General features: G+C 44.1%; 2 long non-coding RNA genes across 2 annotated transcripts; one reads left to right on the top strand and one right to left on the bottom strand.

Moving 5' to 3' along the window:
* Positions 1–45,987: 45,987 nt before the first annotated feature.
* Positions 45,988–46,924, bottom strand: LOC138301003 (uncharacterized). The gene is made up of 2 exons (XR_011205051.1): positions 46,633–46,924; positions 45,988–46,132 (listed from the first exon to the last, which is right to left on the bottom strand). It is a non-coding gene; the product is annotated as an uncharacterized lncRNA (long non-coding RNA).
* Positions 46,925–47,017: 93 nt separating this feature from the next.
* Positions 47,018–137,576, top strand: LOC138301002 (uncharacterized). Its single transcript, XR_011205050.1, has 4 exons — positions 47,018–48,477; positions 68,632–68,685; positions 105,130–105,184; positions 135,096–137,576. It is a non-coding gene; the product is annotated as an uncharacterized lncRNA (long non-coding RNA).
* Positions 137,577–144,179: the final 6,603 nt, after the last annotated feature.

The raw sequence follows: 144,179 nt of genomic DNA, 5'->3' as shown, positions 1-144,179 counted from the left end.
TTGATTTCTAAACTGAGAGATCATGTGATGGGCTCACCAATCTCTATTCCCCTCTTTATAATATGCTTCATGGCTGATCTTAAACAATTAATTCCTGAGGAATAATGTTATCATTCCTGAAAAGTAAACCAGACTCAATGGACAATTCAGACTGTATAGTACTTTATGATGGAAGTCCCAAAAGAATAGAGTTCCCCCCCGGCCATCCTTTCATAGCATATTCTTTAACTTTCTGCAGTAACACATCTCCAGCAAGAGTAGCCCTCCAATTCTCTTCCTAACATATCTAATCAAACAGCAAAATACATTGGCAACCAACAATACGTATCTTGTGGACCCTTCCAATTCATCTACAAGTTGAGGAAGACAGGATAGTTAATCAGCCTTTTTATTTTTCTGACATGGTAAATATTCCAAATCAAAATGGTGCTCCAAAAGTTGGTTAACATCACCAGCCTCGCTGTGGCCTTTTAGGAATGCACTTTGGACTCATCAAAATAAGAAAGAGGGGCTTATGATCAGTAGATAATGTAAATTGGGTCCCCCACATATTCTCCTTGAAGCACTTTAAGACCCAGGTCCACACTAACATGTCTTACTCAATGGCCAAATAAGACCAAATAAAACATTCTGCTGGCCTTACGGTCCAGGAAGCAAATGCAATGGTACACTGTTATTCTCCACTAACATGGGTGAGCCCAGCCCCAGTGCCAACCATGCTAGTGTTAACTGTAATTCAAAGAAGTTTGCTAGCCACATATTGATTGAGTAGAGGACTCTGAGCTTGACCACATAAAATGTTAGTATTCTTCTGCATGTATTGACACAGTCAAGGTAATGTAAGAGTCTCTGGAAAGGTGAGGGTTACTTTGCACTGAAATGGATCAGTGGTCCGTATTCCCAGGTACATTCTGAATCCCATCAATGCCAGCTATACCTACTACAGGTGGTACATGGCTCCAAAAAGGGCACTGCCCTTCTTGCTTTCCAAGGCAGCATGATCGGACAAAGGCCATCTTTAGGCAAACTTGGAAGTCTTATTCTAGTTGTCACGTACTGTAAAGTTCACTGTACTCTTGGGACTTCTGTGAAACGGAAGGTCTTTTATTTCCTGGTACTATACACTTTTGTTCGTTCTATCAATCACAAAATGTGATTTGAGTTCCAAGACGAGAACAGCTTCCAGCAGACATGAATTTGCCAAGTTTCAAAGCTGACAAAATATTCTTGGATACTGGGTCCTACTAGGGAGATGAACTTCATGAAAGATTGGCAGACATTTTGTCCCTATACATGGCCCTTTTTCAGTGATGCACAACATTCTACATGTGTGAATGAAGGGCCACCTACTACACCCTAAAACAAAATAGTAATAGAAGTACAACACTACTAGGCTCTGGAATCAAGACAGGGAAAGTAGTCTACTGATAGAAAGTTACCCGAATTCAGCTGTCCCATTGTGGGTATTGTATTGTATTGTAATAGTATTTATATTGCGCTTACTACCCCTGAAGAGGCGTCAAAGTGCTTTTTGGCGAGTAGCACGCTACTCCGGAACCAAGAAGAAATTAGTGGTGGGTTAGTATAGGGAAAGATGAGTACAGTTTTAGTATTATTATGAGGCATTTGAGCAGTGGATATGTGAGTTGGTTAGTTGGATTGACTGAAGTAATGGAGGGGTAGAGGAGGGAAGAATCCAGAAGTCTTAATTGGGAGTTTGTAGTAATAGGATGAGGCTTGGGATGAGTAAAGGGGGGTGGAGGAGGGAAGAGTCTGTGGAAAGGGTTAGGGAGATTATAGTAGCTGGATGAGTTTTGGATGAGTCAAAGGTGAGATAAATGAGGGAGAATTTAGTAGGGTTGTTTGGGAGATCATGATAGTAAACTGAGGTTTGGGTGAGTTAGACGTGGAAGAGGACGGAACAGCTTAGTCAGGGTTATTTAGGAGATGAAAAGAGTAGAATGGGTTTGGGATGAGTCAGAGTGGGGATAGAGGATAGATTGATAGAGACATGACAGATGGTGATGGGTAGACAAAGTAAAGCTTACAAGAGAGTAAAAATATAATATTTATAATTATATATATATATGGAAAATGTGACCTACCCAGAGTACAGCTGTTCGTGACATGTTCCGCCGCAGATTCACATGCTGTGCATACACCCCCGCCATCCAGTGTTGGGCCTGGGCTACACATCTGTGATTAACTAAGTGGATCTGCAAGCCTGAGCAGGGTTCTAATATGAGATCAAATAGCTGCACTGTCATTGGGAGGTCCAACTGTGGAAGTCTCCTCAAGATTCCCAATGCAACAGCTTCCTCAAGGACGCCAATTGTAATTATGGATGACCAGAACTAGGTGGAACCGGAGCCCCTCACTTGAAACTTCCACAATTATGCACCACCACCAAATATGAACCGCATATGGCACATTTATAGGTATAATGACCATAAAACACTGTGGGCCAAATTAATGAAACGTGACACTACATTACTTGTAGCACCACTTTTCTTGCGGCCCCATGCGCCCCTCTACCGCCACCATGTGTGCGCTGTATTTAAACTATGGCGCACCATGGCACAGGGTAAGGGGCAATAGCGTCAGAATTTCTGACAACATTTTGCCGTTAACCCTGAACAGTACATAAGGGCCCATTGCAAACAATGGTGTGTATCCTTTTAAAGCCTGCTCTGAGCAGGCGTTAAAGGTGCCGAAAAAAATAACACAAAGAAATCTCTCAGATTCTTTGCGCCATTTTTTTGCCTCCCCCCACAGTAGAATGCCCCCTTTGCATACATCATGTCTGGTGCAGGCATAATGTAGCACAAGGGGTTACAAAGTGGCTCAAGGCATGTATTGCGGCACTTTGTAAATATGGCGTGGGGAAAGGGCCACCTTAGTGCCGCCTTAGCATAAAAAAATTACTCTAAGGTAGCGCTAAAGGGCGCTAGACCCCCTTAAATCAGGGCCTGTATATTTTCAAACAAAAGCTCCCTTGTCCTATCCATTAGCTGCCCATCCACGATTTGTTGTGGTAATATCAGAAGAGAGATCAGCCACCATAAGTATTGATAGCAAACCGTAGTCTATATAAATACCACGGAACAGGTACATGCAAGAAACTTGTGTGTGTTTGTGGGACCATTCTATGCTGCTGACATCATGCTGTGCTTTTTCAGGAGAGCAGTAGTTGTAATACTATTGAGGCAGAGATTTGCACTTCTGTATTTGTCCCATAGAATTTCCTTAAAAGGAGAGGTAGATAGGATTATTCAATGCTAGGTATGGCTGTGTTCTCATCAACACCGATAAAAAATGATACCAATCCCTGGAGCTTTAGTAATTAATATTTTACCTAGTTTATGGTGCTACTTCATTTGACTAACATAGTACTAAGACTGTCAAGTATGGAATCACATTTCCATATTCAACATCTATCAGTTATTATTGCCTGAATAAAAATTCCCTTGGAAAGAATTATCGCACTGACAAATAAGGGCTCATTTTCTTCTGTCACGTCTAGTTTTTTCTTTCAAGGTAAACAAAGCGCGAGATGTTGTGCTTAGTTGATAATTTGCATTTATATCGTTGCAAAAAAAGACGGTTCTGCCAAATAAAAACTATCGAGTGGGCGAGAGATGAAAGCCGATTTTCATTTTTGAGTTGATGAACACCAGGTTGTGATTGGACGAAAGTGGGTTGGGCCCTCGCGAGAGTCTGTCACTCGTTCCTCGCGGGGAAACCATGTAAGACAAGCTTCTCTGACTCTAACGACATCGAAATGCTATGCGTCGGGTGACAGGTACATTATCCTGGCGTGCATTATACTACCGAGTAAAGTTGACGTCTGAATTTCATTTGAGGATCGGCAGCAATTGTACATGAAAGGAATACTTTGAATCGGGCTCATTGGGGAATACACGTGTTTTTCAGAACAAAGGCATGTGTCAAGTATATAACCATGAAAAAGTCCCAATAATAACTTAAATGCATTAGGGCATATAACGTACCTTTCTTCTTGGGGCCACCGCCATACTAGAAACATTATTTACTCGTGTATATGTTCCCTGCTTTCTAAATACCTTTGAAGGGTGCTAGGAGATGGTTGAATGTAACAATAATGACCCCTAATTTTTGACCTGTAGATTTATCGGAATTTTAATGCCAACTTCAGAAATATCGTAAGTGTAGAGGAAGTGTACATTTACTATTAATAACTTTTCGGGAGTCAGTATTGTGGTTATAGCTGCAGGCCAATCGAGATTAGAGCCTGTAAATTTCCCAATATATGCCACAGCTCATTTAGGGCCAGATGTAGGAAAAAAGCAATTTGCGACTTGCAAATTGCGAGTCCCTGCGACTCGCAATTTGCAAGTCGCAAATTGCTATGCAGTACGGTGTTTCAGACACCGACTGCAACTCGCAATGGGGTCGCAATGACCCACCTCATGAATATTCATGAGGTGGGTCTCAAATTGCGGCCCCATTGCGAGTATAGGCACTCGCTAACATGGAGGCCTGCTGACGTCAGCAGGCCTCCATGTTAGCGACCTGCTTTTAAATAAAGCATTTTTTTTTTTTTTGGAGTGTAGCCTGTTTTCCCTAAGGGAAAACGAGCTGCACTTAAAAAAAAAACGAAACCTTTAGTTTCGGTTTTTTTTCAGGGCAGGGAGTGGTCACTTGGACCACTCCCTGCCCTGAAAAAATATTTTGGGCTCCAGTCACAAACTGGAAGGGGTCCCATGGGGACCCCTTCCAATTTGCGATTGGGTTACCATCCACTTGAAGTGGATGGTAACTGCGATGCCATTTGCGACCGCATATGCGGTCGCAAATGGTATTGCATCCTAATGCGACTCGCAAATAGGAAGGGAACACCCCTTCCTATTTGCGAGTCTGAAATGCATTTTGCGAGTCGGTAACGACTCGCAAAATGCATTTCTGCATTGGGATATGCGTTTTGCGACTCGCAAACGGCAAATTTTGCCGTTTGCGAGTCGCAAAACGTTTGCTACATCTGGCCCTTACTTATTTAAATGCTTTAGTGCATTTACCGACAGCATTTTTTCAGGACTGGCGTTAGTCAAGACCTTTGTATTTTACTAAAATTATAAGCATCATATAGTTACACATAGGGGCTTTCCAGCAGCTTCCTTCGTCTTCGGCCTGTTCTTCTGTCATTCACATTTTTCTTCCACCCACAACAGCGCACAGCTCGGGGCAGTGAGCGAGCAACTTGAGCCCTTGGCTGACCTCACTGTGATTTGCGGTATTGTGCTCTTTCACAAGGAGCATGGCTACATTGTAAGTAGTTCACTTTAACACCAGCAATTATGATGGCAATGTATGTTTTCTGAGGCAAAAAATGTTGTGCTTTTAGCCAATGTTTTTCGTTTTCTTATTTGTATTGATTGGGCCCAGCAGCTCCCCAAACAATGATGTTTTACCAAAGCCATAACAAAACAAAACAAACGCTTAGAAAGCAAGAAGGCTGGCAGGGCAACCCAGACCTATTGGCTTTGTCAATGCATGTTTAATGAGTAGTTACATTGAAACAGAGAGTAACAATATTAATCATAGAGCAACAATTAATTCCATGAAGCAGTTATTGGATAACAGTAGTAGGCAACAGGTTAACTTGCCGCCAGGCCCTACAGCCAACCTCCCATAGGCACGCACAACCTTTGGCCATGCGCATTGGGGGTTGGCCACAGGGCCCTGCAGACGTTTACCTGTAGCACCTAAACTCACTCCATGCGGCCCCCCTCCCTGGTTGATGTTGACCCCGGGAACACCCTGGGGACCCCACCCCCTTGGGCCTGGCCAATTCATGCATGGCCCCTCTCCCTGGGATGGTTTTGGCCCAGAGGAAACCATCCCCAGGGGCCCTGCCAATTAATTAAAGAGGAGAGGGACCATGCACCCGACCATGGGTCTATTATGGCCCCAGGGACTCCGTCCCAGGGCCTCGGCCAATTATGCAAAGGTGAAGGCGGCCATATGGCCCTCCTTCCCCTACATTGTTGTGGCCTTGCCCCAGCGAGGTGGCAGTCCCTGGGGCTGTAAACAGCCTAGGGAGGGGGGCTGCGCAGCCCCCTAATCATGATTTCATGTTGGCCGGGCCCCGGGGAGGTGGCGACCCAGGGCCATGGTGAGGTGGTCCACATGTGCTCTCTCCTCATAATAAATAATTAGATGTGCCCCAGGGACCTGGCTCACTCGGGGCCTCAACTAGAAACAGGTGTGAGAGATGACGCTTGTTTTATTTATTATTTCCCAGGATCTGCGTATCCTGTGTAATTTATGTGGGAAAACTAAAAAAAATGCTTTTGACCCTGGTGGGGTCCAGGCCTAAGGGGTCAGGGTATTCCAACCCTGCCCACTTCTCTTTTTTAATTCATTTTTGTTTTGGGACTTAGCTGAGTCCGAGTCCCAAAATGACTGCCAGCATTTCCTGGTTGAAGTATTAGCAGCTAATCAGATATCAGCATGGGATCTGTGGGAATCCGCCAAGGATCTACCTCCCTAGATATCTAGATTTATTTTTCTTTAAAAATCTTAAAAACTACTGAACGAATTCACAGCAAATAACAAAGAGAAATCTCACTGAATCAAGATCTTCCTTTCTGCCAAATTTGTTGTAATTCCCTTCAAGGGATCGGTCTGAAGTTGTGTTCAAAATCTCTATGGCAATATTGCATAGGGAAAACACGCTTTGGGATCCCCTCTTTTTCTCAGCTCCCGCTTTACGGATCACCCCAACACTTTCACCACAGCAGCTGAATGAAATAACATACAGGTTTTGAAAAATTCCTGAAGATTCATCAAATCGCGCCAAAGTTATTGGCAAAACATAAAAAATGCTTTGTCTATGAGAATTCGGTCCCAGCTAGCACAACCTACTAGCAACCACCAGTAGGGGGTATTTATATATATATATATATATATATATATATATATAAATAAATATATATATATATATATATATATACAAATAAACACACACACACAATGAGAAAATCAAAGGTTGAAGTTACGTTATAGTTAGTTTTTTTAATGAGATGAGAACCAACATTTAAAAGCTAAAAAAATACTGAATTTCACCAATTATAATTCGGCTAACTAATTATAACGTGCACCCCTGTCTTGCACTGCTTATGACCTTATCTGTTACATCAACCATGACATATTAAATTACATAAATGATGACATCACTGATGACATCACATTCAAATGAAATCAATGATGACACCACTGAAGACATCATCCCATCATCCCATCATTGTGACAGTGCCCCACAGGGCTTCTGGACTTGAAGTAATTCAATATGCTACACCTGTACTCAATTTTTTATCATTAACCAAATGATAATAAACAGTTGACTACATGCTGGGCACGTAACATATCTGTCAGGTCACCCACATTTGGTGTATGGTGCCTTCTTTTTACCAGTATTCAGCCATCTAACAAATAACATTCCTACATAGACTTTAATGTGGGCTCTCCTTTTTAAACCTTGCACACCCTCCAAAAAGAGTTTGGACTTTATTCACCTTAATGGGATCACCCTCTTAAAGACTTACGTAACCCGCAATTTTAAGTCAAGAGGTTGACAGGCATGCATTTGCAACTGATAAGATGCCTTCTGCAAAGCCCTATCCATAATACTCACTAGTTTGATAAAATACAGTACACACATTCCTGAGATGAGCACAAAGGAATATAGCCGAAGAGACATAATTGTGACCCCAGTGTGAATTAAACCAACTGTGAGTGAGTCACCCAAATATTCTACACTATTCAACAAATCTGCAATGCCTCACATTTTTCAGAAAAGGTTGGGAAATACATTTCAACATCTGATAAATGTCCTTATGATGTAGAGTTTGTCTAATGCACTTTGTTACAGCTATTTGGACATGGGCATATGACCAGACATCCACTGCTGAATAATCTATTGTTAGCAAAAACTTTGACTTTTTTTTACATGCTATTTGCAACAGGCTTTGGCTTTTCGCCACAACCTACATTGAAACATACTTCCAAAACTCATATCAGGTGAGCTCAGCTTTTACCTTATTTAAAATGGGGTACTACTTGTACCCCATGTTTTATTGATTTGGAAACGGCGAACCATATTAACTTTCACCATGCACAATCACATTTGCCTCCAGCCTTTACACTATTTCCGTTCTATGCACCCACACATATACATAGTAACTCTATGCTGTGTGTGACTGTATGTCTTTTACTAACAATGTTCTTTTTTAAAATGTTGTAAGGACGTATGGAGGGATTTAAAGAACAATAGTAAAGATAATGTCATGGAGTCATATGAATAACAGTAGTAAGGAGGAGGTCATCAGTGATGTGCAAGCTATTGTTAGGTCACTAAAATATAACTAGTGAAATGTTAGTTCTTATTTCATTTCAACAACTAACTATAATATTAGTTTCACATTTAGTCATTGCAGCAAACTTCTGTATTTTTTTGATCATATTCTAAATTGAGGATATATCTTACCCACTTTGGGCAATCTGCGCCCAACTGCCCGGAGTACTAAGCTCCACTGTCCAAGGCTATTGACTGTGTGCAGCCTAGATTGGCCAGAAGGCCTGGCTGCAGGCCCTGCACCCATCCTGCTGCAGGGTGATCAACCCTGAAGCACACTACTCTTGACATGCACAATTGCGATTGGGCATTGGTTCTGGGCTATTTTCAGATGCTTGCATTTTTTTTTTATTGCTTTAGTACCAGTACTGCTGTGTGCTAGTATTGTGATTCCGGCAACCTAAAATAATATATATTTTTTAATTTGACAAAAGCTGGATCAGGGTGTGCCCATCCTCCCCACTCAAGCAGCATCAAAGATTTGGAGACCGAATCTCTGGTTCCTATAATGGGGTGAGGGAACCTCTGTAGCTTCACCTTTCTCTTCAGTGTTTTGCCCAGTCAATCAGATCATTCGGTCCTGAGGTACCAGTGCTGGTACCCTGGTACAGAAAGGGCCAACTTTAGAAAAAGTTCCCAGTGCTAAGCAAAATGACTCATTTTTATTTTTTCTTTCCTGTCTACAGGGCTCCCATGAGACCAAACATCTAAATACACATAACGTTTCTGAGGTTTAATCCCATCATGCCAACCCGAGACAGTCTTTAAATTCTAATAACCTGGAAATGGCTGACCGGACTTACACCAAATCACAAAAAGCACACTTTCTGTGTAAAGTTCTAGCGTTTTGCCAAAGTTGGTGTACTACTGTTCAGCCATTTCCTCCGTATCAGAGTGCAACATTTCCTATGGGAATCAACATGGGAACAACATTTTCTTGGCCATGCTTGACGGATTGGTGCAAAACTTTCAATGAAGGAACCAAGGTGGATGAACTATGTGTTGGAAACTTTTATGCCGATTTGCCAAAGGGTGCCAAAGTTATTAAAGCAACAAAAAATGTTCTTCCTATAGCAACTCTGGCTTAACTATAAGTGTTTACCAATGATGTTGGATCCAAAATAATGGTAAGTCTGAAATAAATGGAACAAAGTGAATATAAGACCAACAAATAGGTATGAGGAAACAGACACACACCTCTTGACGTTCCATTTCCACCCGCTTTTTCCCCACAGTTGTTATCTACAAGATGAGGTACTATCACTTCACATGCACTCAACACCATTTTTTGGTCACTCTATATAAGTGTATCATTAAGACAACTATCGTCTCATGGATTTCCTTTCCTATTAGATTCATTGATCTGGTCACTCACAGGACGGATAAGGAGTAGAAGTCGCAGTTTAACATCCTTCTTTCACATTAAGCGCCAAATCCCTGCCAAACCTATAACATCCCATCACCTCTCCAGAAAAACTATTATCACTGTCTCCAACAGCATTCTTGGCTCAATCAAGGTGCTCACCAACTCAACCTCCAAACTCAGAAAAAAGAAAGATAGACAATTCGATATACAATCCTAGAAATCGCAGACAGACATCCTCTCCAGATAACAACCGGCAGCAAGAACATGCTTTTCAATAATGCCTTCATGCTCATCCTCCTAACCCACATAGGTGGTCGGTCAACTATGACCCAGAGCACCTCCTTCTCAAAGTACAACCAGAATGCACCACTGCACTAAAAGGTAGGCTACTCATTGAAGGCTGTCACACACTGAGATAGAAAAGGCTAAATGCTGTACAAGCCTTTAGACATATAAAATATTAGTGCATGAAATTCAGGAAACGTAAATACATTAATAAAGTAATACATGGATAAATATCTGGAATATCATGTAGGACCAAAGCAGTATTCTGTGCTTTTGAACCCGATGGAAATATTGTTGTCTTCTTCCTTTCTGTGTAATTTGACATATTTTATTTTTCTTTTGTACATTTGTATTCATTTGCTTTAACAATCACTTATTTGTGTCTGATTTATAAATCTGTATAAGAATACAGTGTCTTTGTAAAGGCCCAGCAATGCTCTCTTTGGAGGAATAACATTTAAAATAAAGCAAATATGATATCAGGAACAGGTTACAGTCAGCAAAGGTCACCTGTTAATGTCACGAGAATGACCGAGAAAATCATGGACCCAAGCCAGGCTTGCCTGACAATATCCTTGATAACATCCTTTGGTAACATATAATTATTAGTGCCTCGTGACAGATGCTGAATAGTGTTGGAAACTGGACGTAGATAGCGTGAAAGGAGACATAAGGGAATTCAGCATGGCTAGCTTTCTACGTGTCATAGTGGCAGAAGGGTGCACTGCTCTAGATCATTGAAGTTAGAGGGATTGCCTAGCATTATCAAAGCCAAGAATGGATTTGTTTCCTACTGACCAGGATGCAGAAATCCAGGCCCCCCAAAATCTTCTGGACTCTTCGTGGTCACCTAGCTGACAGCAAAGTCTAGAAGCACAATCATTAAGGTTGAAGTAGAATGAAATTTAGGGCCAAAGTTATTCTCCTTTTACAAAATAACACTTTATTAAAAACCTTACAATTGTCAAATAGTAACAATTAAAACGAATAACAAAAGACTGTTAATTTTTAGACTCCATCGGTTTGTCAGGGTTGAAGGTGGCAGGGGTCTGACGAGTTACTCAGTTCTGCTCCAGCTCGGGTTAGGGCTGAAATAATGTGCCTGTGGCCCCGTTGGAGGCTAGATCTTATGCTCCAAAAGTGCCTGTAGAGAACCCACAACGAATCCTCTTACTACATCGCCTGTCTTGGACTCATTGAAGTAAATAAAAATCATAACAGTTGATACGACATCGAATCTAAGTTGAATTATACTTAAAAAGAACTGAATAAAAGTACCAATTACATGGTTCCTAACAATTTTGGCTAAATTTGGTATCCTGGAGGACCTAAACCTTTGCTACTGATTTCTTTCAATCTACTGGTAAACGGTCCAAAATTATCAGCTCTGTGGAGTCCTTGTTCGAGCCACTCAACAGGTCTGATATCCAGATGTTTAGATAGCTATATCCTTTGAGACATTTGCTATGGTCAAAACGTTACAGTGCTGGATTATACAGGACAACCACTCTAGTGTCCTGGTTCACGATTCCAGCTTACTTGATGGAAGTGATAGCTGTTCTATCTTGACTCAATCAGGTTGAAGAAGGTGCCCAAAAGGACCTCGAGGCCAGTCAATAAACTCAAAACCTGGCTAGCATAGGGCTAACTGGATGCCAGACCACCACACATCTTGGAGTAGCTAGTGGGACCTCTAAGTGTGGCTTAGGGGCAATTCTCCAGGCATCCGGGAGCTCGTCCTCACATACACCAAATGGAGGGGTCCCATGGTAACACAAACTATATTGATGGAGAGGAGCGTGCTCACCAGAGAAGGTCACGTCCCCTGGGGGGGTTGCACAGCTGCACCTCATTTCAGAATTCTGGGTCAGTTGCTCTGAACTCCTTCATCTGATGCAGACACTCTATGCAGGCAGGGCAGCTGACATTGGCAGGGCATTTGGGTCTAGCAGAGTTCCAGCGTAGGTCCTATTAAAGATGATACAAGAGGCACACATCCCCAATGTATGGGAGCTCTAACTAGGTTGATGTTTTTCAGTGAGCTGGAGGGCAGCTCAAGTTTATTTTTTTGCAGTAAGCAGGAGTTGGGCAGCTGTCAATGTCTTCACTGTAATTGTATCATTGAAAGTTAAAAGTTGTAGCCATTCAAGATCGGGCTGGCTAGTCTGGCTTTTTCCCAACATAAGGCAGAAGAGGTGCTTTTCGTGGTGTAGACTTTCTTCTGCACTGTGGTTTGCCAGAGCTATGTGGCAGCTAAAAGGTATCGTTCCTTAAAGATTGATGTTCCTTGAGCTTTTGTGTGTATAAGAAAGAGGAAGATGAAGGCGGATTGGAGGCTGACCATGTTGTTTTCCTGTAGGCATCATCCATTTTGAAAACTCATTTACACAAAGGGTGATTGTGGTCATTCACTGGGAAAATTGAAAAAGGTCTAAGGGGAGTTTCCAGCTATCCCTTGGTTCACAATCATTTTAGTGTTCGAGATCACTGTACAGTGTTTTGATCATTTCTCTGTTCAAAAGTGGTCCCTGATCATTAAGAGTGCCTGGTTTTCTCCCTGATGGGGTGCAGCCACACTGTTCCTCCAAAAAATGAACACTTCTACCAACCCGGACCCAGGTATGAGGAGTTGAGATTGCAACCTTTCGAGATCAAACAATGTGCGGAGGCCCTTTTGATCCCTGTATCTGTAGGAATCCTAGGTTTCCGGGTAGGGAACATTATATTTGTAGCAGGAACGGCTTCCACAAATCTCAAGTAGAACAGGGGGTGGGGGAACGGAAGCGCTCCTCTTCTGATGGTGTCCCAACAGTCCTGGGACACCAGCACAGACTCCCCCACCCAATCCTGGTGCTGCTCTCATGCTATACCTAGCATGAGAGCAGCATCAGGATTGGCCTGACCGGCTTGTTATGCCGCTCAGACACTATGTTGGAGTCTGTGCAGTTTCTCCATCCCGGCTATGTAACACAGCTGGGTTGGCAAAACCTAAGTGTGCCTGTCATTTTGGCCGGCTTATGTGCTTTTATTGCACTCCACTCCTCCTCCTCCATCCCTTGGCCTAGCTCCGTCCCTCCCAGTACAAGTTGGCTCCGCTGAGCAAGCAGCTGAAAAATAAAACAAAACATTAGTTTATTTCTCAGCTGCTGGCTCTTAGCCAGTGCCCCTGCTGATTTGTAGGGATCTGTGGGATCCCTGGGGTGATTGTTCAAGAAAGCTCATAAAATGAGAGGCCTCTCAAACAAAGCCAAAATGCAAAAATACAAGAGAACGTCAAAGGAACCATGAAAAAAATGCATGTGTTAGGCTGATGGGTGAGGAACCTGCAGTCTCTCCTCCTTGTGCTTGCTTAATGCTGGGTGAATCTTTAGTCCCTGTAGGTAAGTCACCACTTTTTTGGGAAAAACAAATTTGTCAACCTTTTATACAATTCCAAAATGATTTGTAAAAAGCTCTCCTTTCCCTTCTGAGCTGTGACTTTTCTAAAGATTCCTCCAAAAGAGATTCAGGATGAATGATTTGTGTCTCCCCTTATCATGAATCACACCAACCAGAAATGTATAAAACCTGAAATATTAAATGAATTTTGATTGATCACAAAACGAACCCATCAGCAATGTACACTCCCCACTTCTTAATGCCATCTAGCCAAACTGTTTTCCCTGAAGTCTAATAGGGCGAATATAATACTACCTGCACGGTAATCTACCTTGCTGCAAGGGTACCCGCACATACTTCCTCCATGTATATGAACAAAGACCCAGATTTACTAATGCTTTATGCCAGGTTTGTTTTACTTTTAGTGATCTGGACCCAAATGGATTGTTCAGACTGACAAACGCTCCTTATCTCATTCAAACCTTACTCTGCCTGATCAGTGAACACATAACACATTCATGAAATGTCTTTTTTTCAGGCGCTTGTTTTAAATATATGAATCTAAAGCAGGAAGGGATTATTTTATATGATAACGTCCAGTGCTGGAAAACCTCAGGTTAATTTTATTGGTAAATAATTCCGGCAATGGGGCTGCACCCCGGCAGCGAAATGGTTAAATAATTCCTGCCTGAATTCAGAACTAATATTTAAGCGAGGCCCTACAAGGTTGTCTTTTAGTTTAGCTTGATTAAATCCACGTGCATACCGTTAACATAAATAGCCCAACTGCATAAAATTACCATAACAAATATAATGTAACACAAACACGCCTACAGATCCATATGTTGCTTGTGAGCTGGCTTTATAACAAGTCAACCGAAAATAATACGTACAGATACAGGAATAGCTCATGAAAATAAAGCAATTAACAGTCACTTAAGAAGGAGCGCGCTTCAAAAGATAGTTAACTTTTAATGTTTAACCATTCCTGCAGTGGCATTCGTTTATAATTGCAGCCTAGCAGATCCGTCTTTTTAGGTGTAGCTAACAAGAGTCTCAGTTCTCTTCTTACTTAGAGGCATATTTACAAGAAAGTGGTGCATCAGTCCTGATGCGCCGCTTTTCTTGCGTCGCTCTGCACCCCCTAACGATACCATGTGTGCGCCGTATTTACAATACAGCGCACCGTGGCACACTTTAGGACGATAGTGACAAAAATGTTGATGCTATTGTGGCTCTTTGCAGGATTAGCGGCAAAAATTATGGCGGTAATCCTGCAAAGTCAAGGGAGGCCTATTGAAAACAATGGCAGTTTCACTTTAATGCCTGCCTTAAACAGGCGTTAAAAATTATGCTACAAATGGCGCAGTGAAAGCTTGTGAATTTCACTGTGCCATTTTTACAGGCCTCCCTGCTTGGGAACGCCCTCCCTTGCATACATTATGCCTGGCGCAGGCATAATGTGGCGCAAGGGGTTACAAAGTGGTGCAATGCATGCATTGCGCCACTTTGTAAATATGGTGCGGGAAAATGGCCTTCTTAATGTCACATTAGCATTAAAAAGATTACGTTAGTTCGGGGTAAGGGTCATGTAAATATGCCTTAAAGTGATGCTGCCATTGTTTTCAATGGTCCTCCCTTGACTTTGCAGGATTAACGCCATAATTTTTGGTGCTAATCCTGCAAAGCACCAATAGCATCAATATTTTTAACGCTATTGTACTAACGTACACCATGGTGCGCCATATTGTGAATACAGTTCACACATGGTGTCGTTAGTGGGGGGCAGGGCAACGCAAGGAAAGTGAAGCATCAGGACTGATGCACCACTTTCTTGTAAATATACCCATAGTATTTTGTTATTGGTACTAGAAGACCATACTGGGTAAACGTTGTGTGCTTGTTTCATAATAGTGCATTCTTTAGCAATGACGCTTCGAAGGAGAACGAGAGCAGCGACCTTTTTGAAACGAAAGAGAGAAAAATGTGCACCCAGCAAGGGGGAAGGGCAGTGTCTGGCATGCTTCTTTTAATTAATAGCTTGTGAATCAGATAAAAAGAGCACGTTCAATGGACCGTGACACCAAATACCTATCATTATATCGTAGCCTATTCCCATGCCTGCTGAAAATACACACTACTTGTACTGAAGTTCCATCTTTGCTCTCCTAATCTAAGTGCTGTAATTAGCTTTGAAAACCATTGTCATCATTAGAATTATAAATTGTCTCTTGATACAACTAGTAAAATATCACATGTTCCCAGTTCGTATCTCTCTGTTTGCCCCCTCCACACACAGATATACACGTATATATTATTTTACTATATCATTATTTGAAATTAACTATCTTATACTATCACAATTTTCGAGAAACAGAACACAAATCTTCATCCTTGATAAACGATTTTCACGATAAACACAAAGGGCAGACTTATTGACTTTGCCAATTTCTGTTTTAAATAAACATAATGCACGGAAAATAAATTATTGAAGAATGTAGTCCGCAATCCGTGACAGCCCTGATGCTCTTTATGGTTTGGTGCAGTGTGCCAACATCAGGCAGAAACTATTGTAGTATATCTTCCTTTAAACGAACCCCACCGCAGGGGTTAGATGGTCCATTTAGCACAAAATTCCTTGCAATCATATATGCTTACAATGCCTAAAAAGAGCTTCCATTGCAATGGTTGAAGAATGAAACATTAATCCACTTTATGCAAATCTTTGTCAACATCTTGCAATGATAACCGGAGCATTGCTGAAGAGTGGGAAAGTGGACGCTGGTTTAGGAGTGATGCTGTGTGTGGTGGTGGCATCCCACAAGGATATGATAGTGTGACCAGAGCTCCCTTGCGCTCTGTTCCCTTTCCTTGCCATATGTCCAGTGTCCACTACCCTTTGTTCCTGGCCCTCTGCTTGCTCTTCCCAGCATCCCCCTTTCTATCCTGTGAGGAAATCAGTACCCGCCCCTCAAGAGAGGAAGAGCGAGAGAGTGGAAGCTGCCAAGAGTGAGCACACCAGTTCCTGGAAGGCATGTCTTCTGTGTTACTCAAGCCGCTGCTGTTCTGACACATAGGGCCAGATGTAGCAAAGGTTTTTACCCATTCTGTGTCTATGGGAAAAAGTGTTCGTACTTATGGCCCATAGTTCCCCTCTTATGTGGCCTGTGTCCCACACCATTTGTGCTCTCCACCTGCCTGCATCTCGCCTACCCAGAAGTGCCCTGTGCCATCCTGGGTGCACTCCTTCTCCCCACCCAACCCAGCCAAAGTACCAAGGCGTGATGCATTACCAATCTAGGAACGGAGTGCACCTGCCCGTTCCACACGATCACAGGCACATAAACTGCATGCCAATGTATCTTCATTGCCTGGTGTGGGGGCAGATGGTGGACTTACACATTGTGATGGAAACTGCAAAACTCACTGCACTACTCCACCATCTCTCTCTTCCTGGGTTCCTTTTACATCCCAGATCCCTTAGGTTACTAATTCGTGGAGCAAAAGCACCCTTATTTCACATCATTAAGGGCTGACTTACCCAGGACTCCTCAGGGCACATCTGGACAACACCAATCATGGAAGAACTTGTAGGGAACTGTAACAAGGCCTGACATATCCACAGGGTTGGAAGCCCCTGCTGGTGATTTGCAATGTGGGTCCACTAATTGTTCTCCGCTAGACATTCAGTGCTAAAGATGGACGCTTCCTGTCTTCAGCAACAGTTTAGTGGAATCAGGGCACATTAAAGGATTACCTGCCATTGGCTCTCATTACACCTAGACCTCAAGAGCCTATTTTTGGGCTCATTCTCACATCAGTCCCATTCGGGTTAGGGTCTACTAGGACAAGCGCTTCGGACAGTGTGTATCCCACAGTGTGGTAATGACCTGTCTTACTCTCTGAGAGTTCTACCTCGAGTCCTTTCCCTAACCCACAAATATTCTAGCTCAGACATGCTTCAGAATCTCTTATCCGTCCACCTTGGCATACACATTTATCAAATATGGCACTGAGTCAAACTACTGCCCTTTTGCTAAGGAGTACGGGTCCTGATTTAAGAAAAGTGGCACTGCACCCAGTGCAGCGCCACTTTTCTTGCGCCTCTTAGCGCCCACCTAACACCACGATGTGTGCACCATATCTAAGATACAGTGCACCATTGCGGTAGTTAGGGAAGTAGCGTCAAAATATTTGACGCTAGTTCGAGCTTTGCAGGATCAGTGTCAAAAATGTTAACGCTAATCCTGCAAAGCACATTGATGCCCATTGTAAATAATGCTGAGCCTCCTTTTAACTCCTGCTTTGAGCAGGTATTAGTGGTGAAAAAAATTATGCAAAGAAATCTCTTAGATTTCTTTGCACCATTGTTTCGGTCCTCCTAAGGGAGGAATGCCCCCTTTGCATACATCATGCCTGGCGCAGGCATAATGTAGCACAAAGGGTTACACAGTGGCGCAATGCATGCATTGCGCCTCTTTGTAAATTTGCCGCAGAAATTTTGGCCTCGTTGTGCCACATTAGCGTAAAATAAAAATACGCTACTGTGTTGCAAGGAGGCACTAGGGGCTCTTAAACCTGCCTCACTGTTTGACAATACCACCTTAGTTAGGCTGTGACCCACACTCCCACCTGAGAGACCTATAGGGGATATATCCACATCCAACTCAACAACATTCATCTTCTTAGAAAAAGCACAAATATCTGCTTCTTAGTTTCTGCATCCAAACACTCAATGTAGCAGTAGGCATGGACACCAGCATGTGGCAGTTTTACACATGCAATACAATATGCTAGGTATATTTATAGATTCAATGTTGTATTCAGTAATCAAAGTAAAAGGAACATATCAACCGTGCTAAGCAACCACAGGACATGTGTACCACCCCGCACAGAGACATACTACTTTCAAACACCAGATTTAATACAAGGAACCACCTCTGGAAAGTACACTACATGTAAACTATGATCCGAGGGAGGTGAGGAGGAAGAGCACAGAGCCAAAATAAAGAAAACGCAACATGTCAGTGACTGCCACAAAAACACACAACTTTCTGCGTGATGGCCTAAGTGAGCACTTCACCCTCCACTATAAGGATTGCAGTGTGACCATCACTGTACCTCTGTCATAAGCCCCTTATAACATTCCATTTGTGTCGTCAAAAAGTAACCCTATGAAAAATGGGCAGAGACTCCTAGAATCCTAAGTATGGACCCTCTCCTCAAATTATCCAGGTATTCAATTGTGACCACCACACTGGAGATCCTCTAGATGCAAAAGTCCTGGAATGAGGAATTCCCCGTTAAGGCCTCTTCAGACTCCTTTTACTGGCCCTTAAAGACCCAAAAAATGATCTATGGTTTCCTACTTCTCAAGAGTTTTCAGTGTGCAATTGTTGCAGCCAGGTTAATATGCAATTGTTTCAGGGGTGTCAACTCACCATACCTGAAACTCACATTTTATCTGATATTTCCTGCTATATCATGCAACTGCTTTTTATGGAGACCTCCATGTGGCTTGAATTAATTCCCTCTCATCCATTTTCTTGTCTGCCATGGTCATCCCCTGACCAAGCAAAAAATGTGGCCATAATACTGCTCAATCAGGAGCTGCACAGAATTTGTTGCATCCGGGTGGGGCCACAAGGGATACGAGATTAAGGAGCTACAGCTATGTGCAATTCAGCTGAAAAGTTTAGGACACCTTTCTTTTTTACTGGGGCTGAGTTTCTCCCTAGGTGCCACTCTACTCTTGGTTGGGCCTTTGTATGCCTTAAATGACTCACTGTCGTGCCAGTTTTGCTGTTTAATTTAATGGCAGCCCAAGGACATTATGGTGGTGCCTCTACCGTCCACCGTTTTCAACTGAGGGATGAATCAATGGGGTCTCCACCATTGGTCCCGTTTCATTGTGTGCAACATCCGTCCCTTAAGCATTCACCCTGTTAGAAGCTCCATGTCTTCCTCTCTGCTTACGCTCCCTCAGGTTTCACTTAGAAGCTGCAAGATCTTCAACCATCCTGGGCTCTTCAGGTCCCACCACCAACCAATATACCATATAATATAGCAAATAACAGGTTAACTAGAGGTCCTTGATTAGGTCGGACAGTCCTTTTCTTTCAAGCTCTGTCCTGGCGACCCAGCACTTTTTACAAAAAAAAAAACATGTCTCTCTCTTTAGGTCTAGCATTCTAGAGAGTGCATGCAAGACATATTATGGACTTATCAAGAACACATTGGGTCTTGGAGCCTGTGCATTGCTTACCCCCAGGGAACCCTGTGTTGCCTCTGTCCCGTGATGCTTCCACCCACCCATGTTGCTTCCGCCCCAATCGCCTTCTCCCACCCGCATTTTCTTTGTTTTTTAAAAAACATGCTTTAGGATGTATTTTCTTTTTAGCTTCAGATCCAACTCGGATCAGCTACTAAACAGAAAAAAAAGTGCAGGTGTCATTCTGTAGGCACACACACGTGTGGTGTGCATGCCTACAGAATTGCACAGGTAAACTTATCAATGTCTTTTTTTAAATTCTTTAGCCATGCCAAACAGCATCGGGGATGCTGTGCAGCAGGGCTAAAATCAGTTGAGAAAGCCAATAGGTCTCACTGATGACGATTCATCTGTTATAGTTAGAGTTATTTCAAGTAACTATAACTCACGCCCTGAGGTAATTGTAACTCACTCCCTCGCCATGCACTCCTAATTAACCCACAAATTACAGCACTGATTACATCTTTGATAACATAATTAATAATGTCACTGTAACATCTGCAGTAAAATTATTGATCACATAACTGTACATGGCGGGGTGCGAGGTATAGTTACCTTAGGGCACAAGTTATAGTGACTTGAAATAACTAACTATAGCAGGTGAATTTCTATGGTTTTGTACGTTTAAAAACTGAGCCTAACAAAACGTCCCTGTAACCTTTGGTGTTTTGGATGAATTTCTATGGTTTTTCAAATTCTATTTCCTAACTATAACGTCCCTGCAACCTTTGCTTTTTCACTGAAAATAATATATATATATAAGAATCAGCTTAGCATTATACATTCCATTATGAATCCATGCCATTTGGAGAATCATAAAATAAAATATCATGAAGTGTGACACTCTTGGAGCATCTGAACATTTGTGGAGTATAATGTGGGATCAAAAAGGACAGCGAATAACGGATTTTCGATGCCCGTCAGAAAATTGCAGTTCAAACAGTGCAGTGAAGGGCTACTATACTGCAACAATGTACATCAGAGCCATCCAAGATTACAGGAAATATATCCTTCTAAAACAAAATAGTCTGTATAACATACAAGGGATAAAATGGATTCTGAGTTGCAGCAGTATCGGTAAGACGTTGAATCTTTGGTTATGACTCTTTTTTTTAAATAACACACTCTTTCACCATGACATGACCTCTTGGAGCAGCAAAAATTGAAGCCTAATAAGGAAAGTCAAGACTTTTTCTCTGCAAATGGCTCGTTTTCAAGGGAACAATACCAGAGTGCCTCCTTACTTCTGCATCTGAGAATTACGGCCTGATTCCAGGGGAGTCTCTACTGACAACTATGATGTTGAACCTCCAGAAAGAGAAGCCTTTCATGAATGAGTTAATGTTGCTTGGCAAGGCACATATTATTGTTTTCTCAGCTGTCCATAACTTGCCAATCAATTTTAGGTCGTTTTCAGGTTTTTTAGTAACCATAACTTCATATTAATTGTGGTTTTTACAGAAAAAAACCTTTTTTGAAGCTAAGGTGTTTTAGCAGAAACCACTAAAGGTCACCAATGATAAACTTTTTTCAGTGATTTTTTTATTTTCTTGATGCTCCTTTTTTGAGACCAACCTCAGCTGAACGCAGCTTTATGTGTTTTGTGGTTGGTCACAGGGTCATGCTCTGGCCAGGCCTTCACCCACCTTCCCTTGTGTTAATGTCATGCAGCACAGTGCCTTTGGCCAGGTCCTACACCCATCTTCATCCATAACCAGCTCTGACTTTATATTGTTCCAACATCATCACATAATGCTCAAGACCAGTCTATGTTTAAGCAGTTGGGTCATGCACTAATTGCTCAGACACATTGCACAGTAAGCGCAAGGAAGAGCTGGCCCAGTGTGAGCCTAAGTCAATCTTAGTCACCTGCATAAATGTTGTCAAAAGTTACCAGTGCAAATGTGTGACAATTGTGTGTGTGTACAGCAATAAGACAATGGGAGTTGACCAATCACTGATCAGTTTTGTAGGTGTACAAATACACCCCAATTAATTCCTGATTGTTTGGCAAGTGTTCAACGAGTGTGATATACTCATCATCTGAATGTTCAAAAGTACTCGTGCGCTAGAAGTCGAGGGACACTGTTAGGCATAACTTACAGGAACTGTGTGTTAAGTGCCTCTTAAGTGGCAGTTCTGAAGTTTTGTAACCATTATACATATTGAATGTACCACTAGAAACCATGTCAGACCATGGTACAGGTGGCAGCAGATACAGTTAATAATTTCCATTTGCCTGAAAAATGTGGACTGTTCCGGGCATCCTAGGCTGTGCCACTGGGTGCCAGAGGGTGCACTAGTCACTGTGAACAGTAACTGTACATCTTATGATTCTTTTGTTGAAAATAATGGGGTAATATTTAGAATGCACCAACTCATTCTCTATTTCTACAACGCCCAAGTGAACCTCCCGTGTTCTCAGGGAAATGGAAGGAGAGAGTTGAAACTTACTTAGAAAACTTACTTAGAGGCTGCTGTGGAAGATATTTACTTGGAAATGGAAATGCAAAACACATATTCCAAGCCCGACATTAATGCTGTGGTGGAGGAGAGGGGACCTCAGAAACCGGGATGAATACTACAATACAGTGACAAATATAACATTAGGGGGCCATATGCCTTTCTGCAATCTGTGGCTTCCAGGAGAATATATGGATAACTAAACAGAGGCTTTAAATTCCCTTGCATCAAAGCACAGTTCAGAGATTTCCACTGTTAAATCACCCTGGATCAAATAACTAACAAGAAAAAAAGGGTTAGGACCCAGGAGAGGTTACCACTAGAAAAGGACCCTACTTTAGATCAGGTTATAGACATTGCAGGGCATGTATGTAACATATCAGAATTAATAAAAAAGATCAGCATGCACCTAAGTACAAATCAGAAAGAGTGGGCTTAGAGCGGAAAACTAAGGGAAAAACTCAATGTGGTGTATACCAACAAGAGAATTGGAGCATGGAGTAAAGGTCAAGGACGTTTGAGGTCTGGGAATCAAATCTTAAATCTGCCCAACTTTGGGTGCTGTTGTGGAAGTTATGGTAGGAAATGATAAGACACCATAGTGCGCAGAGTCCATGAAGGCTTTAAAATTAAAGTGTAGGAGATGATGATTGTGTATAAGATATACATGCTAATAGTAAAGGTATAGATGATCAATGATTGAGTAGACCTTAATAATGTGTAAGAGACTGATAGTGAATGTTTGATTTTGTATCACAACATAGTCTTCTCGTCATGGAAAATTTGACAAATCTGGACATGTCTAACATTTAGAACCTAAGCTATTTTGCATTACATTTCTTATTTAAGGTACTTACAACATGAGGGAAAAACTGAAAATGGTAGTTGCTGCTGAGGTGGGAAGTGCAACATAACCTTGGCATCTAGTTGTATTATAATCACACTAATTGTGCATTTTGTGTGGTTATCAACTATAAAATCTGCTTATAAGACAGACTCCAGAAGGTAGGTGAAGAGGAACTGTGCACTTTAACGTGTTTTGCATACAAGATAAAATGTAAGGGTGTAGCTGAGACAAAGATTTCTAAAGTTTGCAAAAAGCCTATCACTTGAAGACAGATACTAAAGTTGGAACCTAACAAGTGTACAGATAAAGAATCAGAATTCTCAGATCAGTTAGCGCTGGTTGTTTGCACACAGAAGTGCTATGGAATGTTGTGCAGATGCATACATCTCGGTGATCTAAATGAATGTCACATAATCAGTGAAATGTTAAAGATGTTTACTACACTTGACTTATCAAGTCCTACCAGATTTTCCTTAATGGAAGTGCCCACCACCTATTACATCCTAGATGAACGTTGTACATTTTCATTGATGCATCTAGTCTAGAGTTAAGGATCCACTCATGACTTTCATATTCCTAGCTGAGTACTACCCCAAAAGGTGAATTTTTTTAACAGGACCACATCTGTAAGTTGCCTGATATAATGAAAGGTGACATTTATGTGGACTAAAGCATATGAACGGGTATTGTGGGTGATTATACAAGGGATTGCTAATAGCCCTTCCATGAAAAGCTTTAAAACCAAACTGAAGTATGTTGTGAGGGCTGTATTGATGACATCAAGGAGACTGAGAAGTATGTCATAGAATTTAATTTGCACATTCCAAAACATTACATTTTAAAATTGCAACAGTCATAAAGAGACCGTTGTGTTTTGGCTGAGAGTGGGGTGTTTGTGTGCCTACATGCGGGTTAATGCACAATCATAATCCCTCAAATTCGTTTTTTTCAAAACACAGATAGCGACAAATCTATAACTCACAGTGACAACTACATATGCAAAATACAGGATTACACATTTCTCACTGGGCATGCACTCTATTTAGATTTCTGATCTAGGTTCCTAGAAAATAGGAAAAATAGGAACAGTTGCGGTCCCAGAGATTTTACAGATTATGGAGGAAGCACTTTCATAAGAGAAGTGGTGAAAGTGTGTGCCTTGAGTTTAATGAAACTATATTGTGAAGGGTTGCACAGAAAAGATAACATTGATGCCAAAGATATGGTGTCATCCTATTACTTGGCCTCTAAATTAAATTTGATGGTAATAAGATTGGTTAGTTTGTATGCACTGAAGAATTAAAGGAAAGGAATTTCATTATGACACATGAGGATTTATTGGTCTGTGTGCCATCAAACAGCCTGGTGGGGTGGCCAGAAGTGAAGAACGATGGAGTTGACTATCATGTAAAGGAATGTGCAATTAATGACAAAGTATATACATTAATGGACGTGCCACTGAACCCTGTGAAATATCCATCACGGCAATGCCAAATGTTACTACTGCTTACAGGTGGGCTATAATGTATCTGGGGGATTATTACTATTATTCAAATTCATATTCATATAGTCAGTTTACACTTAGGCTGTTTAATACTTTCTATTTAAATTGTTTCTAATAGAATAATTTCTGAATCACTTAGAGAAAGAAAATGGAGAGCAGATTGTTTCAGAGGTGTATATAGCTTTTAAGAACCTAAAGGACTTGCACATTGTACCATTGACCAACCAAGTGTTTGTTAGAATGCACTGTTTAAAAGATTGTGTGTATTTATCTGCAGTCAGCCATAGTAGGAGATTTGCAGCAGTGTCATAAATTAGGTTGTTGAGCAACCAGTCTATTCCCCGTTCAGTTACTGGTGCAGGACATTGCTTTTTTGAAAACTGAGAAACTGGCTCTACGTTGTGCTAAATTTAAATAGCGAAGACAGAAATAACATTGTTTTATTGCAAAGAGGTGCACAAGAATTCAAAGTTTCTCAGTAAAAGTACATAGACACACAGTAAATGGAACGCTTAGGTGTAGAGTTTTCACTGAAAATATCATGTCAGGAGGAAAAATTGATCAAATGTTAAGGAAGGTTTTGTTGTGTTACTCCAAACCTAAAAGGATTGTCTCCCTGATGTCTGATTTGTGGAACTAGAGGATGATAAAATTGAACATCTCCAGAATGGTCTACTGTTCCTCTTTAGCATGACAGCCAAGGATCAGTGTCGGTGTGCACATTGCATGCAGTGAAAGACTATGATGAGTTATAGATGATGGTGTTGCATGAATCAATGGTTAGTAGTAGGAGCAATACAATTCTACCAAACGTTGGCTTTATGCTGTGGGTGGCGATCCGTAATTAGCAAGTGCACATGCCTTATCAAGTGAGGATGATAATCATAGAAAATGTAGCACAATTGATTGATGTATGCAGATATGACCACCAACTCTACTTCTCTTAAGGTTTAAGAAACATCCTATGAAATTTTGCAATTCCATCTTTTGGTGCATCCTCATATCTTCGCCTAGTTAATATAATAGTTTTTTTATTTTGGAGACAATGGTGTTGAGTTGTAGCCTCATTGTAATGCATATGCTTTGAACCTACTAAACTACTGTCTATGTAGAAGGTAGGGTGCTATTGTCTGCTGCAAGCGGTGAAGTTGTAGTTTGTATTCAAAGTTCCTTCATTTTCCACAGCTTAAGACTAAAGTGTTAGAGAAAGACAGGAAAAAAACTGAAAAAAGAACCATACATTTAATTGTGCAGATAGATAAAATTTGCTTAGTGTGCACAGATCAACTCCTATCTCGGATGGAACGAATTGTGACAACAGGACTCAACTGTTGTAATGCTATTACAGTAATAGTTGCAATGACAAGTAAGTACTGTTGTTACAACTAGATTGTAAGATGTAGCGTCTCTCATACAGCCCTCTTTGCACGACATATGTGCGGGTGCTATATCCTTTAAACTAGTGCGTCTGGTAAACAGTAGAAATCCATTCTGCCCTCTCACAATGTGAGGGTATGTGATCTGAGTTTGTACGTGAAACAGTTTTGGCCACCTCAAAAGGAATGAAAGTCTATCCTGGTATCTTTTCTGCTGATGGTACAGGATATCTGACTCTGCAATGCATGGAGTGCTAATTTCCCAGTCTCACAAAGAATGTCACTTTTAATCACAAGCATCCAATCTCACTTAACCTCAAGCCTCAAAGATATTCCTAAGAGAATGATGTCACCAATTTCAGTGCATTTCCATACATACAAACATACACTCGGTCCCACAGCACACGAAAGATACATACTGTTCCCTGAACATCAACAACAGTGAAACTGCACTTTCTTTTAACAATAATTGGTTACGGGAAGGCTAGCAGATGACTGCAGTGGGCAGGCTGTTGGTGCACTCCAGGTGCATTAAAACAAGTCTGTCTGGGCCTGCTCATGTCAGAGGCAAATCTCGGTCAGTACAATTGAGGTGGGGGTGTGTGAGCCTGAGAATTCACAATAAACTTTATGTTGTTAAAACATAATCCTACAAACAGGGTGGTACTGCATTTAAGGGGTGCCAGGAGGTTTCTGGAGATCAGTGGCAGGATAAATGATATTTTGAAAAATAGAAAACTTTCTTGTAGGCATTCAAATTTTTCCAAACTTTGAGACATCTATGTGCTGTACAAAGAGAGTTTGAAAAATTAGAAAATCTGATAGTAAAAAAATGTCCTTTTCAGCATTGGCCTAGAGTGATGGTAGCCTCACTCAACAAAGTACCAACACCCCCGCATCCAGCAACCATTTACATGTGGAGGAAGGGATTGTTTCAAACAGATGGCGCTAACCCTGCCTCATCCACCTCCCATGGCCTGACAAACCCTTGTGATGTAAGAGCTATCTATTGGTAATAGCTACCTGATTTTAACTTCAGTTGTCAGGCTGGAAGGATAAAGGTAGGACCCTCAGTTATCCTCTGGTAACAGATAGAGGTAGAGCCCAGTGAAGATCTGGGAGTTTCCACTGGCTCTCCGCAGATGTATAGTGGAGTGTGGGAATTCCAAAGGAGACCTCAGTCTGTAGGAGGGAGAGATGGCTCATGTCACCCAGCACACCATAGTAATCCAAAGGATTACATTCCTTATTATGCAAGCATCCCAGGAAGGAAGATAGCCCTGGGGATTCCTCTGTTGATACCTGAAGCATTTATAGTATTATTGAGAGGATCCCCTTTTTGTTGGGTGCTGATGCTTGTTCACCCCAAGAAAAGTAATCCTCGGAAAAAGAGCTACGTCTTGGCAGCCCTGAATCTCAGGAATTCCCAGGATTTTAACCTGCAGTGCTTTACGAGAGGGATTTTCCACGACTTGGGTGTTTCTACCAGCGACTCTTTCCACCAGGCAAAGGCCTTTTAGTGGAGTGTACCACCCAAAGCACTAGCTCCCTTCACGGTAACTACACACAACTCATCAGAATTTCCATCAAGTCTCTTCTCTCTCTCTTATAAGCTTCATAAAGCAGCGTGTGCTGCAATCAAAATGTGAATATCCGTCACCAAGTTCAACAGTGGCAAGGCTATGTCATATGTACTTAGAGAGTCCAACTAACAAAAGCCTGCAAAGAGAATATTACCGCTGTTCTTTTAAATTTCCCGCGCAGTAGTTAAAATGGACTTGATGTACATACTTTAAGGATGGAGAAAAACATCCGTTCTAGGCCATAATTGAGGCATGATAGTGATTTGATTGTGCCCCACTGACCAATGGTGGGAAATTATACATTTCTTAAACAAGATGGCCCAATAAACTTTACTAGTAGGATCTGCCTGTCCAACTGCAGGTGGGAGCAGTTTCACGAGCTGAAAGTTTGTCACTTTCTTTACAATTTTCCTAAAGCAAGTTATATGACTTTGCTGATCTGTCTACTTAGTTTTTTTTAATTTAACTGACAAATAGAAAAAGTCATGAAGATACTAATAGTACAAATTATATACAAATCACAACACATCACGAACAGCCAAGAAATGTTCTGTTAGATTGTCGGAGATAGTAATGTCTCAACAGCGGTCAACAAAACAAGACCTACAGGTTCAACTTGAGAATCAGGAAAAACTCAACACGGCCAAGTGCCAAGTTTCTATTGTGGCTGGAGAGAAGCGCTGATCGAGGAGAGGTAACAGTTGATATAGATGTGGGAAGGGCTACCAACGTCTTACAGCACGTCCAGAAAACAACTGATACCAGGTGCATATTTTATTGAATAAGGTGTTACTAGAGGGAGAGAAAGCGAGCTGCGGAGCTGGTGATAGCCCCCTGAGGTCCGGAACGTCTGCGAAAACTTGTGCGAGTGATCGAAGTTTCAGAGTTTGTGAACCAAGCAAGAAAGTGTATACATGGACCTTTCCTTCATCAGGGGGACAGCAGAGTGAGTGCAGTACAGGGGCAATTATTGAGATTTTATTTTGTTTATTTGACGTTCTGCCCACAAATAATTGCTTTCGCACTAGCGCCGAAACTCTTGTAAAGTACAGCGACATGCCGGTAAGTATTGGCAATACAGGTATGAAGTTGGTGCCCCCGTGTGGCATGTGTTGATTGTAATGGTGTGGCGCTTGCACGGCCAGCAGTGACCCGCCCCCTTGAGGTATCGATAGTGACATATTGACATAGAATAGCATCAGAACATTCAGCTAATAAAATATTAGACCCTGTGGGGCGACAACAGAGCTCTAGGAGACTCTCCCTATGATAAGCAGACTGTAGCAAGGGAGCATCAATGGGAGGGAGGCAGGGGTGGGGGAGAAAACAAGGTAAATGTGAAACAGGCCCTGGGAGGCAAGGGGCATGGGGCATCCAGGGTGAGTCCCAAACTGGGCCGCGGTTCTTGCTGTGCACAGTTGCCCCGGTCCCAAAATAGTTGCCCACCCTACGCAGGGTCCCCGATTTGTCCAGCAGTTTAAGCACGTCTGTTTTCCACAACGTGGGAGGTAATTATTGTGGCCAGGGCGGACAATGCTTAGTGAGGAAACTGGTAAAGCCTATACTGCAGAAAATTCTGTGCAACTTATTGAATAGGAGACCTGTTCCTGCAAACTTGAAATTTGCTGATATGCAACCATTGATTAAAAAGCTATCACTCAGTCCTGCAGAGATGAAGCTCTGTATGACAACATTTATACAGCTACATGATGGCGCGGGCATAGATTTATGTATCGCTATTGCTGGCCGCCCATGCATTTTAAGATGATGCTAGCACTTACCTTGGACATTGTTTCAGTAGAGTTCAGAAAGTGACCACGATGGCCTAGGCACATGGCCTAGTGTGCTGAATGCAGGGGCTGCGTGGAATGCAGGGGCGAGGGAGCTCTCCCAGCCGAAGGAGGAGGCCTCCAGGTTTGATTGGGGACGAGGAGGCTGAGGGCAGAGTGTTCCGCAGACTTGTGTCAGATGGAAAGTGATCTAAGTCTTGAGCACAGGGATTTAGGAGGGTTGAAGAAAGTGCATCCCCTTGAACAGACAAGCACTTTTATCTTTTTCCAAGTTCCAAGTATTCAGGTTGAGGCAATGACACTTACGTGTCAGGACAGGACAAATAAGGTGCCATTGAAAGCAGGAGGTGATGCAACACCATTTCCTTCCTTCCTCACCCCATGCCTTTTGCCCCTCTTTAATCCACCATTCCTTCATTTCTACTTTTCCCTCTCTTTGCTTTTACTCCATTCTTTCCTTTCAGGCTTACTCATTTCACCCTTGCTCTGTTCAACTAGGTTTGGCCACTGTTCCCGAATTGAAGCCACAAGTATCCAGAATGGCGTTAAACTCGGTACTAACAGGCATTGGCAATGCCGGGTCCATGGTTATGTATTTCGTTCTTTATTGCAAGCATATACCACAAAAATAAAAGGAAGAACAAGAAAAGGGAAACATTGCACTACCTAAACGTGACAGCCAGATGCTTGCAATAAAAATTTTAGACTAAAAAAAATAAACATTGGATATAATTTTAAAGAACAGTATGCATGCTGGCAGGCTGATGCCCATAAGCCATGTATGGAAACCCTTTTTAGTTTTAATGCACATCATTCGAACATATAATTCACATTTGCGCAATGAAAAGGTACCATTTGCTTTCCATTACTCTAACCAAAGAAGTGCAAACAAACAAGAATGACTAAAAAAATAAAGTAGGATAAATGATGGAAAGGAAAAAAAGAGTAGGTGAAGTAGAGCACTGACCTAGCAGCCATGGCACTAACACGTACGCCTTTTTAGATAGATGTGTACATGTGGCTCAGGCAAAATACAGTCACACTGAAAGAGAGCCATGTGCTGAAGTGGGTTGAGCCACCAGCTGGTACGTGGTGGGCAGGATAAAAATGTGAATGACAGTTGAACGGGCCAATGGATAAAGCTGGCTAACCAAAACCCCCTATGTTTCTTTGCATGCATGCACGTTTTATGAGTTTTATTTATTACATGAGGCCCGGTTCATCTAAAGTTGCCTCTAGGCCACACCTAAAAATCACCTTGGCAAGACAAGATAAGATAGAAAGTAGTGGACTCTTGTGTACATTGAAGTCCCTATACAGGGAGAGCCAGGGTAGAAGTGTGAAAGGTGGGAGCATGGATGTATTTAAAGATTAGGACAAAGGAACTACACTAGAAACCATCGTACGCCACCAAGAATGACTCATTGTGGGGCCCCTATGGGCAGATGAGAGGTTGACAGGTTAAACAAGATACTGCTGGCGACAAAGCTCAAGGCCTTCAAGGACTTGAAAGAGTAATGGGAGAGGCCCTATATCAGAACTTTACAGTAGTCCAGCTTTTGAGAACTGAAGAGCAAGTAATAGCTGGAAAGAGCGAAAGGTGGAGCATTGGACAAAACTCAGTCTGGGTGTTGGGAATGTTTTTCCCTGTTCGTTTGACACACTGTATTTTAATAGGCCCTCAATCTAATTTTTGGATGCCCAGCACAACGTTCCCCAATTTTGTATCCATGCTCAGTTTAGGCGACGAGTCCAGGCAGTCTCTAGTGCAATTCACTGTTGTCTGAAAGCTGATGGACTAAGTCAGGGCTGGATGACTGAGGTGCTCTTAACCCTTCCAGCATGAAGTGGCTACTCCAGCCGCGGACAAAGCCTAGCGTCTGCCAAGTGGCCCTCTCCCTGTACATCACTCACTGTCAACAAGCCCAGTCTTTGTGCCACCTCAAAAGCAGCAGGATTCTACAGGTAGCTTGATATTCTGGGCCTAAAAAACAAGCTGCCTGTAGACCTGCACACATGCTTAGTTTGTTGTACTCTGTTTGGCCTCCAGAACAAGCAGCCCCCTTCACTCCACCAAAGATGATGGTGATGGATAGCATTGCTATGCGTGGCATCTGTCTTCATCACTGTGCCATCATGGACAGTCCCCTCAACCTCAATGCTGTCTGGAAGCCCTTCTGACCTGTTCATGCATCAGGTCACGGTGACAGGGGTGAAAAATGAAAGGAACAATTCAGAATCTTGTGTGGCAACAGTGATTTACATGGTAAGTAAAATGCAAAGCAGAAAAAGGCATGTCAGTGATTCTACCTATAGCATAGACCAGCCAACCTACACAGTGCCACCATGTCTGATATGATATTAAGTCTTCACAAGCGAAGAACCAAACTCACACGTTGAGCACACGGAGAGCTAGAAAGTTTTATAAAGAGTGGGTTTCCATATGGCATGTGGAGGATGAGCAGGCTTAAGATACATCACGCATTTTACAACCTGCTGGAACATGGGAGCTGGATTCAGAAGTCTTTTATTTGGTGCTTGGGGATGGAGAAGAGCATCTGCTCAAGCAAGGCAGTACCTTGAAGCCCAGCGCCCTCAGCATGTCCTACCCCCTCCAATATCTCTTAATGGCCGTGACAGACTCGACAACTGACCCCATCCCAGGCTCCATCCCTTCTGAGTCCCAGTCATTCACTTAGATGGTGCTAATGTGTTGAAAGTTTGCAGGTCTAATTCTGAGGGAATGCTGAAACATGGGAGATGCATGGTGTTTACATATTGGGTTAACAGAAGCTACTCAATGTCAAATAGAATCTGGCATGGCAATGCAGAATTTACGTAGAAGAACAAGGTGGAAACTGGCATTGGGATGACCGAGTGTTATACCTGACCAACTGGTTTCCCAAAGTATGTGTACCCAGAGGGCTAAATCTACTGCTTAAAGTCTGAGCCTGTAAGATGAGTATCCTCAGAGCAGTAAGAAGTTGGCACAGGCTTTTCACCTTAAGTAAGATCCCTGGCACCCTGAATAGTCCCCTGAGCAAATGGAATGCCCCTCTGGCAGGTTAAGCAGCCCATGCCTGTGTCAGCATAGGTGATCGCCCCTGGAAGGATGGCCACACGCTGGAACTTTACAAAGGCACGCAAGGAAGGATGGCATATTGAGCGTTACTCTAGGGCTTTAGAAGGCTACCCAAGGAAGAATGGCATATTGGGCGTTACTCTGGAACCTTACAAGACCACTCCACGGATGAAGGTATATTGAACATCCTATTATTAGCCAGAACTTGGAAAACATGAGGGCATACTAATGTAGTTGGCCACCCTTTCCCATGTTTGAGAAGCACTCACATACTTACACATTGATTGTACCCTGATGTATAATGGTAGTCTGTGAACAAATAAAAATGTTAATTATTGTGGTATTTTATGTTTTGACCTTGCATTTTGAGGGGTTCTTAATTGGCACAGAGACAGTGAGCACTGCAATCTGTCACAGTATATAAATACAACTGCTGTTATTTCTGCTAGCACAGTATATTCGTTGAGTGGCATTTCAAGGCGGGTACACTGTACTACATGTCTGTGGCAGAAAACGTTCCTGCCTTTTGCACTAAGCACACCATTTCCATCTTGGCAGTTTCATGAAGTGCGCTTTGGAGAAAAGGTTCTCTTGACAGACCTGTAAGAAATGGAATTCATTAGATCCCTTCCGGATTTGCCCACAGAGCCTGCCACTCTTCCAGACAACATATTCGTAAGATTGCGCTGGAAGTGCACCATGAGGCTTCATTTTTCCCAAAGCAATGTTTGGGTGGTCAGGCCCCAAAAACTATTCTGGAAAGGGTCGGGTTCAGTGCTTAATTTGTGCTTGTTGTTTCCGGTGCTGAGCACCGGCACTTATTTGTGAGGGCCGGGGCTTATTCTTCTGCCTCAAGCATTTGCTGCGAGCAAAAGACGCATATGGGAAAGACGGAAGAAGGAAAAACTAAAAAGCGTCACAAAGGGAGGAAGTAGAAAGTGGCAGGATGAGCTGAAGGGGCAGGGGTGGCCTTAAATGGATTGAAGAGACAAGAGATGGCTTCAGGATTACGCTGCCTCAGTATTCAGTGCTGGAAGATTTAAATACAGCAGCCTCGTGTTTATGAAAAGGCTTTGAGCACCGGCACCTCTTTATTTACAAATTAAGCCCTGGTCGGGTTCGGTCGGTACAAGCAGTGGTGGTAAGGCTCTTTTTGCCGCCGCTGCTTTAGACTCCTATACCACCCTACCCAGTGCTTTAAATGGAAAAATTAAAGTGCAGGTACTCTGAGCCAGAGTACCTGCTTGTTTCTGAGAAGTGCCGGTACTCTCCATTTAAAAGTATTACGGTTTTCTTGAGCTGTGCCGGTATCCCCCTCTCAAAATAATAAAGTGCCGGCCCTCAGTACCGGACAGTACCGGCCCATTTAAAGCACTGATGTCCCTACCAACATTTCTGCAGCACCCTAAGTACTAACACTCTGGCCAAAAGGGAACCACAGAATACGGAAATGAAACGCTTTAGTGGAAAAGCAAAGAAAAAATAAACTCCTTCTTACATGAACCAACCCAGCGCCTCCCACGCCTCCCCCGCCGAACCTCTCCCACTTCCTCTGAGGGCTTGTGGAAACACCAAAGGCAGACGACATATCCTTCAAAAATGTAAATACCCGGGCTTCGTGGGAGGTTGACTTTAAGTTTGGCCTCCTGGTAGCCAGATGTTTCCGTAAAGAATTGAGACGTTAAACACTTGTCCTGGGGCCCTGTGCAGTTATGAGGCCGTGTCCCAACGCCTGTCCTGCAAATCCTGGGAAAAAGTCTGTCTTCAGAAGGGGGGGGGGGGGGGAGCTTTTTTTGGGCAAGACTAACCGCTGTAGGCAGTTTTTCCCGGGCCCATAACCATGCAAAAAACATGAACTGACCTCAATGTTATGGCGAGGAAACAAAAAATGGGACAAAATATCCACCATAGTGTACAGTGAACAAAAAAAACACAATTCTCCATGCTCTTGTACACAGCAGACAGACCTATCCTTGGCAGTTCTTTGGGGAAAGATTTGAGCCCAAACCCAAGGCACACACAGGCTCTCATTAGGTGTGGTCAATATCATTCCAATGCCCAGGGTTCACAATTATATGTTATGCAGACTTTGGCACACAGATAATTACTGGGAGTAGTAAAGTACAACTCAAAGTAAGCCAAACCGGCCTGAATTTAACATGTGAAAAATGGTCCAAAATCAATAGAACATGCTGGTTATGGTGTGGTAGACTTCAATATCAGCGTATGATTCACCATTATTGGATTATTGGACAAAATGTGTAATAGATTCTATTTACCCCCGTTATTTATCAGGTCCGATAAATATCCCACCACAGTACACCAGCCCACTCATAATGAGAGTCATGTTAGCAGCGCGTCTCTTCTTTTCTTGACGAATCCCTACTTACTAGGCCTTGATTGTGAGTTATTGTGAGAAAGCCCTATCTCCATGAAAATTTGCTCCTGGGATAACAATTCCAAGTTGTGGGAATGTTTATTACATGCACAGATTTCCCATGGCAGATGAGAAAAGAAAGTACATACAGGATACCGCTAGATTTTCAGTGAGAAAAAACAGCTACAAGGGTTGATTTCTTGATTTGGGTATGGGCCTTGGCATATAGTTAGGAATTTGTTCCACTAGATATCAAGAAGCAAATCTGTGAAGACATTTGAAGACCAGGCTGGTATAAGAGATAGATGGCTCTTGTCCGGGAGCCTTTGCACAGTAATCTGAGTTCTTGTACTTGAAGTGCCAAACAGCTGGGACTATATCGTAGTTGCAGAAGCTGGTAGGTCTGGAATGTCACATGGAGGATATTTGCATAGTCAAGGTCAAGTTTTAGGTAATTGGGGGACCCACAACTATGGAGTGCAGGACACTTAGGGCCTGATTACGACCTTGGCGGATGGGCTACTCCGTCACAAAAGTGGTGGCTTTCCCATCCGCCCTATTACAAGTTCCATTACATCCTATGGAACTTGTAAAATGGAGGGCAGGATTTCCATCACTTTTGTGATGGAGTAGCCCATCCGTCAAGGTCGTAATCAGGCCCTTAGTAAAAATGGGAGCGTGTGTTTAAGCTAAAGGAGCTTCAGCTTTTATCACTGCACTAATAATGTTGGCATTTCACCACATGCCCAAATTTTATAACTTTACTGGAAACAAATGTTTCATGGTCCAAGCAGATGGGAGAAATTGGTCATGTTGAAAGACCTGCTGGAAGGTAAATGGGGAGGTTATCAGTATAGTCTCAGTCTTTGTAGCTATTGAAGCAAAAGGATGGCAATGTTGTCAACCAACTGTCTACATCTTCTCTATACTTTCAGGCAATTTGAGTTGGATGAAGACCTCCTTGAACAAGTAGCCATTAGAGATGTAAGTAGCTATCTAATGTTCTCTGGGGAAGCAGGCTCAAAAATAAAGGATACACCAGAGGTCCCAGGGTCTAGCCCTTCTCCAGCAGAGGTCACAGTGTCAGGTTCTTTATTAATCAATGATCTTTTCATTTCTATTAATTAGCTGCCAAAAAATTAGTTCACCACTTTGCAGCGTTTGACTGAGAAGGCTTTTTCCAAGGAACTACTGTAGCCAATGAACCAGAGGATGGGGTATATATTGAGCACCCTTTCACAATCACAAACAACAAACCCTGACTACCACTACTAACACCACCACCACCATTACTACCATTGCACCTATCACTATTATCCTTAATACCATCAGTATTACCACCAGCACCATCACCACCATTACAAGAACCATTAGTACCATCAACAACACTATAAGCATTAGGAGGACTACAATTACGAGTACTGGTATAAGTTAAATTGTGAATTGAATGTTGTGCTGGGAAGGGAGCAACAGATGTCCCCAAAACTGGTTCTACTGGGCACAATGGAGGAGTTGGAAGGCACAAAAGCTGACCTCGCATCTGCTGATAAAGCCATGCTGGTGGCCAAGAGAGACACTGCAGCTGCCTGGAACTCTGCCAATGGGCGTCCCTCCAAAAATGAAGGCGCAGAGTGGACTGGTGTGCAAACCAAGAAAAGTCGGTATGCGAGGCGAGGGGCTGTCCCCATAAACACAAGAAGGTGTGGGGGAAATGGTTGGGTCTTCTCCCGTGATTTCAAACATGCATGTGTATCTTACGACTGTATAGCAATGTTGTGGATCTGTCATTTGGTTAAAAGATATTGTCATTGTAAGTATGACTCTAAGCTGGCTGCGCCAGACCTTACCTATGTAATTTCTTTCTTCTTCCTTTTCTTCCTCTTCCTTCTTTTCTTTCTTTCAACAAAACCAAAACAATTGTTTATAAAAAAGGAAATGAGCACCACCACCAATAGTACCATACCACAGCTATTACCACAACCACCATTACTGGCACCACTGCCACCACTTTACCTCCACTACTATTAGTATTACCAATACAGTTTCTGCCATAACTACCAAACTCATTATATTAAGGGAACATACTCACCTCCATAAATCCAGGCAGCCAACAGCATGCCCCAGCACTCCAACCATCCTATCTCCATACAACCAATATCGTGTATTGTCCCAGCCAACATCATAAGTCAAGACACCCATCATTATATGCCAACATGAGCAGTATCATAGATTAACTCAAACAATATCATATGCTAACCCACCACTCACCATCACGCATCAACACACCCACTATCATGAGCACCCAATAATACGCTACCCAAACTGCTATCATATGCAACCACAAACAACACTATGGGCCCTATTACGGGTCTGGCGGTCTGAAGAGTGCCAGACTCTCTCTGGAGGTCAGACTGCCCCGACTGAGGAGGTCTGACTGCCACATGACGGCCCTGACGGTCAGACTGCCAAAAGACCATGGTCTCTGCCAGGATCTTTGATCCCGACGGGATGACAGTGGTCGTGGCTGTAAACAGCCACAGTAGAGGTGAAGTCAGCACCGCTGTGCTGATTACAACCATGTTCTCCGCCAACCTTTTCATGGTGGTTCAACCGCCATGAAAAGACTGACAGAGAACAAGTGCTGGGGCCCACGGGGGCCCGTGCACTGTTCACAACATTGGCATGGGCAGTGCAGGGGCCCCCCTCCCAAGTACCGTCAGAATGCACACTGTCTGCTATGCAGATAGTGCACATTCCAAGGGTGCTGAGGGGCCCCCTGTGTGAAAGCATTGGACTCGGCTCCGGGTGGAGCCGAGTCCAATGCCGCCACATGTTTTCCAATGGGCTGACTAGTGGAAACCTTGGTATCCACCGGTCAGCCCAGTGGAAAACTTGTAATCGAGCTGGTAGGAGCCCGCCAGCACTGTGACAGTTACCTCATCTGGAGTTTGGCGGTTGGGTTTTTCCGACCGCCAAACTCGTAATTAGCCCCTGTATGCCAATACACACCAACAACATCTAATGCCAACCCACCCCACATCTTAAGTAAGGAGATATACCTAGTTTCTTCTGCTGTCAGGGCGGAGGTGTTCACAACACAATTGGATTTGTATGTACCCTTTCGTAATAGCTCTTAGTATACTTCCTTGTGTATCTCTTTGGTTAGTTTTCATATGTCTGCTCATGCGTGCAGCATTTCTGAATCGTTTCCTTCCTGATTCCTTTTTCCGACATTGACGTATCCGTTATGTCCCCGCCAGACGCAGATGGTCTGTTCTATGCCATTTGTCTCTACGACTGCCTCATTACTCTATTACATACTTTACCACTCGTACATTACTACTTGCTTATTTCTGTTCTTGGACATTTAGGAACGTGTCCGTAGCACGCAATAACACCGCCAAACGTGGATAATTTGTTTGATACCCCTTATTTTTACGACCGTCTCAAAACTCTATAACATACTTGACAACGCGTACTGCACTTCTTGCTGATTTCTGTTCTTGGACACTTAGGAACGTGTTCACAGCTGATTTGTTTGATCCCCCATACCTTTTACGACCGCCTGTATCTCTATAACATACTTTACTACGCGCACTGTACTACTTGCTTACTTTAGTTCTTCTTTTTTCTTTTTTTTTCTTCTTTTTTTCTTTTTTCTTACTTCTTTCTTTTTTCTTTCTCTTTTTCTTTACTATTGTTATTCTGTTTATATTCAGGCTTATCAAGGCCGTGGCCACCAACTGCTATATAAATATCTCTCAGGATTTGTTATTACATTCTAAGACCTATGCTGGTTCACCAATTTATGAACCTCACGACTTTTCTTGGACATTTGACTAGACTTAGAATTGGGGTATGCTGTTTTCAGATATTTTCGCTAAGCTGTATCTCAAGCTTATCTCTTCCTTGCCCCTTCATAGAGTCCTCACTTGAGGTTTCTCACAGACTGCATGCTTGCACGCATGTTTCTTCACTTCACCCTGTGGTGTTTGCTGAGCCTGATTTGGGTTTTGGCCCTGCGAATCAGCATATTTCGTACTTCTGCTTGTTTGCTCATGTGGTTTTATGCATGGAACACACAGTATGTTGAATACACACATGATACACTATTTGGAGTGCGTTTGGCACAGTTTTTGATTCAGCAACCCATGACCACTAGATTCCCTGTTATCGTTTAACAATCTGATTGTATTCCTTTCTTGTATGTCCACTTTACAGCCTTGAGGAAGTCTTGTTGACGAAACACGCATTGGCTGTTGTATCTCTGGATTCATGATACATTGGATGAATAAAACCTGTTGACATACACTTATGTGCAGTTTGAACTATGATTGCTACAAAACAACAAGGAATAGACCTCTTATGACCATTTTTTAGTGCCTTGTCATAACAATATTCCACCCCACATCTTAGAATGAACCAACAAACATCATGTGCCAACACACCCACCATCTGACAGCCACACATCCAAAATCAAACAGAAATTCACTCTCTTTTATGCATCCATACAACCCACTTAATTCCCCAAATTACCCACTGTTTTATATCATTGAATGGAGATTCCCAAAGTATGGCAGGCATTTCACATTAGAATACTACACTACTGACACCTGTAGTACCGTTTATGAGTAGGTAGAAATAAGACTGCTGCTTAATGCACTTGGTTAATACATTTACCTGAGGGCGGGATATTACTCAGTAAATACCTCCTATTGCAAATTTAGTAGGTGGGAATGAAGCACAACATGCAGAATCAGTATTTACATCACCAAATTCCTCATCCTGTGTCGTAACACTCTCCTCTCCCCCCTCATTTTCCCTGGATACATGTTGCCATTGGTTTACTAGCAAAATCAGACAAGGCAAAACTGAGAGTGTGGTAATTACCACATTCAATAAATACCTCAACCCTGAGTAAATGCCCCAAAGGGAAAGTACTACACAACTTCGAATTCTGATCTCTGTGCAAACTTCAGTTAGTTAGCAGGGTCTTGGATATTCCCCCAACTACCTATGACTATTGCGTGAATGTGCTGGCTGCGGTGTGTATATGCTACATTTGAACATATAACACAGCTTCATTCTGCCTGTTCGAAGAGATTTACTCCAATCCCATTTACTAGAGCCATTCCTTGTGCCTCATGATTTCCCAAGAGTTACAGCTACTGTGCCTATAGAAACACTACCCACAATAAGCAGGGCATATTATGTTCTGCAGAATCATGGATTTGCCACATGTGCCACATAATCCACCGTCCTCTGTATAACTTGCAGATTTTTAATTAAAAAAAAATCTGTTTTTGATCGATCAAAAGTTTTTAAAACACTGTTATGTGTATTGAAGTAGTAGTAACAGGAATAGCCATACAATGGCAGGTCCCCTTTCAGATACTGCTTGCTGAATTTAAATGCTAAACTGATTAAACCTTTGCCTAGACCATAAGTACTCTCAAACATTTTCCCAGTGGCCACAATGTATGGTGTATGGTGTGACCGAGAGCCGCCCTGACGTCAGTGGGGTGCAGTAGGGGTACTGGTGTGTCAGTTATTGTGGAAGGTGAGGAGGACAGAGGGGAAGCAAAGCAAGTACACGTAACGGTTGAATTGCACAATGAAACCAGAAAACCTAAGATCAACACTGGCTTCCCCTTGACCAAACTGTGTGATCCTATGCATGTTTTTCCCACTTTGCTTCCTTTTTCTTTATCATGGCACATGAGAAGACCTCAAAATACATAAGTTCAGAATATGTATTGTACAAAACCTTCTCCTGTGTTTGATTATAATGCTGCCTTCATATAGTAGCAACCTAAGCCACCCAGAGGGTGCACATGACAACTGACTTTCCTCTTAGTTCACTAAAGCATTGTTGTGAGGGTGAGGTGGAGAAGCATGAATTTTTTTTAATTTATGTTTGAAAACTATCCTTAAAATAATACTTCTCAATGAAGTAGTATGGTAGAACACTTCTACATGTTAATGAAATACACTTATTTGAATTTTGAAGAAACATAATCCTATTTTTACACATTTGTTGCAAGATGTCTTTAAAAATGAAGGTGTCCTAAAGATTAGTGGTACAGGACACCACCTTAGTTACTTCATAACTTCAGTTAACCTGCAAATAAATTCTTGCCCATACATTAAAAAAGAATTCCTGAAGATTATAGCTCAGCAAGTAAACAGCAGTAATATTTGTCACAAAATGTGATGAATTTCACTGCATAATTTACCTTTTCCGGCCGCGAAATGTAATGATATCTGACACATAGTGTGGTGCTTCTCTTGCCCGATAATACCAGTGACCCTGGCCTTAAGGGCCAAGTAGCGATTGAATCCCCTCTGTTGGTGCCAAACTGGTCACTGTTCACAGTTCTACGCTGTCGTAATTGATGCCACAAGTGGTCCTAGGTCTAGAGTATGTAGCTCATCTAATCCTGTTTTTTCCTTTATATTTGGTACTTGTGTTTTGCTTTTCACTTCATTCGCAGAGCGTGCTGAGGACTCGCCCCCTCATGCACTCCTTCTGTATGTATTAATGTATGTAGTGGTACTTGAAGCGCATTATTGACTCTCTCTTAACCTTTACACCCAAACTGCGTCACTCACGTCAGGAGTCTTTGCAGTCACTAGCCTGGCAATCACGGGGTCTGTCCCTTTAACTTCAGCCCACGCAGGGCCACAGATGCGAAATAATTTCAGCAGACAGACGGTGTAATGGAATCTCATAGTTTCAGTCTGCTGCCTTCAAGCCATCATTTTTTATTATTATTATTAATTTGTCTCATTTTCCAAGGTTGCCTCTGGGGCGCTTCCCTCCATTGCAATATTCCCGTCAAGCTTTTCTAACCTAATTGTTTAGACGCGTTTTTTAAGTCTAAGAAAGTTTTGTTTTATATAAAATGATATAACTAAAGAACATACCATAAACAAATTGTGTGGGGAGGGGGCGTGGCATTGGAGGGGCGGAGCCTCCTGCCCAGTGTTGCATGAGAAGCACTCAGCCGTCCACCAATGCACCCACCCCCCCCTCCCAAAAAAAACACCAAAGGGTCTCTCAGGCTGTCCTGGATATTAACATCCCTCAATAAACAGTGGCTGCTTACTCCCTCCAAGAAAGCTGGAAAGACAACACTCTGTGTATTGCTTTTCAGCTTGTCTTCCCCGGCATCGTGTGCTTTCGACTACCCACTGGGTGGCTGTGTGAAGAGAGCCGAAATCGTGTGACACGTTGGCAGGCCTGATAGAATTCATGCAGTTGTGATAAGTAAAATGCTTTGGATGGAACTCAATGACTATTAATATATTAGGAAACCTAAACACTGCGTCAAACACTATTCAACCCTGTAGCATTAAGCAGGAGCTCTCTGGATTGTTTTGTTGTGGTAAAGTCAACTATTTTGTAGTAATGAACTAGGGCTTCCTGAATCATTTTGTACACCCTCCTACTGTGGTACAGGAAACAATGCATACCTATGGCAGAAGGATGGGTCAGTGTGTTGAAAACTAGTTTAGTTAAAAAGCAGTGTTCTGAAGGTAAGGAGTTTGAATCTTGGAAAGGCACACTCAACCTTACTTTATTAGAAAGTGTTTCAATTGAGCACCATGAATTGGGTTATAATAAGTTAAGTTATGGTATTCACAGTGCTCAATCAATCAATCTGGATTTATAAAGCACGGCTAATCACTCAATAGGGTATCCCGGTGCTTGCAGATCCCAGAGGCTTATTTGAACAGCCAGGTCTTGATGGCCATTCTGAATTCCGGAAGTGAGGTGATGGTCTGGGGGTGAGAGAAGGAACATTGTTCATTTCTGCTTCGATAGATAAGGGTAGTATGGGCAAGTGAAAGGGACGCAGTACATAGTCTTCTTGATGGTTGGTGGAAGTTCAGATGATAGTTAATGTAGATGGGTCCTTGGTTGTGTAGAGCCTTGTGTGCATGGGTCAACAGCTTGAATTGCATCTGTTCTGTATGGGGAGCCAGTGGAGTTGCCCGATGTGGGGTGTGACTTGGGTCCCTCAGGGAGGGCTGAGGATGAGTCTGGCTGCAGCGTTCTGTATGGTCTGAAGTCTCTGTAGGATGTGGGTGGCAGGTTCCTACATAGAGGGCGTTTCCATAGGCCAGTTAGTGGGTGATGAGGGCCTGTGTCACAGTGCATCTCATGTGTAGAGGTAGCCACTTGATCTTACGTAGCATGGATAAAGTGAAGAGGCAGGCAGAGGAGTTGGCGTTTATCTGTGATTTCATGGTGAGCTTGCTGTCAATGATGATTCCGAGGTTTCTGGCATGGTGGGAGGAAGTGGGTGCGGGTCCTAGGTCTGATGGCCACGACGAGTTGAGTAAGGAGGTGATCCATCTGAGCACATCCCCTTAGATGCTAATGTGATGGAGTCTTTCGATCAGCATGTGGTGGGATACGGTGTTGAAGGCTGCCAAGAGGTCGAGGAGGATCAAAGCTGCAGTTTCTCCTCAGTCGAGGAGGGGTTGGATGTTGTCGGTGGCTGTGATCAGGGCAGTTTCGGTGCTGTGATGCTGTGAAGGCTGGATTGGAGGCATCAAGTAGCTGGTTCAGCTCCAGGTATTCAATGAGTTGCTTGTTGATGATCCTTTCCAGTACATTTGCTGGGAATGAGAGTAGGGAGATTGGCTGGTAGTTTTTGGGTAAGCTGGGGTCGGCGGAGGAATTTTTGAGTAGTAGTCTGACTTTGGTGTGTTTCCAGGCATCAGGAAATGTTGCGGTGGGGATACAGGTGTTGAGCAGTGTGGTGTGTTCCTGGTCGCTACTTTGGTTTCCAAGCTTGACAATGTGGTGCAGGCATGGCTCTGTGGGAGTTCCAGAGTGGATGAATTTCATGATGGAGGTGATGTCCTGGCTGGAGAGGATGTTCCAGGAGGTCAGTGTGTGGTTCCTGTTTGTTATGGTTGTGGTGTATCTGTCGAGGAAGACTGTAGGGGTGAGTTGGGATTAGAGGCTTCTGTATATGGTTGCAATCTTGTCGTGGAAGAAGTGGGCGAGGTTGTCGTACAGCTCCGGTGAGGGTGTTATGTTGTTTACGCTGGTAGTTGGTAACGATGTTGAAAAGTTCCTTGGTGTTGTTGGTGCTGGTTTTGATGTATGAGGAAAGGGCTGTTTTTTTGTTCCTCTCTGCAGGCGGTGGTAGAGATTGAGGAAGGTTTTGAAAGCTGATCTGTCGGAGGAGTCCTTGTGGGTGCTCCATCTCCTCTCCAGCTGATTGCAGTTTTGTTTAGCTATTCTGAGTTCTTGGGTGTACCAGCTGGCCTTTTCAGATGATTTTCTCTGGATGTTGCTCTTGCTGGGGGCAATGCTGTTGGTGCAGTTGGTGATCTCATGTGTAGAGGTAGTTTTTACATTGAAGTTTTTCACTTGCTGTTCGAGGTTGGTGGGGATAGCGGGATTGAGGGGTTGAGAGCATCCGCCAAGCTGGTCTCAGAGATTTTGTACCGGTAGAGGGGGCTGGCCATCTTTGGGGCAGAGGTGTGGGGGCTTGAGATGCTGAAGGGTACAATGGAGTGATAGGTCCATGTGAGTTCTGTGACATGGCTGTATTAGTCATGGTTTCTGAAGGTGAAAATGGAGTCCAGTGCGTGTATGTAGTATTTGTAGGGTCATGGACAATCTGGGTCAATCCGAGGCTGCTCATACTGTCTCAGCTATCGCAAAGTGTGGGATTTAGCACTGTATAAAATTTAAGTAATTATTGTTACTAATGTGCAAGAACATCCTGCTGTGGTGAAGGAACCAACTCTGCACTACTGAAGAAGACCTTTCTAGGCCATTGACTCTGCCCCCCTGCTCTACCCTTGAAAACATGGCAGTAATAATGTGCAAGAAGTCCTGAATAGTTGTGTCCAACCTCCAGCTACGATGCAGGAATCATCACTGTATTAATGCACAAGAACCCACAAATCATTGTGTTCAATATCTTGCTGTGAGATAGAGCTATCACTGTGTCTTTGCACAAGACCACCAGGATGTTTTGTCCAACGTCCTGGGGTGGTTCAGGGACCACCACTATACTAAGATGTCATACATCACTTTGCCCGCCTCCTTCTCTCATGCAGAAATCATTGGTAAACAGATGTGCTAGGACCCACATGTTCATTTAGACTGAATATTCTGCTGTTGCATCAAAACCATCACTAACACACCAGAAGCCCATTGTTCATGGTATATCTAACATCCTGTCATTGGGCAGTGCCTCTTACATTACTAATTGGCCCAAAGCTACTGGTTCATTGTATATCCAATATCCTGCACTAATGTACCAGGAGTCCTTGGCTCATTGTATACCCAACATTCTGCTGGGGACAGGGTCTACTGCACTGCTAAAATAACAGGAGTCCTTAGTTAATTGTATGTCAAGTATCCAGCTGTCGTGCAGGCCCAATGCAGTAGTAATGTGCCCGCAGCCCTTTCATCTACTGTGCAGGTAGTCCTTGGGTCATTGTATATCAATCATCCTGCTGTGTAATATACCAGATCGTTTGTTCACTGTATGTCCAGCATCCTGCCTTTGCTCTGAAACCTCTACTGTACTAATGCACCAGAGACTTTATTTCCATTGTATCCAACAGTTTGCTGAGGGGCAGGACCCATTGGAATACGGATGTACCAGAATCACCTAATTCATTGTAACCAGTACCTTGGTGTGTCACAATACTTATCTCATTACTTTCTATTTCAAGAAGGATCTTACTATTGTGTTGAGCACTCTTCCTGAGGAAAGTCCAGTTCAAAGTACAGGATTCTTCTGGTACTTGCAGCCTCATTCAAGTAATACTTCTGGAGTCAGTTATTCATGGCATGGTAGATTCACGTTCTTGGTATACTCATCAGAGAGGGCCGGGTGAGTCTGTTGCTGATGGGGTTAGCTTTCATCCCATGTATTAGTGCCCCATAATGCAACAGTGTGCGTCACTAGTCCTCTGGGAAGAAGTCACTTTCCAGGCAATATTCCCCTACCAAGAAGTGATACTTCCTCAATCGTTTACATAAAATTTGGAATTTCAGTGAGATTTGACAGGCTGGCATGCACACCTCATAGGAGCTTAGCGTAGAGGCATGACCTGCCAAACCGTATCTCTCAACTGCAGGCAGTAGGTAGCAACTAAAAAAAAATCTTTCTTGTGGCCTTCATCTTACTTCTTCCACCTGGCCCATCTCTGATAGATCTCTATCTCTACATCTGTTTGGCTCAATGTACCTGTAGCAAAACGCAGTGAAAAGGACAACACGGGAGTCGGTATTCCAATAGTTTAGGGATGTTTATTGTTTATGCATGTGGTTGTGTTTTGTTTGTTGGCTCTCTTGGTTCCTCCGTCTGTCTCTGTGGGTCTACTTCAGTTCCTGATTCTTTAACCGTCTCCTTGTTTCTCTTCTTTTTCATAGGTCTCCCGGGAAGCACATGGGGGAAAAAAAGGAATAAAACAGTAAGTGTTTCGGTTGTTTTCTCTTTTCTTAACTATTCCTTGCTGTCCTTCTTCTTCTGTCTCGTCTTTCTGTTCTCTCTCTCTCTCTCTCTCTCTCTCTCTCTCTCTCTCTCTGTTTCTTGTGCTCTCCTTCTTTGTTTTAACCTTCTCTTTTCTTTCCCTGTGTTTCAACAGGTTTTTCTTCTGTAATTACCTGTTTCTGTTTTCTTTCTGGACCTTTCTGTTAGTATTGGCATCTGTCTTTTACCCACACCTTCCTTTTTTTTGTAACAGTATGACCTGGTACTTTTCTTACGGCGTTTACATTTCTTGTGCTGTGATTCCCCTCACCTCCCCTGTGCTTCCTGATTTATTATGTCTGCCCCTCCCTTCGTTTCTTACGTTTTCCCCACCTGTCCTCCCTTGTACCTTTTATCCCCACCACCCGTCCTCCCTTCCCCAGACCACAACGCGTCACACACCTGCGATTGCCACGCTTCTCCAGAACCATGGCGGGCTGCTGCGTTCTGCCTCCAGGTCACAGTGGCGTTCCGGTCTCCTCCTCGCCCCTCCTGGTTCGGATTCCGCCGGTCGCGGTGAAACTCCTTTCCTGGATCCCCGATCCTCCGATCTGGGATCGCGTCTCAGTATCCTCCTGGCCTCTCGCTCCATCTTCTCGCTCTTCCTCTCCGTCCTCCGCTGATTCTCCTGATTCCTTTTTCCACTCCTTCCTCCCCGACTCCTTCTCCACCAACCTTTTTAAGATCCCGCCTTCCCGCGTCGTCCAGGAAGTGGCGCTCTTATTGGCTGAAAGTCCTTGCTGTTCCGGCACCCCAGAGGCAGCGACAGCACAAGTGGGCAGAGTGTGCGGCCGGGTCCCAGCCAGCCTGTCACAGTACCCATCCCCTTACTCTCTATCTCAGCTTTCTCTACCTGTCCTCTGTCCATCTCTCCTCTCTCAATAGAACTGCCTTTACCCCCAACACATTCTATCTCTCATGACCTCACTCAACTCTCTCATTACCACTCTGAATGCCTACCTCTACCTCTCTGCCCGTCAACCCTCTCTACCCCGTCTCTCTGCCCTTCACTGCTGTGATTTCAGCTCACCTCCCTGTATCTGTCCTCCACCTACTCCATCTGCCTCTCAACCTCATCTCTCTATCTGTCTCTGTCGATCTCTTTGGGCCTGCATCTCTTCATATCATACCTCCTTCTGCCTCACCCTATTTTCATCTCTCAACAGCACTCCTCACTCTACCCTCTCTAATACTATCTCACCTCTCAGTCTGTCTCATTTATCTCACAAACTTACATCTCTCACTACCTCTTCTCTCTCTCTACCCTACCTCTCCCAACTAGCATTTCATTGTACCTCACTGTTTGTTTGTTATCTGCTTATTATGGAAGGATTTATTAAAAATATTAAAATTAAAAAAAATAAAGAGTTGTCTTCACAGCACAACTAACTTGTTTGTTACCTCACATCTCCACCTCCTTCCCTCTTCTTTTACCTCTGTTCCCTCTGCCTCAGCTCCCTCGATACCTTCCTTATTTCCCTTCACCTCTCTTTCTCTACCTCGTTTTCTCTGTCGCTGCCTTCGGTCTATCTCTCTTGGCACCGCCTACTCTATTCCAACTCACTGGCTACAGATCACCTCTCTTTCTCTAACTTCTATTTATAGTCCCTGTACCTCAAATCTGTCTCTACGTCTTTCAACCTCTACCCACCTCTCCTATTACCCCACCCACTCTCTCTAACGTTATATAAACCTTGTCTCTCTTTGTTTGGCTAACCTCTTTCTCTCTTCATTGAACCTCTATATCTCATCTCTCCTTCTTCTTTACAATTTTTTTTCTCTTTCTCACAATTATCTTCACCTGACCTGTCGTTCTGTACTTCTTCTTATTTTGAATCTCTTTAAATCGCCAATTTCTCTCCAATTTACTACTGTCTCTCTTTACTTCACCTCTCTACCAGTGTCCCTCTTCCTCGCTGCCTCGAGCTCTAACTCACCTCTATTTCTACCATACTTCTTTCTCTACCTCTCTTTCTCTACCAATAGCTTCCTTTTTCTGCCTCTCTGTAAATTCCTTTCTGGCTAGCTGGCCTTTCTCTCTTTAGCTTACGTCTCTTCTTACATCACCTCTCTACCTCATCTATGTACTTAACGCTCTACTCCCTCTTATTCATCTCTTTTTCTGTACCATTCTCTTTATCTCTATGTCCTTCTCATGTCTTCCTTCTCTTCCTCTTTCTCTTGCTGGGCAGAATCAGAGTTCACCGTCTAGAAAGAGATGTGCACCCATACAGGGATAAAGGACAGGTGAGGCAGCGGAACAGACTATGAGAGGACAGCATCAGATTCCATCCAATGGAGTGGTGTTCATTCTTGAAGCAGTACCTTGATTTTCACTTCTGCAGATAAAATGCCAGCTGTAAAATGGAATGAATTTGTGATTATGAATAGCTATCATTTAAAGTTACAGTTTTATTCATAATATCCATGTGTCCTATTATAATACCATGCACATGTCCAATAACCAACACCCAAAAATGTAGATCCAAGTGCAAGAGGAAATGGGCTTGCCAATGCTTGTTCAAACTTTCGTTTCGATGTTTTTAGCTAATGGATACTAGCCAAATTAAGCTATCACCTGTTTTTATGTGTCCTGGTTTCTAAATCATTACTTTATAATTCAACATAGTATGGCAATACGGGGGCTTGAATTAGTTGTAGATAGGTAGTACATTAAATGCTGTTCCAGACACGAGGCGAAAAAAAATCTATTTTGCTTGTGGCCTCATAAATCCTTAAGATGGCACTGACTACAGATGACCTCGCCTGAAGAGAATCAACAACCTAGCACGATAAACAATGAATGGACTTTGTTAAGGGACTTAGGCACTGCAGCATGGTCCGGCAAAATCCTGATTGAGAGAGTGGAGAGGTGGTGGGCAAGGCAAGACCTGTGTCAAGAGCTTTGGATCGGGTAAGAGTCAATGTGAATCTGCAGCAGACATTGCCTTGCCGCAGGAGAGAGAGCACTCAGGAAGTGTAACACCCCAGGCTAACCTGGTAAGATAATGTAAGAAAGTCAATCAATGGATTGGTAGGGCCTCACTGAGAGCTCAAGGCTTATGGATGTGACACATGGGAGTGAACAGGAACCTGCTGTGGAAGACAGGGTTCCACTAGTGCTGACTGTGCAGTCACAAAAAACAAAGAAGAACGGAGAAGACTAAGCAACAAACATTTACTGGGTAGTGGCAACAAAAAAGAAACTAGGTAGCCAAGTAGGTCTAGACAGTCTTAGAATATAAAGGCAAAGTCCTAAATCTAGAGACCAAACTCCTATTATATAAACTCAGGTTGTGGAGGTGGCTGACGTGAGCAAAACAGAGAAAATCCTTCTGGACTGCCTTGTGACTATGCATGAAAACACAGCAGAACAATCTGAGAGCCAATACTGGTGATTTAATCTAACGTGATGATTTAGACTTGAGGGAGACTGAGACAGAGAAAATGAGAACACATTTGAAGCTATGTGACAAAGTATGGGAGGGAGTAACAAAACTGGTAAATTTGAGGAGAATCACACCTAAATTGGAACTTTTCAGCACCATGTTATTGACTCAGTAACTAAACAGGGGCCTGCCTTGAAGAGCTGTACCCTTTGACCCAATTGGCTACGCTTAGTGCCTGGGTATTCGTGCCATCCAAGAGGCCTATAAACACTGCAGCCTTCTTTTATGTTGTGTCCCAGTGGGTACCCACAATATGGATGGAAGAATATGAAGTAAGGGGGACCTGTCTTTAGGTTGTATGTCAGAATATTGTTGATCAAAACATTGGCTGATATTTAAAAAATGTGTCCTAAATCTAATTTACAAAAATATAGTTGCGCTGGATGTAGGCTTTACATTCTTAACTTTAACCAGAGATGTTTTCAGGCATGGGCAAAGTGGGCATTTGCCCAGGGCCCCTGCCTTCCACGGGGTCCCATGGAAAAGTGATCTCCCACTCTATCTCACCTGTCTTTCCCTAGCTGACCATTTCTCCCTCTCTCGGCCTACCCATACTTCTCATTCTGTCTCTCTTTGACCTTTTTTAATCTATGGTTATTACGGGGCCATGGGCACAGCATATTTTAACTGTTTTTGTATTTTTTTAACTGCCGATTTCCATCAAATCATCTCCACATTTACAGGCTTTCAGGAAAGCCATGAAAACCTGGCTGTTTAATACTGAGTAGGATCCCTCCCACTTTTAGGTTCCTGGGAAGCAAGCAGCTCGCTATGCCATTTCAGCCAGCGCCAAGACACCTCCAGATAATTGTGCACTTTATAAGTTGATTTAACATAACATATCACCATTTATGAAAGTTTAATGTATATATCAATACGTACTACCCATGTGGGCAAGTGCTTCAGCACCCATTATAGGGGTTGTAAGTGCTATATAAATGTGGCACTACAATATTATTTGACATTTTGCAGGTTGGAATTTACAAAAAAAATGGGGAATTAAATTAATATTTGCCCTGAACGAGAACCCCAAAATTACTCTTGCCTGGGGCCCCAAGAATCATTAAGACGGCACTGACTTCAACAGGTCAGTATTTTTGTAAGTGATATTTAGGATACAATATTTTTGTCAATGTTTAGTTCATTATATTCTGGTATTGTATCTCATTGGGGCATCAAAAGCCCCAACAACCACAACGATAGGGGAAGAAATTTTAAGGGTACAAAACAAGCCTCCCATCTAGAGATTGGACTACATGGGAGGCATGTTCTCCCGTTGCCTGACTTGTGTTCTGATGTAAAGTGACAGAGGGAGTGAAATGTAGTCTTTACAAAAGGAACAGGCCAACTCAGAGGTTCAAACCTCAGTTTGATAACTGGCCAGAGGTAGGGAGGATACTGTTGAAGGGCCAAACATGCCACTTTGGAGTTTACACCAATAAAGCCTCCATATACTTGGGAAACATCGCTTACATTGCGGTGAATGCAATGAAACGCATTTACCACAATAGATTTACAACGCATATGCGTTTACCCCGCATGGCTTTACCATGCATGACTTTACCACGAATATACCATTACCACGCATGCCTTTACAACGAATTTCATTGTAAAGGCATGAATGGTAAAGGTATATGCGTGGTAAAGGTTTTAAAGATAAGTAAAGGTAAGTATTAAGTGGGTTGAATGATATATAGACATATATGTATATATATATATATATTACATATATATATATATATATATATATATATATATATATATATATATATATATATATATATGGGCATTTTAGATTTTAAGTTGGGCATGGGTTTTGGGGTGGTAAGGGTATTTTTAGGTTTTAGGGTGGGTATGGATTTTGGGGTGGTATGGGCACTTTTGGATTTTAGGGTGGTAAGGGCATTTTTAGGTTTTAGGGTGGGTATTGGTTTTGGGGTGGTAAGGGCTTTTTTAGGTTTTAGGGTGGCATGGGTTTTGGGGTGGTGAGGGAATTTTTAGGTTTTAGGGTGGTTATGGGTTTTGGGCTGGTAAGGGGTGTTTAGTTTTTAGGGTGGGTATGGGTTTTAGGGTGGTAAGGGCATTTTTAGGTTTTAGGGTGTGCATGGGTTTTGGGATAGTAAGGTTATTTTTAGGTTTTAGGGTGAGTAAGGGTTTTGGGGTGGTAAGGGCATTTTTAGGTTTTAGGTTGGGTTTGGGTTTTGGGGTGGTAAGGGCATTTTTAGGTTTTAGGGTGGGTATGGGTTTTGGGGTGGTAAGGGCCTTTTTTAGGTTTTAAGGTGGGCATGGGTTTTGGGGTGGTAAGGGTATTTTTAGGTTTTAGGGTGGTTATGGGGTTTGGGGTGGTAAGGGCAATTTTAGGTTTTGGGGTGGTATGGGGTGTTTAGGTTTTAGGGTGGGTATGGGGTGGTAAGGGGTGTTTAGGTTTTAGGGTGGGTATGGGTCTTGGGGTGATAAGGTAATTTTTAGGGGATTTGGTAGGTAGGGTTTTGGGTGGAAAGTTGTGTTTGTGTATATATATATATATATCTATAAATATATATATATATATATATATATATATATATATATATATATATATATATATACATATATGGTGCAAAAGAGATTGCTGGCATTTCTCGGCCACATCCACACTGTCGGGGTCGGTGCAAATAAGCGGAAGCTGGCCACCACTTGAAATTTGAAAACAGGAAACAAGTGCCTTCGTCCTGGCACTTGAAAAACGCACTCCAAAGGCTAGTGATGAATGGTATACAAAGTTTTATTGGCAACGCGTTTCGATCTCCTAGAGATCTTCCTCAGAGCCAGTAAAAAATAAAGTGCACTATCGCCCTTAAAATCTGCTAGAACCCACTTGCATTTATTTGGATTTTTTCTTGTTGCCTTATGTTTTGAATTTGCCATCCTATTGTAGGGATAGTGCAGACTTTATCTCCAGGATTGAGGAAATACCTTGGAAATCAACATATTTGTTGGTTACAATAGATGTAGTGGCATTATATACCTGCATTGACCACACTTTGGGAATTGGAGCGTGTAAACATTTCTTTCGTGACAAAGCTATGAATACGTATGATCACACTATGATGATATTAGACATGTTAGATTTTTGTCTTAGTAACAACTTCTTCATCTTCAACCAGAATTGGTACAGACAGGTGACAGGGACAGCTATGGGAAGTTGCTTTGCTCCAGGTTTTGCTGGCATCTTCATGGGCTGGTGGGAGCAACAGCATGTCTGCACGGATGACAATAAATCCTGGACGAGTCACATAGCCCTTTGGGTTAAGTATATCGATGACATTTTTGTCATTTGGGATGGCTCTGAAAGTCTTTTACTTGATTTCTTGAGGTTGATTTCTACAAATGAGATAAATTTGTCTTTTACTCATCATATTCATAGTAATGTCATTGACTTTTTGGATGTGCATGTGGAGATACAGGATGGCAAGGTATGTACCAGCTTTCATAGAAAAGAGACGGCTGGCAATAGTCTTCTATATGCACAAAGTCATCATCAAACTAACCTTAATTGGAGCATACCTTATGGCGTGCTGTTGAAGGCTGAACACAATTGTAATGGGGAAGCAGAGTATGAGAGAGAAGAGATTTTGATGCTAAAAAGTTTTCGAATTAGAGGTTACTCTCCTCAGGTCCTTCTCAGGGCACAGGATAGAGCAAGAAAAGTTCCTACAAAGACTCTTTAAACAGGGACCGAGTTTGCCCAAAGGGGAGGGCAAGGTGAGACTGATTACCTCTTTCAATGCTGAATCTGATGCAATCAGGAAGATGATCTCCAACCACTGGCATGTGGTGAGAGCAGATAGTGTGATTGGGGATAAGGTCTCTCCCTTGATTACTTATCGAAAAGCGAGATCAGTGAAGGATTTCCTGGTTCATTGTGATATGCAACAGTCTCGGCAACAGGTCAGCTGGTTATCTGAACAGAAAGGTTTTTACAAATGTGGCAAATGTAAAGCATGCAGGAATAGTGCCAATGTCAAGACATATACAATGCCTAATGGACAGGAAAAAAGGATTAATAAGTTGATTACATGCAATAGTGATTTCTATGTTTATGCTCTTGAATGTCCATGTGGCTCACGGTACATTGGCAGCACCATCTTTCCAGTGAAAAAACGTGTTTTAGAGCATTTGCGAGCGGTTAAAAATTGTGACAGGAATTATCCAATAGCCAGACATTGGGAGAAAGAACATGCTGATAGTTCTGATAATTTGTCTTATTATGGCGTAGACAGGGTGAGGCCTCAGTAAGAGGAGGAAATAGAGAGAGAAAACTCAGGATAATGGAATCGGAGTACATTGTGTGTCTTAACAGTAAGTCCCCGATGGGCCTGAATCTTGATGAGGAGCTTTCAGTGCATACTGGTGTTTAGTTTTGTGAGTCTAAAATGATCAATCATGTTTGTTGAGGATTTCCCCCTCCTTTTTCTAAGAGTAAACATGTATGGCAGATCGGGTTGTATGAGGTAATAAAGTGAAATAAGATTTTTGTTCCAGCATTTTTTATCTTATTTTTGATATTATATATGTATATTTTGTGGTGCACTAGATAGAACGTGTGTTTGTTGTTGATTTTTAGTAATAATATGTGCAGGTATATGTATATATAAAAAATAAAAAAGATTGGGGTATATCAACATAGGAGTAATAGAAATAGTAACAGAAAATTGAATAGAAATTGATGGCAGGACGTTGCAAGAGCAGATTTTGGATGATTTGAAATACACCATTTGAGTACTTTGTGACATCATATGGCCACTTGGCCTGGAGACATATGCATGAACATGCATGTTTGAGTCTTCATGGGTTTCTTGCATATGGATTGATATGGCATGACATTTGACCTTTGGTGGATGCCTAAAAAGAATTTATCCTTGATAATTTGCTCTACATCTGTATGCGTATGTGTGTGTACATGTATATGTATGTATGTGTACTTTGGGAGGACGTGTATGTGTACATGTATACACACAACACACAGATGTTGAATGCTTAGGATATTCATGTTAATATATGTATTTAAATCGTAAATATGAGTGTGTCTTGCTATTTAGAATATAATTATACATTAATGTATTTTTCACTTGGTATATTTTGGTATATGTTTTTCACTTTGATGGCGAATATTTGATAGTCTTTTGTTTAGGTCTATTGTTTGTCATGTTTTTTAAGGGTGATGAAGCAGAAAAAGAAAGGCTAACAAATATTCATATATCATGTAACAAAATCGTATAAGATAGTGTGATTTTAGCAAGGAAAAATAATGTATGTGGGAAAATGTGCCCACGAGGTAGTTCGCCATTATTAATAAACGAGCTTAATTAATCATGAAGAATCGAAAATGTATTAATGCGTCATAATTGCAGATGTATTTTATGATTTTATTCTTAAACTGTTATATGCTTAGCTTAAATTTAGCAGAGGCTTTGGCCTAGTTGCCTTCTCTAAATTTTAACTGCGTAGTTTTCACTTGTATTAACAAAGACATGTCTTATAGCTTTAAAACTGTATTTTTCCAGTAGGATGACTAATACACTTATCTCAAGGTTTTGTGCTAGGCAAGTTTCTTCCCCTTTGAACCAAGGTCAGTTTCTGCAGGTGCAGACAATAAAGACACTGATACAGAAATAATTGGCAAACTTTGTTGCTACTTGTGTTCCAAAGCTCCAAGGACACCTTATGCATAAATGAGTGCTAAGAGAAAGACATTATTCATTGGTCAAAATAAGCCACCCTATGAACCCTCCAATGGAAGACCCTGAAGAATTTGGAATGTTTTCTTACTTAAACCCACTGGACAAAGAGAAGTCAGCCATTTTCTTTGATGCCATTTGAAGCCAGATTCAAGACGCTATTTTGGTGACACTCTGATGCTTTTTCTCTATCCCAGAGAGAGAGACTTTAAAGAATTCTCACCCTAGAGATTTTAACTTTAACTTTACCCGTCTTGCCCATGCAATAACTTTTGCCCCATTTTCCTTGCTGCTGTATGGAAAACTTGACTTAAACTTTGCCCCTTTGAAATCTGCCCCATGCTGATTGAACCGGTACCTGAAGGACGAAGACTTACCTTGAATGCTGATTGTATTTGGTAATTAGGAAAGGATAAATGTATTATTCATTGTATTTTCCTTCTTAGGTACCAACTGCTTATTTTGACAGAGCCTAAGCTAGAAGTTTTCTAAATTTATGTTGATTAAATTCTTTTGCATGAAGCCCCACGTGCCAATGCTAATCAGAGGTTAGTTGAGGTATTCATTTGATGCACCATGTTGAATTGAAATCTTGTTATGCTGACCAATGTATGAAATTAGTCAAATTCAGTTACTCATATTAGTGATTTGCATTGCTATAACCGAGTGCATTATAATCCAAATCTTGCGTAGATTGCGTTTCTTCCGTCGCTATGGACATAGAGTAATGTTCGTATATGTACACCATTTGATTTTGAGACTTACTTATATTGTATTAGCTTTGTTGATATAGGGAAATAAACTCATTAACCTTTAAGAAACAGGTGTGGTTATTCATGACTGAAAGGTCATGGTGTGTCTAATTACTGATTTTCTGTTTAATTAATTTGTTGTTTGATTACTAATTGAGTTTTGGTTATTGATTATAAGGGGTTATTGATTATTGATTTGAGGGATCCGACAATTCTTTGGATGAGGAGAGCTCAACGCGGTCAAAAGATTCACCGACCTCTGGCGTGTCCAAGTATAAGTAATTTGTAAGGACTGGACGCGCTATCAAGGGCGATAGTGCACTTTCTTTTCACTGGCTGTGAGGAAGATCTCTAGGAGATCGAAACACGCTGCCAATAAAACTTTGTATACCTTTAGCTACTAGCCTGTGGAGTGCGTTTTTCAAGTGCCAGGACGAAGGCACTTGTTTCCTGTTTATATATATATATATATATATATATAGTATGTTATACATACCTTTAGTTTTTACCATGAATATGCCTTTACCAACTATGCCTTTACTACGAAATTTTCATGGTAAAGACATTCGTGGTAAAAGCATATGCATTGTAAAAACATTTTGTGGTAAGTGCATGCGTGGTAATGACCATGCATTGTACTTACCGTGTTGTAAAGGCATGCATTGTAAGTGCATGCCTTGTTCCATCAAACAACCCATATACTTCAATGCACAAAGTAAGGCTTGAACGCAACGGTCTAATATGCGTAGTGGCCAAGCCTGTTTGTTTGAATAACAGACTTTGAATGTTCAGTAGGACGTGGACCCTTTATTGCGTGCTACAGACCACCATTAAAGTATGTGTGGAGCATAAATGTGCACTTTATGATGCCACACAGAATACAGGGAATCCTGGTATGTTTTGGATTTAGAAGTTAAGCATTCATATTCCAAATTCTTGAAAAATTAGTCCAAAACCTTTCCTAAATTCAAACCTTCGTGGGAGAAACCCTCCCATGGTTCATCATATAACCAATTTGCTTTATCAATTGAAATTCAACACCTAGACATGCTTTGTGCAAGAGCAATAGAAGTAAAAGCTACTTGCTAAAGTCCGATAATTATGGTCACATTTTCAGTGATATTTCTGCCCCCCAATATAAGAAAAATCTAACTAAACTGGTGAGCAAACAAAGAGTTTGTTGTGTTGGTGTGGGTCCAGGATATCAAGTAGGGAATATTATGCTAAATGAATATAGAAACCAAACTATCAAGTACAAAGCTATCCACAGGTACGTATGTATTGGATTTCTATATCTAACTCCAGATATATGTAACTCCACAATAAATATTTCTCTCTCTATATAGATATATGTATATATATATACACATATATATATATATATATATATATATATATATATATATATATATATATATATATATATATATATATATATATATTTTCAAGGTACATAGGCGTGGAGTTAAGAACAGTAAATCTATACTTCCTTATGTGCACTTTTATTTTGATCCTCGATATTCTGGCTACAATCACAAGTATCTCGTTATTCTCCTAATGAATACTCCAGACTGCAACCATTCGGTTAAAAAAACCTAGCGAGGAGATCGCAGCTCTTCCTTCTGCTTATGGTGAGCCATTTAGGGATGATTGTAGAAGGCTAGTGTTATCCAATAAGTTTATTGTGACCGGCTATTTCAGTGCCAAGACTAGGAGCCTAAAGCAAAAGACCTCCTAGAGTATGCCCAACTTCTGCGTTTTCTCCATAAAACCCTCTGCTATGTATGTTTAGACTGTAGTCTTCCTGGGCAGTCAACATGTGTTTCCAACAACTGCTCTGAAGTCTCAGCTCGAGCACAAGCACGCGCCCTCTGTTTATAGGCCTGCATCCTGCAAACGTCCCCTTTGCTTACATTCCCTCGCCCCTGCGGAAGGATATTTAAAAACATGGGACACTGTGTAGTCTGTGGGCGCTCAACCAGCAGATGCATTTACATGGATTTAGCGTTCGGAACTGCCCCCAGCCCTCCTGCCTCTCACCCTCCACCCAACCTCCGCGACGTCGTGGCCTTCTCCACCTCAAAGAGTTAAAGAGCATCTGGGACCTGGGTGAAAAGTTCTTATTGAAATGGACTACTTAATCCTACGTATGCACCTACAGGGGAACAAAGCATGTACTGTCACATTGTTATTTAACATCCAACACCCTTCTAACCCATCATCTTCTCTGCGTTGCTCTCTCAAAATTGTTAATGTTTTGTTTACCGCGATTCTGTTGCTATTTACAGAGCAAAACATATACAACTAATAAAAAATATTCATTTCGGTTCATAACAGCATGGCAAACTAGTTGTGTCACTTCATCTTGAGGTAGTAAACCGTTTAACGAGTACTTCTTCACATGAATTATTTACCAGCAAATGCTGCCAAACGACCCATTCATTCACATATCAGTGTATCCAACCTTTATATACCTAAATAATTAAACCTGCCTTTACAAACGTTCATGGTCGACGGGCTACTGGTTAAGGTTTTTGAAAAATTCTACATTTTCAAGTGGAACACATCCACAGCTTTGTGCAGTGGCTCAGCATCCTCCTTCTAATACTCCAGGGTTCTCCGCGAACCACACAGGCTTTTGAAGAGGTGAGCCTTGGAGGTTGGCGTCAAACCACATGTGAGCTGTCATCCCCTATTGAGTATTCCTCCATCATTGCTGTGGAAGAGTATATGGCTCCAATGTTGCCCAAACAGAAAGCTTCTCACTTCGGGCAGAGAGCGTAGACAATAGTATGCTGACTTCTAGACCACTGCTTTCATTTGGAGTACAAATAATAAGGCACTGGACAACAAAAGGCCCAGGATTCTTGCTTTCTCTAATGTGGATCACTGTGTTAAGGCAGCGCATAAGGGGGTCTGATACTCTGCATAACACGATCTCAGATTTTTCTCCACCTCAGACATGGATGCTTTCCATCATCTAGAGTAATTTTCTGGTTTAGAACTTTGTTGAGGTTTGCCTGGCTTTTCACTTTGTTCTCCAGTCTGATATATCTGGGTTTCATCGGCTACTTTTGAAATGGTACCAGATACTGCTCTAACACCACTGAAAATAGGTGCATATAGATAATTAAATCTCAGGGAATCCTTCTGGGATGACCGTTCCTGACACCTTTCGTGTGGTTGATTGTTTTTACTAATACACTCTTTCTGTCTCTGGTCATTGGAGGAGAGGAGCCAGTCGAAGGAAGTTCCAGATGTCCTTGCCCATTTTTTTCATCTTCCCCGTAGCACCTCAAGTTACATCCTTCCTTAGGCTGCAGAAAAGCTCAGTAAGATTAAGACAGTTTATTGTCCGCCATCGAGGGAAATGAGGAGGTCCATGCTTGTACTGCTTCATATATTTGCTCCTTGCTCATTATCAAGGGTAATGAGGAGGTCCTCACTTACATGTTTGCAATTTTTTTGCACAAAGTTTATAGAAAGCTTGTCACATCACTTTCAATTATTTCTCTAGGGTTCCGGATAGTTGCACATAACTCAGTAAATAACTATATATTTGGCTCAGGTGATTTTAGGGTGGAATGGCTGCATGTGTCAGATGTGTTATATTTCTAACCTTCAAAAGAGATGCATTTGCAAAGTGGTGTTGATGACTGCAGGTGACTGCAGATGTTCAAGTTTAGACACTTATCCAGGAAATTCAAGCCTTCCGTTGCCGCTTCTGCCTCTTCCAAAAGTTTGAAGAAGCTGGTGTGATATGCAGTGTAATTTGTAGCTATCTGTACAATATACTCAACAAGCTATAAAATGTGTCTATTAATGTAAAGTTATATTATATAATGTTATGCGTATTTGTAGAGCATACTATCTGTGGAAGGGTATCTGTGCATTAGGGAGGTGTGAGTCTAACCAAACCTATGGCCTAGTGGAACTACTCAAAAAGCCAGGCCTTCCACTCTTGCACAATTCAAAAAGTGAGTAGGAGGTTCTTGTATGTAGAAGTAGGTTGTTTCACATTTTAGAAGTGATGTAGAAGGCTCACCCACAGGATCTGGTTTCCATATGCATGCAGTGTGTTCAACTAGGAGTTCAGACGAGCTGAGGTGTCTGGAAGGTTTGTTAAAGAGGATGCGATTGTTGAAGAATGCTGGGAAGTGTAATGTAGTGCCTTGAAAGTGTGGGTGAGGAGTTTGAATTGTGCTTGTTTGTGTATGGCGAGCCAGTGTACCTCCTTCAGGTGTTGTATGATGTGTCAGCCTTCTGTTGATTTTTTGTGAATCCTGGCATAGACTAGTTTGCTTGTGACAAGGGCGTGCATGATGGTATTCCTGGTATTTATTTGGAGCCATTTGAAAATCTTACTCAGCATCCTCTGGATATAAAAGCATGAGGCAGTGATGCGGTTGACTTGAGTGGTCATGTCAATGATGATCTCAAGGTTCATGGCATGGGTGGTGGATATTTGGCCCTAGCTGTGTTGGTCACCAGGTGGAATCCCACAGTGAAGTGTTCTTCTGGAAGATAACAATTTAAATCTTGTTGATGTTAAGCTTCAGCCAGTTGGCCTAAATCCAGTGGATGATTTCAGTCATGCAGGCATTGAACTTGATTTGGGTACTGGGTGTCTTGTCCGTGAGAGAAAGAATGAGTTGTGTCATCGGGATAAGAGTGGATTTTGATGAAGTGAGGGTAGATAATGCTGGCTAGAAGGCTCATGTACGTAGGAAGGAGCAGATCCATTGGAGTCCATTTCTCTGGATTCCAGTGTCGTGTAGGCATTGGATGAGGATAGGGTAGGTGACTGTGTCAAACGCTGCAGAGGTTCAAGAGGATGAGGGTCACCATAGCTCCTCCATCCAGAGTCATGAGAATGTCATCTATGGTGATGATTAATGAAGTTTCTATGCTGGGGTTGGGTTTGAAACCAGATTCATCACCAAGGAGCGTCAAGAAGTTGGTGGTCATTGATGCATTCTGTGAGGTATCTGATGAAGATTTTCTTTAAGACCTTTGCTGGAAACGGTATCAGGGAGATCTTTCTGTAGTTTACAAGTGTTGAAGGATCAGCAGAGGGTTTCTTCTACAATGGAGGGCAGTTGACATGTTTCCAAGAAGCTGAGAAGGTTGCAGCAGAGCTGGAGGCATTTAGAATGGGAGAGAGAGTAGCATTAATGGGTTGCAGTCCTATGGAATAGACATGGTAGGGACAGGGGAACAATAGGGCTTCTGACTAAATGAACTTCATGGTGGTGGCCGTTTCCTATATTGTGATGACGGGCGATGTGGTTAGCATTGGTTCTTTGGATAAGATCTGGAGGCATTTGTTGAGGCCTTTTGGATCTGGTTGCGGTTTGACTTCGCTGTTAATGGAAGTGATTCTGTTGCTGAAGAATTGAGAGAAATTACTGAGGTAGTCCTGGGTGGGATCATCAAATTGGAGATGGCAGTTCGTAAGGTGAAATTCTTCATGAAGGAGAAGATTTATTTGGTTTTGTTGTTGCATTGATGCAGTTCACCAGAGAGGTGTGTTTGGTGGTCCAGATCATATGGTGGAAGCGTCTCAGGGCAGATATGAATGGGCTACTGTCTGCATTGTCCTGGCTCATTCTCCACTTGCCTTCCAGTTGCTTTCAGTGGCATTTCATCAGTTGGAGTTCCTCATTGTACCAATGAGCATGGAGTCTATATCATGTTGTATTAATGTGTTTGAGGGGTGCCAGAGAGTTGACTCGGAAGGTGATTTTATTGTTCAAATGATGGCTTTGGGGAGGCTGTTTATGTGTGGGTCGATGGGTGGTTAGAGCGGTGTTCTAGTCCTTGTCAGTGATGCAGTTCCAGTTTCTGCAGACAGGTCTGATGGCAGTGCATGTGCTTTGGACAAGGACGGGGATGGTGAACTTTAAGGGTTGTAGTCTGTCCAGGAGATTAGTGTGGGCTTGTCGACTCGGATGTTGTTGAAGATGGTGAAAACAGGGTCCAAGAGATGTTCAGTAATGGGACTTAGTTCCTTTACTTGTTGGGTGAGGAAAGGCTTCCAAGGTCTTTGATGAGTGCTTTTGAGTTGAGGTTGGCATGGTCTTCCAGATGAAAGCTCAGGTCTCTGAGCAGAATTTAATTGCCAGCATCAAGTGCAAACGGTGCGACAATGTCTATGATGGTGTCAGTGAAGTTGGTGTGCTGTCTGTAGATGAGAGAGCCACTTAGGATGAAGATGGCTGTAATGTAGAGTTTGAATGACAGGTGTTCCATGTTGAAGGATGTGGTGTCTGTGGAGATGGTGCAGCTAGTGACATTCTTGTGGATGAGTGCAGGTGAAGTATGTCTTGCCTGGCGATCTTGTAACTGGTTGCCTGTGGCGATGCCAACTTTCTATGAGGAAAAGCATGTGTGGGGCATTGTTGTGCAACAGCTACAAGATCTATGTGGTGTGTTTAGTGAGTGAGTGGGTGTTAAGGAGCTTGCACGTCAGTGCGGGGTGTTGTGTGGATGATAGCAGGACTGTCTGAGTGTGAGAGAGTGGGGTGATGTTGATGTGGGTGCAGTGACTGTTGGTTGTCGCGAAGTGCCTGAAAACTAGCAGTAAGGGCAGGGGAAGGTTTTCTCAGTGTTGTGCACTGAGACAGGAGTATGTGGAGCACTGGGCTGGGTTCAGGGCACGGTGGTTGCAGCAAAGTAGCAGCAGGAGAGGGTGGACCAGGGTTCCTGGTTCTAGATACAGTCCAGATGTGAATGGGCGCAGATGGGCTTGCCTTTGGTTGCCCTCAGCACACAAGCGGCATGCCTGTTGAGTCAGGACTGTGGGCACAATTAAGTAGGTCCTGGGAGGGGAAAGGAGTGATGTTACTTCATGTGCAAATGGATGATGGGAAATCCAGTGAGCATTTACATAAATGTAACAATTATATAGCAATAGCTGTTGATTCATTCATGACATTTGTGAGCCATACTAAAGCGAGTCCAGTAGTTGGTTGACGGAGCATCTTCTTCCCTATTTTAATGCCCACTTGTTCTCAGTGAGTAGTAGTAGTCTACCAGCTAATGATACTTCTCCAAGGCCTGGTTCAGGGATTGACAGAACAGACTCCAGCCTTTCCAAACTTACAGTTCCTCTGCCTCATTTAAAATCTGTGAAACTACTCGTTTTCACATGTCAGAGCCTCAATGGACTCTGCTGTTAAAAACCCTTGACCCAGTAACCTGCTAAAATTCTGCTGGGTTACAGTGCTGGTACCCCTTCCTAGAAGAAGGATTCAAAGCACAACAACACCAGAACAGTAGCAGAAAGGAAGATGGTTTAACTCATTCTGGGAACAGAATAACCTCATGTAGCTAATGGGACCCAACTCCAAGCCTCAGTGAATGCAACATTCCTGTAGGTCCCCCTGTGACTGGATTCAGCAAAGATGGTGCCCCAGAAGTGCAACTGATGAATGTGGGATGGTCCAGACTCACCACACTTCAAACAACAGGTATTGCTCCTACACCAAGACAGAAGAGGTGTTCAGTTTTATTCTCTGATCTTTATGCAGGCTAACTGGGCTCAAAAAATCTTGTGACTCACAGATAGTTCGATATTCGGAACATCCCTACAGCTCTCAATATTTTGATGCATCCTAAACACACGTCCTTCATTTAACTGGACCCTGTGCAGTTCTTCCAGGTGGTTATGGACCAGCCTGGTTTACTAGAACACTATGGGGGTTATTACAACTTTGGAGGAGGTGTTAATCCATGCCAAAAGTGACGGTAAAGTGACGGATATACCACCAGCCGTATTACGAGTCCATTATATCCTATGGAACTTGTAATACGGCTGGTGGTATATCCGTCACTTTACCGTCACTTTTGGGACGGATTAACACCTCCTCCAAAGTTGTAATAACCCCCTTTGATGTTCTAAGAATAGAGTCTTGCCCAGCCTCAAGCAAAAGAGCCACCAGCAAACGCTTTTGCTCTGATAAACATCTTCCCAGCACTGTAGCCAAGGTCCATATGATGTAGGAGCTACAGACTGTAGGGGCTGGGGTCTCTCCACCTTTCTAGCTAAAATGACAGTCAGCAGCACAGGCTTAGGGGTTGGGGCCATTGGTACTAAAGATGGGAAACTGACAGTAAACAATGACATGGTTCGGAAAATCGTAATCCCTGACAACCTCTCTTTACTGACAACGCATCTCCAGTTTTGGAGTGGGGACCTTAAATACTTGAGGCATACAGGCTCTCATGCCTACTATAGACATGAGACAGCTGGTAGAGAAAACTACCCATCTTATATAGATGGTGTTGCTATGAGAATCCATGAGCCATGTCGAACCCAATGAAGCACACACTGACACACATTGCACGTGCCCCAATTAGAAGGAAAAGAAAAGAATCCCAAATGTGTTGGAATGAAGGAACTTTAGTGCAGCAGAGAGCCAGTAGGAAATCTGCCTACAGATATGCAGGTAAAAAGGCATGGACCTCTGAAGTGCAGTATTCTATTCCCATGTGAAAGTAATACTGTGAGAAGTTATGAAGCTTTTCAAACTGGGAGACCGGCTTTGAGACTCGGCGTTGGCTCAACATCCTGTGATTCTGGGCAAATCATTTAATTTCCCCAGGCCTACAAAAATGAATGGTTCTACAGTATGAGTAATGTAACTGGTGCTCATGCAAAGTGCTCAATACCTTCTTGGCCAGTTTGTGTTAAATAAAACTGCAAAACAACATATTAGGCTTTGCAACCTGAGAGACTTCAGCTTCAGCAGCTTTTGACTGCCCCAGGAAACTGTTTCCTCTTCAGCAACATGTCACAGGTTGTCTTCTGTTGTTGCACTGTCTGCATTGGAAGTAGGGGTGCAGGAGGTGCTGCCGCTTTTAATATTTATTCTAGGAGAGACTATCAAATATCAGAGGGCCTCTTTTGACTAGCGGCAGATAATTGCCTACTCATAGAAAGTTCTATACCTTATATTGGGCATTAACATATTAATAACACATTTTCGCTTTACATCTGTTCCAGGCTGCAATATTGTCGGATTCCCCATGCAAATTCTGGCAGGTTTCACCTGAAAAACCGTTTGCCTGAAAGAGGTGCCTTATTTGTAAACAATTTGGACTCCTAATCCAAGATCAAATTTAAGGTCAGTAAACTACACTCCACATTTTAGCCATATATTAGTTAACATGCATTCAAAAGTACACGGCCAAACTCACATGCTCACTTTGAAGCTCTCCACGCAGCTGCCTTGGACAGCTGGGTGGAGACCAAGCACAGGCCTAAAGGGCCTGAAAGTGCGTCTGGCCAGGCCGCTCCATCCCGTCCTGGCGCTGCTCCGTGGTGATTACCAGCATGAAAGCAGAGCCAGGATTGCTTAGGGACGTTTCTTCTTCCACTCTTGTTGGTCGGAGATTAGGAAAGACACAGAGGACGTCACATAGGGTGACCACCCGTCCGTAAATTTCACGGACTGTCCGTAATTTCGCCCTGCTGTCCGTTGTCCGTGATGAAAGCTTTAACGGACGGCATTTGTCCGTAATTTTAGCCTTTCACCTAAAGGGCAACGGAGGCAGGGCGAAATTACGGGCAGATCAGTTTCCCCAGCTGGGCTGGAAGGCAGGGGGTCTCCTGTGCTCTGAGGGAGGGAGGGGCAGACAGATAAGAAAAGGCCTTCTTGCCAGGGGGTCTCCTTCCCTAAAGACTTGCAAATGTGGGCAACTGGTAAATCTGCAAATACAAAGGGGCTTGAAAACCTTCATTGACTTTACTAAAAGGAGCCACTTGAAGTTTTCTGGTGGCAAAGATATTTCTTTCAGAGAGGTATTGTAATGGTTTTCCAAGGTGAGCTTTGGAGTGTGTGGTTTTAATGGAGTGTTATAAAAAATTTTGAGTACTAGATATAAACTGTATATTATTCAAATCTGTATTTGAGAAGCGCTTTTTTTTTTAATTTAACCGAAATGTATTTGCGCATTTTGTAGCAGCCTTTATTATAATGTAATTGTATTTTTTTACAGTTCTTTCAGGTACCTCGGTACCTCATAGTACTAACAAACATTGGCAAAGCCAGTTGGTCTCATCTACGAAAGAGTTATTGGCTTTGCTAATGTGTTTTAGCCATTAGCCATGTTATACACTAGAGTAGCTGCTGTTCAGCATGGCTTAAAGCTAGTGGCATAGTGGTGTGGAGTGGAGTAGAGTAGCCTAGGAGCAGTGGCGTAGAGCCCAGTGGTGCAAAGTACAGTGCAGTGGGGTACAGTGCAGTTGTTTAGAGTGCTTTAGCGTAGAGTGCAGTGGTTTAGACTGCAGTGGCATGGAGTGGCATGGGACAGAGTAGAGTGGCATACAATAGAGTGGCAGAGAGAGCAGTAGTGTAGAGTGGTGCAGTGGCATAGATTGCAGAGTGGACTCACGTTGCAGGGAGTGCAGTGGCATAGTGTAGAGTGGTGCAGAGTAGGGCAAAGTGCTGTAGAGTGGAGTGATGCAGAGTAGAGTGGCATAGAATGCAGTAGTACATAGTTCATTGGTGTATAGTACGGTGGTGGAGAGTGCAACACTGCAGAGTAGAGTGTCAGTGCAGTGATGTTTTGTGGAATAGAGTGGCACAGAGCAGTGGCGTAGAGTACAGTGGTACAGAGTAGAGGGCAGTGGCGTGCAGTTGTTTAGAGTGCATTGGCGCAGAGTGCAGTGGCATAGAGTGGCATGGGGTAGAGTTACATAGAGTGCAGTGGAGTAGAGTGGCATACAATAGAGTAGCAGAGAGTGCAGTAATGGAGAGTGGTGCAGTGTCAGAGTGCAGAGTAGACTCATGTGGCATAGAGTGTAGTGGTTAGATGGTGATCCATAGAATGGTCAGTAGGAAACGATGAGCAGTGCATTAAGCCTTTCTTAAAAGTCTTTACTGGTAAACCCCATCTCATGCAGGGAGGTGGGCAGAAAGCCAGTGAGCCATCCATTGGACATCTGCAGCTGAATAAAAGCATTCTAAGTCCAGAAGATCTAATCCATCTGCAGTCACAGTTAGCTTTAGAGTGGAAAGAGCTCCCGATGGCGCCACAGTGACCAAATCAGATGTGTGGCCTGTCTTAAGAAGGAATGAAGGATGAGCAGGGGAAGGTTTGCAAAATAATACTATCAATGGGGTAGCACACCGTCTTCGCTAGTGCCACATCGCCTCTACAGAAAGCAGAAGAGAAGACCAAAAAGCAAACTGGGCTTGGAGGGACCGTTCGCTCTGCCGAGATTTTCATCCTGGAAATCAGTGTAAGAATGGTAGATATTAATCATTAGGTATCGAAAGGTAACTGGTTCCCAGTTCAATCTGAGATCTAATTGTGTATGAAGGCGAAAACAGTGCCATATGTTAAAGAAACACTAATTAAATTTTAAAATGTGTAAATCTTGTTTGTGCAATTAACATTCCAAATATTTTGAAGATTCTATGTGTACTTGACACTTAGGGATAACCCAGATCTCTAGTTTGGCTTTTGCTCAATTTCAAAATCATATAAAGACATGGACTAAACAGGCAATTGCCTTGCACAACCTTGCGAGGGGTCTGGCCCCTGCTCACCCTTCACAAGCACTAACATGCAAACCACTGCACCAGAAGAGTTTGCCAAGGTGGATGGGTGTTGATTGTTCAACCACTTGACAGAGCCCCTTCTGTTTCGCTCCTGTGTGCAGACAACTCCCCAGGTACCCAATACCTTCAAATAGTCTTGGTGGACCCATCTTGTCTGATTTTAGGAATTGTCCCACCTTGTTTGTCTCTTCTTTATTTATTCAGTTGTTAGCAACAATCCTGTGAATTACTTGCCGTGGATCTCCCATTTGATCTCGATTTCATCCTACTCTTTTATTATCTTTGATTGGTAGTCCGGGCTCCCATTTCTGAGATAAATGTAGAGTCCCAAACATACACTCTAGTGCAGTGAGACTACAGACAAGTTATGGGTACATCACATCCTGTCATTAGGTGTGAGACTGTCACCCAGACCATCTGCCCTGCCTCTTTAAAAAAAATTAGGTTGAAAGTCCATGGGCGGTTGGGGTAAGCCAGATGTTTTTGTTCAATTTGTTTAAACTAGCATAAGGTTAATTACCTTAATGTTTCCCAAACTGTTTGCCAGGGGTTTTGAAATGTTCAGAAACATAATCAAAGTGTTGCTGTTACTTTCTCTTCAGGAAAGATCGGATAGATTTGGGTAGGGGTGATGGCCTTGGCGTGAAGGGCATTCATTTACTACTGAACAAGGACGTAATGTGACACCTGAATGTAGCACACCAGGAGGCAATCACAAAAGGTCCACAGTGAATAAATAGTGCCATGTTAAAAAAGAGTAAATAAATGCACTGACAGCATAGTGAGGCATGGCATCTCTTGCGTGTGTCTGTAAAACTGACGTTTGTTCTTGAAATTTTGTCCTGAATTTTGACCCTTTGTCCTGAATTTTTGTCCTGAATTTTGACCCTTTGTCCTGAATTTTTTACAGTCCTGTCCAGAATTTGCCTCAGTGCCAGGTGGTCACCCTAACGTCACAGCCTGGGTAAGTAGAATTATTTTATTTTTAATTTTACTATAATGCATGCTTGCGTTTTTATTGTGCATTCATTTGTACTGTTTTCACTTTTTATAATGCTGCGGGGCACTTTGCTAGCCGCACCACTTTGATATATTACGAGCCGCTGCTGCTTTATCTGCGGAAGTGTCCCTCCCCATTCACACCGTTCTCCGCCTTCCTCACACATCTGAGCTCTCACTCAGCACCCTAGATCTCTCACCAGGTCGGACCACTCCAAGCCCGCAGAAGCCACCACCCTATTTCATAGTCGTGAGCAGTCTGTGGCTGTCGTGTGGCCCCTCGTGTATCACCAACCCCCACGCTTTTGGCTCCTCCTCAGGGGCGCCCTCTGCAGCCCGTGTGGCACACGGAGACTCCTACCCTTTATGCCCCCCCCATTCAGCCGAGGGCCCATGAATATCTATGAAAAGTGGTAGTCTCCTGGGAGCGTTATCACATTCTTCGGGTAGGAGGGTATCGTTTGGCGTCACACCACTGACCCCCCACCTTTCCCTGCTTTTAACCTCTCACCATCACCAGGAGGGGTTGCTACAGGACCACCACAGATGCCCCGATCCAGTGCTTCAAATCCTCGTCAGGAGTAGTAAGCGCTATATAAATACAATTTGCAATTGCAATTACAGGCTCCTGCCCAAACCATATCCTCGCCCCAAAAATGTAAAGTGCGTCAGAAGAGTTTCACCTTGCCTCTGGCGAAGCCGTGGCAAAAGCCCCCCATCTTTGCTGAGGCGAAGTTTACGACTTGACCGAAATATGCGGCAAGTAGAAAGCTTTGATACTTGATTTTAACAGTCTTATGACAATCATAAACTAACACCTTGGGTGGCCTCAGTTCTCATATCTGGGGCACCGTACTTTAGCATAATTCTTCGTGTTGATCTTAGTCAGCAAGTCTCGCTTCTGAAGATTTTCGTAGCCAGAGGCAGGAATAAGTTTGTTTTTTCTCCCGTCAAAGCCTTTATCCCTGTGGCTAGTTTTCTGGTGAAGAATGCACTCGGTGCTGATGCTGAGCGAGCGGCGGGGGACATCGCATCCCTCTAAATCCCCGCATCCCCCGGCAGTCATATTCTTAATCAAACAAGAGGCCACCATCAAAGGCCGAACTGCTTAATTAAACATTGCAGATTGTTCTGAGACCTTCTGTGGATTCGACATATTGAAAATCACCACGTACATGTGTGCCAAGAGGCTGGGTTTTTGCACATTTCAGAGACCACAATATTACAATATTACTACCCATCACTCCCACTTTCCACTCAATTTGTCGATTTTTGGGCATTGGAGAGCATTGTATTGGCACCAGATTACATTACACAAGGTCAGATTCATTTTATGAGCACAGGGAGTTTCAGAGGTTTCCCAAGATTAGTGGTTATGAAGCCATTGCTGGGACTCCAACCTAGTTCTCTTGTTTGGCAGGTCTAGCCGTTAGGCCACACTTCTTCCTTCAGCCTTGCAAACAATCAGTTTGGAGACTTAGGGACCAAATTATTCTTTGGAGGACGAAGTAAACTCTGTTGACCTGGCAAAGGTCTTAACGTCCACCGTGCTGAGACTACTTTGTCCACCAAATTTAGAAATAACTGCCCAGCTGGCGGTCACTTCTAAAGCACTGGCAGGAACAGCAATCATACCATATCCTGTCAATGGTGTTAAAAGTTTGGTGCATGGCTCCACCAGCTTGACAGAGTTGTGCACCAAAAGGTTTTATTTTTATTTTGCAAAAAAAATCCCACAGGACTCCTCTCCCGTGGAAAAGGGAGCATTAAGCAGTTTTAACTGCCCCTAACTGCCAGTGTTTTCCTGGCGGTGACAGGCAGTGAAAACTGACCTCTAAGTCTGTCCTTCTAAATTAGATGGGTGGAATTAGATGTCTGCCTTCCATCTCTCTTACTCTACTGGGGGAAAGGGGGTTGGAGGAATGTAATCATGGCATAGACAGGGTAGTGTCCACTGTGATAAAATCTAAGGTCCGCCCACATCTAAATTTGGTGGGGGGTCCATTATCTTGGTGGTACGGATACTCTGATGCAAATGCGGCAGAGTAGCTATACCATCAAGATATACATCTACACCTTATTTACCTACCACCTTAAAGGCAGGGCTAACTTTGGATGTTTTGCATTTGTCTACTCAGATCTTCTTGTGCCTAACTCAGGGTAGGTGCCATCCATCAAAAAAGGGAGCACACAAGCTGCGTGGTGATTAGAAGATCATTTAGAGTGTTAATGTTCCTACAACACAACATAGTGGGTGTTGTTTTCAATTTATTTTACTTGTCAAGGAAATGAGTATCCATGGAGTCTATACAAAGTTGACCGACCCTATACAGGGCAAACGGTTTCTTTGATTGGTGAACAACTTTATGGGATGTCTATTTTCGGCTAGCAAAGTCACTTCAGAGTAGGACTGGTACCTCATTATGATGTTAGTAATTGATTTTGCTTGAAACTATTGATTGCCAAAAGAGACCCTAGGTCATTAAAAACTTGCATATCAACAGGTTTATCTGAATTGTTGGGCAAACTCCCACAGTAAATTGCTGTAGTTTGCAACTCCCCATTAGAGTATGCAGGCAGTTGACTATTTTGACTGCCAGAATGCTTACATATGTGGCAGAGTGCTTCGAAAACTTTGCCATGAGTTAGTACCACCTAGAAAAATAATGATACCTCATGGAGTGGTTAAAATAACTGTGAAATTACCTCCTTAATAGGAGTTCTGTGGGTCATATGTGGGATAGCCAGTTGATACCACATACTTTCCCCTGTTCCAAGCCACAAACCTCAGAGTCTGGCAGTTTCTCCAATTTTGTCTGGGTCCTTGTCACGGGAAAAACACAAGATCAGTTCAAAATCTGTGCACGTTTAATACTGAACCTGTGCAAAGTCCCATTTGCATCTGTGTTGACATAATTGGGCCAATTGGAATGAAATTAATTTAATGTAATGAAAGAAAAACATATAAAGCGGCTGATAACCGAGAGACTATTGATGAATACTAGGGCTAGAAAGATAGGTAGATCTTTCCTAACCACCTCAGAATTATGGATTGATGCTACTCCGTATGAAGAAAGTTTCAGAAAGAGAGAACACGTACTGAAAAACACTACCACGACTCTTGCCATAGCAAATCTGGGCACTGCAAAGTCAACAGCATCTCCCAAGTGGCTCCACAGAATTCCCAGTGGCAGAAAGAGAGTACCATATGGCAGTGGTTTCCAGCCTTTTAACTTCAGTGGACCCCCGATTTATTATTACCGGAACCCAGGGACCACCACTGAATCGTTACTGAAATCCAGGGACCCCCACTGAGCCATTACTGGAAGCAGGGGACCCCGGCCTAAATATAGTTGATGAGTTGAAATGCAAAATAATACACAAAAAATACAGAAACAAACACATACACAGAAGATAACACATTTTATTTAATTTGCAACCAAATTTAAATAAAAAATAAAGCATTTAATTTTAATAGGACGGCTGGAAGTTTTCTAAATTCAATTGAAGATACACATCTTCCATACCATATTCTGTATGATGCACCTGCACTTCTCCCACAAATGAATCTGAGGACACTAGCCTCCAATTTCCAATTAGTTGATATTTACAGAACATTTTAAAATGTTCACTTGTACATTCAGCCACTTTATTTCTATACACTTTATTAATCTGTTAATATTATTTAATTTCTAAGCAGTCACTGACCCCGTCGGGAGGCTCTGCGGACCCCCAGGGGTTCCTGGACCACAGGTTGGGAACCTCTACCTTATGGTATGTCGAAAGACTGGTAGCCAGTGTACTTTTCAGCAAGCCTACCACACTCTGCTAATCTTTATTAAAAGGCCGTAAACGTTTTGATTTGTTGTTTTTTGCTTCAAAATGCCATTTTAAAGTAGCATGATGTGATGAACCAGTTTGCAAAATCAGTAGTTTCAAAGTGTTTCTAAAATCAAGGTTAGAAAACATACATTTTTGACAAACAAACTACTGAAAATAAATGTAAAGAAGCACAAAGAGAAATGCATCACCTTTATCTTGATCCCAATAATCTCTATTAATCAATGTTACACACAGGTGTTTTCCACCAGCTGTTCCCATTTATAGAAACCTTCATTTATGTAATTTCGGTGAAATATGTATGCAGCCAGCGCCCATAGTCCAGCCAAGCCTCACATTAATATTTCACATCCTTACCATTACCATTCTTTTTCATAGGATAAAGTGACTTAATACTTGTTACACCAAGAAAAACAGTATATTTCCAAAAGAGAACGAGTCAATCCCAAGACTGATATGCTTTCCTACTAAGATCTTAGAATACCTGTAATAACGTGATGTAGGTTATTTTATGGAAAATTTATTTTTGTCCTCGTTCAAGAAACACATAATTCCTAATTCCTTTCTATCGATAATGGTGGGTGCTTACTTCCGTAATATGTCTTTCTGTTTTTAGTTTAACCTTCTTGTTAGCACCCAAACTACAGGATAGTCTCCCTTTCATTTCATCTTCTAACCTTGATCTAAATTTTAAGAGCGTTCGCTCTTGTACTGCAGTCACTGTAGTCTACATAAAGCCACTCACAAAATCAAATACCAAAAGCTTGATTTAGAATGTGGTAGTAACGGAAAAGTCCAAGATTTCTGGTGAAAGTGAAAAATATGAAGGGGAAATCTCAGATGGTCAAATACATAAACAGTTGCGGCTGGTTTCTATTTACGCAGGAGGGGTACAACAATAACATAAAAAAAAAAAAGAAAAGGCATTTACCCGAGGGCGACTGGTCTCCCGCTCCTCATGGCGTCCTCCTCTCATCGTGGCTCCAACGACCAGGAAACAGCACTACCAAATCCTCACACTGGTTTCATGCTGGTAACCAGCATGAATTGAAAGCAGCATCAGGATTGGAGGGAGTGGCCTCTCTCAATGCTCACATGAGCGCTGGAGGGCTGTGCTTTTTCTATCCTAGCTGTCTTAAGACAGCTGGGTTAGAGAAGTTTAAAGTGTGCATGTCAGGCTGGCCAAAGGGACATGCGCACTTTGAACAAGTGCACAGCTCCTTGCTGCTGTCACTCAACAGCAGAGCAGAAGTGGCCAGCCCCGCCTCTCCATTCAGGTCAGGGTGCTGAAAAATAAAATGGTAATAAAAAAAGTTTATTACCATTTGTTTTTCCAGCTCTGGGGCATTTTTGGGGCATTACTTCAGCAGGGCGATGCTCCTCTGCTCTCGTGTAGGGGCCGCCCTGTACATAAATCAGCTAAATTTGCAGAGGGTCTTGTTTGCTTCAAACTCAGGTTCCAACTGCACAGGAGTACAGAATCAGTTATTTGTTCTGTTCTAGTTAACTTACACCTCCAGTGATAGGTGGCAGTGTCTTTGTTCTGCCTATAGTAGACCAAATTGTGCCATTTGACACAAATATTCTGGGTAATCGCCACTCGATGAAGGCTCTGGTCTTCTTTTCATCTGCTCTTAGCTCTTGGGCTAATCGCATGTGATGTACACTCATCATGACTCTCAGCTTGTAAAGTGACTGAATGTGAACCCCCATAAAGACCTTCACTGTCACCCATATTTTTTAACATAATAATCCAAGTTGTATACACATTCATTCATGCTTATTGTTTCCAGTTCCGTATGTACGTTGACGACACCCAGATCCTACTCAATCTTAGTGGGGATCTGATTAAATATGCAGGTCTGGGGGTGCTTAGGTGGGAAGAAGAAGATGAACAGTGAAATACAGAATATAGGACAAGAAATATATCATTCAATTTGGATTATCGCTGCAGTGCATAACAAATGACAGCCATCGTGAGCATCGCCCGAGGAGTCGGAGCACCCTTCCTCGGGTTTCATGCTGATGGCCCAGTGTTAATGTCTGAAGCTTAGGAGAGAAAAATATTCATTTTGGAGAGTGTTCAGTGTCATTGCAGAAATCTAGATCTGATACCTGCTGCATACATTTTTGGAGCTGCCTTCAGCTTTCTATATGCTTCTCAGGTTAAACCTCCTGCCATTCATTGGGGATTACATTTTACAATATTTGGAATATCCACCTCTGGTGGGCGTCCTAGGATCCTGCCTCTTGAAAGAGACACAGAATTCAACTGCCACCCATTCAATAAGAAATACTCAACTTGTCCAATCAGTCCACCACTGTAGGTATAACACAGTCATGCCTAAGGAGAGGGCTTGAGCATGGTTTCATGATGCCTTAGTCCAAATTAGATTTTGCCAGCTCCTTCCCATAACAGTGGGGCTGCATTTGATGCTTCCAAGGTCACTCGTGTGACCCTACTGGCAGCCCCTTCATGCTACCTTTCCCCAGAAATGTATGTGATAAGACTTCTGAGATGAGGTACAGTTCGGAACAATCAGGACCTGTCTATCAGTGTTCTTTACACAATCTGACTATGGTTGAGGACATTGGCTGCTCCATGCACCCTTGGGACAGGGTTGTGCTACTGTAGCCTAAAGTATGAGGAATGCCTTGTCCTGCCATTTTCTGACTTGGCTCATTGTCTATTACTGTGGCGAATCTGATATCGGCCGTGCATGGGTAGCACATTGAACAAGCATTTGCAATGCAATGGGTCTCGTGTTCGCTCGTGTTAGAGCTTTTAATGTTGTAAATTCTGAACTGAACTTTTCTTGCCACTTAACATGAATGTAAAACAGTTGACATAAGCAAGCTGATTCAAAGCGCCATGGCTGCCATGAGCATGAGCGCGAAGGAGACACACAAAAAGAAAAAGTCGTTTGCTCTTAGTCAAACGTATCAGCAATCGTGCAATTATCCATGTAACAGGGTCGATGTCCATGGCAGTAACCAAACTGCTCCAAGGAGGGACGAACGCAAAGCATTTACCAATCATAACAAAGCATTTTCTAAAGGCAAGCCCAGGAACGAGTGATGTTGATGGGCATGCGGTGGGCGTGGTTAAAAAACTACAGGTAGATTACAACAGGTAAGAGCGCTTGCACGCATGACCTAAAAAGGGGTATAATTTCACTTCTGGTTTACAGTACCACAGACCTGTGGCTTCACAGAGGTCATAGGATAACAGAAGGTCAGAGCCACTGCTGTGCTACATGTGCTTTTTAAAACGTCATAAAACAAAGACCCTGATATTGCCATATTTTTACTGTTACCTCTTCATTAATTCCTGAGCCCACTTCTTACTTCATGACGTGAGTCAAACACTCTAGGGACAGGTTAGATTTATTTTAGTCTTCATTTTACTGTTAAATTATTTTTATACCATTCCATATTTCTGTACAGTTCCTTTTAAATATAGCAAAAGAGATTAATTTAGTCCCCTTCTGGTGTTAATTAAGCTCTGTGTCTTCCCAGAATCCTTCTGTTTTATCTCACCCTTCCAGGAGGCAACCATTCTCTACTTCGTGGCTCTCCATTCAAGTCCCTGCTAACCTTTTCGCTCTTTTGTCCACCTTTTTGTTAGACTGGGCGCTGTTCAGCAGCTTTGCACGTGTCTCATATTCTTGCTTCTGGGTTTTCATTGGTCGATTGTTAGTGCCTAACTTGAGTTGTTCTGCTCCTGTGCCCTGTTTTGGATGAGGTGCTTGTTTTGTCATCTGTGCTCTCTGCGATGCATAGGGATGGGTATGTTTTGGAGGTCTTGGACTTGGGTCTCAGGCTGCCTCCAGACCTCATTTGGAATACCTATCCCTGACTCTGGTCAGTATACTGCTCTGCCTCCCGTGGCTCTACCCTGTAAGTAGAGCCCTTTCCCTGGCTCCTCTGAACTCCTGACCCCTGTCAGGAGTTCGAGGCCCTCCTCCAACAACAGGCTTCTGCATGTGCCTCATCCCTGTTGCCTAGTGGGAGAGCTCTTCTTTCCTACTAGGCTACCTTCATCCTCTCTCCTCCTTTTGCTTTGCTCTCTGCTCTGCTTCACTACTTTCCCTTAGTGCTCCTTTTCCTCGTTTCTCTGTCACTCCGCTCTCTCACTTTCCCTCTCCCCCGCTCTCTCTCCCCTGCTGCTGCCCCTGCGACCCCTCCCCCTCCTCTCTCTCCCGTGCTGCACTCCCGCCACTGCTGCCCCCACGGCTCGCCCCTTTTTCAGCCGGCCCTCTTTTTCGCGACGTTTGTCGTCCGCCTCCCAGCTGTCCTCTCCTCCCTCCCACCTCCCTACTTAATGGCGGCCACTGCATGGCTGCACAGCGGGCGTGCCGAAGGCAAGCCCGGCTGGCCTGTCCGCGCCTGGACCGCACCCAGCACCAGAACCCCTGGCTCCCGTACCCCCCACCGATACCACGCATGCCTTCACTACAATGCCGCCACCCTCCGTGCCCTCAACACCGGCTGCTCTCCCTCCTGCTTTCAAGCCTCCCCGCAGACCACCCGCGGACCCTTCTCCTGCCGGAACTGCACCTTCACCAGCCTCCACACCACCAACCCACCCACCAAGGAAGGACGCAACCATCTCAGATGTATCCTCCTCAACACCTGCTCCATCCACAACCACGCAGTAGAGCTTTGGAATTTACTTGACTCGGCCTCCCCAGACGTCGCCTTCTTGACCGAGACCTGGATGAACCCCTCCTGAGTGCGTGGCATCGTCATAGCCATCCCTGATGGCTACAAGATCACCGGCAGGGACCTCTCCAAAAAACCAGGAGGAGGCATCGCCATCATCCACTAGAACACACTCAGGATCTCGTCCAACACCGAAGACACCCTCAGTACCACTGAACACCTCACTTCCAAATCCACACTGACCCAAACACCACCCTCTGAGGGACCCTCGTCTACAGGCCCCCCGGCCCACGACAGCAGTTCAGTGACCCCATTACTGACATCATCAGCACGCACGCTCTAGCATCCACTGACTACCTACTCCTCGGGGAATTAAACTTCCACCTCGAGAACGCCAGTGACAACAACACCGTCAGCCCGATTGACAACCTCTCCAACCTCGGCCTCAAACACCTCGTCACCACACCGACCCACTGCACATGACACACACTCGACCCTATTTTCTCCGCCAGCAATCACATCTCTTACAGCCACACCACCGAACTCCACTGAACAGACCACCGCTTCATCCACTTCTCCTTCAAGAAACCCACAACACACCACCACCCACAACGGATTCCCCACTGCAGTTGGAAAATGGTCACGAAGACCAACTTATCCTGGCCCTCTCCCAGAACCCACCCATCGACACCACTGAGACTGATGCAGCTGCCCGCAACTTCAGGCAATAGGTCAACACCTGTGCCAATACTCTCGCCCCAATCAAGAATCCCTCCAACAGATGCACTGACAGAAAGGCCTTCTGGTTTACAGCTCACCACCATGAATCTAAGCAAAGTTGTCGAAGACTTAAAAGAAAGCGGCACCAAGATCAGACTCTGGACCACCTCACAGCCTTCAAAAATGCCATCCGGAGACACCACCAACTCATCCGAGCTGCCAAGAGAACCTCCTTCAAAGACCGAATCAACAACAACGCACACAGCCACAAGGAGCTCTTCAACGTCGTGAAGGAACTCTCCAACCCCAGCTCCAACGCCAACGACATCCCGCCATCCCAAGACCTCCGCGACTCCCTAGCCTCCTACTTCCACCGCAAGATTGCAGACATCCACGACAGCTTCAGCGTCCAGACTCCCCGCCAACCACCAACACCACAGATTAACCTCCGACCAACCTCCTGCTCTCCTGGACCCCCGTCAACGACAACTACACCATCAAAATCATGAACACCATCCACTCTGGCTCTCCATCTGACCCCTGCCCTCACCACATCCTCAACAAAGCAGGCTCAGTCATCGCACCCCAACTACGGAAGATCATCAACAGCTCCTTAGAGTCTGCCACTTGCCAGGGGAGCTGGAATCAACGCACTCCTCAAAAACTCCAATGCGGACCCAAAGGACCTCAAGAACTTCTGGCCTATCTCCCTGCTCCCCTTCCTGGCAAAAGTCATCAAGAAGGCTCTCAACACACAACTAACCTGCTTCCTCGAGGAGAACTGCACCCTGGACCCTTTCCAATCTGGATTCAGCAGAAACCACAGCACCAAAACCACCCTCATCGCTGCCACTGATGACATCAGAACCATACTAGACAGCGGTGAAACCGCGGCCCTCATCCTCTTGGACCTCTTGGTCGCGTTCAATACCGTCTGCCACTGCCTCAGCAATGCTGGAATCTGTGACAGAGCCCTGGTCTGGGTCACCTCCTTTCTCACTGGCAAATCCCAGAGAGTCTACCTCCCCCATTCCGCTCGGAGGCCACCAAAATCATCTGCGGCATACCCTAGGGTTCGTCCCTCAGCCTGACCCTCTTCAACGTCTACATGGGCCTGCTAGCTAACATCACCCGACCCACAACCTCAACTTCATCTCATACGCCGATGACACCCAGCTGATCCTCTCCCTTACCAAGGACTTCACCAAGGCCAACCTACACGAAGGAATGGAGGCCATCGCCAAATGGATGAAGAGCAGCTGCCTCAAACTCAATTCCAACAAGATGGAAGTCCCCATTTTCGCCCCCACCCCCTCTGCTTGGGATGACTCCTGGTTGCCTGCCACTCTCGGAACCCCTCCTTAGCACCTTGAGGCCCTCACAGGTGAGTAGTGCACTTGACAAATTCCTGATGGATTGATTGACTATCCCACAAGTGTGGTGATCAGTGGTGGTGTCTCCCTTGTGCACTCATATTTATTGTGTTCAGATGTGTTTGCGCCATTGAGACACAATGATGCTTTCTGTTTATGATTTTATTCTTCTGCCTTGAGCTCCCTTCTGGCTTTCATTTCCCATATCACTGGCTGTGCAAGATGAGTTCCTTGACTCTACTGTTTCCAAGTGGAGGTCGGCAGGGCGGTGAATCAGGTTGTACTTTGTGTCTTTTAGGCTTCCGGTGCGGCTTGTATTGATGTTTGGTGCTGTATTGAGCTTACCTCTGTACCGAACCATTGCCTCACATACGAGAGTACATGCTTTTTTCTACCCTACTGAGGTACCTGACCATTTCGGACATGTTGCCCTACCACATTTTTTCAAAGTCGCTCCATGTCTGATAATTGCTGCAATTTTGCCATGTCCGGCAATTTACTGACCAGCATCTAAGCCACGCACAAAATGTTCTTGATCTTCCTTAACACTAAGGCCCATATATTATGGGAAAATGACAGAGTTCAATGCTGTGCCAAAATTGGCAGCGCCAATCTCCATCATTTTCACAACGCAGGGATGTGCTGTATTTAAGTGAATACGGCGCATCCCTGTGTTGTCCCCTGCGCTGGTGCTAAATTTATCTGCCAACGCAGGCATCCTTGCACCATTGTGACACCTTCTAGCACATAAACAATAATTTCTGGCATTTTGCTTTTTCTATGCGTGCTGCAGAATGCAGCATGCATAGAAAAAGCAAAAATCGAGGAGGAATAAAAGTATTCCTCCTTGTTGTGCCTTGCTAATGCCACCCCTGGGGCTGCCTCAGGTTTACGAAATCTTGTAAATCTGAGGCAACGTCAAAATGCAGTGGGTGACAAGCCCACAGCAACACCCATTGGACGCCCCTCTGATGCAGATAACTGCGTCGGAGGGTCCCATATTTACAAGGAGGTATAACGCCACAAAAAGTGGTGCTACACCTTCATGTAACTATGGAGCAGAGGTTGGCGCCACTGGAGCATCATGTAAAGTGTCGCTCCAGTGGCACTAGGGGCTCATGAATATGCCCCTAGGTGTTTTCCTGATGTACTGCCATTTTAGTGGCTTAACGTAAAATGATGGTCCCCCTCCGTTCAGAAGGCGAAGAAGGGTCCAAGATTCTCCCACATCTCACAGATATTCATTGGCCATGGGTGGAACGGGTTCCCTCGAAAGAGCTTGGGGGCCCGTGAAGAGTTGGGAGTCACCTGCACCTCAGGGGCCTATGGCACACCCCTGCATAGAAAGTCATTTTTCAAGCAACTCCCTTAGGAGTCCATCTTACCGTCTTTCTCGACAAAGGGCATTTTCTGATGTAAGTGCATGCCACACTGTTTTCTGACACAGCACCACAGGCATCTGTTGTTGGATCTCCTTCCATACCAGCCAGTTTTCAGAACTGCTATAATACTACATTGTTTTCCAAGATATTTCAATAACAAGTCGTGCACTAAACTGCCTCCAGTATGGCCCGTTTACTGACCTACCCCCAGAATAGGCAGCTTTCAAACTATACCTTTCTCTGTGCACTCTATCACTAACAAATACCAAGCCTGACTTCAGCCTTTCGTCTTATTTCTCCCATTACAATATCACCCCAAGACAGACTGTTCCGTTTCAATATACAGATAAGAAAAGCTATTTATTCCCTTTTTTTACAAAATTAATAATCATTCGGTGCCATTCATCTCTGGGCATGGTAATAACAGTGGTAACATCTTCTACACAGGGCCTTAGCCATTGATAATTTCCTACTCTATCATGGCTCCATAGCGCATAATGAGGGAAAGGGCAATTATCAGCAGTCATCGCAACAGCTTGTGGGCAATAAGGCTATTAGGACATCACCAGAATCTCACCCAACCCAAGCACACAAAGATGCCCACAGTCTGCGCCTGCGTCAGTCTGTGCCTCTGAATATAGAATGCAGGTAAACAGCAGGAAGGAACGCCACCGCCCCAGCAATCTCATTGGTTGCGCTCATTTCAGCATCCCAAACAATATTCTAAATTAATTAACAAAAAACAGGTGAAGTAAAAAGCTCTGTTACTTTGATAGTGAAGAGGTGCAGTCAAAATCCTAGTCACTACCTAGTCATTTTGGGGGAGGCGGAAAAAGATATTTCAGCGGTGAGAGAACAAGGAGATGGTTGGTGACTAACCGCCTGTCTCGAAGTGCAGGTTTCCGCCTGTAATTGGCAGTTCTTTAAAATGATGTCCAGTGTTTATTTTCAGTGGAAAAATCATTCCAGAGGCGCCAGCTGCTCTTTGAAGCAAAACAGTGCTTCCGGTGGTGAAAAACAGCATTTTCTAAGACAGTCTCAGATGTTTGATACTTTTTTTATTTTTTATCTGGCTTTGAGGAGAGGTGCTTTGGCCGATAGAGCAATTGTGAGGCCTGATGAGACACTGGTGCCTTTGAAATTCTGATAGGTAGGGGACTGAATCAGTTGAGTATCAGAAGGTTCCCTGGCATGAACTGCCTCCACCCCAGCCCTTCCAGTTTTTCTTTGAACTTCCAGTGGGAAATACATTATTCAATAACATACCATTGGATGAGGCCTACGGTAAGGGGAAGCCTAGAGGCGGCTGTGCAGACCACCGAGCCGACATAAATTTAGATGGTGTTACACTTTTTTTTAAACCAGATTTAACCGTGTAACCTGAATAAATCTTAGAGTTTACAATGAGGGCTTTACCCCGCGGGCATTACAAAACATTGACCCTTGCAGCGTGTTCTAATACCACACGCCCAAGCATGTGTTTACAACCCAAGCATGTTGTAATGTCTGATATTGTTCCACATATTTATACATATATATATTTTTTTCACTTAAAAAACAAAGGTTACAGAGGTTACAGGAACGTTATAGTTCGGCTCACATTTTAAACGTACAAAACCATAGAAATTCACCTGTTGCAGTTATAGTTACTTGAGATGTCTTTAACTCCTGTCATAAGGTAACTATAACTCACGCCCTTGCCATGCACTGCTAATTACCCCACAAACTACGGCACTCATGACATCATTTATAACATCATTGATAATATCAATGCAATATCTGCAGTAAAATTTTGCACAAAAAAAACTGTGCATGGTGGGGGCGCGAGTTATAGTTACCTTAGGACAAGAGTTAGAGACATTAGGGCTCCAAGTTATAGTCACTTGAGTTAACCATAACTATAAGTGGTGAATTTCTATGGTTTTGTGTGAGGAAATTCAAAACCTATATAACATCCCTGTAACCTTCAGTTTTTTTAAGTGACTATATATACAATTATTTATATTTATAGTTAAGTTCTGAATTTCTCCACACAAAAACCATAGAAATTCCGCCGTTATAGTTATGGTTAACTCAAGTAACTATAACTTGCACCCTAAGGTAACTCTTGCCCCCGCCATTCACAGTTTTCTCATCAATAATTTTATTGCAAATGTTGCAGTAATAATATCAATGATGCCATGTGAGGTGTCATTAATGATTTATTATGTGTAGTAATTAGCTGTGCATGGCGATGGCGCAAGTTATAGTTACCTTAGGGTGCAGGTTTTAGTTACTTGAGTTAACCATTTTAGCACACACACACGTAAATATAACCAACACTGCTATGCCCGCGGCCAACCCTCCTGCATGCGCCCAAGCTGTGTATGGCTTTTGGCCATGTGCAGCATGAGGTTGGATGCAGTGGGTGTTTTTTTATTTTTTTTCTCTTTTTTTTTCTCTTGATCCATGGATCCACCTGTGGATTGGACAGAAAAAATTAAATTGGCCATGAGGGGTCCATGTGACTTATGGGGTCAGGAAACCTGTATCCTCACCCCTTATGCGTATTTGCATTATTCTTTTTTTTTACCCTCGAGCCAATGCAACAAATAAAATGGCGGCCACAACTTTTCTGTCCGGTTGCGGCCTGACAGTCAGGACCTTGCGTTTCCTCTGGATCTGCAGATCCGAATCCGGATATGCAAATCCGAATCTGTGGAGGTTGCACAGCCCTATATGGCTATCATTTTTCAACTCTAATATCTCAGAAACTACTGAATGGATTTTCCCCAAGCCACAAAAAGCTTGCTTTCTGGACCATGAGCTAGCTTTCTGCCAAATTTGGTGTAATTCTGTTTAGGGGTTCGTGCTGCAGTCATGTTAAAAAAAAATTAAAAGGCCCATTGACATAGAATGGTGAAAAGGCGTTTAGGACCCCTCTTTTTCTCACCCCCTGCTTCATGGATCACCCGAAACTTTTAAGACAGCAGCTGAACTGACCAAAGTATACGTTTTGAGAATTTTGTGAAGATTCATCAAACGGTGCCAAAGAGAACTACCTAGTGGCGACTGCCACTCAGTAATTAATACTATATCTATATCTATATATATATATATGATATATACACACACACATACACATATACCACTAACCATATACCACTATTCTCCTCTTACCTCTACCATCCCCTGAACCCTTAAAACCCCTTACCTCCATTAACCTCTGCCAGCCCCAGGACCTTAAAAAGCCCTCAACCCCCTTTACCTCTACCCACCCCTAAACTCTAAAACACTTTTAACTTCCTTTGCCTTTTCACTTCCCAGGACCCTACAGTGCTTACCTCCCTTTACCTCTACCCGCTCCAGAAACCTAAAAACCACTTACTTCCCTTTAGCTCCACTGGCCCGTAACACTTAAAAAAACCTTACATCCCTTTACCTCTATCTACCTATGTATCATATAAATAGACTACCTCCCTTCACCGCTACTTGCCCCTAAAACCTAGAAACATCGTACCTTCCTTTACCTCTCCACTCCATTACCCTTACCCATCCCTTAACCAGTAAATTCTATTTTTTTTAAATGACACATTATCTATGCGATTTAAAAAAATACCTACATTCTTGGTAAAGTGTAGTTCGGTAAAGTACCAAAAGGGGTCTCTGTGGTACTTATCTGTGTGGTACTTCCCTGTATGGTAATATTCTGTGGGGTAAAGACCATTGGGTAGAGACTACATACCATGCAAAGGATGTCTAACTTTGTCTTCAAAACGACAGCCATCTTGGGAACCTCAATTGCATGCCTAAAATTGTTTACCATCATTGATTTTAATGTGATGAGTGTTTTAAACAATTGACTTTCCTGTCACTGTTGAGTCAAACGTTTGCACTTATATCAATATCAGCCATAAAATGGCGGTAAGGGTTATGGCCGATCTTGCTGAATGAGGACCCAGTGGGCCAGTAAGAGACCAGTGCTGCAGAGACTCCTAGTGGACAGTTACAGCATTGCATTAGATGAAATCCAGGAAGAGGCAGCCGCTGGTGTAGCAGGAACTCCTAACTAGAATTCTGAGGATACCATTGGCTGACATTCTATACAGAACGAACAAGTTCAGCAGGGATATCACAAGGCCAGTTAGAGAATGACATGGTGTCACCTCCATATGGAAATGCACAGGTGCTGATGAAACTCTGTCACCTAGTGGCCAGGTGGAGTAAGTCACTGTCTGACGTGACAGACTGTAAAAGTCCCGATTCGCTCACCTTTTACATTTCTTTCTAGGCCTGACATCCTCTGGTAGCTTCTCAAAAATTTTGAGGAGATCATGAAAAAAGTAAATCTGCACCTGTAAAGTACTCCTATGTATGGGAACAGATGTTCTACTTTGTAATTAACAGATATTTTTAATAGTAAGCCTACGCCAGGTGAAGGTTTCCAGGTGTACTTCCAGGAATGTCATGTCACTTATTCCACCGGTTCCCCTCTCCCCAATACATCATTTTGTGTACGGAGCCCAAAATGTAAATGAGCCCTTTTCTCATTTCTTTTTCTTTTCCACTAGGAAAACATATATCTCCTCCCCGGTACTACTCTTAGCTCCCCTACAAGTTTGCAAGTGATTCGTTCCCCTTCCCATCCTAGAAGGGAAGTTGATCCAGCCTCCTGAGGTAGCTAATCTCCGACAATTTCCAGAGTGTGAAAGGGTTGTATCTGTGTTTGTATGTGCCTGCATACACGTCTGTGGGCGTTCACACACCGACCTAGCCATGCCTCAGTCCACCCACTTCCTACCCCTTGCATGGGAGTTACTACTGAGCATATCTCCGCTGTAGTTACTGAGAAATACACATTAGTAAACCTTTTAGTCCTGCCAGGCTTCCTTTTATGGATTTCCAGCAAGCATAAAAGAAGGTAGTTTCTGCCCAACATCTATGTTTACGGCCGAAAATGCCTTTGTGAATCGCCACCGTAGTCTCACTTTAACAGCATGTGTTGTCAGCAGCGTCCCACCTCCGTCTCCGCAGACACATCAGCTACCAAACTGTGAAACTAGCCCCAGAAATAACCCGTCAAGTGTTTATGTGTTCCGACATCACACACATCCTCTCCAAATCCAGTTTCTGCATTAAATGCGGCTTGAAATTGCAGGGAAATGTCGGCTTTGGGCTCTGAGGTGGAATTTTTAACAAGAAGTGGCATTTTAGTTTGAGAGTGGCTCACAGTGTGTTACAAACTGTGCGGCTTTCAATTTGACAATAACGAAATGCATTTTTACAAAGAGCCTGCCCATAACTCCTCTGGGCTTCTTCGCGCTATAAATAAAAAGCTCATACTTCCATTCCAACTCAGTGGTACACGTTCCAACGACAGGGGGTGGATAAAAGTCCGAGGCCCAGATTTTGAAACTTGTCACACAAGGCAGCACTGCACCCACAATTGCTGGGCTGGCTTGCATGACAGGGAGAGAGCAGGAAAGTTCGATATCTGCATATATTTGTCACTATCCTGCTTTCTCCCTCGAGCCACAAACACAACTTTGTATCATAGTGCAAAGATGTCTGCATGAGTCTAGTTTAGGTTTCAAACTGCAAGGCTATCTTTCTAGTACAAAATACTATGCCTAGACTAACTTGAAAACATTTTACACTTTGAATGTGTGCTGTGTGCTGTACAGTGCAGCACAAAAGCAAAACGTGAAACGTTAAGAGAAATAAATGCATTTCTCCCTTATCAATGCCCGCTTTCAAGTAGCGTTAACTTTTTGGAGAAATACCTTGTCTACTATAGTAAGTAGATGGGGTTTGGGGTCAAAAATCGTGGCGAGAACACCCGTGCACCAAAATCTCTAAAAGGATTTTGTGTCAGGTTTGCATTAAAAACCTTTGTTAATCTGGGCGTGAGTGAGTCAGGCTGGATCTCAAACCTGTGACGCACAAGTCTCACACACCCCTCAGCAACTGGCACTGGACCAACATGCTAGCAAGCTTTCTACTTTCTATGTGGAGGAAAACAATGGGGAATAATCGTCTTGAGAAGGACAGGAGCTGTCTCTATCTCATTTGTCTTCGCAAAGCCCCTTTGGCATTTCTTTTTCATTGAAGCATTAGGTGGTGCACCACTGGCGCTTGCATGAATTAAAGCTCTTGAGGGCATGTGCCCCGCCCACCTCTGTAGCCACCTGAAGACATTGCATACGTTGCCAAAAACAGAGTCCCACAGGGCACTTATTTAGTCTACTGTTACCTGGCATGCTGCCAACTTCTTTACGCCCTACTCCATTAGGTATTGTCTAATGAATGGGAAAATGCTACTGGGAGAGGGTGAAGAAGGGGCACCGCATACACTGAACCCACCAGATGATATAGGACTGAAGGCATCATTGTAATTGCATTTATGTAGCGCTTACTATCCTTGACACAACATTGAAGCACTTTACAGTGAGTAGCCTGCCACCCCAGAACACAGGGTTAGTGGTCAATCCAATGTTTTATTGTTTATTTTTGGTTATTGGGATTAATCACCTGCTTTAAGATAACACATTCGGTCGATTTACTCCAGTTTCTTTGTGGTAGATTAATATGAGTTGGGTGTGATAAATATTGGCAGCTATGCAGGTTTATATACAAACTTAGAGGGGTGAATACTGGGGTAGGGACAACACACATCATTTGCTGCATCATAGTTATGCAAAATTATAGCACAATTCTGCAAGATTATGTGGAATTGCGAGAGAAGCATATTCCAAAATTTAGCATTATTTTCTCCACGCAAAATGCATCCTCCTGCCCAAATTAGACCAGAGGATGCATTTTGCTCTAAGATAATAGCACTAAAGACAAAAGAATACAGACCGAGCAGCAGCCAGCAGCTGCTCACATGCATTAAATTCATTGTTTCTGTGCTCTTACGGTAGGATTTCTGTGCCAAATTACTCATAAGTTAGTGAACAGGTGAAATTGCATAATTTTTTAGACATTTTGTATCAAAAGAGTAAGGTAAAACGACTGAAATTGCTCCGAAGACTCCGGCATAATTAAAGTTTCTCCCAGGCCTAGTGAATACACAGGCTAGTGGTGATTAAGTGTTGTTAGGTTATAAGAATATGGCTTAAAGGGGAATAGGTTGAGGTTGTTATCAATGAAATGAGGTGTGAGTAATTTACAGAAATTAAGTAAAAGAAATGAGGTAAGCAGGCTTGCGACTTAGAGTATGATATAGTGAGAGACAGGAGGGATGGACAAAATGGAAGCCAAGCAGAGTGTCAGTGGTAAGAAAGAAAGAAGAGAAAACAAATGAATATTTTAAGTCAAATGGAATTTCTCATGCAGGGTTTTAGGAACATAATGGAAGACAGTAAAACTGTAGAAAGAAACAACATTAAATAGATCTATGTCCAGGACAGATTGCTTAAGCATGCAAGAGCAAGTATGCATATCATTTAAACTTAAGAGGCTGAGCATGCTGTGTGAAAGACGCCTGGATACCCACAACGCTCTTCAAATCCACCATACATTGCATTACATTACAAAGGTTGGAGGGCAGACCATTATAGTCTGCAGTATTCCAGGTTTGGTGAAGCAGGCCCCTTTGTTATGAAAAGTCTCATTTAATGATCTTTGCTTGCAGTTCTGACCATGGTCGGTGTGGCGTAGAAAATTGGTCAGGGAACCAGAATAAAAGAGCCCTCCCATTAGACGATCGCCTTAGCAAATTGAGACAGTTTTGAACTTTTGAAAACATGCTGTATATGTGTTTTACAAGGCATGGGAGCCTAGATACCTTAGTATTTGTTGTAGGAAATGTTTGTGGTCATAACAGACATATTAACAGCAAAAAAACACCAGTTGACCATAAAAAGTCCCACAAATAGCCAAAATTCCAGCTTACAAACTGACCTAACAGACTACCTTACAGGGTAGCCCGATCCCGATACTAACATGACACCATTAAAAGGTCATTACTACTAAAATGGCGTCTCTCAAGAGAAGCAGCTATCCCGTTATTAAATCCTTAAATGTTGCACTACTATAAAAATTAGTAAATTGAACCATTTCTTAGTTCTACTGGCTATCCCATCAACAGAGGTGGCATTCAAGGCAAGCAGCTAATGGGGTATGCCAGAATCTCGGAGCAGCTTTATTGTTTCTCTGAGGCCCTACAAGAGTCTTCACTGCCCTCGCTGAAGTGTTACCCTTGGCCCTTGGTACGAGAGCAGATACTTTTGTATGTAATGCCAATTTGGGCCTTCACGGAGATGTTATCTTCACATTGGCTCTGATCTCACAAATCTGTGGGGTGGTGAGAACTGGAGGAGATGGTGTCGGGGTCATACGGAGTGTAGGCTAGAATGTAGACACGGGCTGTAATAGGATTGGGGCGAGGAAAGGAGGGCTCAGTATAATACTATCCTAAGGGAAAGTGGACGAAGAAAAAAAGGCTGTAGATCACACTACAGAAATGTTCACATTAGTATGGTTCTCAAGCATATTGACCACAAAGTGCCAACTCTTTAAAAGAATATAGGTAGATTATCGAGTCCTTGACCATGTGAAGCGTGATTCTTTCTTCATCGGCTATTTTTAATAAGCCTTTCAAGGTGTACACTGCTCAGAGCCAATTAGGATGAAAGTAAGCTATTGTGAAAAGGTGACATTTCAAGGTCTCTGTTTAACAGTAGGCGGTGTACAGTAAAGACGTCTACCATTTAAGGCATGGGACAACTAGCTAGTATAGACACAACAAATAAATAGGTTAAAGGTGTGAGAACTAGTATTTCATGTTCACGTAGGCTTACATCACAGAAGACTGGTGGTTGACCAATTCTTTAATTATGATATCACTTCCTTGGGTCTAAAACATATTCCTTGTCCAGGGTGGTCTCAAGGGGAGGGCAGCTGAGGCTCTCTGCTCCAAGACCCGTGAGTTTTAGTATCCTGTTCTCACGATGCATGTTTTTTCAATAATACAAGCTAATGACTCGCCTGTTTCTTCTTGATGCAGCTAACAGAGTAACACCACCAGCTGGTGCCAACTATGGCGTTTGATCATTCCCAGATTATATTTCCTCTTAATTAAGGGCTGTTCATATATCAGAAACCTAAGCGAGAACCTGTAAAAGTTTTGTCCCCTGGCCCTGTAAAAGCTTCTGACACACCAGTCCTTGTTAGTAGATAACTGACATGATAACTTGCTATTCTTCTCCATTGACGAGCACTTGATATCTATTATAGGTGCTGGAGAAATGAATACAAGTTTCTCCCATGAAACTATGCTCAAGTCTTTTAATGGAATTTCTGTATTGTTTTCACAGAAGAACAGGCAGAAGCTGTATTGAGCTGGTAGGAGTTGTTTGGCATGAACAAGGCAGCTATTATGGGATATTATACTTGTATTGTGCGACTAATATTGATGTGGGAGAATAGTCATAAAATAAGTGAAGTATGTGCATATTTAATCTTTTCTTCTAATTTTTGGATACTATCAATAGTCGACTACATACCAGAGCAATCTTTATCTGTTAAAACGTATTTAATGGAGCAACCAACAAACTAGCTTTACTAGGAGAGCTTGCCCTGAAGAAGTGGTGGTATACACACCACATAACATGTGTTGGTTGTCTGAGGATACTTCAAGGCCAGCCACTGGCTGTTATTCTGTAAAAAGTACACAGAAATAGTGCTGAAAGTAAACTACCTGCAAAGCAAACCTGTGGCTGTTCAGGTGCTCAAGACCAATAGGGGCACGATCTGTAGCTTTTGGAATACGTAATTGTAGGAAGTTGGCTCTGTATGTGCTATTTCAAAGTAAGGAATAGCATGCAGCGAGTCCAAGGGTTCCCCTTAGAGGTAAGATAGTGGCAAAAAGAGATAATACTAATGCTCTATTTTGTGGTAGTGTGGTCGATCAGTAGGCTTATCAAAGGAGTAGTGTTAAGCATTTGTTGTACATACACACAGGCAATAAATGAGGAACACACACTCAGAGACAAATCCAGCCAATAGGTTTTGTTATAGAAAAATATCTTTTCTTAGTTTATTTTAAGAACCACAGGTTCAAATTCTACATGTAATATCTCATTTGAAAGGTATTGCAGGTAAGTACTCAGGAACTTTAAATCATTACAGTAGCATGTATACTTTTTACATAAAACACAATAAGCTGTTTTAAAAGTGGACACAGTGCAATTTTCACAGTTCCTGGGGGAGGTAAGTTTTTGTTAGTTTTGTCAGGTAAGTAAATCACTTACAAGTCTCAGGTTTGGGTCCAAGGTAGCCCACCGTTGGGGGTTCAGAGTAACCCCAAAGTTACCACACCAGCAGCTCAGGGCCGGTCAGGTGCCCAAAACGCATAGGCTTCAATGGAGAGAAGGGGGTGCCCCGGTTCCGGTCTGCCAGCAGGTAAGTACCCGCGTTTTCGGAGGGCAGACCAGGGGGGTTTTGTAGGGCACCGGGGGGGACACAAGTCAGCACAAAAAGTACACCCTTCCGCGGCACTGGGGCGGCCGGGTGCAGTGTAGAAACAAGCGTCGGGTTTTCAATGTAAATCAATGAGAGATCAAGGGATCTCTTCAGCGGTGCAGGCAGGCAAGGGGGGGGGGCTCCTCGGGGTAGCCACCACCTGGGCAAGGGAGAGGGCCTCCTGGGGGTCACTCCTGCACAGAAGTTCCGTTCCTTCAGGTGCTGGGGGCTGCGGGTGCAGGGTCTTTTCCAGCCGTCGGGACTTTAGGTTCAGGCAGTCGCGGTCAGGGGGAGCCTCGGGATTCCCTCTGCAGGCGTCGCTGTGGGGGCTCTGGGGGGACAACTTTGGTTACTCACGGTCTCGGAGTCGCCGGAGGGTCCTCCCTGAGGTGTTGGTTCTCCACCAGTCGAGTCGGGGTCGCCGGGTGCAGTGTTGCAAGTCTCACGCTTCCTGCTGGGAGTTGCAGGGGTCTTTAAGTCTGCTCCTTGAAACAAAGTTGCAGTTCTTTTGGAGCAGTGCCGCTGTCCTCGGGAGTTCCTTGTTTTTCTTGAAGCAGGGCAGTCCTCTGAGGATTCAGAGGTCGCTGGTCCTTTGGAAAGCGTTGCTGGAGCAGGGTTCTTTGGAAGGCAGGAGACAGGCCGGTAGGACTGGGGCCAAGGCAGTTGGTGTCTTCTGTTTTTCCTCTGCAGGGGTTTTTCAGCTCGGCAGTCTTCTTCTTCTTGTAGTTTCAGGAATCTAAATTCTTAGGGTCAGGGGAGCCCTTAAATACTAAATTTAAGGGCGTGTTTAGGTCTGGGGGGTTAGTAGCCAATGGCTACTAGCCCTGAGGGTGGGTACACCCTCTTTGTGCCTCCTCCCAAGGGGAGGGGGTCACATTCCTATCCCTATTGGGAGAATCCTCCTTCTACAAGATGGAGGATTTCTAAAAGTCAGAGTCACCTCAGCTCAGGACACCTTAGGGGCTGTCCTGACTGGCCAGTGACTCCTCCTTGTTATTCTCATTATTTCTCCTGGACTTGCCGCCAAAAGTGGGGGCTGTGTCCAGGGGGCGGGCATCTCCACTAGCTGGAGGGCCCTGGGGCATTGTAACACGAAGCTTGAGCCTTTGAAGCTCACTGCTAGGTGTTACAGTTCCTGCAGGGGGGAGGTGTGAAGCACCTCCACCCAGAGCAGGCTTTGTTTCTGTCCTCAGAGAGCACAAAGGCTCTCACCGCATGAGGTCAGACACTCGTCTCTCAGCAGCAGGCTGGCACAGACCAGTCAGTCCTGCACTGAACAATTGGGTAAAATACAGGGGGTATCTCTAAGATGCCCTCTGTGTGCATTTTTTAATAAATCCAACACTGGCATCAGTGTGGGTTTATTATTCTGAGAAGTTTGATACTAAACTTCCCAGTATTCAGTGTAGCCATTATGGAGCTGTGGAGTTCGTTTTTGACAGACTCCCAGCCCATATACTCTTATGGCTACCCTGCACTTACAATGTCTAAGGTTTTGCTTAGACACTGTAGGGGCATAGTGCTCATGCACATATGCCCTCACCTGTGGTATAGTGCACCCTGCCTTAGGGCTGTAAGGCCTACTAGAGGGGTGACTTACCTATGCCACAGGCAGTGGGACGTTGGCATGGCACCCTGAGGGGAGTGCCATGTCGACTTAGTCATTTTCTCCCCATCAGCACACACAAGCTGGCAAGCAGTATGCCTGTGCTGAGTGAGGGGTCCCTAGGGTGGCATAAGACATGCTGCAGCCCTTAGAGACCTTCCCTGGCATCAGGGCCCTTGGTACCAGGGGTACCAGTTACAAGGGACTTACCTAGGTGCCAGGGTTGTGCCAATTGTGGAAACAATGGTACATTTTAGGTGAAAGAACACTGGTGCTGGGGCCTGGTTAGCAAGGTCCCAGCACACTTCTCAGTCAAGTCAGCATCAGTATCAGGCAAAAAGTGGGGGGTAACTGCAACAGGGAGCCATTTCTTTACACAAGCCTCCCCCGGCCCACAGGCCAGGAGACTCAGCCAAAGCTGGGAGAGTCTTCCTAGTCTGTCAGGCGAGGAAGAGTAGAGGAAATAGGCTGGTTTGTTGCAGGGCCTACTCTGCCTTACATCCTCCTGTTCAGGTCATTCCCTCTGGGGAACTGACCCACTTCCACAGTGATAGGACCTAGTCTGAACTGCCTCTTGTCTGTGCTTTTTATGTCTTCACCCATTCTCTCTATTTTGGGGTTAGAGGTATCCACCTCTGCTAATCTTATCTTAGCCAGGGTCACCCCTAGCTTACCCAAAGAGGTTACCCAGAGCTGGAGTAACCCCACCATGACCAACAGGGTCATGGGGCCTAACTTGCTATTTGGCATGGGGTCTGACCACCATGCCAAGGATAGTGCAGCCATAAAGGCTAACACCCAGCAGAGGCCACTGACAGCTGTCAGTGCCCAGAACCACACCTTTAGCTCTTCACCTACAAGGGAAGGGGCTAAGTTACAGGCTTCTTTGGGTTCAGGGTGCCTGTCTGCTGTATTAGAGTGGGGGGTTACCACATCTTGCAGTAAACACCCTTCTTCCACTCTTTCTTCTGTTAGCTGAGGAGCCACCCACTCAGACTTAACAGTTGCCTGACTAGCCAGGACTTCTTGTGGGTCAGGTTGAACTTTATCAGAGCCACTTTTGGAGTTCTCCCCTACTGGAGCAGAATCTCCTTGGCTTGCTGGAACCTTGGCTAAAGGTTGTCCACCTTTCCTACTCTGTTTCCTTTTCTTTTTCTTCTGGGGCCTACTTGCATTTACTGCAGAGGCAGGAACTCCAGAATCCTTGGGAGATGACTGGCATTGGACCAGTTCCTCTCTTGGGCTCTGACTAACCTCTGGGTAGTCATTTCCAAGGAGACAATCAAGGGGGAGGTCTGTACTGACTACCACCCTTCTCCAGCTAAAAGTCCCACCCACTTCTATGGGCACAAAAGCCACAGGCCTATCAGTGACCCTGTCTGGGCTAACTCTTACTCTGGCTATCTCACCTGGGATGTACTGGTTTGAGAACACCAGCCTGTCATGCACAATAGTGTGACTGGCACAAGTGTCTCTCAGGGCAGTGGCTGGCATTCCATTCACCAGTAGGTGGTGGAAGTGTCTACTTCCCTCTGGAATCTCCAACTCACCTGTTAGGCCCTTTTTCCAGTTGAAGGCTATGAAGACCTCCTCATCTGAGGAGTCATCCCCAATGGCTACACTGGTCACCCCTGGGATTTTGCTAGGGGGGTTGTTTTTGGGACAAGAAGTGTCCTTGGTGTGGTGCCCTGTCTGTCTACAGTTATGGCACCATGCCTTAGTGGCATCCCAGTTCTTACCCTGGTACCCACCTTTGTTTTGGGTTGTGTCTCGGGGCCCACCCACCTGGTCTGGTTTTTGGGGGCCTACAGAGGACTCTTTTTCTTTGTTTCTAGTGTCACCCACTTTCTCCTGGGGAGGCTTTGTAACCCCTTTCTTTTGGTCACCCCCAGTGGAAGTTTTGGTTACCCTAGTCTTGACCCAATGGTTCGCCTTCTTTCCCAATTCTTGGGGAGAAATTGGTCCTAGGTCTACCAGATACTGATGCAACTTTTCATTGAAGCAGTTACTTAAAATGTGTTCTTTCATAAACAAATTATAAAGCCCAACATAGTCATGCACTTCATTTCCAGTTACCCAACCATCCAGTGTTTTCACTGAGTAGTCTACAAAATCAACCCAGGTCTGGCTCGAGGATTTTTGAGCCCCCCTGAATCTAATTCTATACTCCTCAGTGGAGAATCCAAAGCCCTCAATCAGGGTTCCCTTCATGAGGTCATAAGATTCTGCATCTTTTCCAGAGAGTGTGAGGAGTCTATCCCTACACTTTCCAGTGAACATTTCCCAAAGGAGAGCACCCCAGTGAGATTTGTTCACTTTTCTGGTTACACAAGCCCTCTCAAAAGCTGTGAACCATTTGGTGATGTCATCCCCATCTTCATATTTAGTTACAATTCCTTTAGGGATTTTCAACATGTCAGGAGAATCTCTGACCCTATTTATGTTGCTGCCACCATTGATGGGTCCTAGGCCCATCTCTTGTCTTTCCCTTTCTATGGCTAGGATCTGTCTTTCCAAAGCCAATCTTTTGGCCATCCTGGCTAACTGGATGTCCTCTTCACTGGAGTTATCCTCAGTGATTTCAGAGAGGTTGGTCCCTCCTGTGAGGGAACCAGCATCTCGGACTATGATTTGTGGAGTCAGGGCTTGAGAGGCCCTGTCTTCCCTAGATAGGACTGGTAGGGGGGAATCACCCTCCAAGTCACTATCATCATCCTCTGTGTTTCCATCCTCAGAGGGGTTGGCTCTTTCAAACTCTGCCAAAAGCTCCTGGAGCTGTAGTTTGGAAGGTCTGGGGCCCATTACTATTTTCTTTAGTGTACAGAGTGACCTTAGCTCCCTCATCTTAAGATGGAGGTAAGGTGTGGTGTCGAGTTCCACCACATTCATCTCTGTACTAGACATTATGCTTCTAAAAGTTGGAATACTTTTTAAGAATCTAAAACTAGTTCTAGGTTCTAATTCAAACTTTTACAAAACTTTTAAACTCTAAAAGGAAATGCTAACAGGGACTAACACAAGGCCCTAGCAGGACTTTTAAGAATTTAGAAAAATTTCAAATTGCAAAAAATCAAGTTCTAATGACAATTTTTGGAATTTGTCGTGTGATCAGGTATTGGCTGAGTAGTCCAGCAAATGCAAAGTCTTGTACCCCACCGCTGACCCACCAATGTAGGAAGTTGGCTCTGTATGTGCTATTTCAAAGTAAGGAATAGCATGCAGTGAGTCCAAGGGTTCCCCTTAGAGGTAAGATAGTGGCAAAAAGAGATAATACTAATGCTCTATTTTGTGGTAGTGTGGTCGAGCAGTAGGCTTATCAAAGGAGTAGTGTTAAGCATTTGGTGTACATACACACAGGCAATAAATGAGGAACACACACTCAGAGACAAATCCAGCCAATAGGTTTTGTTATAGAAAAATATATTTTCTTAGTTTATTTTAAGAACCACAGGTTCAAATTCTACATGTAATATCTCATTTGAAAGGTATTGCAGGTAAGTACTTCAGGAACTTTAAATCATTACATTAGCATGTATACTTTTTACATAAAACACAATAAGCTGTTTTAAAAGTGGACACACTGCAATTTTCACAGTTCCAGGGGGAGGTAAGTTTTTGTTAGTTTTGTCAGGTAAGTAAATCACTTACAAGTCTCAGGTTTGGGTCCAAGGTAGCCCACCGTTGGGGGTTCAGAGCAACCCCAAAGTTACCACACCAGCAGCTCAGGGCCGGTCAGGTGCAGAGGTCAAAGAGGTGCCCAAAACGCATAGGCTTCAATGGAGAGAAGGGGGTGCCCCGGTTCCGGTCTGCCAGCAGGTAAGTACCCGCGTCTTCGGAGGGCAGACCAGGGGGGTTTTGTAGGGCACCGGGGGGGACACAAGTCAGCACAAAAAGTACACCCTCAGCGGCACTGGGGCGGCCAGGTGCAGTGTAGAAACAAGCGTCGGGTTTTCAATGTAAATCGATGAGAGATCAAGGGATCTCTTCAGCGGTGCAGGCAGGCAAGGGGGGGGCTCCTCGGGGTAGCCACCACCTGGGCAAGGGAGAGGGCCTCCTGGGGGTCACTCCTGCACAGAAGTTCCGTTCCTTCAGGTGCTGGGGGCTGCGGGTGCAGGGTCTTTTCCAGCCGTCGGGACTTTAGGTTCAGGCAGTCGCGGTCAGGGGGAGCCTCGGGATTCCCTCTGCAGGCGTCGCTGTGGGGGCTCAGGGGAGACAACTTTGGTTACTCACGATCTCGGAGTCGCCGGAGGGTCCTCCCTGAGGTGTTGGTTCTCCACCAGTTGAGTCGGGGTCGCCGGGTGCAGTGTTGCAAGTCTCACGCTTCTTGCTGGGAGTTGCAGGGGTCTTTAAGTCTGCTCCTTGAAACAAAGTTGCAGTTCTTTTGGAGCAGTGCCGCTGTCCTCAGGAGTTCTTTGTTTTTCTTGAAGCAGGGCAGTCCTCTGAAGATTCAGAGGTCGCTGGTCCTTTGGAAAGCGTTGCTGGAGCAGGGTTCTTTGGAAGGCAGGAGACAGGCCGGTAGGACTGGGGCCAAGGCAGTTGGTGTCTTCTGTTTTTCCTCTGCAGGGGTTTTTCAGCTCGGCAGTCTTCTTCTTCTTGTAGTTTCAGGAATCTAAATTCTTAGGTTCAGGGGAGCCCTTAAATACTAAATTTAAGGGCGTGTTTAGGTCTGGGGGGTTAGTAGCCAATGGCTACTAGCCCTGAGGGTGGGTACACCCTCTTTGTGCCTCCTCCCAAGGGGAGGGGGTCACATTCCTATCCCTATTGGGGGAATCCTCCTTCTACAAGATGGAGGATTTCTAAAAGTCAGAGTCACCTCAGCTCAGGACACCTTAGGGGCTGTCCTGACTAGCCAGTGACTCCTCCTTGTTATTCTCATTATTTCTCCTGGACTTGCCGCCAAAAGTGGGGGCTGTGTCCAGGGGGCGGGCATCTCCACTAGCTGGAGTGCCCTGGGGCATTGTAACACGAAGCTTGAGCCTTTGAAGCTCACTGCTAGGTGTTACAGTTCCTGCAGGGGGGAGGTGTGAAGCACCTCCACCCAGAGCAGGCTTTGTTTCTGTCCTCAGAGAGCACAAAGGCTCTCACCGCATGAGGTCAGACACTCGTCTCTCAGCAGCAGGCTGGCACAGACCAGTCAGTCCTGCACTGAACAATTGGGTAAAATACAGGGGGTATCTCTAAGATGCCCTCTGTGTGCATTTTTTAATAAATCCAACACTGGCATCAGTGTGGGTTTATTATTCTGAGAAGTTTGATACTAAACTTCCCAGTATTCAGTGTAGCCATTATGGAGCTGTGGAGTTCGTTTTTGACAGACTCCCAGCCCATATACTCTTATGGCTACCCTGCACTTACAATGTCTAAGGTTTTGCTTAGACACTGTAGGGGCATAGTGCTCATGCACATATGCCCTCACCTGTGGTATAGTGCACCCTGCCTTAGGGCTGTAAGGCCTACTAGAGGGGTGACTTACCTATGCCACAGGCAGTGGGACGTTGGCATGGCACCCTGAGGGGAGTGCCATGTCGACTTAGTCATTTTCTCCCCATCAGCACACACAAGCTGGCAAGCAGTGTGCCTGTGCTGAGTGAGGGGTCCCTAGGGTGGCATAAGACATGCTGCAGCCCTTAGAGACCTTCCCTGGCATCAGGGCCCTTGGTACCAGGGGTACCAGTTACAAGGGACTTACCTAGGTGCCAGGGTTGTGCCAATTGTGGAAACAATGGTACATTTTAGGTGAAAGAACACTGGTGCTGGGGCCTGGTTAGCAGGGTCCCAGCACACTTCTCAGTCAAGTCAGCATCAGTATCAGGCAAAAAGTGGGGGGTAACTGCAACAGGGAGCCATTTCTTTACACAAGCCCCCCCCAGCCCACAGGCCAGGAGACTCAGCCAAAGCTGGGAGAGTCTTCCTAGTCTGTCAGGCGAGGAAGAGTAGAGGAAATAGGCTGGTTTGTTGCAGGGCCTACTCTGCCTTACATCCTCCTGTTCAGGTCATTCCCTCTGGGGAACTGACCCACTTTCACAGTGATAGGACCTAGTCTGAACTGCCTCTTGTCTGTGCTTTTTATGTCTTCACCCATTCTCTCTATTTTGGGGTTAGAGGTATCCACCTCTGCTAATCTTATCTTAGCCAGGGTCACCCCTAGCTTACCCAAAGAGGTTACCCAGAGCTGGAGTAACCCCACCATGACCAACAGGGTCAGGGGGCCTAACTTGCTATTTGGCATGGGGTCTGACCACCATGCCAAGGATAGTGCAGCCATAAAGGCTAACACCCAGCAGAGGCCACTGACAGCTGTCAGTGCCCAGAACCACACCTTTAGCTCTTCACCTACAAGGGAAGAGGCTAAGTTACAGGCTTCTTTGGGTTCAGGGTGCCTGTCTGCTGTATTAGAGTGGGGGGTTACCACATCTTGCAGTAAACACCCTTCTTCCACTCTTTCTTCTGTTAGCTGAGGAGCCACCCACTCAGACTTAACAGTTGCCTGACTAGCCAGGACTTCTTGTGGGTCAGGTTGGACTTTATCAGAGCCACTTTTGGAGTTCTCCCCTACTGGAGCAGAATCTCCTTGGCTTGCTGGAACCTTGGCTAAAGGTTGTCCACCTTTCCTACTCTGTTTCCTTTTCTTTTTCTTCTGGGGCCTACTTGCATTTACTGCAGAGGCAGGAACTCCAGAATCCTTGGGAGATGACTGGCATTGGACCAGTTCCTCTCTTGGGCTCTGACTAACCTCTGGGTAGTCATTTCCAAGGAGACAATCAAGGGGGAGGTCTGTACTGACTACCACCCTTCTCCAGCTAAAAGTCCCACCCACTTCTATGGGCACAAAAGCCACAGGCCTATCAGTGACCCTGTCTGGGCTAACTCTTACTCTGGCTATCTCACCTGGGATGTACTGGTTTGAGAACACCAGCCTGTCATGCACAATAGTGTGACTGGCACAAGTGTCTCTCAGGGCAGTGGCTGGCATTCCATTCACCAGTAGGTGGTGGAAGTGTCTACTTCCCTCTGGAATCTCCAACTCACCTGTTGGGCCCTTTTTCCAGTTGAAGGCTATGAAGACCTCCTCATCTGAGGAGTCATCCCCAATGGCTACACTGGTCACCCCTGGGATTTTGCTAGGGGGGTTGTTTTTGGGACAAGAAGTGTCCTTGGTGTGGTGCCCTGTCTGTCTACAGTTATGGCACCATGCCTTAGTGGCATCCCAGTTCTTACCCTGGTACCCACCTTTGTTTTGGGTTGTGTCTCGGGGCCCACCCACCTGGTCTGGTTTTTGGGGGCCTACAGAGGACTCTTTTTCTTTGTTTCTAGTGTCACCCACTTTCTCCTGGGGAGGCTTTGTAACCCCTTTCTTTTGGTCACCCCCAGTGGAAGTTTTGGTTACCCTAGTCTTGACCCAATGGTCCGCCTTCTTTCCCAATTCTTGGGGAGAAATTGGTCCTAGGTCTACCAGATACTGATGCAACTTTTCATTGAAGAGGTTACTTAAAATGTGTTCTTTCATAAACAAATTATAAAGCCCAACATAGTCATGCACTTCATTTCCAGTTACCCAACCATCCAGTGTTTTCACTGAGTAGTCTACAAAATCAACCCAGGTCTGGCTCGAGGATTTTTGAGCCCCCCTGAATCTAATTCTATACTCCTCAGTGGAGAATCCAAAGCCCTCAATCAGGGTTCCCTTCATGAGGTCATAAGATTCTGCATCTTTTCCAGAGAGTGTGAGGAGTCTATCCCTACACTTTCCAGTGAACATTTCCCAAAGGAGAGCACCCCAGTGAGATTTGTTCACTTTTCTGGTTACACAAGCCCTCTCAAAAGCTGTGAACCATTTGGTGATGTCATCACCATCTTCTTATTTAGTTACAATCCCTTTAGGGATTTTCAACATGTCAGGAGAATCTCTGACCCTATTTATGTTGCTGCCACCATTGATGGGTCCTAGGCCCATCTCTTGTCTTTCCCTTTCTATGGCTAGGATCTGTCTTTCCAAAGCCAATCTTTTGGCCATCCTGGCTAACTGGATGTCCTCTTCACTGGAGTTATCCTCAGTGATTTCAGAGAGGTTGGTCCCTCCTGTGAGGGAACCAGCATCTCGGACTATGATTTGTGGAGTCAGGGCTTGAGAGGCCCTGTCTTCCCTAGATAGGACTGGTAGGGGGGAATCACCCTCCAAGTCACTATCATCATCCTCTGTGTTGCCATCCTCAGAGGGGTTGGCTCTTTCAAACTCTGCCAAAAGCTCCTGGAGCTGTAGTTTGGAAGGTCTGGGGCCCATTACTATTTTCTTTAGTGTACAGAGTGACCTTAGCTCCCTCATCTTAAGATGGAGGTAAGGTGTGGTGTCGAGTTCCACCACATTCATCTCTGTACTACTGTAGACATTATGCTTCTAAAAGTTGGAATACTTTTTAAGAATCTAAAACTAGTTCTAGGTTCTAATTCAAACTTTTACAAAACTTTTAAACTCTAAAAGGAAATGCTAACAGGGACTAACACAAGGCCCTAGCAGGACTTTTAAGAATTTAGAAAAATTTCAAATTGCAAAAAATCAAGTTCTAATGACAATTTGTGGAATTTGTCGTGTGATCAGGTATTGGCTGAGTAGTCCAGCAAATGCAAAGTCTTGTACCCCACCGCTGACCCACCAATGTAGGAAGTTGGCTCTGTATGTGCTATTTCAAAGTAAGGAATAGCATGCAGTGAGTCCAAGGGTTCCCCTTAGAGGTAAGATAGTGGCAAAAAGAGATAATACTAATGCTCTATTTTGTGGTAGTGTGGTCGAGCAGTAGGCTTATCAAAGGAGTAGTGTTAAGCATTTGGTGTACATACACACAGGCAATAAATGAGGAACACACACTCAGAGACAAATCCAGCCAATAGGTTTTGTTATAGAAAAATATATTTTCTTAGTTTATTTTAAGAACCACAGGTTCAAATTCTACATGTAATATCTCATTTGAAAGGTATTGCAGGTAAGTACTTCAGGAACTTTAAATCATTACATTAGCATGTATACTTTTTACATAAAACACAATAAGCTGTTTTAAAAGTGGACACAGTGCAATTTTCACAGTTCCTGGGGGAGGTAAGTTTTTGTTAGTTTTGTCAGGTAAGTAAATCACTTACAAGTCTCAGGTTTGGGTCCAAGGTAGCCCACCGTTGGGGGTTCAGAGCAACCCCAAAGTTACCACACCAGCAGCTCAGGGCCGGTCAGGTGCAGAGGTCAAAGAGGTGCCCAAAACGCATAGGCTTCAATGGAGAGAAGGGGGTGCCCCGGTTCCGGTCTGCCAGCAGGTAAGTACCCGCGTCTTCGGAGGGCAGACCAGGGGGGTTTTGTAGGGCACCGGGGGGGACACAAGTCAGCACAAAAAGTACACCCTCAGCGGCACTGGGGCGGCCGGGTGCAGTGTAGAAACAAGCGTCGGGTTTTCAATGTAAATCAATGAGAGATCAAGGGATCTCTTCAGCGGTGCAGGCAGGCAAGGGGGGGGCTCCTCGGGGTAGCCACCACCTGGGCAAGGGAGAGGGCCTCCTGGGGGTCACTCCTGCACAGAAGTTCCGTTCCTTCAGGTGCTGGGGGCTGCGGGTGCAGGGTCTTTTCCAGCCGTCGGGACTTTAGGTTCAGGCAGTCGCGGTCAGGGGGAGCCTCGGGATTCCCTCTGCAGGCGTCGCTGTGGGGGCTCAGGGGGGACAACTTTGGTTACTCACGGTCTCGGAGTCGCCGGAGGGTCCTCCCTGAGGTGTTGGTTCTCCACCAGTCGAGTCGGGGTCGCCGGGTGCAGTGTTGCAAGTCTCACGCTTCTTGCTGGGAGTTGCAGGGGTCTTTAAGTCTGCTCCTTGAAACAAAGTTGCAGTTCTTTTGGAGCAGTGCCGCTGTCCTCGGGAGTTCCTTGTTTTTCTTGAAGCAGGGCAGTCCTCTGAGGATTCAGAGGTCGCTGGTCCTTTGGAAAGCGTTGCTGGAGCAGGGTTCTTTGGAAGGCAGGAGACAGGCCGGTAGGACTGGGGCCAAGGCAGTTGGTGTCTTCTGTTTTTCCTCTGCAGGGGTTTTTCAGCTCGACAGTCTTCTTCTTCTTGTAGTTTCAGGAATCTAAATTCTTAGGTTCAGGGGAGCCCTTAAATACTAAATTTAAGGGCGTGTTTAGGTCTGGGGGGTTAGTAGCCAATGGCTACTAGCCCTGAGGGTGGGTACACCCTCTTTGTGCCTCCTCCCAAGGGGAGGGGGTCACATTCCTATCCCTATTGGGGGAATCCTCCTTCTACAAGATGGAGGATTTCTAAAAGTCAGAGTCACCTCAGCTCAGGATACCTTAGGGGCTGTCCTGACTGGCCAGTGACTCCTCCTTGTTATTCTCATTATTTCTCCTGGACTTGCCGCCAAAAGTGGGGGCTGTGTCCAGGGGGCGGGCATCTCCACTAGCTGGAGTGCCCTGGGGCATTGTAACACGAAGCTTGAGCCTTTGAAGCTCACTGCTAGGTGTTACAGTTCCTGCAGGGGGGAGGTGTGAAGCACCTCCACCCAGAGCAGGCTTTGTTTCTGTCCTCAGAGAGCACAAAGGCTCTCACCGCATGAGGTCAGACACTTGTCTCTCAGCAGCAGGCTGGCACAGACCAGTCAGTCCTGCACTGAACAATTGGGTAAAATACAGGGGGTATCTCTAAGATGCCCTCTGTGTGCATTTTTTAATAAATCCAACACTGGCATCAGTGTGGGTTTATTATTCTGAGAAGTTTGATACTAAACTTCCCAGTATTCAGTGTAGCCATTATGGAGCTGTGGAGTTCGTTTTTGACAGACTCCCAGCCCATATACTCTTATGGCTACCCTGCACTTACAATGTCTAAGGTTTTGCTTAGACACTGTAGGGGCATAGTGCTCATGCACATATGCCCTCACCTGTGGTATAGTGCACCCTGCCTTAGGGCTGTAAGGCCTACTAGAGGGGTGACTTACCTATGCCACAGGCAGTGGGAGGTTGGCATGGCACCCTGAGGGGAGTGCCATGTCGACTTAGTCATTTTCTCCCCATCAGCACACACAAGCTGGCAAGCAGTGTGTCTGTGCTGAGTGAGGGGTCCCTAGGGTGGCATAAGACATGCTGCAGCCCTTAGAGACCTTCCCTGGCATCAGGGCCCTTGGTACCAGGGGTACAAGTTACAAGGGACTTACCTAGGTGCCAGGGTTGTGCCAATTGTGGAAACAATGGTACATTTTAGGTGAAAGAACACTGGTGCTGGGGCCTGGTTAGCAGGGTCCCAGCACACTTCTCAGTCAAGTCAGCATCAGTATCAGGCAAAAAGTGGGGGGTAACTGCAACAGGGAGCCATTTCTTTACAGTAATGAAATAGAATTCTATTGATGCCCACAAATATATGGATGGACATTAATGCTCTTTTATACTTTTTGTGATACATTGTTCTATAAATTGTATACATTTAAAAAAAAAGATAGAGTTGTTTATGGATATTGATCATGACGCCAAACCAATTTTAAAGAATGATGGTATCCCGTTATGACTACTGGACTACGTTAGTCTGGTTTTGGGATATCCAACCTGGTGGGTTTGCGATCTTTGCAAGGCCACTGGTTTATAACTTTGGTGTAGTTTCTCATTAATATCCTAACTCTTAGAATTGGTCTTCTCATGGTGTTGGTGATAGTCTCACTGCTAACCCCAACACCTGGTACATGACGCACAAGATCATTGATGCTGGGGAGCCACACTCCAGAAGGCGAGCTTCCGTTTTCACCAACCTCTATATCCTAAGGGTCTAGCTGGATTATTCTTGCGACGAGGTATATTCACGCACGACGCTCTCAGGACCAGGATTTCTTGGATACAGCTATCTAGTTGTGAACATTCACAAATGCACCCAGCACCTGCCGGGTCCCTGGGGTCTGACTGTAATTGGCCTTGATGTCTTTCTATCTTGATAGAGATGGGCCTGATTTATGGCCTCTAAGCACTCATCTTCCCTGATGTCCGGCACATCCTTGAATGCGATGATCTGCGTTCTCATCAGGTACGTCCTATGTGTGCCCAATTTGCTGAATTGTAGGCCTTCCAAATCACACTTACAGAAACCATGAACTCTCGAGGTGTGCTCAAGAAATAGTCCTCAGATCTGGAAATCCTCCCCACCTCGGAGATTCGAACCAACACAACCCTCCTTGAAACGTCTTAAAACCTGATATATCTGCTTTATCCATTTACATATTCAAATATGACGTTTTGCCTATGTACTGATAAGATGACGTGTACCTAAAGGAAATCCTAAAATGACTATTTGTATTTTTACTTCTGTTTTAAATGGCTCTCAACTGTTATCCATCATTGGACGGTTCTCACAGGTGTTAATTTTATTGTTATCAGTTTTACCATAGGTATTCGTGTGATTTATCATTTGTAATACGTCCTGACACCTACGGTGAGTGTTTTGCCCTTTATAAAAATGCTAAAATAAACATTATACATGCTTCTCTGTATCATCCTAATCCCCTTGCTCTGTGAAGGAGTCAGGGTAGGGATGCCAAGAGTCATAGGCACACTGTCAGCCCGAGTTCAGTAAATCAAGGTGAATCACTATTCTTGAATCTGAAGAATCTGTGCTCTAACGAGCAATATGGGAGTGTGCACCAGGCCTCTGAAACTACAACAAGAGATGAAGCCTGTAGTTACATTGTCGTGACTACCACAGGGGTAAATGTGTGGGTAGGGTCAGTCACAGACTATGACAGCTGATTCCTTCTGTTTTGTTAATTTCCCCTTTTTAATCTTGATAGAAGTTTTTATTCATTCTAAACGTGCCAATCAAAACATACACAGATTGGGATAGTCCGTGTACCGCTGTCAGCTATACGGCACCTTTTAGAAGGCTCACAAGGTGGAAACAGTCACAGTTATAGGTGTGTGAAATTCATATCCCTCACTCAATAATTAAGTGAAATTTCAGAAAGATTATGTGAAGTTACGCAAAATGCATAGCTGGCATTTTAGCATCAAATGCATATTTTATATTTGGTTCCATTGTGCATGTCAGGACGCAGTATGCGCTAAAAAAAGCAAAAAACAGAATCACTGTGAACATCAGCCCCTCGCATTCTATTGTTCGCGTTGCTTTCATGCATTTGCACTACATTTTTACAATGACCGGCACGTAAATACATGATATGGTGTATTAGCATAGTTGTGAAAATGGTGCATAACAAGAGTAATGAAAAATTACATGTGTGTACTGGCGTAACATCAATTTAGCTTGAAGATAGTCAAAAACATATCACCATTTCAAATCAGTTATTCTTGTTGTCATGTGTTGTTGAAGCTTACAAACCTCCTGCCAGGCGGACCCCCCTTTCACAACTCCCCCCCCCCCCAACCTGGACGTCACTGCGAATGACTGCTTCTTTCTTGATCTTTCAGGAACGCTTCCTGTGAACATACAGACCTATTTACCTAGACGACAGTGTCTCTCTTTGTCACCCTAGCACAGCATGGAATTCCAGAGCACAGGTGCTGATGTGCACAGATTGTTTGGTCTCTGTACAGGGATTGAAATACTCAGCGTGGTCTTGTTGTTCTGAAAAACCTACTCTTGCCGATTTCCCTGCCAGCCTGTCCCTTCCACGGACAAAGCAGCTCAGATGGTGACAACCTAGAGGAAGCTGGATTGCTCTGACAGATTCTGGAGTTCCTGAACAGTTTTCAAATGCTACATTTCTTTGCAGGGCCGGTTTTAGCGCCGGTGGCGCCCTTTACACCCACCCCTCCCGCCCCCCCCCACCACCCCATAACCACTTCCTTGGATTCACTCACTACAACCCCGCAGATGTACCCTTCATCTCTCAATAGCCCCACTTTCATATACATGTATTTGTTTTAAAGCGCTTGCAAAGGCTGACTTTACTAATCCACTCAGCTATCCACATAAAATATTGTTCTGTTCTTTGCTGCAGGCATACAACCCTCTACACTACTTTATGACAAGTCACTCGATCTCTCTCTCCCTAGCAGAAACATTAATCACAAGAGGTATCTCGACATTTTAATTGTTTCCTGAAGGCTGGACTCACAAGGAGCTTTTCAGCAAGTGCTTTTAAATCGCAAGGTTCCTAAGTTATTGCTAAACACATCGGCCCCCTGAGGTCAGCTCCCGGTGCAGCCGCACCACTCAGACTGCCCTAAAGCCCTGTCTCTTTGGAACAAGTAATCAGCCGACCGCAGAGGTTTGGCCTGAGAAATGAAAATGTGTTTCCATTCAAGGAGTGTCATGTAAGTGCTGGACAGTGACACCTAACCATACATTCATACATCAATATACCATCACTGACAGTGTGGACACCGGTAGGTTGACCAGGATTTCACAGATGGATTTCTGGTGCACATCTGCTGCAAAAGAGAGCCTCAGAGCTCAACCACATGTTCATAAGGAGCCTAATGTGAATGGAGAAAGCTTGGGTTTCTTCGGCTCCTCATAAAGTTACAGCTGTTTGTAGGCTCCATTCAGTTCCAGCTAAGAAAACTAGCTAGCGCAATTCAGGTTGGCTTCTCAGAAGAGTCTAGGGGCCATATGTATGAACACATTTTCTCAGAGGCACGGAATGGGTAAACCCCTTTGATACATCTGGCCCTAAATTCCGTACTGGGTCACAGACACCTTTGCCTACGTTTTCATGTGGACACTTGCAACTTGCCATAGAACTATACATTTCAGTTGGAGTTTGAAGAAGTCCCCCTATGGGATGGTTTTTGGTTGGTTAGAACTTTGATTGTGGTCTTGGGTGTTCAACGGTTCAGTGGCCCCGACATTGACAGTGGCCCAGTTGTGTTTCTTCACCTTGTATCACCACTTCAGAGTGCCACTGTGCAGCAGCATTAATATGATATGATAGGATCCTACTCACTTTCTGATTCTTCAGTCATGGACAGTGGGAGGCATTTTGATGGGTTCTGGAGATTTAGAACCGCCTCTCTGCACTTTGCAAACTCCTGGTGCTTGTGGGAGTGTTCTGTCAAGCAGCTTGCCTTTGCAAAATGACTGCTTTCAACACAGGTGGATTACTGGGTCTTTTGTACAGGAATGCTTCCTTTTAGGTCACTTATAGGTCACTTTGGCTCCACCATTGGTGTACGGATTCCTGGATTTAGTATGTAGCATCCTCCCAACATTTTGGTCTAATTAGTCACTCACTTCTGTCTTGTACACCTGCCCTATGAGAATTTCTTTATTTATGCTACTGCAAATATATGTGTCACTTGAGCTCTTCAGCTACCAAAATCTACATTTGCTTCATCAGTTAGACCTATTAAACTCAGACGACAATAACTCTTCAGAATCTGAGTACTCACCTCTTTCATTGTGGCTTTGCATGTGCTCACCATACCCCTCCATGAGGCACAAAATGCTTTCAAGGGTTCGCCTGGTTCTTGGCAGGCTTACCTCCTCAGGAACCACTCATAATCAGTATTTCTTTCAGGCTTTAAATGAGCTGGGAGTAGTTCGACCATCATAAGCAAACCGTACAACCACATAGTGCCAAGAAGCACGCAGAATAGCTGGCAGAGGCAGTGCTAAAATTGAGCAGGTTGTTGCGGATGAGGCCCACAGGCACTCATTTTTGGTGACTTGGAGTTATTTTTCCTTCTTTAGATCTTGACCCAGAGCAAGAGAGAAAAACAAAAAAAAGGCATAAAGAAGAAAGGAAAAGTGAGAAAGAGAGAAGTAAGAATGAAAAAGAACCTGTAAGGGTGAGGTAATGGAACAGAGAGTGCATGGCGATGGATGAAGGAGGCATGGACTGGAATCAAGACCACACAGCCTTGTTATGACACATCACCAATATTCAATAGTGGTGGTTGTGGATGTCTAACCACTTATTTTTTTACACATTAAGAACTGGGAGGAAGTGTATTTGCCACAGATCCCCAGTTGAGACTGGCACTGGGCCTGGCATTCACAGAGGCATCTTTTTTGTCTAAGATGTTAAGGCAGTGCCAGGTTTAAACACTGATACACAAATTCAATGGTAGTTGTGTGAAAGACAGTAGCCCTAGATTTTTGGCATGGAGCTTCACCCTCAGGGCAGCACTTTCTGGCAATGCAAGAGTACAACTTTTCAACCCTTTTTGAAAGTACATGAGGACGTTATTATCTTTGGCCAAAGTATTCTAAGACTGCAGTTAGAATAGTGTCTTTGCCTTTCCAGCTACCCCAAAACCCTCTGCTGCACTGAAGATGCAACTGAAACAAAAAACTCCAAGTTGCGAGACTAGGCACCCTTGCAGATACCCATAGCTAGCTGGTCGTCAGTGGACATAAGCTATGGTGACTGATGAAAATTAACACATATCCTGTCATGAGAGGCCAGATGTATGACAGTTGCACATAGAGCAGTTTTTGTCTGGCACTCCAGGCCTCTGGTGATCAAATTAGGGAGTCGAGTGACACTCTGGAAAAGGATTGTGTTGCTTCAGGCACAAATAACAGATTCTTTGGCTTGCATATGAGCGAGAGGTAAAAAGTGGTGTGGAATGGAAAAGGGGTAAATGTGCAGTTGGTTCGACTGAACCTGTTCACCAGACCTGCTCGAACTGTGGCACCGCGAGCCACGAAATATCAGTTCTCTTTGTACGATTACCCAGTGAAATGTGGAACAAAATGTGAGCTGAAGACCCCTAGTTTCCATCTTCTGTTTGGAGTCTCTCCCAGCTGATGTCTTTGTGGGATTTAAACAAGTGCTTACTTTGAGCCAGTGGTTGCTGGTGGAGGTCACAGGCACTTATTTTTGGGACCGGCATTTATTTTTCCAACGTACATATATATTTAGGAGATCAGGAGAGGGAAAAGCACACAAAATCATAAAAACAACAGAGGAAGGGAAAGATAAAAAAAAGTCACAAAGCGAGAAAGCAGGAGAATGCGAGAGTGAGAATAAGGAGAAGTGGGTGTCTGGAGTTGTATTGAAGAGTTGGAGTGGCTTTAGGACCAGGTGGATTTCGTATTCGACGAATGACAGTTAATTTACCAGCTCGCTCCCCGCAGAGCACAAGGCACTGCACTCGTTCTTTTTACAAATCTGGCACTGGTTTCAACCTCTGGAAGACATTGCTGGTCGCCTCAGAAGCTTTTGTTTTGCTTTTTTGGGGGTTTGCCGTAGGGACTGGCTCTCAACAGTGGTCACCATGAAGCCACGCCCTTTGAACATAGCACTGCCCCTTAGAATCCGCTCCACGTCTAGCCCGACACTGAAGAGCGCAAGGCTCCGCCCATTTACAGACACTGCCCCCTTAAGGCTCCTCCACCGCCTCCTACTCCATCATTTGTTCAGAGTTGGCAGGCCTGCTTCTGATACGGCGTCTCTAGACAGGCATTGTATATGTGCTTGTACCCCTTTAAGCTTTCGTCCTTTTGGCTTTGCTTACTTCCACCTTTACTGAAAAGTTCTCTTTACTTGAATCCAAAAGACCTTGGGCACTGGTCGGTTACACAGCCCTGATATGCAACCTGCATTGATTCTCTGCTGTCCCTCGCGGTTGAATTCAGGCTCTGATCTGTGTCCCTTGAAACTACGAAAGTATCAGTGCGTATAGTAAACAGGATAATTACAACTGACCCAGTGGAAAAGGGACAGAAAACAACTGCAAAGAGACAGAAAAAGAGACACTTTACTATAGAAAGTAATTTTAAATTGGCCTGGGTGAAATTGGGGAAAATCGCGTTATGCTTGTTAAGCAAGATTCCTGAAATATCACCATTTCACATAATTATGGTCGATTCGCTCTAAAAAATTTAGTGTGAAAGGCGTAATTCGGGGCAATTTGTGGTAAAAAATTACTGCGAATGTACAGAAATAGCAGAGCAGCCGTTGCTTTTTATCTTATTACGTGCAATTTTCCGTAATATTCCCATAATTTCCTGTAAGTACAAGCACCCGTGTTTTTTTTGGAAATTGCCCTTGCTGGTAAAGTCACAAGCTCTCAGAAGGCTGCAAATAACAGGCATCAATATTAATCAACCATACGGCTCTCATTTGATCGACACCGAAATAATGATTGATAGGGTACTTGTGAACGCACATACGCCAATGGTTTCTTGGCGTTCGGATACAAATTGAAGAGAAAGACAGATCACCCGAAAGGGTCTTGTTTTCAGAGCCAAACTGAAGGGAAAGACAGATCAACCGAAAGGGAGTGCTTTCAGAGCCAATTGAAAACTGGAACGATTGTTACTTTTTACCAGATGTGTTTTTTTATTTTTTTTATTGTATTTATCTATTTATTAGATCGATGATACAGTCTCTCTCAGGCACAATTATTTATAGGTAGTAGGCGTAAGGGAAAAATGTTTCTACACTTTAACCATCACAACTGGAGCAAATGAAATGTTGCATCAGAAGCGTAGCTCCTGATCACAGAGATCTAAGCAAGCATAGGACCATGCGATGCTCAACATTAAGAAAGCCAAGTCCTACAGAAAGCCTGATGTAGGGATCACAAAGTCTTAAACTCCAATTGCTGTTGGACTGGCAGCTAGTTCACAACTATCGAGCCCAGGAGACATGGCCAACTTTTTCAGCTTGGAAATGTTTTGAATGCCCCGATCCTGCAGGCCTTGCAGTTTCTCCAGCCTACTCCAGGAAGCACCAAAAATGGGGCATTAGCATAGTTTAGAGGGATTAACAATCACTCTTATGTGACTGTTGCTGGAAAACTAAGTGGGACGAAAGAAAAAATGACGAGAAGAAGGCTAGCTGGTAAAAACATGCAGCCAACACAGCTTGAATTTGACCCTCAAAGGAAATGTCCTGATTATGAAAGAACCCCAAGTTCCCAAATAGGTCTGGGCATGAAGTCCTTTATTATTGGAAAGACACGTGTGAACATTCTCACCATGGTCCATGACCTCTGTCTTCTCGGCATTCATTAAAAAAGATTTGGCCCAACCCTCATCACTTTTAAACAGTCACGTATGCATCCTATGGTGCTCTTAGAACACTGAACACATCATATTAGCTGGGGAACATAAGCAAATTAGTGCTTAAAAATCCTATGATCTATAATCTTTCTCAACATTGCGTAAAAGAAAATATGCACACATAATTCAATCAAAGTCTGAAATTAATATTCTTTGAATCACAGATTCGGACTAGCTGGAGGTCCCCCAGCAAACCGTCATGGAGTGAGCTTTATAAAGTCCTAAACCCAGTCTTCCAATGAAGATCACAAAACAAAAGGGAGCGCACAAGTGTCTAGTTCTGATGTCACGGGCAAGGTAGAAGATGACCTTCAAATATTACAAAAAAATACGATTTTTTATAAGAAATGAGCTATTTAAAATGTTCTCATCTCAGGCAATAAGATGCAAAATAAAGTTTTGAAGCATCAGAGATGGGAACTTCCTTAAGGCATAGTTAACATGTGTAAGGTAAAATGGATGCAGAGGAAATAGATGCACTTATGCAATAACTCTTATTTCACAATTGGCAAATAAAGATTGAAAACAATAAGTTAGTGGATCCCTTTGGGACTTCTCAGGCACAACTCCACGGCTGCCCTCAGATGCCAGGGCAAGCCTAAACCGGTCTCCTACAGAGGATGAGCTCTTCACTGCCTGTCAGCTGGGGAAAGTGCTAGGCCCGAACATCTTTCATCAAACGGTATACCTCGACCTTGATTCTGCATCTTCTCTCGATGATCGGGAAGGCTCGGAATGAGACACTGCTTCCTTCGGATATCCGGGGTTCTACAGTGATGGTCATTCCCAATCCGGCTAGGCTGCCTACAGAGTGAGCATCCTACGAACCAATCTCCTAACTCAATGAGAAGGTTAAACTGCTTGCAAGGGCCTTGGCAAACCATCAGTCACATAGATACGCTCCCTAATACATTACTACCAAAATCGGTTTACACCCACTAGGGGCAGCTGGCATTGCCTCAGGAAGTTGAACACAGTTTTGGTCCACCTGAACTCTGTCTCCAAACCCACAGCCCTCATGCAACTAGACTTTGAAATGGCTTTCAACTCTGTTGAATGGTCTTTCCTCCATACAGTACTGGAGAGAATGAACTTTGGCCCAAAATTCTGAGCTTACTAGAAATTATTGTACACAGATCCCTGGGCAAGAGTCCGAGTAATGGGCGACATGTCTTGACAATTTGATATAAGAAGGGGTACCCGGCGGGGTTACCATTTCTCATCCCTTCTATTTGCCCTGGTAATGGAACCTCTGACGGAATAGTTTAGGATGGATGCCCAAGTGTGGGGACTTCAGTGGGAGGGAGGCACTGAGGATCACGTTTCCCTATGCGTGGATGTTGCCCTACTACATACCCAACGCCTGTCACAATTGATCCCCAGAGTGATGCGAATGCTGGAGATATATGGCAAGGCCTCCAGCTTGAGAGTCAACTGGGAAAAATTGGTCATAATCTCAGTGGTCAGTGCCCTCACCTAGATACTCCCGGAAGCCCCAAAACTCTGGCTCATAACGGGGCCATTCAACTACATGGGGATGTATATCAACTATAGACTTGGGCATATTCGGAAAGTAACATCACCCCTTTGCTCTGGAAAATTAAGGACACCTGACCATGTTGAACACCCTTCCTTTGAACATGCAGGGACATATCTCTATCTTCAAAATGCTGCCTCTGCAGCAATTGTTCTATACCCTACAAAACTACCTTTTCAAGGTCCCTGACAGCTGGTTTGGCAAACTACAGACTGGCATTCATTCACATGTAAGCAGTGGATTAGCCCTGAGAGTCTCCCACATGAAGTGCATCCAATCACTCTATGACGGAAGTCTGGGTGTGGTGGATATAAAACTATTCTAATGGGCATCCCAGTTGCTCCCAATCAACAATTTCATTTTTGTGAATCAGAGTGACCCGAGCAGGCATCTCAAATGTACTGCCTTATCGGAGAATTCCCTTTGGTCCTTGCTGTATAGGCAGGCACAACCCCCTAATCTCCAGGAGATCATGGCTGTCCTCAGCCTTAGTTGGAGAGCAGCACTGCGCCACAAGGGGCTCACCAGAGAGAGACACCGCTGTGGGTGGCCACTTGGCTTTCCGAATCAGCAAAGCTACAAGGGTTCAGAAAATGGGATCTGCTAGGAATCTCCAAACTTGGGGACGTCTGGCAGTATGATCAGATGTTGTCATACAACTAACGGCCAAATTTGATCTGCATAAATCACAGTTCTTTCTCTACTTACAGCTCTGGCATGCGTTGGACAAATACCAGCAGCAAGCTAAGGCATAGCTGGAGTACAACCCTCTAGAATCTAAACTAATGGTATCGGTTATCAGGCGGAAAGGCATTTACAGTCTATATATGTACCAGGTCTGCAACACACCAGAGAGGTTAAGTGAGCAATGGGAATCCGTATTGGGGCCCCTGGAGGAGAAGCAGTGGATGGAGGCTAAAATAGCGGCCCGGGAGCTTGTATTCTGGTGCACCTACATGTGATTCAGTTGAAGCGTTTCCATAGGAGGTTCTACTCCATGGCGAGGTTGTGGAAATTGAGACTTGGGAGAGGCCCCAAACGCCCAGATGTGATGATACCAGGGGCACGCTAATCCATATAGTGGGGAATTACCGATAATATGGACCTATTGGGACTGGATATTTTCTGCATTAGAAACAGTTGATGCGATTTCCCATAGAGTGGGGCCATAAACTGGTGATTTTAGAGGTGTTCTCCTGGTGGCATAGGAACAAGAGACAAAAGATTTTTGTTTGATGCAGGTGCATGCTGACAAAACAAGGTATTGCGGGTAACTAGAGCTTCAAGGAAGCACGTCCAAAGGTGAATTGGCTGCGAGGGATGGGTTATAGAACATTAGCTGAAGGATCATATACAAATCTGGAGGCTACCATAAAAAATATCTCAAAATCTGGGGATCATTGAGAAAACATTCACTATATTCCACGATTACTACTGGCGTTGACCTGGTTCTTGGGTGGGATGGCAAGAAAATCCTCAGGTCATCCAGATACTTGGCAGCCAACCAGTAAGATATTTCTCTTTTATCATCTCGATCTAGGAAAAAGAGTCATGGGCTGGTAACTGATAGGATCTAAGGAATGCAGAATGTTTTGTTGTAAATAATGTCGCAATCACCTCACCTTCCCAGCAGCTGGTATCCTTACTGGAAGCAAGGAACATGTTAATATTTGTTAGTGATCATACAAGCCTGGGCTAATGTCAACCTTGCCATGACCGGAACAGGTCCTGTTTCTTCTCAGGGCCTTATTGTAGCCTTCAGCTCACATCTGTGACCTCTGCATCTTGAAGCGTAACAAGCCCTTCTCTAACCAGAGTACTTGAATATCTTTTTTAATGTCAGTACAGCTACTGCAAGAGGACATAGACACATAACTATGTATTTTTTCCTTAAAAAGGACTATGCTATCTTATCCCATTTAGAATCCAGCGCTCCGTTTGGATAGGATTGTGCTATAAAAATACCGTATACATATAAAAATCCATAGATGCAGAGGGGAAAGTCATAACTTTGCCACTTACCTGGGCCATACATTTTTTTACTACAGAGAATATTTCTTTTGACAATTCAGTGGCTATGGTGATTTTATTGCTCATAAAGGCTAGTTTTGCAAATGTAAGCAAGCTTTATGTCACCTAAGAAGTTTCACCTTCATAAATTAGCAGGTAAACTAGTGATTTTGAAGAAATTTGTAGACTTATGGGCTGTAGCACCTCCGAAGTCGAGGTCAAGGAGCGGCACAGGAACCTTCATTTTAGGGCAGTGTTAGCTGTACACACCAGAAACCCGGTTAGACAGGTAAGCTCATTAGACGTTGCTTCAATAGGTGATAGATGCCACCTCCTGCTCAGTCATTACCCATGAAAATGTATAGAACGTTTTGAGTCAGGTTGAAATTCTTCCACAACGTAGATAAAACAATAGCGAATTCACACTATGTGCGGGATACTGATGTTGGAATAAGGTTGGATTAGGTAGGTCTATTATTTATATGCTGCAATGTGGGCCGGCCTTGTGATACCAAAAGTGATTAAGTTAGCTGTGAGATAATTAAGATTGAAAACATGATGGTTAAAGTCTTCTGTAATTATTGTGTGTGAGAGGCTTACAAAGCAATCATGCCACAGAGATTAGAACATTTTTCAAAGATAGAATTAGGTAGCGCCAGAAAGCCGGCAGTGAAGATGGCCGCCCAGATTACAAGCTCTGGCGGCCCACTTTAAATACATTTGCACCTTTCCCCAATCTAGAAGGTCAAAGTGGCGTTTCTAGTCAGATCCCTCCTTCCCGGACTCTACCGGACCTGTTGTGAAGGGATCTTGCTGGAGAAGGTAAGGCAGTAGAGTTGGACGACACTGTGGCAGTTTGGCTTGGCCTTTCGAGCAGACCAAGGGCTTGTTGGTTGGGCCCAGTGAAGGCCTAGTACTGCCATTGGGCGGATGGCTAAGCATGCCCACCGGGTACCCCCACCTTGGACTGTTGTGGGTCTGAGCTGCATGGTACCTGTGGCTTGATTTAACAAGAAGTGAGCGTGGTGCAAGTGTTTTGACTGTGCACATCGAGGCCCACTATTGTTGCTGCCCGATGGACTGTCTACGAGGGCCTGTTTCCCTGCACCCTGCGCCCCATAACGTCCTGGCTGCTTGGAGACTTCGTGATAGAGTGGATAAAAACTTACTCCCACTACTCCACTCAAACCCTCTACTGGCAAAGTGGGGATACAGTCCAGTGACTCCCTGACAAGTGGTGCAGAGACACTGGTGGGAAGTATGAACCTGCTGCACCTAGAGAGGGGGGTGTTGCGTCTTGAATCTACTGAATGCAGGATGGTGGGCTGCTTCATTCTTTCCTCTTTTCAAGCTTTTGCTGGAGGTGGTTGATCTCCATCCGGTAATGTGCACCACCAGCCTATCCAGACCTCACAAAATTTGGGAACAGTCCAGCCCGAATGGCCAGGCCAGATCCTCCCTGGACCGGAAACAAGCATCCTGGGATCGGTTTCAAAGTATCACCCCTCATCAGACAGACTAGCTTGAATCCAGTGGCGCAGTAAGTACGGGACCCACATCTGGGCATGCCCTGCCCACTTAGGGCATCAAAAGAAAAAGAACAGATGACGGACGGAATGCTGAACAATGTAAAATTCACCCCAGTCACAAAGCAGGACCTGGCATGGCAGTTCGGGCTGGACCGTTCCCATGGGGACTGATTTGCATATGGCTGAGTCCAAATTGGGGTGGTGTGGTATGCAAAAAATGATGGATTAAACTCTGATCTTTGGGACTGGGGGTGAATGTTTGTATTGTTCGGCATTCCATCCATCATCTGTTCTTTTTGCTGCTACCAAAAATGAAGTAACATGAGTCAGGATTCGCAAAGCTCTAGTCAACTTCAATGAAGAGGCTGAATGGGAGATCCTCTACCTAGGCTGAAGGGCCTGCGGACTTCGGTTTGGTGATGGGGACATACCTGTCAAAATATTAGCCTGGGTGACTAAAGCAATTCATGTGTCAGGGAGGATCACAGGCATTAGCCCTGGCAGAAAAACAGTCCCTTCTGCTCCCACTGACATTCTGGTTGTATTTTAGCAGTTCAAAGAGTGTCTTTATACTCCCAGCATCCATTTGGCAGCACCACTGCAGCAGCTTATCTTTAGCAGGTTGCTTTGGCCTGGATACATGGCGAGGATGAAGAAATGCTCAATTTTCCTATAAAGCTAGAGAATATCAAACAGGTGATAGTGACTCTCTCTAGTGGCAGTACTCAGGGTGAAGATGTAGAATTTTATAAAGAATACATACATTTACTAGTGCCTCAGCTCTTAGATGTGTACAATACTACCATAACTAATGGCAGCTTACCACCCACCACAATGGAGGCAGTTATAATTGTGTTGTTAAAGCCAAACAAATAGCCAAAACTGTGTACTCCTTACAGGCCACTATCACTGATAAATATTGATAACATAATAGCAGCCAAAATAATAGCACTGCACCCCCAACCACTCATGCAAAATCTGGTTCTACCGGAGTAAGCCTGATTAATACCCGAAAGAGCAACAGCCTTCAATCTTAGAACACTGACAACGATCCTTCATAGGGTAGACTTGCTGCTGCCGTCTGTGGCAGGAAAAAGCGTTTGAATCGCTGGAGTGGTTGTTCATGAGGGAGGTCCTCAGATGATTATGCCCGGGAGGCTACTTTCAGTCACCTATTGATTTTCCCTATGGTTCTCCATAGTCAGAGTAAGGGTAAAGAGAACATATTCTGTGTCGCTCTGTTTTGGAAAGGGGTCTCGTCAGGGTACCCCTTGATTTTTGCACTGGCAATTGAGCTGCTGGCGTGTTATGTTCAGGACCTGCATTTGCAGCATCCTCTGTGACGCGGGAACAACTCATTGATGACCTTGTTATATGCAGAGAATGGGATCCTGTATGTGCAGTATCCCGAGGAGAATTTGTCTTCCGTTATCTGAGAAGTCATATGATTTGGGAACCATTCAGTGTTGCAAATCAATTTGACTAAGTCTGAGGTCTTGGCTCTTACAGGCTGCTTTATTGTACCGTTACTCGACTATCCATTACAATGTAGTCTGGATAGCCTTGAGTCACCTGCAAGCCCGATGGCCCCATCAAGGACAATTTTGGCATGACGCTTGAGCAGTGGATTCAGCTGCCACTTTTCATGATGGGGCAAGCGTCCCTCAGTAAGATGACATTGCTCCAGAAATTTCTTTAGTTATTTGCCCATATACTAATCCGCCTACCATTAATCTTTTTTTGGGCAGGTATTTCTGCAATTGATTTGTGGTGGGGGCAGAGGAGGCCCCCTCACTGTGAAGAAGGAGCGGCAGCAGAAAAATAAAATGATAATACGCAATTATAATGTTATTTTTCTGCTGGCTAGGGCGGGCGAGGCCATCATCTTCCGCGTCAGGCGGGAGGTGGAGTAGTGTTGCAGTCTAAGTGCGTATGTCAGTTTGGCCGGCTGTCTGAGACTGGTCAAACTGACACGTGCTTATAGAACTCTCCACCCGAGCTGTATTACACAGTTGGATGGAGAACAAGTGCATGCTCCTACTCCCTCTGAGTGGCATTTCAGCCTGCTCAGGCCAATCCCAGCGCTTCTCACATGCTGTGTAGCATTATGAGATTAGCATCTATTATTGGGTGTTGAGGGGAGAAAAGGAAGCACCGAGGCGAGGCAGCAGCAGAGGCGAGGCGGCGGTCGCGGCAGAGGCGAGGCAGCAGGTAAGTGCTTTTTTTTAATTAATGTACGCTGCTTCACCAGCCCTGCCTGGTAGCAGCCACTACTGTGTGGGACATCCTAGAGTGTGATGAGAGATGCTTAGAAAGCCCCTGAAGATGGGGGGGGGGGGGGGCTTGCTGTCCCTGTTTTATTTATTTATTATCTAATGTCACAGGTGCACTATTTGAAATTTTGGACCACGCACCACAGCAGCGCACGTTATAGTTGAGCGGGCAATTTTCCACTCTAAATCCTACTGGATCATTTAAGTGTCCAACTGTGCCTTTTGAAGAGGGATGTAGATTTGGTTGCCGCAACCCGCTGCGCTTGTCTTTATTTTTCAAAGATAGTATTAGATGGATGAATGCTGAAATAAAGGAAAGCAAACAAGCAGTGAAAAATCTTTTTTCTTGAAATTTAGGGAGGTTATCCTGTGTTTCCCCGAAAATCACTGCTGTGTACGCAACAAAAACCAAGGGTAAAACGTGCAGAGTGGCTTGTAGGAGTGGAGGAAGGCATTGGGAGGGACTAAAGTCAGGGGTGCTAGTAAGATGGAGGAATGTGTTCTAAACATTCTTCAAGTCCTTTAGCCAAGAATTGAGGACTCCAAAAACAGCTTGAGAAAATAGGGCAATAAATTGAGCACATGACTGGTAAACGTGTACGCTTTCTGATGGCAGATTCTCAGTAAGACAGCTGGGATGGTGGAAAGGCTACTGCAGTGCTCTGTTTGCAGCCTACAGGCCGCAGAGTACAATGACAGGGAGATAGTTTGGTGGGTTGTGGCACCTGCGGCACGTGCTATAAACTGACACCTGCAGGCCACAGGCTCCGAATCCAATGAACTGGATCAGCAGCCTGAGTGTTTGACATTGTGATCTGTTTGTACAGTGCCAGTCGCAGGCTTCAAAGCCAGAAAGCTAGCTTTATAGGTTGACACATCTAATGTACAAAGAAGAAGAGAGAGAAAGAATGTGTGTGCGAGAGAGAGAGCTTGTGTGTGTGTTCATGCATGTGTGTGTTGTGGGTGTGTGCGCCTGCACATTTGTCTGTGTTATTTTAAGAAGGTGAGCAACATCCCCCTAATATTATTTTCACGTGCAGCATTTCATGTAGCCTTACCGTAATATTACCAATAACATTTAGATATCAGCAGGAATATGAGGTGCGAAAAAAAAAAAAAAAAAACACTGTGTGCATGAAGTGTTTGTTGGAACTGGTTTACAAAACAAACATTGGCTATGCTAGTAGGTGTCAGCTATCCTTGGTCTATATGCTTTGTCAGTGATTTTTTTTCCAGATTGTACAGCATTGCGCAGCATGGTTGAAAGTTGAAAGTAGATTTAAAAAAGTGCTATGGCACCGTCAACGCTGGCTGCATCATAGTGCTTCTTTTTGTAAAAAACTTTCAGCCATGCTACACAGTGCCCACGCTACTGTACTTCATGGGTTAAAAAACATTGACAATGCCAAATAAAAGAGCAATTTGGCTTTTTCCAGTGTTCTTTTTGCCATGTTGTACAGCAGCGTGGATGCTATGCATCATGGTTGGAAGTAAATTTTAAAGCAGCGTTGATGAGGTCAACGCTGGCCATATCAAAGCATTTTTTTAAAGCTTTCAACCATGCTGCATGGCCTGCACTGCTGTACAACATGGTTAAAAAGACACTGACAAAGCCAATATGTCTTGCATAAGAGAGACCTATTGGCTTTGTCAATGCTCGTTTTTATAGTTGTAAAATCTTACATATGAAACCATAGGTAAAAGCATACTGGAAAGACATTGGCACCAGCAAGAAAGAATAATTGTGCATTACACTTGTCAATCATTTATTCTGTTCATAGGCACTAAAAAACAACATTGTAGGTCCATGGTTCACAGTCACTGTAGAGGAATCTAAAGTAGGGGTGGGCAGTAAACTCCGCTCCGCTGGCAGAGTTTGTGGAGTTTTGGCCATTCTGCGCGTGGTGGAGATTTTCATCACGTGCAGCTCACCAACATTATGTGAACGAGTCCGAGCATGATTTCTCAACATGGGTGTTAGCCGGAGGTCGTTATTGCTCGCGTTCAGATAGTTACCGCTCACAGTAAGAAGGCTCCAGCTCGAGTAGAAAATCTACTCTAGTGACTGGAAGAAGCAGCGCCCTCTAGCGCACCTTATGCTGCAGTTTGCACTTATTTTACAATGCGGGACAAGCTCCGTGGCTAAAAATCAGTGCGAAGTAACAAAATTCCACCCCTCGCAGAACTCTGTGGAATCTCAGCGAGTTTTGAGAATTCCACGGAGTGAACCTTCACGAGTTCCACTCAAGCCTACTCCAACATCCATTTGCACGTAAATAAATATTTTTCTGGAAATAATCAACGTAGAGCCAATTTTACCCTAAGTGCAGAATTTCCGAGGATACGATCATCTGCAAATGAGTGCTTACCCATTGACTACTATGATAAGAATTGAGGCACTTTCATCAATTGAGATTTGGTGTTGGAACAAGTGTTTGTGTTCCCTGTTCCTTGATAATTCTTCCCTAAGATTTGCTATGGTGGTCTTTGGCATAATGCAAACTGATGAGGCCACCCCATCAGAATGTGATGAGGGGCCCTAAAGTCTTACATATCTAACAGACATTCATTGGCCTTGGGCTGGACATGGCTGTCCTGAAGGCTTTGGGGGGAGCAGAAGGCCTTGGGGCTTCAGGGGTCTGTGTGACCCCACTGATGGTGGTAATCCTTGTAATTCAAAGGACTATATGACATAACCCCCAATTTCGTTACATGGACCCTATTGTCTCGGGAAAATATCTTGCCAGTGGTTAGTTTGGGATCACAAATGTAACAAGCATTTGCCCTCTGCCCTCTTGTTTGTTACATGACATTTTGATGAGGTAAGCCAATACATGTGTTACCATGCATTGAGAACATGTGTTCACCTTGTTACCAGACATATTCTTGCAGTTACAATCAGACAAAACAAGATCAGAGCTGTCAACCCATCTATAAACTACAGTACCCAGGACCAGCTTTAGGACAGTGGGACCAGTATCACTACACTTGGCGCAGAGCACTTAGGATGCTATATTTTTAAATGTCTGATGGAGATAGAAGCATCAGCTGCAGAGTTTCCTCTGTGTTCAGCAACTTTCATGCAATATTACAAATGTTAAGCTAACTCTTATGATGCTGGAGAGGATCAGAGTTTTGTCTAGTGTTTTTTTTAAATCACCATAAAGTAGTGCAGAGGGTTAATGTGTCCGCTGCAAAGCACATGAACTATACAGATAACAGAAATGTTTTTTATGTAGATAGCTCAGTGGTTCACTGCTTTTGTTACAGGCATCCTTTGGTTACTTACAGTTCATCAGTCGCAATCCTAATAGCACAATGCAATAGGAACTAGCATCAAAGAGTTAAATTCAAACTACAAGATATAGGTTAGAAAATTATGTTTTTCCCTTGACTCCTGATATTGCTTGATGGACCTGGCCCTTTTGCAGGGTTATCCCCAAACCTTTTGCCTTCATTCTCCTATTTCTTCTGACCTATTTTTGATGGCTTTAGAACCATGGGCTAAAGTGCATATGCTCTCTGTCTAACATGTATTGGTGATTGGTTTCTCCATGATTGCCATATTTGATTTACTATAAGTCCCTAGTATATTGCACCAGGTGTGCCTAGGGCCTGTAAATCAAATGTTCCTGGTTGGCCTGCTGCACTGATTGTGCCACCCACATGAGTAGCCATGCAAACAGGTCCAAGACCTGCCACTGCATTGTCTGTGTGTGCTGTTTTAAATTGCCATATCGACCTGGCAACCAAACGCTCTCTTTTATTACCTCTGAGTCATCCCAAAAGGTAGGCCCACCGCAGCCCCATGGGTGGGGTGCTGCAGTGTATTTAAAGGGTAGGATATGTACTGGTGTGTTTTACATGTCCTGATAGTGAAAAACTGCTAATTTCGGTTTTAACTATTGCAAGACCTATCTCTCCCATAGGGTAACTTGGAAATTGCCTTGAAATGTCTTTTAAGTATAATTTCTCATTGGGAGCAGACAGAGCTATGGCGTTTGGCATCTATGGACTCACAATTTAAAAATACATATTTTGGTGAAGCTGGTTTGTGAATTGTATGTTTGAAAATTACAATTTTAGGAAGTGGGAATTTTCTTGCTTAACCATTCAGTGCCTCTGCCTGTCTGCTGAATACACGGCTGGGTCAGGATGGCAGCTGGGCTGTTTCTGCATTTACTCTAGACAGTCACACAAAGGGAGATGAAGTGTGCACTGCATATCCTTATGGCCCATCACCAGACTGATGGGTCTTCCTGAGCTAGAGTGGTGGGATGAGCTGACCCTTGCACCTGAATAGGGCTGTGTCTGTCCTCACATAAAGCAGTCACCTACCCCCTGGAGTGTGTATGAGGCCAGGGCAGGGGAAACAGGGTTGTGTGCATTACCAAGACTTCCCTTTGAAGTTGTCTACTTCAAAGACAGAAATGGGTACTGGACCACTGACATCACATAGTTAGAATCGCTCTGGACTGAGGAAATTCTGCCAGGAAGAAGAGCTGGATGCTGTAGGAGGGACTGCCACTCTGCTTATTGCTTTGTTGTGCTGGTCTGCTGCTTGCTGTTTCCGTCCTGGGAGTGAAAGGTCTGGACTTGGCTTTCTACGTCCTATTTCCAAAGGTTCTCCAACGGCTTGGACTAAGCTTGTCCCCTGTTAAGAAGTCTCAGGGACAACGAAGACTTCATCTGCCCGTGCCTGGGTTCTTCTGCTGAGAGTCCTGACATGTCAAGTGGTGCCAGCTCCAGTCCCTGGGCCCTTGGAAGTGCAAGCTGGTGATCTGAAGGAGAAAACACATGCATCAACGTGCTGCGTGGGAAGAATCGATGCAGCACGTCTCGAGGCTGAAGAATTGATGCAGCACCTGCCCCACAGCTGGAGAATTGATGCAGCACCTGTCTCGCGGCTGCAGAATTGACACAGCCCCTGTATCACTGTGGTCCCGTCAGCACTCCATGTCTGGATTTTCCACACATTGTCCCTTTTCACCAATTTTTCTGCAACCCCGCACCCTAGTAAAGAACCAAGGCCCTGTGTCCAAAAATCAACACATCGCCTTTCCTGCGAGGAAAGAATCAACGCATCACCTCCCCTTTGCAGTAAAGAACTGACGCATCACTTTGCTTTTCCGGCACCTCACCTCCCATGTGGCTTGCATCGTCTTGGTTGTTGACGCATCCCAGGTACTTTGAACTAAAGAGATACATCTATTGATTCCTATGGATTAAGTCCTGCTTAAACTTTTAAAAAGAGAAATTTTGACTTTTGTTTTTGGGATTTTATTTGTTTTGGTCTTGATTTACTCAGATAAATAATGGCTATTGCTCTAAACTGGTGTGGAGTCCTTTTGTAGTTTTTTCACTGTGTTAAAGTGTGTGTGTATGTACAAATACTTTACACATTGCCTTTGAGATAAGCCTAACTGCTTGAGCCAAGCTACCAAGGGGGTGAGCAGTGGTTATCTTAGCTGTGTGGCTCCTTTGCCCTGACTAGGGTGAGGGTCCGTAGTTGGACAGGATGCAAACCACTGTCAACTATAAACCCCATTTCTAACATTGCAAAAGAGGGTTCATTTGGGAAGAAGTACATTCTTATTAGTACAGCCAATCCCAACCACTGTGCTACATTTTAAATCTTGAGTGTGTGCATCTCCTGACCAAATACATTTAAAATATAATGCCGACCAATATGAATGACATGTGACTACAACACTTAGTAGTCCTCATTGCATTATGTAACATTTCATTAACACTGATTTAGACATGTATGATTCATTGTCTCAGTATAATATGTGTGTGCTGTAAAGCTCTTTGAGTCCCCTCATTGGTATGAGTAGAGCTATAAAAGAAAATTAAATGTATGTAAGTGAAGGACTATGGAGAGATGAGAGGCACCCTTGGAGGGTGGTTGTAAAGGAATCCTTGGACAAGGAGGTCTCGGGGGGAGGGAGGTGGAGGCGACAAAGAAAGTTGCACTAGGAGCCACCAGCCCTGGCAGTATCGTCACACTCATAGGTACACACCCACACATCTGTAAACAGGTTTTGTTCACCCGCAATCACATGGAAATCACAGCAGATTGTTCATATACAGTGACTGGCTAAGCTACTTGACAGGCTTGTGGCTGCCATTTACCTCTGTAGACCTGCCTTGGTGGATTATTCACTATCTCAGCAGTAACTGGACAATAGGAACATAACTGTCCATCCTCTCAGTGCACAGTTTAGGATGAGTACAGCTTATGAGGTTTGAAGACTGTATACTTCACATGCAGATCTCTGTCACTTGGTGCATGCTTCAGTTAGTGATGTGAACCAGCGCCACTTAACTAACAATGAAAGTGACTACAGAAAGGGAGGCTTGGCTTCATTTCAGTACCAACGTACTCTGTATATAGCATCTAAAAGAAACCATAGGCCACAAGCTGTACGGATTGCTGAGATAACAGAGAAACTGACCAGGGAACTACTGGAAAAAGAGCCATCAAGCACAAAAGAAGTAACAGGCAGAAGGTGCGCAAAAGCTGGGGTGGTGGGGAACTCTCAATTACGGGATAAACAGTACTGGCCACTGGACAGCACTGGCCATGTCATAGGGCTTTTTTGTTATGGCAAGTGTGGGCAAACCAACCTGGGCTGGGAAGAGGGCTGAGAAGAGGCGAGCGAAACAAAGGACAGTGACAAGAGGGCGGAAGGAGCAGTAAGATGACAGAGAAACAGGGGGAAGCTGGAGGGGGCAGCACAACGACAAAGAGCGGAAAGAGGGTGAGTGGAGCAAGCATGATGACAGACAGCAACAGAGCAACAAGCAAGCAATGAAGCAGAGCACGGAGGGTGGAATATGGCCTGTAAACAGATACACTCTTGTGGAGTGCCTACAAGTAGCATAAACAAGAAACTCCAAAAGCGAAAGCCCAGTGGAAGAACACTGGGCCCTGAAATGAAGCAGTTCTTTGTTCATGCTCCATATGTTGAAAAAAATACACCAAGAGAAAACGAAACCTAAAGGGGCTGACCAATGAGGAGCAAGGAAATGAGAGTGAAAAGGAATCCAACTAATGGTAAGCAGTGGCTGAGCTCTGAGCTGTTTTTAGATTTCTTTTAAGAAACAAAATATATTGCAAGCAACAGTGCATGCACTGTCTCAGGAGAGACCTAACAAATGTGTTGAGGATGTAAGGAATAGCAACATTACTAGACAGTACCCTGAAGCACGGTTACTTTTGACATTACACATTTTTATAAAACACACATTTACAATTTCAAGTTACAAGATCAAAAACAAGCATTTGCAATGCAATGGGTCTTGCGTTTGCTCGAGTTAGAGCTATTAGCGATGTAAATTCCTAACTGGACTTTTCTTGCCACATAAATTGAAAATGAAAAGTAAAAACAGTTGACAGAAGCAAGTCAATTCAAAGCGCCACGTCCGCCATGAGCGTGAGTGCAAGAGTTATTTTCTCTCTGTGTAAATGTCTAGAAAGGATCGTGGCTGAGATGAAAGGCAAACTGAATCTGGAGGAGTGGTCATCACACCCTGTAACAGGAGGAAGCGTTACGTAGTGTGATGACAAGCAGAAGTGTTCACTTAGTGAAATCCAAAAGGATGATGATCTGAGGGCTAAAACTTTTCAACCACTCACCCCCAGTCACAGATCTGGGTTTATTCTATCGTTCTTTTGCTCACCATGCCACCCCAGTTTGAACCCAGCCATATGCAAATCAGTCTTGACCCTGTTCCCTATGGGAACAATCTAGCCCGAACTGCCAGGCCAGGTCCAGGCAGTTTGGGCTGGACTGATCACATAAGGAGCAGGGTCAAGACTGATTTGCACATTGCTGGGTCCGAAAAGGGGTGACGTGGCAAGCAAAATAACAATGTATTAAACCCAGATCTGTGACTGGGGGTTAGTGGTTGAAAAGTTTAAACACTCCATCCATCATTTTATTTTGTGTGTTTCCTTGTGCGCCCTAAGAGGCTAGGGTATGCCCAGGTGTGGGTCCCTTGCTTGCTGCACCACTGGATTCAAGCTGGCCTGGCTGATGAAGAGTGATACCCTGACACCTGTCCCAGGATGCTTGAATCCTGTCCAGGGAGGACCTGGTTTGGCACTTTGGCCTGGACTGCTCCCATTGGGAGCAGGGTCAAGACTGATTTGCATATAGCTGGGTCCGAACTGGGGTGACGTGGCAAGCAAACTAACAATGGATTAAAAAGCAGATCTGTGACTGAGGTTGAATGTTTGAAAAGTTTCAACACTCCATCCATCATTTTATTTTGTGATGTTGCCTTGTGTGCCCTAAGTGGCTAGGGTATGCCAGACGTGGTCCCTTTCTTGCTCCACCACCGGATTCAAGCTAGCCTGGCTGATGAAGGGTTATATCCTGAAACTGGCCCTAGGATGCTTGAATCCTGTCCTGGGAGGGCCAGCCTTGGCAGTTCGGGCTGGACTGCTCCCACAGGGAGCAGGGTCAAGGCTGATTTGCATATAGCTGGGTCCGAACTGGGGTGATGTGGCAGGCAAAAAATAAGATGGATTAAATTCAGATCTGTGACTGGGGGTGAGTGGTTGAAAAGTTTCAACACTACATCCATCATTTTATTTTGTGATGTTGCCACTTAGTGAAATAACCTCGGAGGGAACTCAGCACACAAAGGAGGAACATTTTATAAAATGCATCAATAAAAATGAAGCATTTAATACAAGCACAACAAAGAATGAATAGCAAGAGTGGGCGTGGTTAAAAGCCCACAGAAAGATTACAACAGGCCAGAGCGCTTGCATGCTCCACCTTAATGAGTAAATTTAAATATGAACTTCACAGCAGAGCCTGCAGGACTCAAAGATGTTAATCACTGTCTGTCTGTGGGAGTGAGGAGGGGTAACTTTTAACCAACACTTCAAGGATTCAGAGGCACATGCCTGTCTGTGTCAGTGCAGATGTTGTACAGTTATTCCGACTGCTTCCGGGCCTTAAAATGTACATGTTTGTGGTGTATGACAACCCACCCTCCCATATCCCTAAGATATGCCCTTGCAAACAAGATAGAGAAGGCTCACAATAACGTACCAGGGCTCCGCCAAATATCTGCTACTCTTAATACATCCGGCCACAAATCTGCCTTAAAAGTCATTTCATTCTCCCTCCAATTATATATTTCCTGTTACACTTTAGAAATTAGTAGTCACATGGAATGGATATTTGCACATTTGAACCGGTATGCACGCCATAAGCCAAAATTCCAATTTCTGTCCTTAATCCAATCCAATGTATTTTGGGTGATAACAGGGTGTCTGTAGGAAGTTGGCTCTGTAAATACTATCTCAAAGTGAGAGATAGTGTGCACAGAGTCCAAGGGTTCCCCTTAGAGGTTGATAGTGGAAAAATTAGATAATACTAATGCTCTATTTTGTGGTAGGGTAGTCGAGCAGTAGGCTTATCAGAGGGTAGTGTTAAGCATTTGTTGTACACACACAGGAAATAAATGAGGAACACACACTCGAAGACTTAACTCCAGGCCAATAGTTTTCATATAGAAAAGTATATTTTCTTAATTTATTTTAGAACCACAAGATTTGAAGTAAATACATAAAATGCAAGGTACTCCACACAGGTAAGTAAGGAACTTTGAATTAGAGCAGTAGAACACACAGTATAGGTTAAAATGGCAATAAGCTATTTTAAAAGTGGACACAGTGCACAAATCAACAGTTTGGGGGGGTGGTAAGTATGGTTAGGTTTCTGAGGTAAGTAAAGCACTTACAAGTTCAGTTTCCTGGGCAGAGGCAGCCCACCATTGGGGGTTCAAGGCAACCCTAAAGTCACTGCACCAACAACACAGGGCCGGTCAGGTGCAGAGGTCAAAGGAAGGCCCAAAACACATAGGCGCCTCTGGAGAACAGGGGTGCTCCGGTTCATGTCTGCTGACAGGTAAGTACCCGGGTCCTCAGGGAGCAGACCAGGGTTTTTTTTTTAGAGCACTGGGGGAGACACAAACAGGTACACAAAACACACCCTCAGCGGCACAGGGGCTGCCAGGTGCAGTGTGCAAAGTTGGCGTCGGGTTTGCTATAGAAAGCAATGGGTGGCCCCCAGGGTCACTTAGGCGATGCAGGCAGGGCACAGGGGGGCTTCTCGGGCTACCCACCGACTGGGGTAGGAAGAGGGCCGCCTGCTGGTCACTCCTGCACTGAAGGTTGGTTCCTTTCGGTCCTGGTGGCTGCGGGTGCAGTGCTTGATCCAGGCGTTGGGTTCTTTGTTACCAGGCAGTCGCGTTCAGGGGGAGCCTCTGTATCATCTCTCCAGGTGTCGCTGTGGGGTTGAAAGGGGTCATCTCAGGTTACTCATGAGGTCGCAGCCACCTGGGAGTCCTCTCTGCAGTGTTGGTTCTCTGAAGCTCGAGCCGGGGGCGTCGAGTGCAGAGTGTGAAGTCTCACACTTCCGGCGGGAAGAGTGAGTTCTTTAAAAGTTTCTTCTTTGTTGCAAAGATGTTGCTGTTGTTGAACAGTGCCGCTGTTCTCAGGAGTTTCTTGGTCCTTGGGGTTTAGGGCAGTCCTCTGAGTCCTCAGAGGTCGCTGGTCCCTGTCGGATGCGTCGCTGTGCAGGTTCTTTGAGTCTGGAGACAGGCCGGTAGGGCTGGGGCCAAGACTGTTGTCATCTCCATCGTCTTAGCAGGGCTTTAAGGTCAGCAGTCCTTCTTCTTTGTGTAGGTTGCAGGAATCTGATTTTCTTGGTTCTGGGTTGCCTCTAAGTCCTGAATTTAGGGGTGGGTTTAGGTCAGGAGGGCAGTAGCCAATGGCTACTGTCCTGGAGGGTGGCTACACCCTCTTTGTGCCTTCTCCCTTAGGAGAGGGGGGCACATCCCTAATCCTATTGGGGTAATCCTCCAATCTCAAGATAGAGGATTTCTAAAGGCAGGGGTTGCCTCAGCCCAGGACACCTTAGGGGCTGTCCTGACTGGTGGGTGACTCCTCCTTGTTTTTCTCATTATCGTCTCCTGCCTTGCTGCCACAAGTGGGGGCAGTGGCCAGAGGTGCAGGCATCTCCACTGGCTGGGATGCCCTGGGGTTCTGTAACAAAAGGCATGAGCCTTTGAGGCTCACCACCAGGTGTTACAGTCCCTGCAGGGGGAGGTGAGAAGCACCTCCACCCAGTATAGGCTTTGTTCCTGGCCACAGAGTGACAGAGGCACTCTCCCCATGTGTCTAGAAACTCGTCTGGTTGTGGCAGGCTGGCAGAAACTGGTCAGCCTAGCACTAGGAGTCGGAATGGTATTCAGGGGGCATCTCTAAGATGCCCTCTGGGTGCATTTTACAATAAATCCCACACTGGCATCAATGTGCATTTATTGTGCTGAGAAGTAGATACCAAACTTCCAAGATTTCAGTGTATCCATTATGGAACTGTGGAGTTCGTGTTTGACAAACTCCCAGACCATATACTCTTTATGGCTACCACTGCACTTACAATGTCTAAGGTTTTGCTTTGACACTGTGGGGGCATAGAGCTCATACGCATATGCCCTCGCCTGTGGTAAAGTGCACCCTGCCTTAAGGCTGTAAGGCCTGCTAGAGGGGTGACTTACCTATGCCACAGGTAGTGAGAGGTGGGCATGGCGCTCTGGGGGGAGTGCCATGTTGACTTAGTCATTTTCTCCCCACCAGCACACACAAGCTGTGAGGCAGGGTGCATGTGCTGAGTGAGGGGTCCCCAGTGTGGCATAAGACATGCTACAGCCCTTAGAGACCTTCCCTGGCAACAGGGCCCTTGGTACTAGGGGTACCATTTAGAAGGGACTTATCTGTGTGCCAGGACTATGCCAATTGTGGGAACAAAGGTACAGTTTAGGGAAAGAACACTGGTGCTGGGGCCTGGTTAGCAGGGTCCCAGCACACTTTCAATCATAACTGGCGTCAACAAAAGGCAGTGTCTCTCTCAGTAGGTATTGGTGAGGGAGGTGACATTTTGTACAGTATGCGTCATGCGATTTACTTACATTTTGTACTATTGTCATGGCCCCATTAACCGATAGAGGGATAGTTACGAGATGAATCGCCCAAAAAAGGGGATCCATCTAAGAAGTGCGGGCTCTAGGAGAAAAACGAATGCTGATTTACCACAATTCCGAAGTTAAGAATAGGTATGCACCAGTAGCTGGGCCCTTTGGTACATCGCCACCAGCATGCTCGTGGAATGACCATCACAATTTCGTGCTGGCAGGTTCCTGACAAAAAGAAACAAAGATAGATTGCGACCACTGTGGCCTTATCAATAACCCTAAGAAGAGCAAAAGTGAAGGGTGGATTACTTGGATTAATCTAAGCAACTGGCAGGCACCCTGGGTCACAATCTAGTTCACTGATTTTTTGCCCACCATGCCCCATCAGACATGAGCCGCCCTCATCCAAAACAATCCTAGTTGTGCTCCTATAACAATCCATCCAGAACTGCCAAACCAGGTTCCCCCTCAGCATTTGTCAAAACATATGGGGCTTTTGTGATTCAGCTTCAAGGGATTAATCTTCAGAGGCTATCATTATTGGGTGGATATATTCAGTTAATACCTTAACCTATCTGCTACTGAGTCCTCTTCTCCCTTCTTTTCTGAGGCAATTGACAAGAGGGGCGGCGGCTTGCAGAAAACAAAGAGGGGTTTCCCTGACAAACATTTGCATGACTGCCACATGGGCTATGCCTACTACTTTCATTTCACAATATTGTTTGAATGTGTCTTCAGCTAGGTTGGGACAAGGGTTTTGAGTATTGCAGAATCTTATGCTGGTTCTGCTGTTTGACAATGAATTGCTGTGTGCAAATGCTTACATGCTGTGGACTTTGTTCTAAATAGTAAAGCTGTTATGTTGACTCAGAGTCTTTCTGTGTGGTGAGTTCAGATGGACAGATTACTATTTTCACTACACCACATCATGCTCTTCATCTTCACAGCTCTGCACCCTGCCATCACTCGCTTGTGTGGCAGTCGCGATGGCTGTTTCATATGTGGGGCATACTATTTTCAGTAAATGAACGATGAACTGCATGGCCAGTTTTAGTGCTGTTGGTACCCGGTGCACCAGACTTTTTTGCCCCCCCCCCCCCCATTGACCGTCTCCATGAATACCCTCACTACCAGCCTCCAATCATGCCCCTTATCTAATGGTAGCCCCTCTCCTATATACATTTCATTTTGTTTATAGATCTACCAATAGTTCACTCACATTCAATACTGTGATCTTCATGGTACACGTTCTTTGCAGGAGGCACATTAACCCTCTGTGCTACTATGAAGAGCCAAAACTGCGATAAGACAAAATTCCAATCTCTCACCTGCAGGAACAATACCAGATTACCAGAGATCTCTTGAATTATTTTTATTGTTGGCTGAAAACTGCACAAGGCACAAGGAAGTTCAAGTGCTTGTAAACCCATGTTATTTTTCAACACAGCGCCTGCCACCAAAGTGAGGGCCAGGTGCGGCTGCACCAGTCACCCCGCGCTAAGGCCAGCCCTGCATGGACTTATTGGTATTAGAGTGGGGCCACATGCTCACCATTCCCTATTTTTACGCCTCTTCTACAGACAGGTTTTAGCTGTCTGCTGTTGAAGATCCATTGTGTACAGTGGTCGATGTGGACGGGATCGGAGGGGTACAACATACCTCTAATTTTTTAATTTATGAAAAAACGTTCCCCATGGTTTTTTTTTAAGACAACTGTCCTGAAACGGTTAACTGATATTAAATGTTCCTGCTAAAGTGTCATTCCAGCAGTCTCCAGTCCTGTGAAACAAAAGGGGGCAGTGAGCTTAATAGTAAACAAGCCTTCTTGCCAGGGTGCCTGCTTGCCTGAAACAAATACAAATGTATGTAAGTGATTGGTCAGCAAATGTAAAGGGTGCTATAGAGTCAGTACGTTAGCTTAGAAAATACGTATTTTAGTTTGCATCTCGTGACTTAGTGTCCTGTACTTAGCAGTGGAAACAAACCTGCAAATACCACACTGCATAGAGAAAATACAGAACGTAATACATGGCCACAATGAGCATAGAGTCATTTTTGAGCTATGATCTCACCCTGGGCCTAAGCCCCATCCCCCTACTGACTCCGCTTTTACCTTTTAACTAGGAGTAAAAAGAGAAGCAAAGTTGTTGGGGAGGGATGGAGAGTTCTCTGCGACCCAAGACCTTATCTACCTCTCTGGCAGTATGCTGCTCTCTCCTGCCTGCCTCCTGCTGCTGGCAGGCTTCGTAGTTGACTCTTGTAAGCACAAGTTAGTCACTGGCTGTTTCACACAGAGCAGTGATGGGCCTGCTCTTAGCACACACCTCTCCGCCTTCTGCTCACCTTCCATTAACCTCTTTGACACCAGCACCAAATGGAAGGTGAGGGGCCTGGTGGGGGAGCAGGATAAGAAAAGGGAGAAAGGGAGAGGAGTGAGGAGGTTGTTTTACAAGCAGGATGGGAGCAGCTGGAAAAAAGGATTAAAGTGCAGTTTACCAAAATCAGATCAGAGAGTGACTGTTGTATGGCCTGTAAACAGAAAGGCCCGTGCGCCCCCTTGACCATCAGCGACCTGGGCATGGGCCCAGCTCGCCCATGCTAATGGCCGGCCCAGTTTGGAAGCAACATTTCATCTTTTTGGGCATTGTGTAGTAGTCTCTTTTACATTGTGTGTAATGCAAGTTTAAAATAATGACTTCACAGGGCTTTCTGTCTCAGGCTGTGACCTCATAGCACCAAAAATACACAAGTGACTATTCTCCACTGCACCAACCAAGATTTAAGGCTGTGTATCTCTGGTTACAACCAGACCTCTTAAATTTCTCATTTAAGCCGTGTGCAATTTTATATGTAGCTACCTGAAGACGAAAGACCAAAACAAATCTTACAGAATATTTTATTTTTTAGCCACACCTTTCACCCTCCCATGCTCACTGACCCCGCCACCACTGCATGCAGCATTATAGTGCCCATACTTTTTTTAATGTACTGCAACCACTGTTTGTGTACATTACTAATACTTAGATTAGGCTTTTGGTCAGCCCTTTGCTTATCATTGGTTAGCTTTCATGTCAATCTCATTTGATTGCTTCTGGTTAGATTTCTTTCCTTCCTCTTCTTGTGTTTGCCCCTTCTTTACCGTCCTTCAGACTGGATTACTTCTTTCCTTTCAAGGCTTTCATCAGGGCACCACGTTTTATTTTCCTTTAAGCCTTATATTACAATGAATGTATTTTCTTGCCCTCTCCCATATGAGCTGCTACTGCCCTCACATCAGCTCTCCCACTGTTACTCGCCACCCCTCCCTGATTGTCTGTAAGGCAAAGCAACAAATATATTTTGCCAGAGTTTGACAAATACCCATTTTTTTCAGGTCAGTTTTATCTCCTGTGTTTCACTTGCATGAAAATATGCCCTTGGTACACAATGGCAGCACTTATGGGAAAGGGGGGAAGCAGGTTGATGCTGTCACTCAGTTGCATTTGAATCAAATGTTTATTTAGCATGACTGAAAATGAGTTGTCTTTTCTTCTGGAAGGCCATAGATCTGCTGCCTCTGCTGCTGCGAAATACCATATGACAGGTATATTTAATTAATTTCCTAAACAAATGGAAAGTGAATTAGGCCTTGGCATGAGCTTTTGTACAGAGTCTGACACTTCCTTATTCGTTATAAACTCTCCTCAGTTTTCTATGTGAAATCTTTTGAAAAGCACATGCTGGTTACAAAATTGAACATATCAAACTTGATGTACAGTTTCAAGATTCTGTATGGTAAGCGTTTGCTTTGCCTCCAGTATTTTCATAAGTTTTTCTTGTATTTTTTAAAATAATGATTTACGCGTTGGCATAGCCAGTAGTTTGCCTCATATTATATATTTGAGACCTATTGCCTTTGCCGATGCTTGTGGTTTTTGCTTGCTAGATACATGATGGGTGAGAGTTAACAACTCATGTTTACGAGCTGATACATGAACATCAAGATTATTTCTAATAAATGTGCTTTTTTAATACCACAGGAATGGCTTTCGACACGGTATGTCATCACACTCTCTGCACACGCCTACACAACGCTGGAATCCGCGACAAGGCACTTGACTGGATCATCATTTCTCTCAGGCAGAACCCAGAGAGTCTGCCTCCAACCGTTCCTGTCGGAAGCTTCCAGAATCAGCTGTGGCGTTCCCCAAGGATATTCGCTCAGCCCCACGCTCTTCAATGTTTACATGGCCCCCCTCGCCAACATCGCACGAACCCACCACATCAACATAGTTTCCTACGCAGATGACACTCAGCTCATCCTCTCCCTCATGAAAGACCCTACAACTGCAAAGAACAACCTCCACAATGGACTTCACGCCATCGCCAGTTGGATGGAATCAAGCCACCTCAAGTTAAACACAGACAAGACAGAAATCCTCATCTTTGGCACCAACCCCTCAACTTGGAATGACTCCTGGTGGCCCACCTCCCTAGGAACAGCGCCCTAACCCACCACCCAAGCACGCAACCTAGGCTTCATCTTGGACTCCACACTCAGCATGACTCAGCAGGTCAATGCCATCTTCTCTTCCTGCTACAACACTCTCAGCATGCTCCCCAAAATCTTCAAGTGGATTCCCGTCGAAACCAGGAAAACTGTCACCCATGCCCTGGTCAGCAGCCGATTGGACTACGGAAACGCCCTATATGCAGGAATAACAACCAAACTCCTATCAAAACTGCAAAGAATCCAGAACGCATCCGCCCGCCTCATTCTAGACATCCCACACCATGACCACATTTCCCCCCACCTCAGAGACCTTCACTGGCTACCAGTGTCAAAGAGGATCACCTTCAAACTCCTCATCCACCCACACAAGGCCCTCCACAACACAGGCCCAGCCTACCTCAACGACAGACTCACCTTCCACACCCCCACCCGCAATCTTCACTCTGCCAGCCTTGCCCTCACCTCCATCCCCTGCATTCGCCGCACCACCACCGGAGGAAGATCCTTCTCTCACCTAGCCGCCAAGACCTGGAACTTCCTACCGCTCCACCTTCGCCAGACCTAAGACCTCTTGACATTCAGGAAACGCCTCAAGACATGGCTCTACGACCAGTAGCTTCCCCCCCCCCCCAGCGCCTTGAGACCCTAACGGGTGATTTGTGCGCTCTATAAATCCTTGATTGATTGATTGATTGAAACGTTTAGTACCATGTAACAAGGGTTTGATCCAATACTGACATGAGACGTCAGCCATGCCCAAGGGTCAATACATCCAGGAAAACTTTAACCACGACCCTGACCCACCCTTATTGACCTTCCAAAGAACTGCAGACTCAGCCTTACTAAACTTTCAGAACAAGTAACAGACACTTCCAAGTCCTACCAATCAGTCATAGCATGTCTCTTCCCCGCACACACTGATTTTTCATCAGATATCTCTGCACCCAACCATACAGGACATACACTGTAACCTTATTACGGCTCTATCCAGATTCCAGAGAAGCAGCAATCAAAGCTGCTAACTTTCCCACGTACATGTGTGACTAGTTAAGCCAGTCCAATATTTTTCTTAGAATTCTGGTACTTGTAGTCTTATTTAACTCAGCAAAAAAAAAGGACAAAAAGACCTAGAATTCTTAGAAAAAACGGGACTTGCCTAACTAGCATGGACATGGCAAACTTGGCACCTTTAAGCAATGTTTTGGAATTGTGACTGCAAACTTATCTGATGGTGTACTCACAACGCAACTTCCTAGAGTGACCAGTACCAAGATGTTCAGACATGTTTGTAGTTTTATCTGTGCATTCTGGTAAGTATAGCCTTGTAATTAGAGCAGTAACATTTTTTTTTTAAAGTACAGGTATCAGAATGCAAAGAAGAACCAGGAATGAATGAAGTGTTCGCTCCTGACATATGACAACTTGAAAGTGTGCCAGGGGTGCACCTGCGCATCCACACCTGGCACTTGTGACCTTGCACATAGGAGGGCGGAGTGTGTGTTGTTCACACATCCCAGAGTGCCACGGGACCGCAGGCTGTGTTTCCTCTAATGGCTCCTGAGTGTTGCACTAAAGCCCTCTTTTCCCCTGGAGCCCGTCTGGGCTCAGCTGCGCATAATGACATCCAATCTGTTCAGGAAAGGAGCGCGAGGCGAGATGTGCTTCTGATTTATGGAGAGGCAGAGCTGGCAGAGAGCCGGAAGAAGGAGGACCCGAGGCTGGGATGCTGCCTTCTTCCCGTGCAGTGGCAGATTTAGGCAGAGTGCTGTTGGCGTTGGCCAGGCCGGGAAGTTACATTTTGTGGCCGCAAAACTGTAGCATTTAATAATACCGAAGAATGCATAAATGCCAACATTCCAGAACAAGAAAGTAGAAGATTTTTGGACAAAATTGATAGAATGTAACACTCCCATTGACTACTATGGAAGAAGAGGCAATTTATGCGGGAGACAAGTCAAATAAAGCAATTTCTTTATTCAAACATCGTGAACCTTCCGTCTGAACCCACTCTATTGGCATGTATGAAATGTATTAAAATACTCAAAATGTTTACAGGAAACGATTAATATTTAGTATTTATTCATCCATGCTACGTCCCTCCAAATATGTTCCTTCATGTTTTTTAAAAAGTTTTCCCTTCCTAGAATGTTCACCACTGAATTCATTGGACAAATCTGATTGATTATGCATTCATGCTTGGAGTACCGGTACATTTTATTTATTCTCAGAGCTGTATTCTGGATTAACTTTTAATTGACTCAACTGCAGTTGACTTCCGGGTTTAAGTGCTTTGCAACGTAAAAGCTCAGTACTGAAATCCTGATGTCCCTAAGGGACATCATTAGGGTGACTAGATGGCTCCATGTCACCAGGACACCACTTTTCAATATCTGGTCTTTGCTCTTACACATCATTGTTATCGAGTGTGTTGGTCAAATTAGCACAAGTAAAATTATCCAAGACTACAACTCCCATAATGCACTGATGTGCAAAAGCAAAGTCCAAGAATGGAAAAGTGGTGTACCGGTGACATGGAACCACCTAGTCACCCTGAACACAATGGCATATGGGAATCCCAGGCTTGAGGGCTTAACAAAAAGTATAGAATATAATGCAGATTTATGAAAAACTTACCAACATATCAGCATCCTACTCAGTTTATATGGCTCTAGTAACAGATGGGTGGTTTTAGAGGGTCTGAAGCAACAGATCTTCTTAACACCTTTCTTTCCCCTGGAACCATTTGAAGTAAAGATTCAGAAATTCAGCAAATGCGTATTTTTCCCACACTTAGTTTTATAGAATCATCCGCTGGGCTTTCCGGTGTAATTTTTGTCATGTGCAAAAAAAATGTATTCGTCCCAAAAGACGGATAAAAGAACGGAAATGGATCCTTGGTTGCTCTTATATGACCTATAGCGACTAGTAATTACAAACAGTAATGAGAAACCCCCAAAATGACACTGACAATTCCCAATATTGCCTGACTCATTCTGTTATCTCAAACAGATCTTGCAAATGACGTCCACACGGACATCATTGCACATTTTCATCGCTCTCAGGAACAATTGCAAATCAAATGTGAACAATCAAAATCTTGGTTTACAAGATAGCCTATGGCTACTGGCCATGGGTTTCAAGGTCCTGATCTGCAAATTTCACAAATCATGTCTTCAACTGCACTATTCCAATTGGTGAAAGTGAGCAGAACCAGAACTGCAGCTCTTGGAAGTCAATGATTTATTAAATCAAGGGTCAGGACTGGAAGAAGGTGTTCTAGTAACAGGGAGTCACCTGACAGACCCTACAAGAGCTATGAGGACAGCTAGCCCGCTTCCCCTAGCCAAGGTCAAGCTAATAAGGAAGAACATTATTACAGAGAACAAAATGAAACGGCTCCTAATCACGCCAGATAATTGAGATCATTGGTTGGTCTAATCAATCATTACCAAGAGACCCCACTCTTTCCTCTTTATACGTGTGGAGCCAGAGGAAGGCAATGCATGCATAAGCCCGTCCCAAGGCTCGCCAATGGGGAGAACAATGAAAGCATCTCACAGGCCGCACAATCACGTTCCTTGTTAGTGCTCAAAAAGTTCCTTGTTGCATTTATCCCTGAAATATCCTCCTCAATTAGGGCAGTTACAAACCATATTCAGGGCTCTAGACCCACTAAATCATGCCATCATAATCTCAATACTGGCAAAAACCCTTTGCTGGACAAATGACCTGACAAACTACCACCAATCTTTAACCCAGCTTTCGTGAGTTGGACAGTTGAGAGGGAATTAACCAACCAACTCCAGGAGTATGAAGAGGTGCACCACATCCCCCACGAACTCCAGTTAGATTTCAGACATGTGGAAGGGACTTCGAGGGATATTTACTTACATTTTGTGGATGCTCGCCTGGCCTAAAGAGGCACAAAGTGATTCAAAACCTTGGGTTGATTTCCTTACCATCGAAAAGGCTGCGGATGAAGTGTAAAATTGTGTGCTGGCACATGTTTCTAACACAACCATTAGTAAATTTGAGGCTATAGTCTTTAGTGACGATCATCTGAGAGTACATCCTTACTTGTTTGGATGAAGGCAACCCACTGGTTGAAATTCACCTAGACTTCTCATCCGCCTCTGACATGCCAACCACCAGATAAGCATACAGCACATATATGAGTGGGTGGGACGACCATAAGCAACCATCAGATGCATTGAATCATTTCAAGTGAATCAAAGCATTCACATCAGAGTGGGATCGACAAGCTCTAGCATATGCGGACTGACACTTGAAAGCTGCATGTGTTTGCTCATTTCCCACTGTTTTTGAAAGTGTAGATTTGCCCACTAGACTGCATATCAGACAACTCACACAGACGGATCATACCCTCATGAATGCCTGGATTGGGCATGCAATGGGAAACCAAAGCATCTATGAACATTACAGACAAGAGGGGAACACAAGTGCCTTAGCTGCAAGAAATACAATCACATAAGTCCACATTCAAAGCTCTGAAATGGCTATCGATGAAGCACAGAGTAACGCTGAGGTCCCTTAGGACACTATTAGAAGACTTCTGGGCGGAAGCATTCGCGAACATGAAGAGCTGTATTAAACTTCTAAGTACTTAAATAAATAGATTATCCAATCCGAAAAAGTGGGATACCTTGGTCCCTCTTTTTCCCACTCAGGTGCTGAAAGGCTGTTTTCACCCTATATAGTCATTTTTATAACACCCATAGGCAATGACTGCCTTAAACAATTGACAGAATTAAAATATCCACCATTACCCTGTCTCCATTGGAAGCGCACAATATAGCAGCAGTAGAAATGAACTACTACCCAATTCAAGCACAAATCCAGGAAAAGCAGGACCATCTGCACAAATTACAATTACTAGCACTGAATAATCGAGGGTCAGACCAGACACAGCAGCCTAAGCCTCGATCTATCAGTCGCAGGTGGCATCGTGGGAGCTGAGGACTGACAAACTGTCTGCTACTTGTCATGCCAACTCAATCAAAGGCACTACACGGGGTAGTCCCATTTCCCAGCTCAAAGAGTTTGTTTTTCACATATCTTATAGTTTCGTCTGATTTACAGAAAACTTCACAGACAGAAATTGAGAATGAGATTTATGAACCCGTTGTTAATGACAATCTCTCGTCGAATAACACATTGACCACCTTCTTAGATCCTCTAACTACAACATTTTAAATATTTTCTTTAACCTGGAAAAAGACTGTAAGTTGAAACTGGGCAGGGTCACCACAGCACCAGTGAATATTGCTGTGTCTTTTGCTATGTTCTCACGATTAATGCAAAATGATTCAGAACATGATGAGGAGCCTCTGAGCAGCGGTGGCTCTTCCGTTAAGGTGGAGGAGCATCACCCTACTGCTCTCTCAGTAGTGAAAATATGGAAAATAAAATGAAAATAAAACAGCTTATTATCATTTTAGTTTCCTCACTGAGCTGAGCCTAGAGCAGGGAGGGACCGGACCATCCTAATGGACAGCAGGGAGGAGGAGCGGTGGGCACTGCTGCAAGTGCGCATGTCGGTTTGGCCAGATGACTTGTACATCAGTTAGGAAGAAGCAATTGATTTGTACATCCCTCCTTCTCCCACCACCCGGAAGGACCAACTAGTCATGTCAGCATTAGCATTTAAGCAGTTTGCTGACAGTTATGATTATGAGTCAGTTGCAAGCAAATTCAGAAACATGGCTGGCGGTGTCACAAGGCTGAGAGGTGAGGAATACACCACCTCTCCTAGAACAACTGTCCGGGAGAGGGGGGCGGTGGTTACACCTAAAAACACAAGGAGCTGGTGGGTAGGGATTTCACCAGTGACTTCTTGACGGTTGATCGTTTTATAGCAGAGGAAGAGTAGGGTTTAGGACCCACAAGCGCAATCTTGGATTGAGTGAATATTCAATGGGTTTTGGGAACCACAAACACAACTGTGCTGAGCGAAGATTTTGGATGGTTTTCAGCTGAGGCAATCTTAGCCTTGGTTATGGAGACTTCTTGGAGCATTTTGGATGCTGCAACATTAGTGGTTTAGTAGATATAAGAGAAAGTATTCAGCCGCTATTAGTACTGGGCAAAGAGATGAAAATAGTGCTTTTTAAATGTACCCCCTATTAAACCAACCAGCTGGGATTATCCAGCGAGTCAAACTCTCTTCAGGAGGGCTTGGATATGATCTTCCTCCCAAGATTCTTTTTGAAAGGTCCAGCGGCTGCTCCTCCATTAGGGCAGAGGAGCGTCAGATGACCCCCGAGTGCCAGCAGATGCGATCTTAAAAAATAAAATGATAATAAAACAATGTTAATATCATTTTAGTTTTCATCAAAGAGCTGAGTCTTGGGGGTGGGGCCATCTTGTCAATGGCAGCAAACATGGAGGAGTAGTAGTGGGCACTGCAAGTGCGCATTTCGGTTTGGCCAGCTGTCTTAGGATGACTAAACCGACACGTGCACTTAGATTTCTTCAACCCAAGCTGTGTTCCTGAGGCTGGTGGAGGGCAGCAGGCACAGGCTTGGAGCGCACTTTCCCTGTCAGAGCTCAAAACCAGCCTGCTCAAACCAATCCCGGCACTTCTCTCATGCTGGGTAATACTATTACCAGCATGGCAGTAGTGTCTGGATTGGAATAGGGGAGTCTGGGAAACTGTGCACCAGCAGCAAAGGAGCAGAAGAGCACCACCAAGGCAGTGGGAGGCATGTAAGTTATCTTTTACTTTTTTTGTTATTGTCCCCTACTCTACCTCACCACCTTTCATTGACACCAGGCACCACTGGAACGGTCAGAAGATTAATTTTAGTACAGAACTTTCTAAATATAGTGACTAAAATGGCACATGTTTTACCCGCTGTTCTGAAGATAAACCCATGAAATATTGACATGTTTTATGATCAGGGAGAGTACTGTCCCCAGAGAATAATTTTTCTACCGCAGGAAGTCATGCTTGTGCCAAGCATGTTCCTCTCAGTTCTCTTGATTTCAGGGTTACCACCCTGTCCAGCCCGTTGGTGAGCCCACTTCTTGAGTCCTCCAGTGTTATTCTTAGTCTGCCGCAAGGCCACCTCGTCCTGTTGGGTTTAAAGTGAAAGCCACTTCAGAGCCTCACCCATAGCCTTAAATACGGAAGCTTTTGCAATCTATGATTGCAACTTCACTTTAGGAAGGGGGTTGTTAGGTTGCTTGTAGAAGTCACATTGACGCCTCTTTGAAGGACATTATAGGAAGACCTCCAGCATATGCATTTGTAAAGGAGGTTATAGCATAGCTTTGGGAGTTACAACCTACCCCTTAATAAGTCTATTTTGACTTTTAGGATTGTAACCTAAGCCTTAGTAAGGACAGGTGGATGGGCAACCCAGTAAACGCTTGTGGGCTTGGTTACGAACTTAAATAAGAGTACTATGCTGACAAGGGAATCATTTTTAAATTGAATTAAAAGAATCAGATGGCACCTTAGGGGCATACAATTCAACTGATTCTTTTCATTCAATTTAAAAATGATTCTTTTGATAGGATACGTTTATAGGTCACTAACTCAGCCTGGGTAAGCAATGGTATTGTGAGCTTTAGGAGCCACTACCTGGGCCTTAATAATTATCAAAACCTTTATCTTCTAAGCAAGGATAAAAAATTGCCTTTTTAAAGGCTTCACCTCAGCCTTTTTATTGGAGGTAGTAGAATGGGTTTGGAGCTATGACCTCAGCTTTACTAAGTAATGGCATCGTTCCGTTTTTAGGTAGGGCCACAAGAATTATGTGATTCTGAATTTGCTGCATTTGCAACATAGGCCAGCATAAGCTGCATAACTTGTATACTTTAGCAAAAATAATTGCTTCAAGCTCACACAGGTCATTACTAAAAATTAAGTGCCATGTTTTGCCTCTCAGTGGAAAACCCTTCACTAAGGTTGATTGGACACTTTTCAGTTGCTTCTTACTCTATTTGGGTGTTACACTTGAACTAAAGAGATGAAACGTTGGCCAGGATAGTTTTTTAACAGGTGTAAAAATTACAAAAAATGAAGCAATACCATCACAAAATGTGCTGCATTAGGCCCATATAAGTTGCCTTTCCTTGTCATATAATTTAGTCAAATCTGTCCTAAAATGTTTGTGTTCCCCTGCAGCATAATTTGAGTGACCCTGGTAGAGGCTGTTAGGCAGTTTTATAAGAGCCAGGCTCAGCCATGCAAAGGAGGCGATAGGACAAGCTTAAATGTTCCAGCCTCAGCCTCTATAAGAGGGGCAATAAAATGCGTTTAAGAGCGCGAAACTTTGCCTTTGCTCAGGAGATTATAGGATTGTTGTGTTAGTTCATCAGCAACCTTTGCAAGGTAGGCTATACGAAGTTTTTAGGCATTTCAGCATTAGAATGTGTGAGGTAGGATATGGGATTCATTTCGGATTCCTGATCTCAGCTATGGTAAATAGACTGTTATCCTTGAGAGGTGCTGTGCCTGGTGTCTCCCCAGAATATCAAAATGTGAATCTCTATGGCATGAAATATTGTGGCCAATATGAGGTGAGATATCAAAAGGTAAGTAAGTAAAACATTTCTATGCTTAGTGCCACGTGTACATATAGTG

The sequence above is a fragment of the Pleurodeles waltl genome, chromosome 6 (genome assembly GCF_031143425.1).
Source record: "Pleurodeles waltl isolate 20211129_DDA chromosome 6, aPleWal1.hap1.20221129, whole genome shotgun sequence".
NCBI classification, from domain to species: Eukaryota; Metazoa; Chordata; class Amphibia; order Caudata; family Salamandridae; genus Pleurodeles; species Pleurodeles waltl.
This window is presented reverse-complemented; position numbering and strand designations above follow the sequence as displayed.